The sequence below is a fragment of the Heptranchias perlo genome, chromosome 18 (genome assembly GCF_035084215.1).
Source record: "Heptranchias perlo isolate sHepPer1 chromosome 18, sHepPer1.hap1, whole genome shotgun sequence".
In the NCBI taxonomy this organism is placed as follows: Eukaryota; Metazoa; Chordata; class Chondrichthyes; order Hexanchiformes; family Hexanchidae; genus Heptranchias; species Heptranchias perlo.
The window spans coordinates 28,103-163,338 of NC_090342.1; the positions used below are offsets into that span (position 1 = coordinate 28,103).

Consider the following 135,236-nt stretch of genomic DNA (forward strand, 5'->3'; position numbering starts at 1 on the left):
CCTAACCCTAATGCAGCGTAACCCTAACCCTAACCCTAACCCTAACCCTAATGCAGCGTAACCCTAACCCTAACCCTAACCCTAACGCAGCGTAACCCTAACCCTAACCCTAACCCTAACCCTCACTAATTCACTAACCCTAACCCTAACCCTAACCCTAATGCAGCGTAACCCTAACCCTAACCCTAACCCTAACCCTAATGCACTAACCCTAACCCTAACCCTAACCCTAATGCACTAATCCTAACCCTAACCCTAACCCTAACCCTAATGCAGCGTAACCCTAACCCTAACCCTAATGCAGCGTAACCCTAACCCTAACCCTAAACCTAACCCTAATGCAGCATAACCCTAACCCTAACCCTAACCCTAATGCAGCGTAACACTAACCCTAACCCGAACCATAATGCAGCGTAACCCTAACCCTAACCCTAACCCTAAAGCAGCGTAACCCTAACCCGAACCCTTATGCCCTAACCCTAACCCTAATGCAGCGTTAACCCTAACCCTAACCCTAACCCTAACCCTAACCCTAATGCAGCATAACCCTAACCCTAACCCTAACCCTAATGCAGCGTAACCCTAACCCTAACCCTAACCATAATGCAGCGTAACCCTAACCCTAACCCTAACCCTAAAGCAGCGTAACCCTAACCCTAACCCTTATGCCCTAACCCTAACCCTAATGCAGCGTTAACCCTAACCCTAACCCTTATGCCCTAACCCTAACCCTAATGCAGCGTTAACCCTAACCCTAACCCTAATGCAACCGTAACCCTAAACCTAACCCTAATGCAGCGTAACCCTAACCCTAACCCACTAACCCTAACCCTAACCTTAACCCAAACGCAGCGTAACCCTAACCCTAACCCTATCGCTAACCCTAATACCCTAACCCTAACCCTAATACCCTAACCCTAACCCTCAGCATGGTGTGAGGACAACACAGTGTGCTGAGAGTTCGGTACGTGTGGGAGTTTGGTAAAGTGGGGGAAGGAGGTGCTGCTTTGCCTTGCTTTTCCTGCAGAGCGGTAGTGGACCTGAGAGCGGTGAGCGGCGGGAGAGAGCGAGACCAGAGCGGGGATAAAAACAGCGCGGAGAGAGCGAGAGTTCAGTCGGTGAGCGGCGGTAAAGAGCGAGACCAGAGCGGGGATAAAAACAGCGCGGAGAGAGCGAGAGCAAGAGTTCAGTCGGTGAGCGGCGGGAGAGAGCGAGACCAGAGCGGAGATATAAACAGCGCGGAGAGAGCGAGACCAGAGCTTACTCTGAGAGCGAGACTCTGAGACCAGCGGCAGAGTTCGGGGTGACGTCACCAGTCAGAAAGTGACGCGGCACAGGGGAGGCAGCTGATTGGTGAGTAGGTTCAGGTGAGTATTTCTACCATTTTACTGTAAGTAAAGTAATAAGAAAGGGAAGATCTGCAGGTTTTATAGCAGATAGTGTTTTTTTTCAGTGAACCTAGGTCCCTAGTATAGTTAACATTTTCTAATTTCAACGTAATTTAAAAGGGGTAACTAAGCTAAGGCAAGTCATGGCAGCAGACCTCGCACCCGTGATATGCTCCTCCTGCAAGATGTGGGAAGTCATGGACACTACCAGTGTCCCTGCCGACCATGTGTGCGGGAAGTGTGTCCACCTGCAGCTACTGACCGATCGTATCTCGGAGCTGGAGCTGCGGGTGGACTCACTGTGGAGCATCCGCGATGCAGAGAAACTCGTGGATAGCACGTTTAGCGAGTTGGTCACACCGCAGGTAAAGGGTATACAGGCAGGAAGTGAATGGGTGACCACCAGGAAGAGTAAGAGATGCAGGCAGGTAGTGCAGGGGTCCCCTGTGGCCATCCCCCTCTCAAACAGATATGCCACTTTGGATGCTGTTGGGGGGGATGACTTATCAGGGGAAGGCAGCAGCAGCCAACTTCCTGGCACCACGGGTAGCTCTGCTGCACAGGCTGGGAGGAAAAAGAGTGGCAGAGCTATAGTGATAGGGGACTCAATTGTAAGGGGAATAGACAGGCGTTTCTGCGGCCGCAACCGAGACTCCAGGATGGTGTGTTGCCTCCCTGGTGCAAGGATCAAGGATGTCTCGGAGCGGCTACAGAACATTTTGGAGGGGGAGGGCGAACAGCCAGCTGTCGTGGTGCACATAGGCACCAACGATATAGGTAAAAAAGGGGATGAGGTCCTAAAAGCAGAATATAGGGAGTTAGGAGGTAAATTAAAAAATAGGACCTCAAAGGTAGTAATCTCAGGATTGCTGCCAGTGCCACGTGCTAGTCAGAGTAGAAATAGGAGGATATTTCAAATGAATACGTGGCTAGAGGAATGGTGCAAGGGGGAGGGATTCAAATTCCTGGGACACTGGAAACGGTTCTGGGGGAGGTGGGACCAGTACAAACCGGATGGTCTGCACCTGGGCAGGGCCGGGACCGCTGTCCTAGGAGGAGTGTTTGCTAGTGCTGTTGGGGAGGGTTTAAACTAAAGTGGCAGGGGGTTGGGAACCTGAGCAGGGAGAGAGAGGAAAGCGTAACAGGAAGGGACAGAAGGTATGGAGTAATAGGTAAAGTGTTAAAAAAGGAAAAAGCAGGAACTAAGCGTCACAAAACAGATTTGAAAGTTCTTTATCTGAATGCACGTAGCATTCGTAATAAAATGGACGAGTTAACGGCACAAATAACTACGTATGGGTATGATCTTGTGGCCATTACAGAAACATGGCTGCAGGGTGACAACGACTGGGAATTAAATATGCCAGGGTATTTAACAATCAGGAAGGACAGGCAGGAAGGAAGGGGAGGTGGGGTGGCTATGTTAATAAAGGAAGGAATCACTGCAATACAGAGAAATGATATTGGGACAAAGCATCAAGATAATGAAACAGTTTGGGTGGAGATAAGGAATAATAAGGGAAAAAAAAACATTAGTGGGCGTAGTATATAGGCCTCCTAATAGTTGCAACTCTGCTGGAAGAAGTATTAATCAGGAGATAGTCGGGGCATGTAATAAGGGAACAGCCATAATTATGGGGGATTTTAATTATCATATTAACTGGACAAATCAAATTGGGCAGAGCAGCCTTGAGGACGAGTTCATTGAGTGCATCAGGGATGGATTTCTTGAGCAGTATGTAACTGATCCTACAAGGGGGCAGGCAACCTTGGACCTGGTCCTGTGTAATGAGTCAGGATTAATTAATAATGTCCTAGTTAAGGATCCCCTTGGAACGAGCGACCACAACATGGTTGAATTCCATATCCAATTAGAGGGTGAGAAGGTTGATTCTCAAACAAGCGTACTGAGCTTGAATAAAGGAGACTATGATGGTATGAGAGCGGAATTGATTAAAGTGGACTGGGAAAATAGATTAAAGGGTAAGACGGTACATGAGCAGTGGTGTTCATTTAGGGAGTTATTTTACAACTTTCAAAATAAATATATTCCACTGAGGAAAAAAGGGTGTAAAAGAAATGACAGCCATCCGTGGCTAAGTAAAGAAATCAAGGATAGTATCCGACTAAAAACAAGGACATATAAGGTAGCCAAACTTAGTGGGAGGATAGAAGATTGGGAATTCTTCAAAAGACAGCAAAAAGTAACTAAAGGATTGATTAAGAAAGGGAAGTTAGATTATGAAAAGAAATTAGCAAAAAATATAAAAACAGATAGCAAGAGTTTCTATAGTTATATAAAAAGAAAAAGGGTGGCTAAGGCAAACATAGGTCCCTTAGAGGATGAGACCGGGAAATTAATGGTGGGAAACATGGAGATGGCAAAAATGCTGAACAAATATTTTGTTTCAGTCTTTACAGTAGAGGACACTAAGAATATCCCAACACTGGACAAGCAGGGGACTCTCGGGGGGGAGGAGCTAAATACGATTAAAATCACTCAGGAGATGGTACTCAGTAAAATAATGGGACTCAAGGCGGATAAATCCCCTGGACCTGATGGCTTCCATCCTAGGGTCTTGAGGGAAGTGGCAGTAGGGATTGTGGATGCTTTGGTGATAGTTTTCCAAAATTCCCTGGACTCAGGAGAGGTCCCGGCAGATTGGAAAACTGCTAATGTAACACCGTTATTTAAAAAGGGTAGTAGGCAGAAGGCTGGAAATTATAGGCCAGTTAGCTTAACATCTGTGGTGGGTAAAATTTTGGAGTCTATTATTAAGGAGACAGTAACGGAACATTTAGATAAGCATAATTTAATAGGACAAAGTCAGCATGGCTTTATGAAGGGGAAGTCATGTCTGACAAATTTGCTTGAGTTCTTCGAGGATATAACGTATAGGGTGGATAAAGGGGAACCAGTGGATGTAGTGTATTTAGACTTCCAGAAGGCATTCGACAAGGTGCCACATAAAAGATTATTACTTAAGATAAAAAATCACGGGATTGGGGGTAATATTCTGGCATGGGTGGAGGATTGGTTATCGAACAGGAAGCAGAGAGTTGGGATAAATGGTTCATTTTCGGACTGGCAACCAGTAACCAGTGGTGTTCCACAGGGGTCGGTGCTGGGTCCCCAACTCTTTACAATCTATATTAACGATTTGGAGGAGGGGACCGAGTGCAACATATCAAAATTTGCAGATGATACAAAGATGGGAGGGAAAGTAGAGAGTGAGGAGGACATAAAAAACCTGCAAGGGGATATAGACAGGCTGGGTGAGTGGGCGGAGATTTGGCAGATGCAATATAATATTGGAAAATGTGAGGTTATGCACTTTGGCAGGAAAAATCAGAGAGCAAGTTATTTTCTTAATGGCGAGAGACTGGAAAGTACTGCAGTACAAAGGGATCTGGGGGTCCTAGTGCAAGAAAATCAAAAAGTTGGTATGCAGGTGCAGCAGGTGATCAAGAAAGCCAACGGAATGTTGGCTTTTATTGCTAGGGGGATAGAATATAAAAACAAGGAGGTATTGCTGCAGTTATATAAGGTATTGGTGAGACCGCACCTGGAATACTGCATACAGTTTTGGTCTCCATACTTAAGAAAAGACATACTTGCTCTCGAGGCAGTACAAAGAAGGTTCACTCGGTTAATCCCGGGGATGAGGGGGCGGACATATGAGGAGAGGTTGAGTAGATTGGGACTCTACTCATTGGAGTTCAGAAGAATGAGAGGCGATCTTATTGAAACATATAAGATTGTGAAGGGTCTTGATCGGGTGGATGCAGTAAGGATGTTCCCAAAGATGGGTGAAACTAGAACTAGGGGGCATAATCTTAGAATAAGGGGCTGCTCTTTCAAAACTGAGATGAGGAGAAACTTCTTCACTCAGAGGGTGGTAGGTCTGTGGAATTTGCTGCCCCAGGAAGCTGTGGAAGCTACATCATTAGATAAATTTAAAACAGAAATAGACAGTTTCCTAGAAGTAAAGGGAATTAGGGGTTATGGGGAGTGGGCAGGAAATTGGACATGAAGCTGAGTTTGGATCGGTCAATGCCCTGTGGGTGGCGGAGAGGGCCCAGGGGCTATGTGGCCGGGTCCTGCTCCGACTTCTTGTGTTCTTTAGATTTGTGGTTGGGATCAGATCAGCCATGATCTTATTGAATGGCGGAGCAGGCTCGAGGGGCCGATTGGCCTACTCCTGCTCCAATTTCTTATGTTCTTATGTTCTTATGTTCTAATACACTAACCCTAACCTTAACCATAATGCAGCGTAACCCTAACCCTAACCCTAACGCATCCTAACCCTAACCCTAATGCACCCTAACCCTAATGCAGCGTAACCCTAACCCTGACCCTGACACTAACCATAACCCTAATGCAACGCAACACTAACCCTAAACCTAATGAACCCTAACCCTAACCCTAACTCCCTGACGAGCCGCGAGGGCGGTGAAACTGGTCGGAGTGGTTTGAAAAAGGAACGATGGATGTTACTTAAAGCTGGAAGTCAAGGTGCATTCAGTGGTAGCCAAGCAGGAACTCTGGATGGTGCCTAAAGCTAAAGCACAACGTGCATTCATTTTGACAGCAGGAACAGTCTGAGGTGCGGGCCAGAGTCAAGAAGCAGACAACATAGGGAGGGCGTTTTCCCCCCCTCTGCCCACCATGTTAAACCTAACCATAATGCAGTGTAACCCTAACCCTAATGCACCCTAACCCTAATGCAGCGTAACCCTAACCCCAACACTAATGTAGCCTAACCCTAACCCTAACCCCAACCCTAATGCAACATAACCCTGACCCATACCCTAACGCAGCGTTACGCTAACCCTTAACCCTAAAGCTCCGACCCCGAATTCGAACAGATCCGCTCCTTACCTCAGGCACTCCGATTGAGGCCTACTCCCCGGGCCTCGCTCTTTATCAAGTCCGAGGAGTCTTTCGAGGAATTTGACTTGCGGAACCGAAAACGTTGTGACTTTCTCTCTCCATTTTTTTTCACACGCGGCTGCTCAGCAGGGAGTCCTGGAAGTAGTTGGATTTTGGTTTTTGGGGCGAAAAGCCTTTTACCGCTCCCCGTTTTCTCCACGCGCAGACACGGGAGCTTTTTGGGGAAACATGTGAGGCATTCTGGGAGATTGAGTTTCCTTAAAAGGGACACAATCTTAAAAGGGCTTTTCACTGGAACATTAAAAACTCTTTTAAAAACTATTATAATTAAAAGGCATAGCTAAATGTGAGTCTTTGGAAAGTGGCTTCATTTTTTTTTTAAAAGTAGGTAGTTGCATGCGAGGCAGACAGGTAAACAAACCCTGGGGCCAGGGGCAGCTGAAACATTGTTTCACAGTCCCTCAGGCCAACAGACACAGTGGCACCAGGATGACCCAGAATCATAGAATCATAGTAAGGTTGCAGCATGGAAGGAGGCCATTTGGCTCATCGAGTCCGTGCCAGCTCTATGCAAGAGCAATCCAGCTAGTCCTGCTCCCCCGCCCTTTCCCAGTAACCCTCCATTTTGTTTCCTTTCAAGTACTTATCCAGCTCCCTTTTGAAGGCCATGATTGAATCTGCCTCCACCACCCCCTCAGTTAGTGCATTCCAGATCCTAACCACTCGCTGTGTGAAAAAGTTTTTCCTCATGTCACCTTTGGTTCTTTTGCCAATCAGTTTAAATCTATTTCCTCTGGTCCTTGACCCTCCTGCCAATGGGAATAATTATCAACCTGATATCTGTCATACGCCTCTTTATTCCATTTCATCTTACTCACTATCTCTTTTGTCATCCGTGGGAGCTCTGGCTTTAGTTGCCCTACCTTTCTGCCTCCTGGGAATGTGCCTAGACTGTACCCGAGCCAACTCATAGGAACATAGGAACAGGAGTAGGCCATTCAGCCCCTCGTGCCTGCTCCACCATTCGATAAGATCATGGCTGATCTGTGATCTAACTCCTTATACCCGCCTATGGCCCATATCCCTTAATACCTTTGATTGCCTAAAAGCTATCTATCTCAGATTTAAATTTAGCAATTGAGCTCATATCAACTGCCATTTGCGGAAGAGAGTTCCAAACTTCTACCACCCTTTGTGTGTAGAAATGTTTTCTAATCTCGCTCCTGAAAGGTCTGGCTCTAATTTTTAGACTGTGTCCCCTAGTCCTAGAATCACCAACCAGCGGAAATAGTTTCTCTCCATCCACTCTATCTGTTTCCCTTAATATCTTATAAACTTCGATCAGCTTACCCCTTAACCTTCGAAACTCCAGAGACTACAACCCCAATTTGTGTAATCTCTCCTCGTAACTTAACCCTTGAAGTCCGGGTATCATTCCAGTAAACCTACGCTGCACTCCCTCCAAGGCCAATATGTCCTTCTGAAGGTGCGGTGCCCAGAACTGCTCATAGTACTCCAGGTGCAGTCTAACCAGGGTATTGTATAGCTGCAGCATAACTTCTGCCCCCTTATACTCTAGTCCTCTAGATATAAAGGCCAGCATTCCATTAGCCTTATTGATTATTTTCTGCACCTGTTAATGACACTTCAATGATCTAAGTACCTGAACCTTTCGCTCCCTTTGGACATCCACTGTTTTTAACTTTTTACCATTTCGAAAGTACCCTGTTCTATCCTTTTTTGATCCAAAGTGGATGACCTCACATTTGTCTACATTGAATTCCATTTGCCACAGTTTTGCCCATTCACCTAATCTATCAATATCGCTTTGTAATTTTATGTTTTCATCTGCACTGCTTACAATGCCACCAATCTTTGTGTCATCGGCAAACTTAGATATGAGACTTTCTGTGCCTTCATCTAAGTCGTTAATAAATATTGTGAATAATTGAGGCCCCAAGACAGATCCCTACGGGACTCCACTAGTCACATCCTGCCAATGTGAGTACCTACCCATTATCCCTACTCTCTGTCGCCTTTCGCTCAGGCAACTTCCTAACCAAGTCCGTACTTTTCCCTCGATTCCATGGGCTTCTATCTTAGCTAACAGTCTCTTATGTGGACCTTATCAAATGCCTTCTGGAAGTCCATATAAATAACATCCATTGACATTCTCCTGTCCACTACTTTAGTCACCTCTTCAAAAAAATTCAATCAGGTTTGTCAAGCACGACCAACTTTCACAAATCCATGCTGGCTCTCTCTGATTAACTGAAAATTCTTGAGGTGTTCAGTCACCCTATCCTTAATTATAGACTCCAGCATTTTCCCCACAACAGATGTTAGGCTAACTGGTCTATAATTCCCTGGTTTCCCTCTCTCTCCTTTCTTAAAAAGCGGAATGACATGTGCACCTTGAAGGCTGCCCACTGTTCAATTACAGTTTTGCCTGCCAATCTTTGATTCCAATTTACCCTGGCCAGATCTGTTCTCATCCCATTGAAATTGGCCCTCCTCCAATTGAGTATTTTTACTTTAGATTGGTCCATGTCCTTTTCCATAGTTATTCTAAACCTTATGATACCTGGAGCATCAAAACAGATTTAAAGGTTGAAAAACATTATCTTAAAAAAAATTCCCATATAAACTCCCCCCAACCATCTAAAATAGATTAGAAGAACATTAAAACATTTGGTAAAAATAATAAAATAATAAAAAAATAATTAACACAAGGAATGGAAAGGGGTGGGGCCAGCCCTGTATGAGAAGGGATTCACATACACACAAGGCAGGAAAGGTCAACAAATCCCAAGTTGAAGCTAGCCTGCTTGTGGGATGGAACAAAACTTCAGCCAACAATAGCACATAGGGGAGGGGCCGGTTCGACTCCCAAAGCTAAAAACTGCTGCAAACACAAATTCACCCACTTTTTTCTCTCCCAGAGGAAGTGTAAGGATAAGCAAAATGTCAGAGATAAAAAGATTCCATGCTGGGAAACCTATCGAATCAGAGAGTTTTGGATAATGCTATTCCAGGCAGAAAACCATTGGAACCAGAATGCCACCTGAGTGGGGGCGAGACTGGTGGGAGAGAGGCAGTTCCAGGCGGGACAGCCAGCTGGGCCGGGGAGCTTTTGGAGGACCGCAATCCCAGGCGGGAGACTATCTGAGCCAAGGAACCACCATGGGGTGAGATTGTAGTTACTAGTGGGGACCTCTATTTGTTACCAAATAGAAGCTAGTAACATCTTTTAAAATCTCTTGCACCTTCTACACCCAGAGAATGACGAACACTACGCGGAATACATGCAGGTTGCCTGACAGCCAAACGCATATGACATAGGAATCTCCCCATAGCCAGGGATGAATTTGTTACAATGGTTAGGATAATTTATAGAATTTTCCAGACAATCCATCACCTAATATTCTTAAAGGGCCAGAACCAGCCCCCTAAGTGCATCTTAAAACAAGCCGATAAATTGACTCATTTTATAAAACCGGCAAAACCGTCACAGGAAACCTTGAATAAATTGGCCTTGAATTTGGAAAATTGGGCAAAACAAACCAGACAAATTCTAATTGAGCATTACAAAACAAAGCTGCAATAATTGGAGAATGAATTTGCTCAGGCTACAGCGATGGACTGCCTAGAAGAGGCGATGGCCAAAGCAACAAATTGGACAAAAAACAATCTTAGGCATAAAACATAAAATTAAATCAATTGATGAGGCAAAGAGACATGTGGTTAGATTAGCCTCACAGTTAGGGACAGAGCAGCAGACCAGCACACGGACTAGTGGCAGGTTGCTCTTGTTCATACCCTGACCGGACGCCCTCTGGGTTTCGGTGCCCGTGAGGGCCCCTCCAAAGACTGCTCCACCTGCACCTGTGCAGGGGCAGACTCAGCCACCTGGAGAGGGGGCAGCATTGTGGGTATTGGTTGAGAGGGGGGCAACGAGTGAGACATGGGAGTGCTTTGAGTGGCGTCGCCACTTCCATGTCCCCTTTCACCATCATCCCTCTCCTGGCCCAGGCCCACATCACTCCTTCCACCCTGCTGGGTGACAGTTTGGAGGACTTGCGTGAAGCCTTGGAAGGCCAGTTGTAAGGTATCTATTGGCCTGTTTAAGGCGGACAAATGTTGCTCACCCTGAATCCGAATGGCCGTTGTCAGGGCCTGAATGGACTCATTGTTGAGCTGTGGTTGAAGCTCGATGGAGGCTGGCCTTTCCTCCATCACAGACATTTCCGCACCTACCCGCGACACTATCTCAGAGATGCCTTCATGTCCCTGTGACACTAACTTGGAGATACCCTCCTGTACCTGTGCCACCATTCCACTCATGCAGGAGTTGGATTCCTCCATCCTCTGCGCGATAGTGGAAAGTGCGCGTGGCAAATGTTCCAGTACCTCGGCAATGTGCTGCTGGCCCTCGATGACTCTCCTTTTCATGGCTGGCCCCCAGGGTTCAGCATCTGGGTCCCGCTGAGCAGAGCCTGGAGAAGAGTGTTCCCACCGACGCAGACTCTCCACGGCTGCACCTGCCACCAGGGTCTGCTCATGGTCACGTGTGCTTGGTGACTAACCATGTGCAAGCCCAATTAAGTGAGGACTGGGACCCACCAAGGTGTGTGTATCTGCGCTGGTGGATGGCTGGCTCAGATGTGACGATACACCCTCAGAGGCCGGCAGGTCCTCTGAGGAATCGCCCTCCGTAGTCACGACGCTCGCCGATGGCCCTGCAAGAGAACAGAAAGCAATATTAAGCATGTGGACAGATGTTGAGGTGCTGCTGATGCCAAGTGATGCTAAGATCATTCACTATCATGAGTGCTGAGTGTTAGATTTCTGTCACCAGCCGCTTGTGCACTCCCAGTCTCGGCGTCCGCCATGGACAGGCACTCCAGCGTCTGGCTTATTTCTAGTGCCTGCTGCTCCGCGTCTGTTAAGACCACCAGGTGTGGCGGGCCCCTTCTGGTCCTTGCCCTCTCCTGGGCATTCTGGCATCTCTTCTCCTATCAAGGCAAAACACAGAGGCGTGATTGAGTGATGGTTGCATGGTGACCCGCTGCATGCATTGGTGTGGGTGGGGGTGAGCATGAGGGAGATGCATGGGAGGGTGCGTGTGAGACATAGCCATGAGATTGTATGAGGATTGGGTTGCGTGGTTGTGTTCGAATGGGAACTGGGGCGTTGAGTAAGTGCAGGCAAGGTGAGGATGATGGTTGAGTGGATGTGAGGAGTGATGCAAGAGCATTGTGGTGGCAGTGCAGAAGGAGTTGTGTGGTGGTGGAGGTGATGTGGAAGACGGAGTGTGGGAGAATGCGTAAGTATACTCACTTTGGCTGACCTGGTTAGGTCATTAAATCGCTTCCTGCTCTGGACCCAGGTTCTGCACACATTGCCGCTGCTGCTGACCTCCTCGGCCACCTCCAGCCTGGCCTTCTTGGTGGCGGATGGAGGCCACCTCCTCCCATCTGATGGAAAAAAAATTCCCTCCTCCTCCTCACCCAATCGAGCAGCACCTGGAGTGAGGAGTCAGAGAACCTTGGAGCAGCCTTGCATCTGGCCTGCTCCATACTCCAAAATTGGTTCTTTGCTGCAGGAGGAGCATTGGAGGACTGCCCCTTTAAATAAGGCTCCTCCTGCTGACAGCCTGTGATGCGGGTGCGCAGTGTGCCCGCTGCGCAGGTCTGGAACGGGAAACCCGGAAGCACGCGTAAGTAACTTCAATTAGGTTGCGATTGTATGCATAGCACCTCGAATTCACTGGGCGTGTTACCCATGCACCCAGTTGACCCCCCGCTGCCAACCTCCCTCCCTCCTAATATTGGGCCCATTGTGTCAGACTGTGGTAGTGAATCCTACAGGATAGCAGAATACATTGACTCATTCCTAAACCCCTTATCACAGAAGCACCATAGTTACAGTAAAGACACTTACCACTTCATAGAAATAGTGAACTCACTGACCGTACCCCTGAACGTGATACTTTTTACCATGGATACCAAAAGCCTATACACAAATATAGAAACAGACAGAGGCATACAGGCAGTGGAAAATATTCTTAGAAAGTTCCCCCAATCCAACAGACCAGATGCAGCCATAATCCAGCTATTAACCTGGGACTAACAAAAAATGACTTCGAATTTCAGGAGGAATTTTACCTCCATACTAAGGGCACAGCCATGGGCAAAAAATTTGCCCCAGCCTACGCAAACATATACATGGCAGACTGGGAAAACACGGTCTTTGAAAGGTGTCCCAAGCTCCTGATGTGTTATTACAGATACCTGGATGACATATGGGGAGTCTGGATTAACACAGGAACAGAATTGGAAGAATTTACAAAAAACTCTCAATAACTATCACCCACCACTAAACTTAAAGTCACAACACATAGAGAAAGCGTGGATATCCTGGACACCACAGTATTTAAATTAGCACAGGAAAATAACAGCTACAAGTTAGCAACAAAGGTATTTTTTAAAGAAACAGACACACACACTTCTGACATAAAGAGCCACCAGGGGCTGGTAAAGTCACAACTGACATGCTTCCATCACATATGCACAAACAGGGAGGATTTTAGTAAGGCCACCACAACCCTCTTTACTGCACTGAGACAGAAAGGTTACACAAAAAGGTTCCTCAGACACATTGGGCCCGATTTTACCAGGGCTGCGGGTTCTCGGTGGATGGGCAAGCAGGCGCGTGGGTAACGCACCCGGTGAAATTAGTGGGTTTCCCGCGCGATCGTAGCAGGCAACCCACTAATTGGATCCACTTACCTGCTCCTCCGGGTTCCCCGCTGCTGATCTGCGCGTCGGGCGGGCTGCACATGCGCAGTAAGATCTGTCAGCTGGAGGCGCTCTATTTAAAGGGGCAGTCCTCCACTGACAGATGCTGCAACCAATAGCAAAGATGACTGCATGAAGCAGCCCAGGGGGAAGGCTGCTCCCAGTTTAATGATGCCTCACCCCAGGTATCAATACATGGGGTGAGGAGGAGGGGGAGGACAGAGATCTTCCACCCGGCAGGCGGGAGGAAGCAGCCCGCCTCCACCACCAGGAAGGCCTGGCTCGAGGTGGCAGAGGGGGTCACCTGCGCCACCAACATATCGCCCACCTGCACACAGTGCAGGAGGCAGTCCAATGACCTCAGTAGGTCAGCCACAGTGAGTACACGTAGTCTTTCCCCTACACTCCGTCTGCCACATCACTGCCCCCACCCCACATCTCCTTCGGCACAGCCAACACTACTCTGTCACATCACCCCTCATACCCACTCAAACCCCATCCTCATCTTACCTGCACCTACTCACCTCGCCAGTACTCACCCCGCCACTACCACGCAACCCAATCCTCATACAATCTCATGGCTCTATCCCATACTCACCCTCTCATACATCTCTTTCACAGTCAGCCTCACTCAACCTGCCACTACCTGTGCTGCAGCCACAGGGCATGCATCACATATGTGCAGTAGGCAGCGTAAGGCAAACGTGTCGTGAGCATGAAGGGGATGCACAAGGGTGTTTGAGGGTTTGTCATGGTTGTTACTTATATTGAATTTCAGAACAACTCACATCACACATTATATTGGCACCACTACTGCCATGTCTTCACGAATCCTGTCCGGTTTGTGCAATAATGCCCGCTCCTGGGTATCACTATGAGGACCCACCACTGATGCCACCCATTGTGTCACTGCAGAGTGGGTGTAGGTGTATTTGCAGGGCTCTTCTGCGCAGATGACTGAGATACATCGGCGATGTCCCCAGTTGCACCCTGGAAGGCTGCGGAGGAGAAGTTCGGGAGGGCAGTGGTGACTTTGACAGCGACAGGTAGGAAGATGGTGCACGGGCCAGCCAGGAGCAGCTCGGCATGAAAGAGGCTGCAGATGTCCATGGCTACATGTCGAGTGACTCTGAGCCTCCGTGTGCACTGCTGCTCAGAGAGGTCCAGGAGGCTTAGCCTCGGTCTGTGGAACCTGTGGCGAGGGTAGTGCCCTCTGCAACGCATCTCTCTCTGCGGTAGCCCTCCCTCCTGCTGTACAGGTGGATGTGTCACAGCACTCTGTTGTGGAGCTCCACGTGTCAGAGGTGGACGGCGTGGGTGGTGAGGCTGGTGATGCTGTTCGCCCTCCGAGGAGGTCATGACTGCAGCTACGGCGGCCCCCATCCGGAAGATGTACATCTGAGGGGGTCCGCAAGGTAGGTACATGTCTCCGGACCCCGGGGTAAGTGTGCAGGTTGGTGACTTTGACCGTCAGGAGGAGGGTGGTGGAGGCCAAACTTTGTCCCAAGTGATAGAGTGGCCTCCTGCAATGGGTGAGGGTCTCCCCCCACCCCCCCACCTGTCAAATGGACCTTTGCAGCTGCCACAGGCTGACAGCTGCAACACGTCCATTCGAGCTGGGAGTGTTTCCCCCAGTGTGGGAAACAGTCCCATGTTGTTCAAAAATTCCACATAGTCCCTTAATCAGGTCAGTTAAAGACCTGAAATACCTAACTCAATATTGTCAAGTGGCATCCCGCTGGCTTTAATTGCCTGCGGGATTCCCACCAGCGGGGGCTGCGCGCGCACGCCGACGCGTCAGCGGGGAACCCGGAAGTGGGCGGGATCGAGGTGGGATCTGGTCCCGCTCCTGGATTTCCCGATTTTCGGGGCCCCCCCGCCGAGAACGCACCCGATAGCGGGTGGTAAAATCGAGCCCATTAAGTCAGATTTCTTGAGGGAGCTGAACAGCCAAACAGAGAAACACAAGACTACCACTGATAACGACATACGATACAATGACCAAACTAATAAATGGAGTGATTAAAACCCAATTAAAAAAATTAAAAGAGGATGTTAACACACTTAGCCGCTACAACATAATATACAAAAGAGACAAAAACTTAAGAGACTTATTGGTCCGCAGTAGACTCAGAAAACAGACAACCCGGAACTGCACAAACCAAAAATGTGGGACATGAAAATACCTAATTATCAGAAACGTGATACAAAATAGACACACAGGAAAAACAGCCCTATTAAAACAAAGAACGACATGTGAATAGCATAACGCTGTCTATGCAATTCAATACAAACAATGCCACATCTTGTACATGGGAGAAATAGGGAACAGTCTAAGGATGAGGCTCACTGGGTACCTCAGTGCTATTAGAACAAAGGATGAATACAAACTTACCTCCCAACACTTCATAGGGCATGGTCTTGAATCTCTGGAATTCATGGGGTTGGAGACCAACACGAACTATTTTTCTTGCCAGTATCTTTTTCTTAGTAGCTTCTTAATCAATAGTCCTTTGACCCCTCTCTGGGATTATTGGTATCAAACCTTTTGGTTTCTTTAGAGTAGTGTGAACTTGGAGGTACATCAAATAATTATAGGGCTGGATAGTCTGTTAATAAAGGATGAAATTGGTATAATAGTGAGAAATGATCTTGGCTCAGAAGATCAAGATATCGAATCAATTTGGATGGAGGTAAGAAATAGCAAGGGAAAGAAATCACTGGTGGGAGTAGTATATAGGCCCCCTAACAGTAGCTACACTGTCGGGCAAAATATTAATCAGGAAATAAGGGAGGCTTGTAAAAAGGGTAATGCAATAATCATGGGCGATTTTAACTTTCACATAGATTGAACAAATCAAATTGGCAAAAATAGCCCTGTGGTGGAGATCATAGAGTGTATTCGGGACTGTTTCTTAGACCAATATGTCAGGGAACCAACCAGGGAACAGGCCATTTTGGATCTGGTAATGGGCAATGAAACAGGATTAATTAATGATCTCAAAGTAAAGGATCCCTTGGGAAGCAGTGATCAAAATATGATAGAATTTCACATCCAGTTTGAGAGCGAGGATCTTGGGTCTGAAACTACTGTATTAAACTTAAATAAGGGCAATTATAAAGGAATGAGGGTGGAATTGGCTAAAGTGGACTGGGTAAACAGATTAGATGGTATGATGGTGGATAAGCAGTGCTAAACATTTAAGAAGATATTTTATGACTCACAACAAAAATATACCCCTGTGAGGAGAAAAGACGCCACAAAAGGGGTGAACCAACCATGGCTAACTAAGGAAGTCAAGAATGGTATCAGGTTAAAAGAAAAAGCATACAACATGGCAAAGATTACTGGTAAGCCCGAAGAGTGGGAAAACTTTAAAAACCAGCAAAGAATGATTAAAAGAATAATAAAGAGGGAGAAAATAAATTATGAGAGTAAACTAGCAAGAAATATAAAAACTGACAGTAAAAGCTTCGACAAGTATATAAAAAGGAAGAGGGTAGCTAAAGTAAACATTGATCCCTTAGAGGATGAGACTGGGGAAATAATAATGGAAAACAAGGAAATGGCAGAGGAATGGAACAGATATTTTGTATCTGTCTTCATAGTAGAAGACACTAATAATATACCAATAATAGTAGAAAATCAAGGGGCAAAGGGGAGGGAGAAACTAAAAACAATCATTATCTCTAGAGAAAAAGTACTAGGTAAACTAATGGGTCTAAAGGCTGACAAGTCCCCTGGACCTGATGGTTTGCATCCAAGGGTCTTAAAGGAAGTAACTACAGAAATAATGGATGCATTGGTTGTAATCTTCACTAGATTCTGGAAAGGTCCCAGCAGATTGGGAAACTGCAAACGTAACACCCCTATTCAAGAAGGGAGTGAAACAGAAAGCAAGTAACTATAGACCAGTTAGCCTAACAGCTGTCATTGGGAAAATGCTAGAATCCATTATTAAGGAAGTAGTAGCAGGACATTTGGAGACTCATAATACAATCAAGGAGAGTCAACATGGTTTTATGAAGGGGAAATCATGTCTGACAAATTTATTAGAGTTCTTTGAGGAAGTAACGGGCAGGGTGGATAAAGGGGAACCAATGGATGCAGTATATTTGGATTTCCAAAAGGCATTCGATAAGGTGCCACATAAAAGATTACTGCACAAGATAAGAGCTCATGGTGTTGGGGGTAATATATTGGCATGGATAGAGGATTGGCTAACTAACAAAAAACAAAGAGTTGGGATAAAAGGGTCATTTTCAAAATGGCAATCTGTAACTAGTGGGGTGCCGCTAACGGGTGATCCCTTATTCTGAGACTATGCCCCCTAGTTTTAGATTCCCCCATGAGGGGTAACACCCTCTCAGCATCTACCCTATCGAGTCCCCTCAGAATCTTGTATGTTTCAATAAGATCTCCTCTCATTTTTCTAAACTCCAATGAGTATAGACCCAACTTGTTCATCTTTCCTCATAAGACAACCCTTCCATACCCAGAATCAACCCAGTGAACCTTCTCTGAACTGCCTCCAATGCAAGTATATCCTTCCTTAAATAAGGGCACCAGAACTGTATGCAGTACTCCAGGTGTGGTCTTACCAGCACCCTGTACATTTGTAGCATGACTTCCCTGCTTTTATACTCCATCCCCCTAAAATAAAGGCCAATATTCCGTTTGGCTTCCGGATTACCCGCTGCACCTGTATGTTGACTTTTTGTGTTTAAGAACATAAGAACATAAGAAATAGGAGCAGGAGTAGGCCAATCAGCCCCTCGAGCCTGCTCCGCCATTCAATAAGATCATGGCTGATCTGATCCTAACCTCAAATCTAAATTCATGTCCAATTTCCTGCCCATTCCCCGTAACCCCTAATTCACTTTACTTCTAGGAAACTGTCAATTTCCGTTTTAAATTTATTTAATGATGTAGCTTCCACAGCTTCCTGGGGCAGCAAATTCCACAGACCAACTACCCTCTGAGTGAAGAAGTTTCTCCTCATCTCAGTTTTGAAAGAGCAGCCCCTTATTCTAAGATTATGCCCCCTAGTTCTAGTTTCACCCATCCTTGGGAACATCCTTACCGCATCCACCTGATCAAGCCCCTTCACAATCTTATATGTTTCAATAAGATCGCCTCTCATTCTTCTGAACTCCAATGAGTAGAGTCCCAATCTACTCAACCTCTCCTCATATGTCCGCCCCCTCATCCCCGGGATTAACCGAGTGAACCTTCTTTGTACTGCCTCGAGAGCAAGTATGTCTTTTCTTAAGTATGGACACCAAAACTGTATGCAGTATTCCAGGTGCGGTCTCACCAATACCTTATATAACTGCAGCAATACCTCCCTGTTTTTATATTCTATCCCCCGAGCAATAAAAGCCAACATTCCTTCGGCCTTCTTGATCACCTGCTGCACCTGCATACTAACCTTTTGATCTTCATGTACGAGGACACCCAGATCCCTCTGTACCTCAGCATTTTGTAGTATTTCTCCATTCAAATAATATTTTGCTTTTTTATTTTTCCTCCCAAAGTGGATGACTTCACATTTTCCCACATTATATTCCACCTGCCAAATTTTTGCCCATTCACTTAACCTGTCAATATCCCTTTGCAGACACTTTGGGGGAAAAAATTTGATAAGGGCCGTTTTCGGGCGGGGGTAGCATGATGTGCTAGTACCCCGCGCCTGATGGCCCCTACGCAGGCAGCAAATGAACTTCGTGCTGCCTGCTACTTTACATGATATCTCCGTGCAGCCAGCGCTACCCGTGCTGCTGAGAGGCTGCACGGAGAATGAGGAAGGTGGAAATGGGGTGTGCTCAGCGCACATCATCAGCAGCTTGAAACTCTTAAAGGTGCAGGTGCACATTTCAAATGGCAGGTCACAGCTTACTTGGAGAAGGGAAAGATGACCACGAGGATAGCAGGACAGGCACGAGAGAGGGCTCCACGCTTCTCCGATGATGCTCTGGAGGCCCTGGTGGTCAAAAGGAGGGCCAACATGTACCCACAGGGTGTCCGGAGACCCTGCAGAACTGCAGTTCCGCAGGCAGGAAGTCAACGCCGGGAACATTGCACCACGCATGTGGGTGCAGTGCCGAAAGAAGTTCAATGATTTGACACGAGTGGTCAAGGTGAGTGAATGCAAGTGTCAAGTGGCACATCCTACCAACTGCACCACTGCTCCATGCATCAAACTCCCCGACACCCAGCCACCAACCAACAGACACTGCCCATCCATACGCAATGCTGCACTCAGCATGCTGCATCTCACCTGCACATAGTACCACACTTGCAGGCCACACAACCACCACTCACAAGTCACACAATGGCAGCCATTCGACCACAACAGGCAAATCACCCACACACCTTGTAGGATACTCACTGACACACTGTCCTCTGTCTTGCAGGAGAAAGTGATACATAACAGCCGGCAGCAGGAGGGACCTGAGGGTGGACGGGCACACTTACACGTCCTCACCCCCCCTAGGGGAGACAGTGCTTCGGATCATTGGGCGGACTGTCGCTGCAGCCGTGACAACATGCCGCATTGGAGGTCCCGATGAAGGGGGTCTCTACATATTTAATGCTCCTTCTCCTTTTTCACATCTTCCTCATCCCATAATCTTTTCTGACTCACGTGCTGCAGATGCTGGCAGCACGCACATCTTACTTGCTCCTCTCCCCACTCCACAACTCAACCTGTTTCCCTTTGTCATTGCAGATACCCAAGAACACGTGATGGCACCATCCAAGGAGGAGGAGGAGGAGGGGGTCACTGAAGCCATACTGTCACTCGATCTGACACTTGCTTCCACCAGCTCAGAGAATGACATTGCGCGTCCTTTAGAGGCTAGGTTAGAGGAGGGATCTGCACATGGTGAGACACCCAGCACAAGTGCGCAGGAGCCGGGGCGGGGGGAACGGATACCACAGGTGCCAGCTCGTCGGAGGGCAAAGTCGCTCACTCGTTCTGCTGCAGAGTAGTCAGATGAGGACTTCGATGGGCCAGGCTACAGAAGACCTCTGATGAACGTACACCACCAAATACCTGGGGCACTGGAAAGCCTGCCAGAAAGCCTGCGCACAATGAGAAGGGGCATGGAGGAGTCCAGCTCCAATTTGGCACAGAGCTTTGTGCAGAGCTTGGAGCCCATCCTTTCCAACATGGAATGGGTGGTAGCCTCCATCAGCGCACCTGTGGAACCCACCATGATGCAGCATCTGATGACTGATGTCACAGCTTCCATTGCAGCACGAACATCTGCCATCCAAGTTCTGACTGCTGCATTTGGAGCTCAGACTGCTGCCTTGGAAGCTCAGACTGCTGCTATCGTGGGTCTGGGGGCCACTGTGGAACGGGGCTTCCAGGGCATCACAGCACTCCAGCAATCCGTTCTCCAGCTGATCATCAGAATTGCAGAGGCGCTGCCCCGGGAGAGTGGCAGTGGTGCCACGGCAGTCGGACCTGCTGTCCTCTCTCAGGATGACAGCCTTCCTGCTCCCACCCCTGCCACTCCGCCAGTGCCCCTGATATTGCCTATCAGCCAGCCAGGCCAGACTACTGCAGCTCATGCTGAGATGGTGCAGTCTGAAGCCGGGCCCTCCCGGCCTAGAGCTGCTCGAGGTCGTCCTCCAAGGCCATCTGCACGCTCCTCCATTGAAGGCCAGCAGCCTCTCACCACCCATGCTCTAGCCATTGGGAAGCATCTCATAGGAGCACTAGGATAGGTAAAGGCACACAAACAAAAGGCATTAAGGGAATACACAATGAATGGGAGGACCCTAGGCAAGACAGAGGGTCAGAGGGATCTTGGTGTGCAAGTTCACAGATCCTTGAAGGCGGCGGAACAGGTAGATAAGGTGGTAAAGAAGGCATATGGGATACTTGCCTTTATTAGCCGAGGCATAGAATATAAGAGCAAGGAGGTTATGATGGAGCTGTATAAAACACTGGTTAGGCCACAGCTGGAGTACTGTGTGCAGTTCTGGTCGCCGCACTACAGGAAGGATGTGATCACTTTGGAGAGGGTGCAGAGGAGATTCACCAGGATGTTACCAGGGCTGGAGCGCTTCAGCTATGAAGAGAGACTGGGAAGATTGGGTTTGTTTTCCTTGGAGCAGAGGAGGCTGAGGGGGGACATGATTGAGGTGTACAAAATTCTGAGGGGCATAGATAGGATGGATACTAAGGAGCTTTTTCCCTTCGTTGAGGGTTCTATAACAAGGGGGCATAGATTCAAGGTAAAAGGCGGGAGGTTTAGAGGGGATTTGAGAAAGAACTTTTTCACCCAGAGGGTGGTTGGAGTCTGGAACTCACTGCCTGAGAGGGTTGTGGAGGCAGGAACCCTCACAACATTCAAGAAGCATTTGGATGAGCACTTGAAATGCCATAGCATACAAGGCTACGGACCAAATGCTGGAATATGGGATTAGATTAGACTGGGCTTGATGGCCGGCGCGGACACGATGGGCCGAAGGGCCTCTATCCGTGCTGTATAACTCTATGACTCTATGACTCTATGAATGCACAAGGGTGAATAGTTCTGTTATGTTTGCATAATTTCATTTATTCATTGATAAATGAAACTTTGATTTTGCATTTGATGGTGGTTTTTATTTATGCAATGAGCTGCGAGGGAAACCAATGTGTAATCAGATGGAGGGTGATTTGATTGTCTTGTGGGAGCGGAAAGGTCGGGAGTGTAGGACTGTTGGTGAGGTCGGGGATGTAGTTCACATTATTGATAGCGGGCACGGATCAGGCAAGCACGCAGAGCCCTTGTAGACAAGGCATGTGGTTCCTGTTGCACTCTTGGGTTTTCCTCCACTTCCTCTATCAGCTCCACCCCTCTTTCCCCTCCTCCTCCTCAGCCTCCTTCTCCTCCACCTCTGGCTCAGGTTCTTCTCCAATCATTGGTGGCAAAGGCTGGTCCCTCATGATGGCCCTTTTATCCCATGGGCTTCAACTTTGCTGACAAGCCTTTTATGAGGCAGTTTATCAAACGCCTTTTGGAAGTCCATATACACCACATCAACCGCATTGCTACTTGGGAGTGTGTTATAGACCCCCAAGCAGTCAGAGGGAGATAGAGGAGCAAATATGTAGGTAAATTTCTGAGAAGTGCAAAAACGATAGGTCAGTAATAGTAGGGGATTTCAATTACACTAATATTAACTGGGATACAAACAATGTGAATGGTATAGAGGGTGCAGAATTCTTAAATTGCATAGAGGAGAATTTTTTTAGCCAGTATATAGCAAGCCCAGCGAGAGGGGGGAGGGGCAGTTCTGGATTTAGTTCTAGGAAATGAAGAGGGGCAGGTGGAAGGAGTATCAGTGGGAGAGCATTTTGGTGGCAGTGATCATAATACAGTTAGTTTTAGCATAGTTATGGAAAAGGACAAAGACAGAGCAGGATTTAAAGTTTTCAATTGGGGAAAGGCCAATTTTACTAAACTGAGAAGTGATTTAGCAAAAGTGAACTGGAAACAGCTGCTTGAAGGTAAATCAGTGTCAGAGCAATGGGAGACATTCGAAGGGGTTCAGGGTAAACATGTTCCCACAAAGAAAAAGGGAGGGGCTGCCAAATCTAGAGCCCCTGGATGTGAAGAAGCATTCAGGGTAAGATAAGGCAGAAAAAGAAAGCCTATGATAGACACCGGGAACTCAATGCTACAGAAAGCTTAGAGGAGTTTACAAAGTGCAGGGGTGAAGTTAAAAAGGAAATTAGGAAAGCAAAGAGAGGGCAAGAAAAAATATTAGCAGGTAAAATCAAAGAAAACCCACAGATGTTTCATAAATACATTAAGAGCAAGAGGATAACTAAGGAAAGAGTAGGGCCTATTAGAGACCAAAAAGGTAAACAATGTGTGGAGGCAGAAGATGTGGGGTGGTTCTAAATGAATACTTTGCATCTGTCTTCACAAAGGAGGGGGACGATGCAGGGATTGTAGTTAAGGGGGAGGAGTGTGAAATATTGGATGGGATAAACATAGTGAGAGAGGAAGTATTAAGGGGATTAGCATCTTTGAAAGTGGATAAATCACCAGGGCTGGATGAAATGTATCTCAGGCTGTTAAAAGAAGCCAGGGAAGAAATAACGGAGGCTTTAACAATCATTTTCCAAACTTCACTGGATACAGGCTTAGTGCCGGAGGATTGGAGGACTGCTAACATTGTACCGTTGTTTAAAAAGGAGCGAAGGATAGACCGAGTAATTACAGGCCAGTCAGCCTAACCTTGGTGGTGGGCAAATTATTGGAATCAATTCTGAGGGACAGGATAAACTGTCACTTAGAAAGGCACGGACTAATCAAGGACAATCAGCACGGATTTGTTAAGGGGAGGTTGTGTCTGACTAACTTGATCGAATTTTTCGAGGAGGTGGCAAGAAGAATCGATGAGGGTAGTGCAATTGATGTAGTCTACATGGATTTTAGCAAGGCTTTTGACAAAATCCCATATGGCAGATTGGTCAAAAAAGTAAAGGCCCATGGGATCCAAGGGAATGTGGCAAATTGGATCCAAAATTGGCTCAGTGGCAGGAAGCAAAGGGTAATGGTGGACAGGTGTTTTTGCGACTGGAAGGCTGTTTCCGGTGGGGTGCCGCAGGGCTCAGTACTAGGTCCTTTGTTTTTTGTGGTATACATTAACGATTTGGACTTAAACGTAGGGGGCATGATTAAGAAATTTGCGGATGACACAAAGATAGGCCGTGTGGTTGATAGTGAGGAGGAAAGCTGTAGACTGTAGGAAGATATCAATGGACCGATCAGACGGGCAGAAAAGTGGCAAATGGAGTTCAATCCTGAGAAGTGTGAGAACGCATTTGAACAAATTTTTTGAACAAGGGTATGACATTTGCAATTCTCCAGTCCTCTGACACCCCCCCCTCCCCCCGTATCTAAGGATGATTGGAAGATTTTGGCCAGTTCCTCTGCAATTTCCACCCTTACTTACTTCAGCAACCTAGGATACATCCCATACGGACCTGGTGACTTATGTACTTTAAGTACAGCCAGCCTTTCTAGTATTTGCTCTTTATCAATTTTTAGCCCATCCAGTATATCAACTTCCTTCTCTTTTACTGTGACTTTGGCAGCATCTTCTTCCTTGGTAAAGACAGACGCAAAGTACTCATTTTGTACCTTAGCCATGCCCTGTGCCTTCATTTTGGTCTCTACACCTCCTCTTACTACCCATTTACTATTTATATGCCTATAAAAACACCTTTGGATCCCCTTTTATGTTAGTTGCCAGTCTATCCCCAATCCTTATACCCTGACCAGACCCCCAGACCCCAACTCCCATACCCTAACCCCCAATCCTCAATCCACACACAGTGTGCAAGGGTTACAATACCAACACCAATAATAAAACACACTCAATATACAAGGTATACAGTACCAACACCAATGATAAAACAGTGTATAACATGCTCAATACGCAGCAAGTTGTTATAATTTGGAATGCACTGCCTGAAAAGGTGGTGGAATAACAACTTTCAAAAAGGAATTGGATAAATATTTGAAGGGAATAATTTTGCAGGGCTATGGGGAAAGAGCAGGGGAATGGGACTAATTGGATAGCTCTTTCAAAGAGCCGGCACAGGCACGAAGGGATGAATGGCCTCCTCCTGTGCTATACCTAGTATGATACTATGATATACAAGTGATACGGTACCAACAACAATAATAAAAGTGTTAAACACGCACTATAAGGGATAAAATACCTTGAGTTGGTTTAATTCTCTCCCCTCAGCTGGTTGAAGACTCCCTCCCCCTGACTACCAGCTGACCAGCCGGTATAACTCAAAACGCCGGTATAAATCGAACTGACCCGGTAAAACTCAAACCAACCAGCCGGTATAACTCAAACCAACCCGTCGGTATAAAATTAGTAAAAACATTCCCGGATTTCCCAGCTCGGGAACCAATTCAACCAAGAGGGGACAACCACCTTACTGCCTGCACACCCTAACCCTAAGCCTAACTCTAACGCTAACCCTAACACTACAACTAACCCTAACACAACACCCTAACCCTAACAGCCTAAAACCCTAACTCTAAAATCCTAAGCTTAAAACCTAACCCGAACACCAGATATCCCTAACCCTAACCCTAATGTTAAAGCTAACCCACAATACTAAAATAAATGGTTGCCACTGAGCAAACAACCCTAAAATAGGTGGTCATAATTTGATGGGGACCATAACTAACCTCACTACCCTAACTCCAGCTGGGGATAAGAAAACTACCAAAAAAAATTGGCATGTAAAACAGGACAAGAAGCAATAGAAGGCATGAGACAAACAGAAGTGGCAGGCCCCAGTGAAACAAAAACTCGAGAAGAATACTAACACAAGAGGGGACAACCACCCTCCTGCCCGCACCCTATCCACTAACCCTATTGCTCTATCCCTAAACCCTAAACCCTAACCCTAAACCTATCACACTAATCCTAACCCCTAAACCCTAACTTTATCACACTAACTCTAACTCTATCACATTATCCCTAACCCAGCCTTAACCCTACTAACCCTAACCCCCTAACACCTTAACCCTAACCTACCCTATCCCAACCGAATCAAAGCCGACCCCATGCAGCCACCCAATAGAAAGATTTTAGCCCAGGGACTGCATCGTGAGGCCTAGAAATCGATTAGAAAATGAATCTGCTGTTTGCTCGAGCAATCCCGCCAGGCTTTAGTGGAAATAAAAATCGGGGGACCATGGGATCGGGTGGAAAGCCAGATTTACACCCTGCCCATTGACCAATGGAGAGTAAAATCGGGCAGGTGTAACTCCAGCGCTGTGCCCGATCCCGTCAGGTTCCTGACGGACGGGTTAGGTTAAAATTGGCCCAGGCAGCGAGCGGCCAACTCCCGGTCGCCCGTTTTACACTCGCGCAAAATCTACCCCAGCAGCTGCTGTGTAAACGGGCCAGCCAGAGTGGGGCGGGGCCTGTCACTGCCAGTGGGGGCGGGGCCTGTCACTGCCAGTGGGGGCGGGGCCTGTCACTGCCAGTGGGGGCGGGGCCTGTCACTGCCAGTGGGGGCGGGGCCAGCTGGGACAGGGCGGAGCATGTCACTGTCAGTGGGGGCGGGGCCTGTTACTGTCAGTGGGGACGGGGCCTGTCACTGTCAGTGGGGGCGGGGCCTGTCACTGTCAGTGGGGGCGGAGCTACGGCTGGGCGGGTTTCCACCCATTGGAGGATGTACTGGCTGTGATTGTGTTGCGAAGGTGAGTGACAGCCAGGCCGTGGTGAGCGAGCTCGCTCTGTACAGCCCATAAACCGGAGCGTAACTCGGCAACGGGCCCATAAACCGGAGCGTAACCCGGCAACGGGCCTGGAAAGAAAGGCATTTGAGGTGAGCTGTGCGTCGGCAGCTTAGTCAACTGGACCCCAGGCCCTGCAGTCAGGCCTGGGCCTTCTGCTTCCGGGTTTCCCCGCGGATTAGTTACTGGGCTCAGCAAGAATCGGTCCCTGTGGTTAAGGCCCCTCGGAGCCGGTGCCGGAGCACCTGATGTACGGAGTGTAACCGCAGGAAACCCCCATGGGCATCGAGTACCGGAGACCACAGCTGGGCCCGGGTTACTCAGGGTTTGTCCAGCCAGGGCCCAGCAGTCTGGGGCGGAGGAAGTTACTGGGAGAGATGCAGAGAACATGGTAAGTGCAACATTTATAGGAACAGGTGCGGGCCATTCAGCCCCGGCCCCCCGGCCCCCGGCCCCCGGCATATGGGGGGATCCCCCGGCCCCCGGCATATGGGGGGATCCCCGGCCCCCGGCATATGGGGGGATCCCCGGCCCCCGGCATATGGGGGGATCCCCCGGCCCCCTCGATATGGGGGGATCCCCGGCCCCCGGCATATGGGGGGATCCCCGCCCCCCTCGATATGGGGGGATCCCCCTGCCCCGCCCGGCCCCCGTGATATTGTGGCAATATCCAGCTCCAAATATACATTTACCTGAGGAAGGAGGAAGCCTCCGAAAGCTTGTAGATTTCAAATAAAAATCGTTGGACTATAACTTGGTGTAAAATTGTTTACAATTGTCAACCCCAGTCCATCACCGGCATCTCCACATCACAGCTCCAAATACAAAGTGCTAATGAATGAGATTGTTATGGAGTGTTGGAGACATCAGAGCGGATGTGAAATTCTACTCGATGGAGTTCAGGATATTGTTGTTCGGGGGACGCTCCATCCTAGTGCCAATTCAGACCCGTTGCAGTAAATGGACACGCTCCCAGCTACAGATCTATTCTGGAATGGGTTTTATTTTAAAAGTATTTCTTATTTTCATTTGACTTGTGTAATTCTTCGTTCATTTAGTAGTTCCAGATAACATGCCACACACAAGCATCCTGTAGATTCCAACTAGCTTTTCCAATGCAACAAACCAAAATAAATATCTCCATTCAGGATCTTTCGCTAACTACAAGTTCATAGCAGCACAGTTAAGTGGGAACACATACCATGCAGAACAGCACCACATTGCACACAGATCGAACAAGCAAACGCTTAATCTTCGAATGCACAGTGGAACATAGACCAGGGCTGTGTCACAACTCCACACCCCTTATCTAAAAGCAGCTGTACGGCTGTGAGTGCAGTTATTCAGGGTGTTATTTTTCACACTAATGTCAACTTAAATGACGAGTCAGATTTAAATGTTCTCATTGTTTTTGATGTGGAGATGCCGGTGATGGACTGGGGTTGACAATTGTAAACAATTTTACAACACCAAGTTATAGTCCAGCAATTTTATTTTAAATTCACAAGCTTTCGGAGGCTTCCCCCTTCGTCAGGTTTCACATCGTTCACCTGACGAAGGGGGAAGCCTCCGAAAGCTTGTGAATTTAAAATAAAATTGCTGGACTATAACTTGGTGTTGTAAAATTGTTTACTCATTGTTTTTGGTACTAGATGTGAGAGATACAAAGACACAGTGATAACATTAAAGATAGATTTTCTTCTGCACGGTATATGTTTGTTTGGCAGTTGTATTTTTTTAAATCATAAAGTACAGAAGGAGGCCATTCGGCCTGTCATGCCAGTGTCGGCTCTTTGAAAGAGCTGTCCGCTTAGTCCCACTACCCTGCTTTCCCCCCATAGCCTTGCATTTTTCCCCCTTCAAGTATTTATCCAATTCCCTTTTGAAAATAACTTTTGAATCTGTTCCACCACCCTTTTAGGCAGTGCATTCCAGATCACAACTCGCTGCTTAAAAAAATTCTCCTCATCTCCCCTCTGGTTCTTTTGCCAATTACCTTAAATCTGTGTTTTCTGGTTACTGACCCTTCTGCTACTGGAAACAGAGTAAATAAGGAGAAACTATTAAAACCCTTCATAATTTTGAAAACTTCTATCAAATCTCCCTTTAGCCTTCTCTACTCTAAGGATCCTAAAGGAGTACAATCCTTAGTCTCTCCGTATGACCGAAGTCCTTCATCCCTGGTACCATTCTAGTAAATCTCCTCTGCACACTCTCCAAGGCCTTGACATCCTTCTTAAAGTGTAGTGCCTAGAATTGGACACATTACTTTCCCCATAGCCCTACAATTTTTCCCCCTTCAAGTATTTATCCAATTTCCTTTTAGAGGAAAAAGGGTAGTCAAAAGTAATGTGGGCCCTTTAAAAACAGATGCGGGTAATATTGCAATTCAAAATAAGGAAATGGCTGACTTGATGAATAATTACTTTATGTCAGTCTTAGAGTTGGTAGAGGAAGAGGATAATATACTTGACCTTCCAGGAAAACTGATAATTAATCAAGGACTGGAACTCGCTAAAGTTAAAGTAAGCAAGAAAACAGTATTAGAAAGAATAATGGCACTAAAGACAAAGGCCATGGATACGGTAGCATAGTGGTTATGTTACTGGGCTAGTAATCCAGAGGCCTGGACTAAAATCCAGAGTCATGAGTTCAAATCCCGCCACAGCAGCTGGCGAATTTAAATTCAATTAATTAATTAAATTCAATTAATTAAATAAAAATCTGGTATCCGGACTAGTATCAGTAATGATGGCCATGAAACTACCGGATTGTCGTAAAAACCCATCTGGTTCACTAATGTCCTTTAGGGAAGGAAACCTGCCGTCCTTACCCGGTCTGGCCTATATGTGACTCCAAACCCACAGCAATGTGGTTGATTCTTAATTGCCCTCTGAAATGGCCTAGCAAGCCACTCAGTTGTAAAATCTCGCGACGAAAAGTCATAATAAGAATAAAACCGGACGGACCACCCAGCATCAGACCACTAGGCACCGGACACGACAACGGCAAAACACCAAGCCCAGTCGACCCTGCAAGGTCCTCCTTACTAACATCTGGGGACTTGTGCCAAAATTGGGAGAGCTGTCCCACAGACTAGTCAAGCAACAGCCTGACATAGCCATACTTACAGAATCATATCTTTCAGCCAACGTCCCAGACTCTTCCATCACCATCCCTGGGTATGTCCTGTCCCAACGGCAGGACAGACCCACCAGAGGTGGCGGTACAGTGATATACAGTCAGGAGAGAGTGGCCCTGGGAGTCCTCAACATTGACTCTGGACCCCATGAAATCTCATGGCATCAGGTCAAACATGGGCAAGGCAACCTCCTGCTGATTACCACCTACCGTCCTCCCTCAGCTGATGAATCAGTCCTCCTCCATGTTGAGCACCACTTGGAGGAAGCACTGAGGGTAGCAAGGGCACAGAATGTACCTCTGGGTGGGGGACTTCAATGTCCATCACCAAGAGTGGCTCGGTAGCACCACTACTGACCGAGCTGGCCGAGTCCTGAAGGACATAGCTGCTAGACTGGGCCTGCGGCAGGTGGTGAGCGAACCAACACGAGGGAAAAACTTACTTGACCTCGTCCTCACCAATCTACCTGTCGCAAATGCATCTGTCCATGACAGTATTGGTAGGAGTGACCACCGCACAGTCCTCGTGGAGATGAAGTCCCGTCTTCGCACTGAGGACACCATCCAACGTGTTGTGTGTCACTACCACCGTGCTAAATGGGATGGATTCAGAATGGATCTAGCAGCTCAAAAACTGGGCATCCATGAGGCGCTGTGGGCCATCAGCAGCAGCAGAATTGTATTCCAGCACAATCTGTCACCTCATGGCCCGGCATATTCCTCACTCTACCATTACCAACAAGCCAGGGGATCAACCCTGGTTCAATGAGGAGTGTAGAAGAGCATGCCAGGAGCAGCACAAGGCATACCTAAAAATGAGGTGCCAACCTGAAGCTACAACTCAGGACTACATGCATGCTAAACAGCGGAAGCAACATGCTATAGACAGAGCTAAGCGATTCCACAACCAACGGATCAGATCAAAGCTCTGCAGTCCTGCCACATCCAGTCGTGAATGGTGGTGGACAATTAAACAACTAATGGGAGGAGGAGGCTCTGCAAACATCCCCATTCTCAATGATGGCGGAGTCCAGCACGTGAGTGCAAAAGACAAGGCTGATGCGTTTGCAACCATCTTCAGCCAGAAGTGCCAAGTGGATGATCCATCTCAGCCTCCTCCCGATATCCCCACCATCGCGGAAGCCAGTCTTCGGCCAATTCGATTCACTCCACGTGATATCAAGAAACGACTGAGTGTGCTGGATACAGCAAAGGCGATGGGCCCCGACAACATCCCAGCTGTAGTGCTGAAGAATTGTGCTCCAGAACTAGCTGCGCCTCTATCCAAACTGTTCCAGTACAGCTACAGCACTGGCATCTACCCGACAATGTGGAAAATTGCCCAGGTATGTCCTGTCCACAAAAAGCAGGACAAATCCAATCCGGCCAATTACCGCCCCATCAGTCTACTCTCAATCATCAGCAAAGTGATGGAAGGTGTCGTCGATAGTGCTATCAAGCGGCACTTACTCACCAATAACCTGCTCACTGATGCTCAGTTTGGGTTCCGCCAGGACCACTCGGCTCCAGACCTCATTACAGCCTTGGTCCAAACATGGACAAAAGAGCTGAATTCCAGAGGTGAGGTGAGAGTGACTGCCCTTGACATCAAGGCAGCATTTGACCGAGTGTGGCATCAAGGCGCCCTAGTAAAATTGAAGTCAATGGGAATCAGGGGGAAAACTCTCCAGTGGCTGGAGTCATACCTGGCACAAAGGAAGATGGTAGTGGTTGTTGGAGGCCAATCATCTCAGCCCCAGGGCATTGCTGCAGGAGTTCCTCAGGGCAGTGTCCTTGGCCCAACCATCTTCAGCTGCTTCATCAATGACCTTCCCTCTATCATAAGGTCAGAAATGGGGATGTTCGCTGATGACTGCACAGTGTTCAGTTCCATTCGCAACCCCTCAGATAATGAAGCAGTCCGAGCCCGCATGCAGCAAGACCTGGACAACATCCAGGCTTGGGCTCATAAGTGGCAAGTAACATTCGCGCCAGATAAGTGCCAGGCAATGACCATCTCCAACAAGAGAGAGTCTAACCACCTCCCCTTGACATTCAACGGCATTACCATCGCCGAATCCCCCACCATCAACATCCTGGGGGGTCACCATTGACCAGAAACTTAACTGGACCAGCCATATAAATACTGTGGCTACGAGAGCAGGTCAGAGGCTGGGTATTCTGCGGCGAGTGACTCACCTCCTGACTCCCCAAAGCCTTTCCACCATCTACAAGGCACAAGTCAGGAGTGTGATGGAATCCTCTCCACTTGCCTGGATGAGTGCAGCTCCAACAACACTCAAGAAGCTCGACGCCATCCAAGATAAAGCAGCCCGCTTGATTGGCACCCCATCCACCACCCTAAACATTCACTCCCTTCACCACCGGCGCACTGTGGCTGCAGTGTGCACCATCCACAGGATGCACTGCAGCAACTCGCCAAGGCTTCTTCGACAGCACCTCCCAAACCCGCGACCTCTACCACCTAGATGGACAAGGGCAGCAGGCGCATGGGAACAACACCACCTGCACGTTCCCCTCCAAGTCACACACCATCCCGACTTGGAAATATATCGCCGTTCCTTCATTGTCGCTGGGTCAAAATCCTGGAACTCCCTTCCTAACAGCACTGTGGGAGAACCTTCACCACAGGGACTGCAACGGTTCAAGAAGGCGGCTCACCACCACCTTCTCAAGGGCAATTAGGGATGGGCAATAAATGCTGGCCTCACCAGCGATGCCCACATCCCGTGAACGAATTTTTAAAAAAACAAATCCCCCAGGTCCTGATGGTTTCCACCCCAGGGTTTCAAAGGAAGTAGGTGAGGAAATTGCCGATGCTTTAGCCATCTCGATTCAGGAATTTGTACCTTTTTTTAGATTGGAAAATTGCAAATGTAACTCTATTACTTAAGAAAGGTGAGCGAGAGAAAAAACAGGAAATTATAGACCTGTTAGTCTAACATCTGTTGTGGGGAAGTTATTGGAATCTATAATTAAGGACAGGGTGACTGAGCACTTAGAGAAATTTGAGCTGATTAGAGAGAGCCAATATGGATTTGTAAAGGATAGGTCATGTCTAACGAACCTAATTGAATTTTTTGAGGAAGTAACTAAAGTAGTAGACAGGGGACTATCTATGGATGTAGTTTATATGGAATTCCACAAGGCATTCGATAAGGTGCCACATAAGAGACTCATTAACGCTCATGGAATTATTGGCTGTCCTGTAACTGTCAGACTGTTTGTAGTTATGAGAGACGTTTTAATATCCCTTGTTCTGGGATATGTTCAAAGAAATTTGGTGTGGTATATTGGGTAGCATTTCATGATGGCGATCATAAGGTAGGCCATTTAGGACTGTGATGAGGAGAAATTTCTTCACTCAGAGGGTGGTGAATCTTTGGAATTCTTTAACCCAGAGGGCTGTGGAGGCTCAGTCATTGAGTACATTCAAAACAGAGATCGATAGATTTCTAAAAATTAAAGGCATTAAGGGATATGGAGATAGTGCAGGAAAATGGTGTTGAGGTAGAAGATCAGCCATGATCTTGTTGAATGGCGGAGCAGGCTTGAGGGGCCAGATGGCCTACTCCTGCTCCTATTTCTTATGTTCTAAGTATCATAAGGTTTAGAATAGCTATGGAAAAGGTCATTGACCACTCTAAAGTAAAAATACTCAATTGGATGAGGGCCAATTTCAATCGGATGAGAACAGATCTGGCCCGGGTAAATTGGAATCAAAGATTAACAGGCAAAACTATAATTGAACAGTGGGGGGCTTTTAAGGAGGAGCTGGTTCGGGTATAGTCTAGGCACATTCCTATGAGGCAGAAAGGTAGGGCAACTAAAGCCGGAGCTCAATGGATGATAAAAGAGATAGTGAGTAAGATGAAATGGAAAAAAGGGGTGTATGACAGATGTCAGGTTGATGACACAAGTGAGAACTAGGCAGAATATAGAAAGTTCAGAGGGGAAGTGAAAAGGAAATAAGAGGGGCAAAGAGAGAGTATGAGAATAGACTGGCGGCCAACATAAAAGGGAATCCAAAAGTCTTCTACATGCATATAATCGGGTAATAAGAGGAAGGGTGGGGCCGATTAAGGTGACCATAAAGGAAATCTACTCATGGAGGCAGAGGGGATGGCCGAGGTGCTAAATGAGTACTTCGCATCTGTGTTTACCAAGGAAGAAGATTCTGTCAGAGTCTCAGTAAAGGAAGATATAGTTGAGATACTGGATGGACTAAAAATTGATAAAGAAGAGATACTTGAAAGGCTAGCTGTACTTAAAAGTAGACAAGTCACCCAGACCAGATGGGATGCATCCTAGGTTGCTGAAGGAAGTAAGGGTGGAAATTGCGGAGGTACTGGCCAAACATCCTTAGATACGGGGGGTGGTGCCAGAGGACTGGAGAATTGCAAATGTTACACCCTTATTCAAAAAAGGGTAAAAGGATAAACCCAGCAACAATAGGCCAGTCAGTTTAATCTCAGTGCTGGGGAAACTTTTAGAAACGAAAATCTGGGACGGAATTAACAGTCACTTGGATGAGGGTGGATTGATTAGGGAAAGCCAGCACGGATTTGTTAAAGGCAAATCGTGTTTGACTAACCTGATAGAGTTTTTTTGATGAGGTAACAGAGAGGGTAGATGAGGGCAATGCAGTTGATGTATATATGGACTTTCAAAAGGAGTTTGATAAAGTGCCGCATGGTAGGCTTATCAAGATTGCGGCCCATGGAATAAAGGGGACAGTAGCAACGGGGATACAGAATTGGCTAAGGGACAGGAAATAGAGAGTCGTGGTGAACGGTTGTTTTTCGGACCGGAGGGAGGTGTACAGTGGTGTTCCCTAAGGGTCAGTGCTGGAACCACTGCTTTTCTTGATACATATTAATGACTTGGACTCGGGTGTACAGGGCACAATTTCAAAATTTGCAGATGAAACAAAAATTGGAAGGGTAGTAAGCAGTGAGGAGGATAGCGATAGACTTCAAGAGGATATAGACAGGCTGGTGGCATGGGCAGACACGTGGCAGATGAAGTTTAATGGGATCTTGGGCTTTATAAATAGAGGCATAGAATACAAAAGTATGGAAGTCATGATGAACTTTTATAAAACACTGGTTTGGCCACAACTGGAGTATTGTGTCCAGTTCTGGGCACTGCACTTTAGGAAAGATGTGAAGGCCTTAGAGAGGGTGCAGAAGAGATTTACTGGAATGATTCCAGGGATGAGGGACTTTAGTTATGTGGATAGACTGGAGAAGCTGGGGTTGTTCTCCTTGGAACAGGGACGGTTGTGAGGAGATTTGTTAGAGGTATTCAAAATCATGAATGGTCTAGACAGAGTAGATAGAGAGAAATTGTTTGCATTGACAGAAGGGTCAAGAACCAGAGGACACAGATTTAAGGTGATTGCCAAAAGAACCAAAGGTGACATGAGGAACAACTTTTTTACACAGCGAGTGGTTAGGATCTGGAATGCACTGCCCAAGGGGGTGGTTGAATCTGCCTCCATCATGGCCTTCAAAAGGGAACTTGAAAGGAAAAAATTTGCAGGGCTACAGGGGAAAGGGCGGGGGAGTGGGACTAGCTGGATTGCTTTTGCATAGAGCCGGCGCGGACTCAATGGGCCAAATGGGCCTCCTTCCATGCTGTAACCTTTCTATGATTCTATGAAGACTGAAGGCAGCAGAGAATGGCCCGCATCGTCACTTAACAGTAATGCCTTCGTGGCATTTTCATGCTTGCATGCAATGCAGAGCGCAGACTATAAAGCGCTGTTCTTACTGCTTGTTGCATGATGCTTGAAGTGTACAGGAAAAAAATGTAAGAAGTTACAGAAAACTATGTGGGACTTTACAGACAGTTAGTGATAGATTTGGAGATTGCTTGAAAGTTGTAGTTAGATGAGACTGTATCTGGTTAGAAAGGAACAGGAATAAGCCATTCATCCAATGACATAGGTTAAAAAAAGGATGAGGTCCCGCAAGGTGAATGTAAGGAGTTAGGAGATAAATTAAAAAGCAGGACTTCAAAGGTAGTGATCTCAGGATTATTACCAGTGCCACGTGCTAGTGAGTATAGGAACAGGAGAATAGACAGGATGAATGTGTGGCTGCAGGGATGGTGTAGGAGGGAGGGATTTAGATTCCTGGGACATTGGGACCGGTTCTGGGGAAGGTGGGACCTGCACAAGCGGGACGGGTTACACCCGAGCAGGACCGGGACCAATGTCCTCGCGGGGGTATTTGCTAATGCTGTTGGGGAAGGCTTAAACTAGAGTGGCAGGGGGATGGGAACCTGAGCGGGGAGTCAGAAGGGAGTAAAGTTGAGAGCAGCAAGAGAGGGGAAGACCCAGGGGAAATTTACAATACAAATAGTACAAACAGTTGTTCAAGAACAAGTGAAAGGGAAAAGCATAGAGCAGCAGAAAGAAAGTGTACTTTAGACACTACAGAGAAAGTGAAAACTAGAAGGTGTAAGGCGATTAACCCAGCATCAAAGCTGAAGGTCAGGCGAGGGTGTGTGGCCCAACTAAGAGTTCTATAAACAAATGCACGGAGTATAAGGAATAAATTAAATGAACTACAGGTTCAAATTCAAATTGGAGGGTATGACATGATAGGTATTACTGAGACATGGCTGCAGGATGGTCAGGATTGGGATCTAAATATACCGGGTTATAAGGTCTACAGGAGAGATAGGGAAAGTGGAAGAGGGGGATGAGTAGCCTTAATGATTAGAGATGAAATTACTTGAATGATAAAGGAGGATATAACGAGAAGTAAGCAGCCAACAGAGACCTTATGGGTTGAATCGAGAAATAGGAAAGGATCTAAGACTATAGTGGGAGTTGTGTATAGGAGCCCTGGCAGCAGCTCTGAAGTGCTAGATTGTATAAATGCAGAGATTAGACAAGTGTATAAGAAAGGCATAGTGGTCTTAATGGGGGACTTTAACCTTCACATAGATTCACTCACCTGATGAAGGAGATAACCTCCGAAAGCTTGTGATTTTCAAATAAAACTGTTGGACTATAACCTGATGTGGAGATGCCGGTGATGGACTGGGGTTGACAATTGTAAACAATTTTACAACACCAAGTTGGACTATAACCTGGTGTTGTAAAATTCCTTAGATTGGGAAAAGCAGACTAGCAACTGTCAGAAAGGTAGTGAATTTCTTGAGTGTGTTCGGGATAGTTTTCTACAGCAGTATGTCCTAGAGGCAACAAGGGGGCAAGCCATACTAGATTTAGTAATGAGTAATGAACCAGATTTAGTTAACGGCTTAACTGTGCGTGAACATCTATCCAATAGCGATCATAACATGATCGAGTTCAGAAAACGAGAGTTCAGTCGCTGCCAGTCAGAACCCACCACCAGGTTCTGAGAAAAATCCAAGTGTGACGTCACAGGGAAACACTTAAGTGATTGGTTGGTGAGTATTTGACTTGTTTAACTTTCAAAACAAATAACTTAGTAATTGTAAGGTTTTAGTAGTAGTAGTAGAAGGTTTACTAGCAGTTGTAAAGCTTATTGGGAGTAGTAGGGTTTATAAATTATACATTTAATTAATAATAATAATAAATTAATTAACACAAAATAAAGATGGCAGGGCAGGTGATGTGTAGCAACTGCTGAATGTGGGCGCTCCAGTGTGATCCGGGGCAAACACATCTGCAGTAAGTGTCTGCGGCTTGAGGAGCTTCGGCTCAGAGTCATTGAGCTGGAGGCCAAGCTGCAGACACTGCGACCCATCAGGGAGGGGGAGAAATACCTGGACATTCGGTTCCAGGAGGCGGTCACATCCCATAGGATAAGGTTGTCTAAATTGGTCAGTGGTCAGGGACAGGAGGGTGTGACTGCGAGTGAGGCAGGTGAGGGTGTGACTGCGAGTGAGGCAGGTGAGGGTGTGACTGCGAGTGAGGCAGGTGAGGGTGTGACTGCGAGTGAGGCAGGTGAGGGGATCGAGAAGGTAGAAGTAGAGGAGCCTCAGCCTTTGCAATTGTCCAACAGATTTGAGGTGCTTGCAGCCAGTATGGACGAAAGCGGGGTCTGCAGAGTGGATGAGCAAACTGACCGTGGCATCATGGTACAGGAAGCCATTCAAGCGAGGGGAGTTAGTAGGAATGTAGTGGTAGTAGGGGACAGTATAGTCAGAAGGATAGACACAGTTCTCTGCAGCCGAGAACGAGACTCCAGAAGGCTGTGTTGCCTGCCCGGTGCCAGGATTCGGGACATCTGCTCTGGGCTGGAGAGGAACTTGCAATGGGAGTGGGGAGGATCTAGTTGTTGTGGTCCACGTAGGTACCAATGACATAGGTAGGAAGAGGTTCTGCTTAGGGAGTATGAGCAGCTAGGGGCTAAATTAAAAAGTGGAACCTCAAAGGTAATAATCTTTGGATTATTACCTGAGCCACTAGCAAATTTATAGGCCCCCGAACAGTAACCACACTGTAGGACAGGGTATACAGGAAGAAATAATGGGGGCTTGTGAGAAAGGAACAGCGATAATCATGGGTGATTTTAATCTACATATAGATTGGAAGAATCTGATTGGCAAAGGTAGCCTGGAAGATGAGTTCACAGAGTGCTTTTGGGACAGTTTCTTAGAGCAGCACGTTCTAGAGCCAACCAGAGAGCAGGCTATTCTAGATCTGGTAATGTGTAATGAGACAGGATTAATTAATGACCTCATTGTAAAGGAGCCTCCAGGTAGCAGTGATCACAATATGATTAAATTTCGCATTCAGTTTGAGGGAGAGAAGAGTAAGTCTAAGACTAGTGTTTTAAACTTAAATAAGGGCAATTATGAGGGCATGAAGACAGAGCTGGCTAAAGTGAACTGGGAACTTAGGTTAAGGGATAGGTCAGTAGAGATGCAGTGGCAGACATTTAATGAGATATTTCATAACACTCAGCAAAGATACATTCCAGTGAGAAAGAAAGACTCTAGGGGAAGGACATATCATCTGTGGCTAACTTAGGAAGTTAAAGACAGTATCAAATTGAAAGAAAAAGCATACAATTCCGTGAAGATTAGTGGCAGGTCAGAAGATTGGACAGAATATAATAAAACATAAAGAATGACTAAAAGAATAATAAGGAGGGAGAAATTAGAGTACAAGAGAAAGCTAGCTAGAAATATAAAAAGATAGAGTTTCTGCAGGTATTTAAAAAAGAAAAGAGTAAGTGAAGTGAGCGTTGGTCCTCTAGAGAGTGAGTCTGGGGAATTAATAATGGAGAATAAGGAAATGGCGGATGAATTGAAAAGATATTTTGCGTCCGTCTTCACTGTAGAGGATACAAATAACATGCCAGAAATAATTGTGAATCAAGAGGTGAAAGGGAGGGAGGAACTTAAAACATTTACAATCACCAGGCAAAGGGTTCTGAAAAAATGATTAGAACTAAAAGCTGACAAGTCCCCAGGTCCTGACGAACTTCATCTTAGGGTCTTAAAAGAAGTGGCTGCAGAGATATTAGATGCATTGGTATTAATTTTCAAAAATTCCCTAGATCATGGTAGGCTCCCATCAGATTGGAAGATAGCGACTGTAACTCCTCTATTCAAGAAAGGAGGGAGACAGAAAGCGGGAAATTACAGGCCAGTTAGCTTAACATTTGTCATAGGGAAAATGCTAGAATCTATTAAGGAGGTTATAGCAGGACACTTAGAAAATCTCAATGCAATCAAGTAGAGTCAACACAGCTTTGTGAAAGGGAAATCGTGTTTGACTAATTTATTAGAGTTCTTTGAGGAAGTAACAAGTGATGTGGATAAAAGGGATCCTGTGAATGTGGTGTACTTGGATTTCCAGAAGGCTTTTGACAAGGTGTCACATCAAAGGCTACTACACAAAATAAGAGCTCCCAGTGTAGGGGGTAACATATTAGCATGCATAATGGATTAGGTAGCTAACAGGAAACAGAGAGTAGGTATAAATGGGACATTTTCAGGTTGGCAAGTTGTAACGAGTGGAGTGCTACAGGGATCAGTGCTTGGGCCTCAACTATTTACAATTTATATCAATGATTTGGATGAAGGGACCGAATGTATGGTTGCTAAATTTGCTGATGACACAAAGGTAGGTAGGTAGGAAAGTAAGTTGTGAAGAGGACATAAGGAGTCTGCAAAGGAATATTGATAGGTTAAGTGAGTGGGCAAAAATTTGGCAGACGGAGTGGGAAAATATGAACTTGTCCACTTTGTCAGGAGGAATAGAAAAGCAGTATATTACTTAAATGGAGACAGATTGCAGAACTCTGAGGTACAGAGGGATCTGGGTGTCCTAGTACGTGAATCTCACAAAGTTAGTATGCAGGTACAGCAAGTGGGCAAGGCAAAGGGAATGTTGTCATTTATTACAAGGGGAATTTAATATAAAAGTAGAAAAGTTTTGCTACAATTGTACAGGGCATTGGTGAAACCAGATCTAGAACACTGTGCAGTTTTGGTCTCCTTATTTTAAGAAAGGACATAACAGCTTTGGAGGCGGTTTCAGAGAAGATCCACCCGACTGATTCCTGGGATGAGGGGGTTATCTTATGAGGAAAGGTTAGACAAGTTGGGCCTGTATATGCTGGAGTTTAAAAGAATGAGAGGTGATCTTATGAAACATATAAGATCCTGAGGGGACTAGAAGGGGTAGATGCTGAGAGGATGTTTCCCCTTGTGGGAGAGACTAGAACTCGGGGCCACAGTTTAAAAATAAGGGGTCTCCCATTTAAGACGGAGATGAGGAGAAATTTTTTCTCTCAGACAGTCATGAGTCTGTGGCACTCCCTTCCCCAGAGAGTGGTGGAGGCAGGGTCATTGAATATTTTTAAGGCTGAGTTAGATAGATTCCTGATTAACAAGGGAGTCAAAGGTTATAGTCGGTAGACAGGAAAGTAGGGTTGAGGTCACAATCAGATCAGCCATGATCTTATCAAATGGCCGAATGGCCTGCTCCTGCTCTTAATTCGTATGTTCGTACCCTCTTAGTACTGCACAAGTTCTGGACAATGCCGATTTTAACTGGCTCTGCCTTGGCAGTAGTTGTCCCAAAGTTGGAGTGCTGTATTTACCGCCCTGGTCCTGCTCCAATTCCTTCCGTCATCATTTTGATAAGGACAGCCCAGTCTTAAGCAGGTGGGATCCTCATTAAGGTATGGAAATTGGGGTCCTATGATGCAAATAGGACCCTAACACCTTTTTAACCTGTTGGAATGGAAGTAGCATGCAGTGCTGAACCTGCGCAGTCCCACTGGACACTACAGGCATGAAATGGCAATTGGAAGCAGTACTTAAAGGAGCACTCACCTGCAAGCACTGAGATCATTGGTATCTGCGTGCAGTTGATCTGGCTGTTTTTCACTTTCCTGCATCTACACCCGCAAGAGGCATAGGGATGAAGATTAAAGTCATCCAGGGCACTCTAGTGTGGTTGGAGGAAGAACGGCAATGGGAGCAACAGGAGCTGGAGTTAGGCTCTCAAGAGGTCACATGTGAGAAGGGCTGCTCACAGGTGTCCTTACACTGCCCATAGGAGCAGTGTATCAGGAGGCTGCATTCTCCAGAGAGGCTGTCACAGACCTGTGCAGCTGCTTACAACCAGATCTGCAACCTGCTCTCCCAGCTGGCTATGCTTTGCCTGTGGCAGTCAAAGTGACTATGGCCCTTAATCTTTTTTTGCTTCAGGCTCGTTCCAGGCTGCAGCATATGACATCAGTCACGTAAGTCAGTGTTCTGGCCGTGACCAGCAATTACATTACATTTCCCATGGCAGTCAGCAGGAAAGGGCTGTGAGCTTCGCTGCCATAGGAGGCTTCCCCCAAGTACAGGCTGTCATTGACTGAACCCAAGTAGCCACGAGGGCATCTCCCAATGAGCCAACAACCTTCACGAATAGTAAAACTACCACTCTATCAATGTTCAGCTGGTGAGTGATCACTGTCACCAAATCATGCAGGTCTGTGCAGGTTTCCTGGCAGCTGTCATGATGCATACATATTGTACCAGTGCACTATTCCCCCCACTATTTGACCCAGCTCCACATTTCAAAGGCTGGCTGCTCTGTACACTTGGCTCATGACACCTGTAACTAACACATCTTGCCTGCAGAACGGACATTACCCAAAGCCATGGGGCCACCAGAGTCATCTTAAAGCACACCATTGGCCTGCTGAAACAACATTTTCATTGCCTGGACAGATCTGGGGGCTCTCTGCACAACAACAACAACAACAACTCCTCACATTTATATCGTGGCTTTAACGTAATAACACTCCTGTGAAGCACCTTGGGACTTTTTATCAGACAAAATTTGAATCTGAGCCACAGAGAGATATTAGGACAAGTGACCAAAAGGTTTTAAGGAGCACCTTAAAGGAGGAGAGAGAGGTGGAAAGGTGGAGAGGTTTAGGGAGGGAATTCCAGAGCTTGGGGCCTAGATAGCTGAAGGCACGGCTGCCAGTGGTGGAGTGATTAAAATTGGGGAAGCGCAAGAGGCAAGAATTGGAGGCGCACAGAGATCTCGGTGGGTTGTAGGGCTGGAGGAGGTTACAGAGATAGGGAGGGGTGAGGCCATGGAAGGATTTGAACACAAGGATGAGGCGTTGGTGGACCGGGAGCCAATGTAGGTGAGCAAGCACGGATGATGGGTGAACGGGACTTGGTGCAAGTTAGGATACGAGTGTTAATTGTATATAAATAAATTGCATCAATTGATGAATGATTAAGTTCAGGTGCCTGAGCAATTGGGAACTCTCTGGCTCCAATATATAAGGGAGTAGGCTTGGGGCAAAGTGGTGGGTTTTTAAATGTGAGGGATGCATTGGGTGTAATGTGAATCCCGGCAAATAAAGTTTATTAGCAACTAAAAGTATTCGGTCTTTCACTGTCTGGCTATCCATTTTAAACAACGAGCAGCAGAGTTTTGGATGAGCTTAAGTTTATGGAGGGTGGAAGATGGGAGGCTGGCCAGGACAGCATTGGAATAGTCTAGTCTGGAGGTAACAAAGGGATGGTTGAGGGTTTCAGCAGCAGATGAACTGAGGCAGGGGAAGAGACTGGCGATATTACAGAGGTGGAAGCAGGCAGTCTTGGTGATGGAGAGGATTATAGGGTCGGCAGCTCAGCTCCGGGTCAGATAGGATGCTGAGGTTGTGAACAGTCTGGTTCAGCCAAAGATAGTGGTTAGGGAGAGGGATGGAGTTGGTGGCTAGGGAACGGAGTTTGTAGCAGGGGCTGAAGACAATGGCTTGGTAAACTAATGGGTCTAAAGGCTGACAAGTTCCCTGGACCTGATGGCTTGCTTCCGAGGGTCTTAAAGGAAGTGGCTACAGAGATAGTGGATGCATTGGTTGTAATCTTCCAGAATTCACTAGATTCTGAAAAGGTCCCAGCAGATTGGAAAACCGCAAACGTAACACCCCTATTCGAGAAGGGAGTGAGACAGGAAACAGGTGACTGTAGACCAGTTAGCCTAACAGCTGTCATTGGGAAAATGCTAGAATCCATTATTAAGGAAGTAGTAGCAGGACATTTGGAGACTCATAATACGATCAAGGAGAGTCAACATGGTTTTATGAAGGGGAAATCATGTCTGACAAATTTATTAGAGTTCTTTGAGGAAGTAACGGGCAGGGTGGATAAAGAGGAACCAATGGATGCAGTATATTTGGATTTCCAAAAGGCATTCGATAAGGTGCCACATAAAAGATTACTGCACAAGATAAGAGCTCATGGTGTTGGGGGTAATATACTGGCACAGATAGAGGATTGGCTAACTAATAGAAAACAAAGAGTCAGGATAAAAGAGTCATTTTCAAAATGGCAATCTAACTAGTGGGGTGCTGCAGGGATCAGTGCTGGGGCTTCAACTATTTACAATATATATCAATGACTTGGATGAAGGAACAGAGTGTCTTGTGGACAAATTTAAGGATCAACAAGGTCATCTATGTGCGGAACCACAAGAGATGGGTGAGATCCTGAATGAATATTTCACATCGGTATTTACGGTTGAGAAAGGCATGGATGTTAGGGAACTTGGGGAAATAAATAGTGATGTCTTGAGGAGTGTACATATTACAGAGAGGGAGGTGCTGGAAGTCTTAACGCGCATCAAGGTAGATAAATCTCCGGGACCTGATGAAATGTATCCCAGGACGTTATGGGAGGTTAGGGAGGAAATTGCGGGTCCCCTAGCAGAGATATTTGAATCATCCATGGCTACAGGTGAGGTGCCTGAAGATTGGAGGGTAGCAAATGTTGTGCTTTTGTTTAAGAAGGGCGGCAGGGAAAAGCCTGGGAACTACAGACCGGTGAGCCTGACATCTGTAGTGGGTAAGTTGTTAGAGGGTAGTCTGAGGGACAGGATCTACAGGCATTTGGAGAGGCAGGGACTGATTAGGAACAGTCAGCATGGTTTTGTGAGAGGAAAATCATGTCTCACGAATTTGATTGAGTTTTTTGAAGGGGCAACCAAGAAGATAGATGAGGGCTGTGCAGTAGACGTGGTCTACATGGACTTCAGCAAAGCCTTTGACAAGGTACCGCATGGTAGGTTGTTACATAAGGTTAAATCTCATGGGATCCAAGGTGAGGTAGCCAATTGGATACAAAATTGGCTTGACGACAGAAGACAGAGGGTGGTTGTAGAGGGTTGTTTTTCAAACTGGATGCCTGTGTCCAGCGGTGTGCCTCAGGGATTGGTGCTGGGTCCGCTGTTATTTGTTATTTATATTAATGATTTGGATGAGAATTTAGGATGCAGATGACACCAAGATTGGTGGCATTGTGGACAGTGAAGAAGGTTATCTAGGATTGCAATGGGATCTTGATAAATTGGGCCAGTGGGCCGATGAATGGCAGATGGAGTTTAATTTAGATAAATGTGAGGTGATGCATTTTGGTAGATCGAATCGGGCCAGGACCTACTCCGTTAATGGTAGGGCGTTGGGGAGAGTTATAGAACGAAGAGATCTCGGAGTACAGGTTCATAGCTCCTTGAAAGTAGAGTCACAGGTAGATAGGGTGGTGAAGAAGGCATTCGGCATGCTTGGTTTCATTGGTCAGAACATTGAATGCAGGAGTTGGGATGTCTTGTTGAAGTTGTACAGGGCATTGGTGAGGCCACACTTGGAATACTGTGTACAGTTCTGGTCACCCTATTACAGAAAGGATATTATTAAACTAGAAAGAGTGCAGAAAAGATTTACTAGGATGCTACCGGGACTTGATGGTTTGACTTACAGGGAGAGGTTGGACAGACTGGGACTTTTTTCCCTGGAGAGTAGGAGGTTAAGGGGTGATCTTATAGAAGTCTATAAAATAATGAGGGGCATAGATAAGGTAGATAGTCAAAATCTTTTCCCAAAGGTAGGGGAGTCTATAACGAGGGGGCATAGATTTAAGGTGAGAGGGGAGAGATACAAAAGGGTCCAGAGGGGCAATTTTTTCACTCAAAGGGTGGTGAGTGTCTGGAACGAGCTGCCAGAGGCAGTAGTAGAGGCGGGTACAATTTTGTCTTTTAAAAAGCATTTGGACAGTTACATGGGTAAGATGGGTATAGAGGGATATGGGCCAAGTGCAGGAAATTGGGACTAGCTTAGTGGTATAAACTGGGCGACATGGACATGTTGGGCCGAAGGGCCTGTTTCCATGTTGTAACTTCTATGATTCTATAAATTTGCTGATGATACAAAGATAGGTGGAAAAGCAAGTTGCGATGAGGACACAAAGTCACAAAGAAGCTAGAATCTATCATAAAAGATGTGATAACAGAAGGCATTAACTGGATTGGACAAAGTCAGCATGGGTTTATGAAAGGGAAATCTTGCTTAACAAATTTACTGGAGTTTTTTGAGGATGTAACTAGTAGAATAGATAGGGGAGAACCAGTGGATGTAGTGTATTTGGATTTTCAGAAGGCTTTTGATAAGGTCCCACACAAGAGGTTAGTGTGCAAAATTAAAGCACATGGGATTGGGGGGAATATATTGGCATGGATTGAGAATTGGTTGACAGACTGGAAACAGAGAGTAGGAATAAACGGGTCTTTTTCTGGGTGGCAGGCAGTGACTAGTGGGGTACCGTAGGGATGAGTGATTGGGCCCCAGCTATTCACAATATATATCAATGATTTGGATGAGGGACCTAAATGTAACATTTCCAAGTTTGCAGACGACACAAAGCTGGGGTGGAATGTGAGCTGTGAGGAGGATGCAAAGAGGCTCCAATGTGATTTAGACAAGTTGGGTGAGTGGGCAAGAACATGGCAGATGCAGTATAACGTGGATAAATGTGAGGTTATCCACTTTGGTTGTAAAAACAGAAAGGCAGATTATTATCTGAATGGTGATAGATTGGGAAAAGGGGAGGTGCAACGAGACCTGGGTGTCCTTGTACACCAGGTGCAGCAAGCAGTTAGGAAGGCGAATAGTATGTTGGCCTTCATTGCAAGAGGATTTGAGTACAGGAGCAGGGATGTCTTACTGCAGTTATGCAAGGCATTGTTAAGACCACATCTGGAGTATTGTGTGCAGTTTTGGTCTCCTTATCGGAAGAAGGATGTCCTTGCCGTGGATGGAGTGCAACGAAGGTTTACCAGACTGATTCCTGGGATGGCAGGACTGACGTATGAGGAGAGATTGGGTCGACTAGGCTTATATTCACTAGAGTTTAGAAGAATGAGAGGTGATCTCATCGAAACATATAAAATTCTAACAGGACTTGACAGACTCGATGCAGGGAGGATATTCCCAATGGCTGGGGAGTCCAGAACCAGGGGTCACAGTTTCAGGATACGGGGTATGCCATTTAGAACCGAGATGGGGAGAAATGTCTTCACTCGGAGGGTGGTGAACCTGTGGAATTCTCTACCACAGAAGGCAGTGCAGGCCAAGTCAATAGATGTATTCAAGAGGGAGATAGATATATTTCTTAATGCTCAAGGGATATGGGGGAAAAGCAGGATCAGCCATGATCATTTTGAATGGCGGAGCAGGCCCAAAGGGCCGAATGGCCTACTCTTGCTCCGATTTTCTATGTTTCTAAAGTGTCTACAAAGGGAATGGGCAAAAATTTGGCAGATGGAATATAATGTGGGGAAAATGTGAAGTCATCCACTTTGGGCGGAAAAATAAAAAAGCAAAATATTATTTGAATGGAGAAATACTACAAAATGCTGCGGCACAGAGGGATCTGGATGTCCTCGTACATGAAACACAAAACGTCAACATACAGGTGCAGCAGGTAATCCGGAAGGCAAACAGAATATTGGCCTTTATTTCTAAGGAGGATGGAGTATAAAAGCAGGGAAGCCATGCTCCAACTGTACAGGGTGCTGGTAAGACCACACCTGGAGTACTGCATACAGTTCTGGTGCCCTTATTTAAGGAACGACATACTTGCATTGGAGGCAGTTCAGAGAAGGTTCACTGGGTTGATTCCAAGTATGGAAGTGTTGTCTTATGAGGAAAGATTGAACAGGTTGGGTCTATACTCATTGGAGTTTAGAACAATGAGAGGAGATCTTATTGAAACATACAAGATTCTGAGGGGACTCGACAGGGTAGATGCTGAGAGGATGTTACCCCTCATGGAGGAATCTAAAACTAGGGGGCATAGTCTCAGAATAAGGGGTCATCCGTTTAAGACGGAAATGAGGAGGAACTTCTTCTCCCAGAGGGTCGTGAATCTTTGGAATTCTTTACCCCAAAAAGCCGTGGAGGCTGAGTCATTGAATACATTCGAGGCTGAGTCATTGAATACATTCGAGGCTGAGTCATTGAATACATTCGAGGCTGAGTCATTGAATACATTCGAGGCTGAGTCATTGAATACATTCGAGGCTGAGTCATTGAATACATTCGAGGCTGAGTCATTGAATACATTCGAGGCTGAGTCATTGAATACATTCGAGGCTGAGTCATTGAATACATTCGAGGCTGAGTCATTGAATACATTCGAGGCTGAGTCATTGAATACATTCGAGGCTGAGTCATTGAATACATTCGAGGCTGAGTCATTGAATACATTCGAGGCTGAGTCATTGAATACATTCGAGGCTGAGTCATTGAATACATTCGAGGCTGAGTCATTGAATACATTCGAGGCTGAGTCATTGAATACATTCGAGGCTGAGTCATTGAATACATTCGAGGCTGAGTCATTGAATACATTCGAGGCTGAGTCATTGAATACATTCGAGGCTGAGTCATTGAATACATTCGAGGCTGAGTCATTGAATACATTCGAGGCTGAGTCATTGAATACATTCGAGGCTGAGTCATTGAATACATTCGAGGCTGAGTCATTGAATACATTCGAGGCTGAGTCATTGAATACATTCGAGGCTGAGTCATTGAATACATTCGAGGCTGAGTCATTGAATACATTCGAGGCTGAGTCATTGAATACATTCGAGGCTGAGTCATTGAATACATTCGAGGCTGAGTCATTGAATACATTCGAGGCTGAGTCATTGAATACATTCGAGGCTGAGTCATTGAATACATTCGAGGCTGAGTCATTGAATACATTCGAGGCTGAGTCATTGAATACATTCGAGGCTGAGTCATTGAATACATTCGAGGCTGAGTCATTGAATACATTCGAGGCTGAGTCATTGAATACATTCGAGGCTGAGTCATTGAATACATTCGAGGCTGAGTCATTGAATACATTCGAGGCTGAGTCATTGAATACATTCGAGGCTGAGTCATTGAATACATTCGAGGCTGAGTCATTGAATACATTCGAGGCTGAGTCATTGAATACATTCGAGGCTGAGTCATTGAATACATTCGAGGCTGAGTCATTGAATACATTCGAGGCTGAGTCATTGAATACATTCGAGGCTGAGTCATTGAATACATTCGAGGCTGAGTCATTGAATACATTCGAGGCTGAGTCATTGAATACATTCGAGGCTGAGTCATTGAATACATTCGAGGCTGAGTCATTGAATACATTCGAGGCTGAGTCATTGAATACATTCGAGGCTGAGTCATTGAATACATTCGAGGCTGAGTCATTGAATACATTCGAGGCTGAGTTAGACAAATTTTTGATCAGCAAGGGAGTCAAAGGATATGGAAAAAGGGTGGGAAAGTGGAGTTGAGGTAAAAATCAGATCAGCCATGATCTCACTGAATGGTGGAGCAGGCTTCAGGGGCTGAATGGCCTATTCCTTCTCCTACCTCTTATGGACTTATAGTCTTATGGCTTCAGTCTTCCCAATATTTAATTGGAGGAAATTTTGGCTCATCCAGGACTGGATGTCGGACAAGCAGTGTGACAACACAGAGGCAGTGGAGGGGTTGAGGGAGGTGGTGATGAGGTAGAGCTGGGTGTCGTCCGCATACATGTGGAACCTGATGATGTGTTTTCGGATGATGTCACCGAGGGGCAGCATGTAGATGAGAACTAGGAGGTGACTAAGGATAGATCCTTGGACGACTCCAGAGGTAACGACGCGGGAGTGGGAAGAGAAGCTATTGCAGGAGATTCTCTGGCTACGACTGGCTAGATAAGAATGGAACCAGGCCAGGGCAGTCCCGCTTAACTGGACAACTGAGGAGGATGGTATGGTTAACCATATTAACGGCTGCAGACAGGTCGAGCAGGTTGAGGAGGGATAGTTTACCACTGTCACAGTTCTCTAGGATGTCATTTGTGACTTTGATTAGAGCAGTTTCAATGCTGTGGCAGGGGCAGAAACCTGATTAAAGGTTGAAACGTGGAGTTGCAAAAAAAGATGGGCATGGATTCGGGAGTCAAAAACATGTTCAAGGAAAGAGAGGTTGGAGATGGGGCGTTAGTTTGCAAGGTCAGAGGGGTTTAAGGCGGGGGGGGGGGGGGGGAAGTGTTGTTCATAATCATCCACCGCTGCAGGTGAGGTGCCTGAAGATTGGAGGGTAGCAAATGTTGTGCCTTTGTTTAAGAAGGGCGGCAAGGAAAAGCCTGGGAATTACAGACCAGTGAGCCTGACATCTGTAGTGGGTAAGTTGTTAGAGGGTATTCTGAGGGACAGGATCTACAGGCATTTGGAGAGGCAGGGACTAATTAGGAACAGTCAGCATGGTTTTGTGAGAGGAAAATCATGTCTCACGAATTTGATTGAGTTTTTTGAAGGGGTAACCAAGAAGATAGATGAGGGCTGTGCAGTAGACGTGGTCTACATGGACTTTAGCAAAGCATTTGACAAGGTACCGCATGGTAGGTTGTTACATAAGGTTAAATCTCATGGGATCCAAGGTGAGGTAGCCAATTGGATACAAAATTGGCTTGACGACAGAAGACAGAGGGTGGTTGTGGAGGGTTGTTTTTCAAACTGGATGCCTGTGTCCAGCGGTGTGCCTCAGGGATCGGTGCTGGGTCCGCTGTTATTTGTTATTTATATTAATGATTTGGATGAGAATTTAGGAGGCATGGTTAGTAAGTTTGCAGATGACACCAAGATTGGTGGCATTGTGGACAGTGAAGAAGGTTATCTAGGATTGCAACGGGATCTTGATAAATTGGGCCAGTGGGCCGATGAATGGCAGATGGAGTTTAATTTAGATAAATGTGAGGTGATGCATTTTGGTAGATTGAATCGGGCCAGGACATACTCCGTTAATGGTAGGGCGTTGGGGAGAGTTATAGAACAAAGAGATCTGGGAGTACAGATTCATAGCTCCTTGAAAGTGGAGTCACAGGTGGATAGGGTGGTGAAGAAGGCATTCAGCATGCTTGGTTTCATTGGTCAGAACATTGAATGCAGGAGTTGGGATGTCTTGTTGAAGTTGTACAGGGCATTGGTGAGGCCACACTTGGAGTACTGTGTACAGTTCTGGTCACCCTATTACAGAAAGGATATTATTAAACTAGAAAGAGTGCAGAAAAGATTTACTAGGATGCTACCGGGACTTGATGGTTTGACTTACAGGGAGAGGTTAGACAGACTGGGACTTTTTTCCCTGGAGAGCAGGAGGTTAAGGGGTGATCTTATCGAAGTCTATAAAATAATGAGGGGCATAGATAAGGTAGATAGTCAAAATCTTTTCCCAAAGGTAGGGGAGTCTATAACGAGGGGGCATAGATTTAAGGTGAGAGGGGAGAGATACAAAAGGGTCCAGAGGGGCAATTTTTTCACTCAAAGGGTGGTGAGTGTCTGGAACGAGCTGCCAGAGGCAGTAGTAGAGGCGGGTACAATTTTGTCTTTTAAAAAGCATTTGGACAGTTACATGGGTAAGATGGGTATGGAGGGATATGGGCCAAGTGCAGGCAATTGGGACTAGCTTAGTGGTATAAACTGGGCGACATGGACATGTTGGGCCGAAGGGCCTGTTTCCATGTTGTAACTTCTATGATTCTATGATTCTATGATTCTATAATGGCAGATTTTAAAGGTTGGGGGACAATTCCTGAGGAGATGGAATCGTTAACAATATCAGCTAACGTGGGACCAGGAAGGGAAGTTGGATGCACAGCCCACAATGAGTCACCCACATTTTGCAAAACTTTGCTGTGTAACAGGGACTGCACATGGAGCCAGCACAGCAAGAAGACCCTCCCCCAATGTGGAGACAAAAACCTGGGCCACAACGAGGACAGAGCAGAAACAGGAGGGCACCAGCATGCAGCCAGAGTTATTTACCAGCAGTTGATTGCCTAAAGTTTCAGCTGATCTGCTTCTTCACCTCACCTAACCCACCCCAACTGCCAGATTAACATTCCTCATTATATAAGAGCAGGGAGGTTATGCTGAACTGTATAAAACATTGGTTAGGCCACAGCTTGACTGTGTACAGTTCTGGTAATCACGTTACAGGAAAGATGTGATTGCACTGGAGAGGGTACAGAAGAGATTTACGAGGATGTTGACGGGACTGGAGAATTTTAGCTATGAGAAAAGATTGGATAGGCTGGGGTTGTTTTCTTTGGAACAAAGGAGGCTGAGGTGAGATTTAATTGAGGTATATAAAATTATGACGGGACTATTTCCCTTAGCAGAGGGCTCAGTGACCAGGGGGCATAGATTTAAAGTAATTGGTAGAAGAGTTTGAGGGGAGCTGAGGAGAAATTTTTTCACCCAGAGGGTGGTGGGAGTCTGGAACTCACTGCTTGAAAGGGTGGGAGAGGCAGAAACCCTCAACTCATTTTAAAAAGTACTTGGATGTGCACTTGAAGTGCCGTAACCTACAGGGCAACAGACCAAGTGCTGGAAAGTGGGATGAAGCTGGATTGCTCTTTTTCGGCCGGCATCGACACGAAGGGCCAAATGGCCGCCTCCTGTGCTGGAACTTTCTGTGATTCTATGATTACCACCTCTTCCAGTCCTTTCATCCTGCAATAAAGAAGCTCCAACCTCTGACCAACGTTGATAGACTTGGCAATGCAGGCTCTACCTGCTATGGAATAACACTGCATAGTTGAAATGTCAAGTTATGATGTTTTAATTAGATGGCACAAGAGCCACAACATCCTATTTCACTTGTGTGTTAACGCAACATGCGTTTCTAAAGTGACTTCTTGCCTACCCTGCCACTCCTACGAGGTGCTCCTCCAGTGGCTTCAGCATAGAATGATTACAGCATGGAAGGAGGCCATTTGGCCCGTCGAAGCCAAGCTGGCTCTCTGCAAGTGCAATCCAGCTAGTCCTACCCCCGTAGCCCTGCAAATTTTTTCCCTTCAAGTACTTATCCAATTCCCTTTTGAAAGCCACAATTGAATCTGCCTCTACCATCCTCTTAGGAAGTGCATTCCAGACTACAACCATTCACTGAGAAAAAGTTTTTTCTCTTGTTGCCTTTGGTTCTTTTGCCAATCGCCTTAAATCTGTGTCCCCTGGTTCTTGACCCTTCCACCAATGGGAGCAGTTTCTCTCTACTCTGTCTAGACCCTTCATGATTTTGAATACCTCTATCGGTTCATGGCACCGTGGCTGGCTCTGCTGCACAGGAGGGCAGGAAAAAGAGTGGCAGAGCTATAGCGATAGGGGACTCGATTGTAAGGGGAATAGACAGGCGTTTCTGCGGACGCAACCGAGACTCCAGGATGGTATGTTGCCTCCCTGGTGCAAGGGTCAAGGATGTCTCGGAGCAGCTACAGAACATTCTGGAGGGGGAGGGTGAACAGCCAGTTCTCGTGGTCCATATAGGCACCAACGATATAGGTAAAAAACAGGATGAGGTCCTACAAGCTAAATTTAGGGAGTTAGGAGTTAAACTAAAGAGTAGGACCTCAAAGGTAGTAATCTCAGGATTGCTACCAGTGCCACGGGCTAGTCAGAGTAGGAATGACAGGATAGCTAGGATGAATACGTGGCTTGAGAGATGGTGCAAGAGGGAGGGATTCAAATTCCTGGGACATTGGAACCGGTTCTGGGGGAGGTGGGACCAGTACAAATTGGACGGTCTGCATCTGGGCAGGACTGGAACCAATGTCCTAGGGGGAGTGTTTGCTAGTGCTGTTGGGGAGGGTTTAAACTAAAGTGGCAGGGGGATGGGAACCGATGCAGGAAGTCGGTGGGAAATAAAGTGGTGACAGAAACAAAAGGCAGTAAGGGAGAGTGTACAGAACATGACCGGACAGATGGTCTGAGAAAGCAGGGCAAAGACCAAGGTAAGTCCAGATTAAACTGCATTTATTTCAATGCAAGAAGTCTGATGGGCAAGGCAGATGAACTCAGGGCATGGATGGGTACATGGGACTGGGATGTTATAGCTATTACTGAAACATGGCTAAGGGAGGGGCAGGACTGGCAGCTCAATGTTCCAGGGTACAGATGCTATAGGAAAGATAGAGCAGGAGGTAAGAGAGGAGGGGGAGTTGCGTTCTTGATTAGGGAGAACATCACGGCAGGAGTGAGAGGGGATATATCCGAGGGTTCGCCCACTGAGTCCATATGGGTAGAACTGAAAAATAAGAAGGGAGAGATCACTTTGATAGGATTGTACTACAGACCCCCAAATAGTCAACGGGAAATTGAGGAGCAAATATGTAAGGAGATTACAGACAGCTGCAAGAAAAATAGGGTGGTAATAGTAGGGGACTTTAACTTTCCCAACATTGACTGGAACAGCCATAGCATTAGGGGCTTGGATGGAGAGAAATTTGTTGAGTGTATTCAGGAGGAATTTTTCATTCAGTATGTGGATGGCCCGACTAGAGAGGGGGCAAAACTTGACCTCCTCTTGGGAAATAAGGAAGGGCAGTTGACAGAAGTGTTAGTGAGGGATCACTTTGGGACTAGTGATCATAATTCCATTAGATTTAAGATAGCTATGGAGAATGATAGGTCTGGCCCAAAAGTTAAAATTCTAAATTGGGGAAAGGCCAATTTTGATGGTATTAGACAGGAACTTTCAGAAGTTGATTGGGAGAGTCTGTTGGCAGGCAAAGGGACGTCTGGTAAGTGGGAGGCTTTCAAAAGTGTGTTAACCAGGGTTCAGGGTAAGCACATTCCTTATAAAGTGAAGGGCAAGGCTGGTAGAAGTAGGGAACCTTGGATGACTCGGGAGATTGAGGCCCTAGTCAAAAAGAAGAAGGAGGCATATGACATGCATAGACAGCTGGGATCAAGTGGATCCCTTGAAGAGTATAGAGATTGCCGGAGTAGAGTTAAGAGAGAAATCAGGAGGGCAAAAAGGGGACATGAGATTGCTTTGGCAGATAAGGCAAAGGAGAATCCAAAGAGCTTCTACAAATACATAAAGGGCAAAAGAGTAACTAGGGAGAGAGTAGGGCCTCTTAAGGATCAACAAGGTCATCTATGTGCGGAACCACAAGAGATGGGTGAGATCCTGAATGAATATTTCACATCGGTATTTACGGTTGAGAAAGGCATGGATGTTAGGGAACTTGGGGAAATAAATAGTGATGTCTTGAGGAGTGTACATATTACAGAGAGGGAGGTGCTGGAAGTCTTAACGCGCATCAAGGTAGATAAATCTCCGGGACCTGATGAAATGTATCCCAGGACGTTATGGAAGGTTAGGGAGGAAATTGCGGGTCCCCTAGCAGAGATATTTGAATCATCCATCGCTACAGGTGAGGTGCCTGAAGATTGGAGGGTAGCAAATGTTGTGCTTTTGTTTAAGAAGGGCGGCAGGGAAAAGCCTGGGAACTACAGACCGGTGAGCCTGACATCTGTAGTGGGTAAGTTGTTAGAGGGTATTCTGAGGGACAGGATCTACAGGCATTTGGAGAGGCAGGGACTGATTAGGAACAGTCAGCATGGTTTTGTGAGAGGAAAATCATGTCTCACGAATTTGATTGAGTTTTTTGAAGGGGCAACCAAGAAGATAGATGAGGGCTGTGCAGTAGACGTGGTCTACATGGACTTCAGCAAAGCCTTTGACAAGGTACCGCATGGTAGGTTGTTACATAAGGTTAAATCTCATGGGATCCAAGGTGAGGTAGCCAATTGGATACAAAATTGGCTTGACGACAGAAGACAGAGGGTGGTTGTAGAGGGTTGTTTTTCAAACTGGATGCCTGTGTCCAGCGGTGTGCCTCAGGGATCGATGCTGGGTCCGCTGTTATTTGTTATTTATATTAATGATTTGGATGAGATTTTAGGAGGCATGGTTAGTAAGTTTGCAGATGACACCAAGATTGGTGGCATTGAGGACAGTGAAGAAGGTTATCTAGGATTGCAACGGGATCTTGATAAATTGGGCCAGTGGGCCGATGAATGGCAGATGGAGTTTAATTTAGATAAATGTGAGGTGATGCATTTTGGTAGATCGAATCGGGCCAGGACCTACTCCGTTAATGGTAGGGCGTTGGGGAGAGTTATAGAACAAAGAGATCTCGGAGCACAGGTTCATCGCTCCTTGAAAGTGGAGTCACAGGTGGATAGGGTGGTGAAGAAGGCATTCGGCATGCTTCGTTTCATTGGTCAGAACATTGAATGCAGGAGTTGGGATGTCTTGTTGAAATTGTACAGGGCATTGGTGAGGCCACACTTGGAGTACTGTGTACAGTTCTGGTCACCCTATTATAGAAAGGATATTATTAAACTAGAAAGAGTGCAGAAAAGATTTACTAGGATGCTACCGGGACTTGATGGTTTGATTTATAGGGAGAGGTTAGACAGACTGGGACTTTTTTCCCTGGAGAGTAGGAGGTTAAGGGGTGATCTTATAGAAGTCTATAAAATAATGAGGGGCATAGATAAGGTAGATAGTCAAAATCTTTTCCCAAAGGTAGGGGAGTCTATAACGAGGGGGCATAGATTTAAGGTGAGAGGGGAGAGATACAAAAGGGTCCAGAGGGGCAATTTTTTCACTCAAAGGGTGGTGAGTGTCTGGAACGAGCTGCCAGAGGCAGTAGTGGAGGCGGGTACAATTTTGTCTTTTAAAAAGCATTTGGACAGTTACATGGGTAAGATGGGTATAGAGGGATATGGGCCAAGCGCAGGAAATTGGGACTAGCTTAGTGGTATAAACTGGGCGACATGGACATGTTGGGCCGAAGGGCCTGTTTCCATGTTGTAACTTCTATGATTCTATAATCTCCTCTCAACCTTCTCTGCTCCAAGGAGAACAACCCCAGCTTCTCCAGTCTATCCACATAACTGAAGTCCCTCATCCCTGGAATCATTCTAGTAAATCTCTTCTGCACCTTCTCCAAGGCCTTCACATCCTTCCTAAAGTGCGGTGCCCAGTACTGGACTCAATACACAAGTTGTGGCTGAACCAACGTTTTATAAAGGTTCATCATAACCTCCTTGCTTTTGTACTCTATGCCTCCCAGGATTCTGTGTGCTTTCTTAACCGCTTTCTCAACCTGCCCTGCCACCGTCAACAATTTGTGTACATTTACCCCCAGATCTCTCTGTTCCTGCACCCCTTTTAGAATTGTACCCTTTAGTTTATATTGCCTCTCCTTGTTGTTCTTACTGAAATGTATCACTTCACACTTTTCTGTGTTAAATTTCATCTGCCATGTGTTCGCCCATTCCACCAGCCTGTCTATGTCCTCTTGAAGTCTATCACTATCCTCCTTACTGTTCACTACCCTTCCAAGTTTTGTGTCATCTGCAAATATTGAAATTGTGCCCTGTACATCCAAGTCATTAATATATATCAAGAAAAGCAATGGTCCAAGTACTGACCCCTGGGGAACACTACTGTATACCTCCCTCTAGTCCAAAAAACAACCGTTCACCACTACTCTATTTCCTGTTACTTGGCCAATTTTTGTATCCATGCTACCACTGCCCCCTTTATTCCATGGACTTCAACTTTGATGACAAGCCTATTATGTGGCACTTTATCAAATGTCTTTTGGAAGTCCATATACACCACATCAATCGCATTGACCCTCTCTCTTGCCTCATTGAAAAACTCTATCAAGTTAGTTAAACACGATTTGCCTTTAACAAATCCGTGCTGGCTTTCCTTAATTAATCCACACTTGTCCAAGTGACTGTTAATTTTGTCCCGGATTATCGTTTCTAAAAGTTTCCCCACTACCGAGGTTAAACTGACTGGTCTGTAGTTGCTGGGTTTATCCGTATACCCTTTTTTGAACAAAGGTGTAACATTTGCAATTATGCAGTCCCTGGCACTGGTATCTATGGATGATTGGAAGATTATGGCCAGTATCTCTGCAATTTCCACCCTTATTTCCCTCGGCAACCTAAAATGTATCCCACTCGGACTGGGTGACTTACCTATTTTAAGGACAGCTTGCCTTTCCAGTACCTCCTTTATCGATTTTTAACCCATCCAGTATCTCAACTGCCTCTTCACTTACTGTGACTTTGGCAGCATCTTCTTTCTTGGTAAAGACAGATGCGAAGTACTCATTTAGTACCTCAGCCATGCCCTCTGCCTCCATGCGTAGATCTCCTTTTTGGTCCCTAATCGGTCCCACCCCTCCTCTTACTACCTGTTTACTGTTTACATGCCCATAGAAGACTTTTGGATTCCCTTTTATGTTAGCCGCCAGATCTCTCTGTTCCTGCACCCCTTTTAGAATTGTACCCTTTAGTTTATATTGCCTCTCCTTGTTCTTCTTACTGAAATGTATCACTTCGCACTTTTCTCGTGCTCTCTCATTGCTCCTCTTATTTCCTTTTTTAGTTTCCCCTCTGAACTTTCTATATTCAGCCGGGTTCTCAATGCATTATCAACCTGACATCTGTCATATGCCCTCTTTTTCTGCTTCATCTTACTCTCTATCTCTTTCTTCATTCAGGGAGCTCTGGTTTTAGTTGCCCTACCTTTCTCCCTCGTGGGAATGTATCTAGACTGTACCCGAACCATTTCCTCTTTAAAGGCCCCCCAATATTCAATTACAGTTTTGTCTGCCAATCTTTGATTCCAGTTTACCCGGGCCAGATCCGTTCACATGCCATTGAAATTGGCCCTCTTCCAATTGAGTATTTTTACTTTAGAGCGGCCCTTGTCCTTTTCCATAGCTAATCTAAACCTTATGATGTTATGATCACTATTCCCTAAATGTTCTCCCACTGACAATTGCTTCATTTGGCCCACCTCATTTTCCAGAACCAAATCCAGCAATGCCTCCTTCCTTGTTGGGCCGGAAAAGTACTAGTCAAGAAAGTTCTCCTGAACACGCTTCAAAAATTCCTCCCCCTCTTTGCCCCTTACACTATTACTATCCCAGTCTATATTAGCATAGTTGAATTCCCCCATTATCACTATTCTATGGTTCTTGCACATCTCTGTAATTTCCCTTCAAATTTGCTCCTCTATATCCTTCCCACTAGTTGGTGGCCTATAGAATACCCCCAGTAGTGTAACGGCACCTCTATTGTTTCTTAACTCTAATCAAATAAATTCTGTCCTTGATCCCTCCAGGAATCCTCTCTCTCCAGCACTGCAATAATGTCCTTAATCAATACTGCCACCACCCCTCCTTTCTTTCCTTCCCTACCTTTCCTGAAGTGGAGATGCCGGTGATGGACTGGGGTTGATAATTGTAAACAATTTTACAACACCAAGTTATAGTCCAGCAATTTTATTTTAAATTCACAAGCTTTCGGAGGCTTCCTCCTTCCTCAGGTGAACGAAATGAAATCCTCGAAATGAAATCGCATTTATAATTCACAGAACAATGCTTGGTGATTACAGACAGTTTTTTCAACTGCCCGTTGCCAAGGCAATCAGTGTGCAGACAGACAGGTGTTACCTGCAAGGTCTCAGAATATACAAATCACCAAAAAAAAACAAACAAAAAAAAACAGAGATAGAGAGGTAGAAACATAGAAAAGACAGCAACTGACCCGTTATATTAAAAACAGATAACATTTGTTCGCTGGTGGGGTAACGTGTAGCGTGACATGAACCCAAGATCCCGGTTGAGGCCGTCCTCATGGGTGCGGAACTTGGCTATCAATTTCTGCTCTACGATTTTGCGTTGTCGTGTGTCTCGAAGGCCGCCTTGGAGAACGCTTACCCGAAGATCGGTGGCTGAATGTCCTTGACTGCTGAAGTGTTCCCCGACTGGGAGGGAACCCTCCTGTCTGGCGATTGTTGCGCGGTGTCCGTTCATCCGTTGTCGCAGTGTCTGCATGGTCTCGCCAATGTACCATGCTCCGGGGCATCCTTTCCTGCAACGTATGAGGTAGACAACGTTGGCCGAGTCACAGGAGTATGAACCATGTACCTGGTGGGTGGTGTCCTCTCGTGTGATGGTGGTATCTGTGCCGATGATCTGGCATGTCTTGCAGAGGTTGCCGTGGCAGAGTTGTGTGGTGTCGTGGACGCTGTTCTCCTGAAAGCTGGGTAATTTGCTGCGAACGATGGTCTGTTTGAGGTTGGGTGGCTGTTTGAAGGCGAGTAGTGGAGGTGTGGGGATGGCCTTAGCGAGGTGTTCGTCATCATTGATGACATGTTGAAGGCTGCGGAGAACATGGCGTAGTTTCTCCACTCCGGGGAAGTACTGGACGATGAAGGGTACTCTGTTGGTTGCGTCCTGTGTTAGTCTTCTGAGGAGGTCTATGCGATTTTTCGCTGTGGCCCGTCGGAACTGTCGATCGACAAGTCGAGCGTCATATCCTGTTCTTATGAGGGCGTCTTTCAGCATCTGTAGGTGTGCATCGCGTTCCTCCTGTTCTGGCCGTTTGTATATTCGGTGGTCCTGTAGGTAACATCTCTCTGTCTGAACACTTTGGTTGCCTTGACAACGGGCAGTTGGAAAGATTATCTGTAATCACCAGGTATTGTTCTCTGACTATAAATGCGGTGATGTGGAGATGCCGGTGATGGACTGGGGTTGACAAATGTAAGGAATCTTACAACACCAGGTTATAGTCCAACTGTTTCATTTGAAAATCACAAGCTTTCGGAGGCTGATTTTCAAATAAAACAGTTGGACTATAACCTGGTGTTGTAAGATTCCTTACATTTGTCAACCCCAGTCCATCACCGGCATCTCCACATCATGGCTACTATCAGAAAGACAAAGAGAGAGTTAGTGAGTGGCTATTGAAAAGGGTTGTGCAGATGTGTGGGTCATCTTCATAGCAGGGGTAGGGGGTGGCGGGGCCTCAGGAGGGAGGGATTTAGATTCCTGAGGAATTGGGACCAATTCTGGGGAAGATGGGGACCTGTACAAGTCGGACAGGTTGCACCACAACAGATCCGGGACTAATATCCTCGCAGGGGGGTTTGCTACTGCTGTTGGGGAGGGTTTAAACTAGAGTGCAGGGGGATGGGAACCTGAGCGGGGAGTCAGAACAGAGTAAAGTTGAAAGCAGCAGGGGAAATTTACAATACAAATACTTGTTCAAGAACAAGTGAAAGGGAAATGCATAGAGCAGCAGAAAGAGAGTGTACTTTAGGCACTACAGATAAAGTGAAAACTAGAAGGTGTAAAGCGATTAACCCAGCATCAAAGCTGAAGGACAGGCTAGGGTGTGTGGCCCAACTAAGAGTTCTACATACAAACGCACAGAGTATAAGGAATAAATTAAGTGAACTACAGGCACAAATTCAAATTGGAGGGTATGGCATGATAGCTATTACTGAGACATGGCTGCAGGATGGTCAGGGTTGGGAACTAATATACCGGGTTATAAGGTCTACAGGAGAGACAGGGAAAATGGAAGAGGGGGAGGAGTAGCCTTAATGATTAGAGATGAAATCACTTCAATGATAAAGGAGAATATAACAAGAGGTAAGCAGCCAACAGAGACCTTATGGGTTGAATTGAGAAATACAAATGGATCTAAGACTATAGTGGGAATTGTGTATAGGAGCCCTGGCAGCAGCTCTGAAGTGCTAGATTGTATAAATGCAGAGATTAGACGAGCGTGTAACAAAGGCATTGTGGTCTTAATGGGGGACTTTAACCTTCACATAGATTGGGAAAACCAGACTAGCAACTGTCAGAAAGTTGGTGAATTTCTTGAGTGTGTCCGGGATAGTTTTCTACAGCAGTGTGTCCTAGAGGCAACAAGGGGGCAAGCCATACTAGATTTAGTAAACAGCTTAACTGTGTGTGAACATCTATCCAATAGCGATCGTAACATGATCGAGTTCAAGGTAGTGTTTGAAAGGGAAAAAAGTGAATCAGCTGCTAAGATTCTAGACTTGGGTAAGGCCGACTTCAATGGGATGAGACAGAGACTGTCCACAGTAAACTGGGCAAATCTGTTAATGGGTAAAACGACTGATGATCTGTGGGAAATGTTTAAAGAAACATTTAACGTGATACAGAACCGGTTTATACCCCTGAGGGGCAAGAACTCTACTTGCCAAAAAAAAACAGCAGTGGAGAACTAAAGAGGTAAGGCACAGGATAAGACATAAGGAAAGGGCCGACAAAAAGGCAAAAAATGGCACAGATCCTGGCGAATGGGAAAGATACAAAGATCAACAAAGAGTCCCAAAAGAGATAGTAAGAGCTACAAAAAGAGAGTATGAAAAGAAACTTGCAAGAGATATCAAAACCAATACGAAGAACTTTTATAGTTATATTAGGAAAAAGAGGGTGGTCAGGAGCAGTGTTGGCCCCTTAAAAACTGAAAGTGGGGATATTGTCATTGACAATGGGGAAATGGTGGACGTGTTAAATAATTACTTTGCGTCAGTATTCACAGTAGAAAAAGAGGATAGCATGCCGGAAATCCTAAGAAAAGTAATATTGAATCGGGGACAGGGACTCAATTAAAATTAACATAAGTAAAACAACAGTAATAAAGAAAATAATAGCACTAAAGAGTGACAAATCCCCAGGACCAGATGGTTTCCATCTCAGGGTTTTAAAGGAAGTAGGTGAGCACATTGCAGATGCCCTAACTATAATCTTTCAAAGTTCTCTAGATTCAGGAACCGTCCCTCTAGATTGGAAAATTACACATGTCACTCTGCTTTTTAGGAAAGGAGAGAGAGGGAAACCGGGGAATTATAGACCAGTTAGCCTAACATCTGTTGTGGGGAAAATGCTGGAGTCTATAATTAAGGATAGGGTGACTGAACACCTTGAGATTTTCAGTTAATCAGAGAGAGCCAGCATGGATTTGTGAAAGGTAGGTCGTGCCTGACAAACCTGATTGAATGTTTTGAAGAGGTGACTAAAGTAGTGGACAGGGGAATGACAGTGGATGTTATTTATATGGACTTCCAGAAGACATTTGATGAGGTCCCACATAAGAGACTGTTAGCTAAGACAGAAGACCATGGAATCAAGGGAAAAGTACAGACTTGGTTAGGAAGTTGGCTAAGAGAAAGACGACAGAGAGTAGGGATAATGGGTAGAAGTTTACAACATGGAAACAGGCCCTTCGGCCCAACATGTCCATGTCGCCCAGTTTATACCACTAAGCTAGTCCCAGTTGCTCACATTGGCAGGATGTGACTAGTGGAGTCCCGCAGGGATCTGCCTTGGGGCCTCAATTATTCACTATTTATTAACGACTTGGATGAAGGCATAGAAAGTCTCATATCTAAGTTTGCCGATGACACAAAGATTGGTGGCATTGTAAGCAGTGTAGATGAAAACATAAAATTACAAAGGGATATTGATAGATTAGGTGAATGGGCAAAACTGTGGCAAATAGAATTCAATATAGGCAAATGTGAGGTCATCCACTTTGGATCAAAAAAGGATAGAACAGGGTACTTTCTAAATGGTAAAAAGTTAAAAACAGTGGATGCCCAAAGGGAGTTAGGGGTTCAGGTACATAGATCATTGAAGTGTCATGAACAGGTGCAGAAAATAATCAATAAGGCTAATGGAATGCTGGCCTTTATATCTAGAGGACTAGAGTACAAGGGGGCAGAGGTTATGCTGCAGCTATACAAAACCCTGGTTATACTGCACCTGGAGACTGTGAGCAGTTCTGGGCACCGCACCTTCAGAAGGACATATTGGCCTTGGAGGGAGTGCAGCATAGGTTTACTAGAATGATACCCGGACTTCAAGGGTTAAGTTACGAGGAGAGATTACACAAATTGGGGTTGTATTCTCTGGAGTTTCGAAGGTTAAGGGGTGATCTGATCGAAGTTTATAAAATATTAAGGGAACAGATAGGGTGGATAGAAAAAAACTATTTCCGCTGGTTGGTGATTCTAGGACTAGGGGGCACAGTCTAAAAATTAGAGCCAGACCTTTCAGGAGTGAGATTAGAAAACACTTCTACACGCAAAGGGTGGTAGAAGTTTAGAACTCTCTTCCGCAAACGGCAATTGATGCTAGCTCAATTGCTAATTTTAAATCTGAGATGGATAGCTTTTTACCAAGGGATATGGGCCAAAGGCAGGTATATGGAGTTAGATCACAGATCAGCCATGATCTTATCAAATGGCGGAGCGGGCTCGAGGGGCTGAATGGCCTACTCCTGTTCCTATGTTCCTCACTGTGGGTGAGAGGCACAAACCATTTTCTGGTTTATGCTTCATTTCGATAGGATGGTTGAGCTGTCGGCGTGACTCACGCTGATTCTTAGCAGCTTGCCCAAGGTGGGGAGGGAGTGGGGGGAACAATTTGGGCGGAGTGAAGCCATTTAAAGGCAGCCAGTATCTCTTAAAGGGCAGGTGCACTTTGCCTGTGCTGCATGCTTGAGACTTCAAACTTGGAACAAAAACAGTCAATATGAGTTCTGCCAGGGCTTCGTGATTTTCAGACAATGCAATAGTAGACCTTGTAGATGAGGCCAGTAGGAGGAAGGAGGTCCTATTTCCGGTTAACGGAAGAAGGGAGCGAAGGCAAAAGCACGGCAGCTGTGGGCAGAGGTGTCTGAGCAGTGATTGGATACGGCATAGTGCCCAGGACCTGACTGAAATGTGGGAAACAATGTAATGATTTGACAATGCTGCGAAGGTAAGACTCCATCTCACACCTCTCTTACTCTTTGCTCCGCTCTGCACCCCAGTACTCACAAACCTATGCTCCCCTGCTTTCTATCACTCTCCTCCAATCGCAGCAGCACTCTTCACTGCTCCTCTTTCTACTGCAGATGTAATATATTTGGATTTTCAAAAGGCCTTCGATAAGGTACCACATTGTTGACTCATGACTAAGGTCAGATCATGTGGAGTCAGCAGATAGGTAGCAGAATGGATGGCAAGCTGGCTACAAAACAGAGAGTAGGGGTTAAGGGTAGCTACTCAGAGAATGGCAAAAGTTGGAAAGTGGTGTTCCGCAGGGATCGTCGCTGGGACCACTTTTGTTCACAATGATTTGGACCCTGGATTCGGAAGTACAATTTCAAAATTTGTGGACAACATCAAATTGGGGGGTGTACTTAATACTGAGGAAGACTGCGACAAAATACAAGAAGATATTAATAATAAACTTGCAGAATGGCCGTGTAATTGGCAAATAAATTTCAATGTAGATAAGTGTGAAGTGGTGCATTTAGGTAGGAAGAGTACAGAGGTCACATATTCCTTGGAAAATAAGAGTCTAAATGGGGCAGAGGAGCAAAGGGATCTAGGGGTACAAATTCACAAATCACTAAAAGTAGTGATGCAGGTTAATAAGGCCATTTAAAAATGGGGTACATTTCTAGAGGGATAGAATTGAACTTGAGAGAAATTATGTTAAACTTGAATCGAACCTTGGTTAGACCACACTTGGAATACTGTGCGCAGTTCTGGTCTCCATATTATAAAAAGGATACAGAGGCACTGGAGAAGGTGCAAAAAAGATTCACAAGGATGGTACCAGAACTGAGAAGATATACTTGCCAGGAAAGGCTGAACAGGCGAGGGCTCATTTCTCTAGAAAAGAGAAGACTGAGGGGTGACCTGATTGATGTCTTTTAAAATTATGAAGGGGTTTGATAAAGTCGACATGGAGAAGATGTTTCCACTTAGTGGGAGACCAAAACTAGGGGTACATACGAATTAAGAGCAGGAGTAGGCCATTCGGCCCCTCAAGCCTGCTCTGCCATTTGATAAGATCTTGGCTGATCTGATTGTGACCTCAACCCTACTTTCCCATCTACGTACTATAACCTTTGACTCCCTTGTTAATCAGGAATCTATCTAACTCAGCCTTAAAAATAAATATTCAATGACCCTGCCTCCACCGCTCTCTGGGGAAGGGAGTTCCACAGACTCATGACCGTCTGAGAGAAAAATTTTTTCCTCATCTCCGTCTTAAATGGGAGACCCCTTATTTTTAAACTGTGGCCCCGAGTTCTAGTCTCTCCCACAAGGGTAAACATCCTCTCAGTATCTACCCCTTCTAGTCCCCTCAGGATCTTATGTTTCAATATAGTCCGAGAGCGAGAGGGAGGTCCGAGAGGTGAGCGCAGTGCAAAAGGAGAGTCCGAGAGTGGGAAGAGGGTCCGAGAGGTGAGCGCGATGAAAAAGGAGAGTCTAGAGAGCGGGAAGAGAGTCCGAGAGGTGAACGCAGTGTAAATCTAAGGCAAGTCATGGCAGCAGAGCTCGCACCCGTGATATGCTCTTCCTGCACTATGTGGGAAGTCATGAACACTACCACTGTCCCTGGCGACCATGTGTGCAGGAAGTGTGTCCAGCTGCTGCTACTGGCTAATCTCGTTTCGGAGCTGGAGCTGCGGGTGGATTCACTGTGGAGCACCGCGATGCTGAGATTATCGTGGATAACACGTTCAGTGAGGTGGTCACGCCACAGGTAAAGATTACACAGGCCGAAAGGAAATGGGTGACCGCCAGGCAGAGTAAAAGGACTAGGCAGGTAGAGCAAGAGTCCCCTGGGGCCATCTCCCCCTCAAACAGATATACCGCTTTGGATACTGATGGGGGAGATGGCTTATCAGGGGAAAGCAGCAAGAGCCAAGTTCATGGCACCACGGGTGGCTCTGCTGCACAGGAGGGGAGGAAGAAGAGTGGCAGGGCTATAGTGATAGGGGATTCAATTGTAAGGGGAACAGATAGGCATTTCTGTGGCCGCAAACGTGAATCCAGAATGGTATGTTGCCTCCCTGGTGCAAGGGTCAAGGATGTCATGGAGCGGCTGCAGGGCATTCTGGAGGGGGAGGGTGAACAGCCAGTAGTCGTGGTCCATATCGGTACCAACGACATAGGTAAAAAAAGGGATGAGATCCTGCAAGGCGAATTTAAGGAGTTGGCAGATAAATTAAAAAGCAAGACCTCAAAGGTAGTGATCTCAGGATTACTACCAGTGCCACGTGCTAGTGAGTATAGGAACAGGAGAATAGACCAGATGAATGCGTGGCTGCAGGGATGGTGTAGGAGGGAGGGATTTAGATTCCTGGGACATTGGCACCGGTCCTGGGGAAGGTGGGACCTGTACAAGCGGGATGGGTTACATCCGAGTAAGACCGGGACCGATGTCCTCGCGGGGGTGTTTGCTAGTGCTACTGGGGAAGGTTTAAACTAGAATGGCAGGGGGATGGGACCCTGAGCAGGGAAACAGAGGAGGGGGAAACAAGGATAGAAAGAAAAGACAAAAAGGGAAGAAGCAATAGTGGAAGGCAGAGAAAACAAGGGCGAAAAACAAATAGGGCCATAGTGCTAAATAAAACTAAGATGACTAGCAATCTTAAAGACAAGTCAAAAGGCATTGTGTCTAAATGTGCGGAGCATTCGCAATAAGGTAGATGAATTAACAGCGCAGATAGATATTAATGGTTATGATATAGTTGCGATTACGGAGACATGGCTGCAGGGTGACCAAAGATAGGAACTGAACATCCAGGGGTATTCAATATTTAGGAAGGACAGGCAAAAGGGGAAAGGAGATGGGGTAGCGTTGTTAGTAAAGGAGGAAATCAATGCAACAGTGAGGAAGGATATTGGCTCGGAAAATCAAGATGTGGAATCTGTATGGGTGGAGCTAAGAAACACCAAGGGGCAGAAAATGTTGGTGGGGGTTGTCTATAGGCCCCCCAACAGCAGTGGAGATGTAGGGGAGGGCATTAAACAGGAAATTAGAGATGCATGCAAGAAGGGTACAACTATAATCATGGGTGACTTTAATCTACACAAAGATTGGTCAAACCAAATTAGCAATAATACTGTGGGGAAGAAATTCCTGGAGTGAGTACGTGATGATTTTTTAGACCAATACATTGAGGAACCAACTAGAGAACAGGCGATCCTAGACTGGGTGTTGTGCAATGAGAAAGGATTAATTAACAATCTTGTTGTGCGGGGTCCCTTAGGGAAGAGCAACCATAACATGTTGGAATTCCTCATTAAGATGGAGAGTGAAGTAGTTGAATCCGAAACTAGGGTCCTGAATCTAAATAAAGGAAATTACGAAAGTATGAGGTGCGAGTTGAATATGATCGATTGGGGAACTTTACTAAAAGGGATGACGGTGGATAGGCAATGGCTAATATTTAAAGAACGTGTGCAGGAATTACAACAATTATTCATTCCTGTCTGGTGCAAAAATAAAATAGGAAAGGTGGCTCAACTGTGGCTTACAATAGAAATTAGGGATAGTATTAGATCCAAAGAGGAGGCATATAAAATTGCCAGAAAAAGCGGCAAGCCTGAGGATTGGGAACAGTTCAGAATTCAGCAAAGGAGGACAAAGAGATTGATTTAAGAGGGGGAAAATAGAGTATGAGAGTAAACTGGCAGGGAACATAAAAACTGACTGTAAAAGCTTCTATAAATATGTCAAGAGAAAAATATTAGTGAAGACAAATGTAGGTCCCTTACAGTCAGAAATGGGGGAAATTATAATGGGGAACAAAGAAATGGCAGAACAATTAAACACATACTTTGGTTCTGTCTCCACAAAGGAGGACACAAATAACCTCCTGGAAATGTTAGGGAACCAAGGGTCCAGTGAGAGGGAGGAACTGAAGGAAACCAGTATTAGTAAAAAAAAAATAGTGCTAGGGAAATTAATGGGGCTGAAGGCTGACAAATCCCCAGGGCTTGATAATCTACATCCCAGAGTACTAAAGGAAGTGGCCCTGGAAATAGTGGATGCATTGATGATCATCTTCCAAAATTCTATAGACTCTGGAACAGTTCCTACAGATTGGAGGGTGGCAAATGTAACCCCACTATTTTTTTTAAAAAAAGGAGGGAGAGAAAAAACACGGAATTACAGACCAGTTAGCCGAACATCAGTCGTGGGGAAAATGCTAGAGTCTATTATAAAAGATGTGATAACAGAACACTTGGAGGGCATTAACGGGATTGGACAAGGTCAGCATGGGTTTATGAAAGTGAAATCATGCTTAACAAATCTACTGGAGTTTTTTGAGGAGGTAACTAGTAGAATAGATAGGGGAGAACCAGTGGATGTGGTGTATTTGAATTTTCAGAAGGCTCTTGATAAGGTCCCACACAAGAGGTTAGTGTGCAAAATTAAAGCACATGGGATTGGGGGGAATATACTGGCATGGATTGAGAATTGGTTGACAGACAGGAAACAGAGAGTAGGAATAAACGGGTCTTTTTCCGGGTGGCGGGCAGTGACTAGTGGGGTACCGCAGGGATCAGTGCTTGGGCCCCAGCTATTCACAATATATATCGATGATTTGGATGAGGGAACTGAATGTAACATTTCCAAGTTTGCAGATGACACAAAGCTGGGGTAGAATGTGAGCTGTGATGAGGATGCAAAGAGGCTCCAATGTGATTTAGACAAGTTGGGTGAGTGGGCAAGAACATGGCAGATGCAGTATAACGTGGATAAATGTGAGGTTATCCACTTTGGTTGTAAAAACAGAAAGGCAGATTATTATCTGAATGGTGACAGATTGGGAAAAGGGGAGGTGCAATGAGACATGGGTGTCCTTGTACACCAGTCGCTGAAAGCAAGCGTTCAGGTGCAGCAAGCAGTTAGGGAGGCGAATGGTATGTTGGCCTTCATTGCAAGAGGATTTGAGTACAGGAGCAGGGATGTCTTACTGCAGTTATGCAGGGCTTTGGTGGGACCACATCTGGAGTATTGCATGCAGTTTTGGTCTCTTTATCTGAGGAAGGATGTCCTTGCCATGGAGCGAGTGCAACAAATGTTTACCAGACTGATTCCTGGGATGGCAGGACTGACGTATGAGGAGAGATTGGGTCTACTAGGCCTGTATTCACTAGAATTGAGAAGAATGAGAGGTGATCTCATCAAAACATATAAAAGTCTAACAGGACTTGACAGACTAGATGCGGGGAGGATGTTCCCGATGGCTGGGGAGTCCAGAACCAGGGGTCACAGTCTCAGGATACGGGGAATGCCATTTAGAACCGAGATGAGGAGAAATTTCTTCACCTGAGGGTGGTGAACCTGTGGAATTCTCTACCACAGAAGGCAGTGGAGGCCAAGTCATTAGATGTATTCAAGAAGGAGATAGATATATTTCTTAATGCTAAAGGGATCAAGGGATATGGGGAAAAAGCAGGAACAGGGTACTGAGTTGGACGATCAGCCATGATCATTTTGAATGGCGGAGCAGGCCCAAATGGCCTACTCTTGCTCCTGTTTTCTATGTTTCTATGTAAGATCACCTCTCATTCTTCTAAACTCCAGCGTATACGGGCCCAACTTGTCCAACCTTTCCTCATAAGATAACCCCCTCATCCCAGGAATCAGTCAAGTGAACCTTCTCTGAACCGCCTCCAAAGCAGTTATGTCCTTTCTTAAATAAGGAGACCAAAACTGCACACAGTATTCTAGATCTGGTCTCACGAATGCCTTGTACAACTGTAGCAAAACATCTCTACTTTTATATTCCATTCCCCTTGCAATAAATGACAACATTCCTTTTGCCTTCCTAATCACTTGCTATACCTGCATACTAACTTTGTGTGATTCATGTACTAGGACACCCAGATCCCTCTATACCTCAGAGTTCTGCAATTTATCTCCATTTAAATAACATACTGCTTTTCTATTCCTCCTGCCAAAGTGGACAAGTTCACATTTTCCCATTTTATACTCCATCTGCCAAATTTTTGCCCACTCACTTAACCTATCTATATCCCTTTGCATACTCCTTATGTCGTCTTCAAAACTTACTTTCCTACCTACCTTGTGTCATCAGCAAATTTAGCAACCATACATTCGGTCCCTTCATCCAAGTCATTGATATAGATTGTAAATAGCTGAGGCCCAAGCACTTATCCCTGTGGCACTCCACTCATTACATCTTGCCAACCTGAAAATGACCCATTTATGCCTACTCTCTGTTTCCTTTATCCATGCTAATATGTTATCCCCTACACCATGAGCTCTTATTTTGTGTAGTAGCCTTTAGGAACATATGTAACGAATCTTACAACACCAGGTTATAGTCCAACAAATTTATTTTAAAATCACAAGCTTTCGGAGATTATCTCCTTCGTCAGATGAATGAATGAAAAGGTTCTCAAATCGCATATCTTATACTATGTTGGGACAGCATCACACCAATCAAAAGGTGTCATTGTTATTCAAACAGGCCAGTCACGGAGAACAGCACGTCCCAGTACACTAGATATACATTGTGTCTATTACACAGGCAGGCAGAAAGAAACTCAAAATGGCAGAGAGAGAGAGAGAGAGAGAGAATTTTAAAAAACATATAATTTTTTTCCCCCTTTTTGCTGGTGGGGTTACGTGTAGCGTGACATGAACCCAAGATCCCGGTTGAGGCCGTCCTCATGGGTGCGGAACTTGGCTATCAACTTCTGCTCGACGATTTTGCGTTGTCGTGTGTCTCGAAGGCCGCCTTGGAGAACGCTTACCCGAAGATCGGTGGCTGAATGTCCTTGACTGCTAAAGTGTTCCCCGACTGGGAGGGAACCCTCCTGTTTGGCGATTGTTGCGCGGTGTCCGTTCATCCGTTGTCGCAGCGTCTGCATGGTCTCGCCAATGTACCATGCTCCGGGGCATCCTTTCCTGCAACGTATGAGGTAAACAACGTTGGCCGAGTCACAGGAGTATGAACCATGTACCTGGTGGGTGGTGTCCTCTCGTGTGATGGTGGTATCCGTGTCGATGATCTGGCATGTCTTGCAGAGGTTGCCGTGGCAGGGTTGTGTGGTGTCGTGGACGCTGTTCTCCTGAAAACTGGGTAACTTGCTGCGAACGATGGTCTGTTTGAGGTTGGGTGGCTGTTTAAAGGCGAGCAGTGGAGGCGTGGGAATGGCCTTAGCGAGGTGTTCGTTGTCATCGATGACATGTTGAAGGCTGCGGAGAACATGGTGTAGTTTCTCCACTCCAGGGAAGTACTGGACGACGAAGGGTACTCTGTTGGTTACGTCCCGTGTTTGTCTTCTGAGGAGGTCTATGCGATTCTTCGCTGTGGCCCGTCGGAACTGTTGATCGACAAGTCGAGCGTCATATCCCGTTCTTACGAGGGCGTCTTTCAGCGTCTGTAGGTGTCCATCGCGTTCCTCCTCGTCTGAGCAGATCCTGTGTATTCGTAGGGCCTGTCCATAGGGGATGGTCTCTTTGACGTGGTTGGGGTGGAAGCTGGAAAAGTGGAGCATCGTGAGGTTGTCCGTGGGCTTGCGGTAGAGTGAGGTGCTGAGGTGCCCGTCTTTGATGGAGATTTGTGTGTCCAAGAAAGAAACCGATTCTGAGGAGTAGTCCATGGTGAGTTTGATGGTGGGATGGAACTTGTTGATGTTATCGTGTAGTCTCTTCAGTGATTCTTCGCCGTGGGTCCATAGGAAGAAAATGTCGTCGATGTATCTGGTGTATAGCGTTGGTTGGAGGTCCTGTGCAGTGAAGAAGTCGTGCTCGAACTTGTGCATGAAAATGTTGGCGTATTGGGGTGCGAATTTGGTCCCCATGGCTGTTCCGTGTGTTTGGGTAAAGAACTGGTTATTGAAGGTGAAGACATTGTGATCCAGGATGAAGCGGATGAGTTGTAGGATGGCGTCTGGAGATTGGCTGTTGTTGGTGTTGAGTACTGAGGCTGTTGCAGCGATGCCGTCATCGTGGGGGATACTGGTGTAGAGTGCCGAGACGTCCATCGTGGTGAGAAGTGTTCCTGGTTCAACTGGTCCGTGGGTGCTGAGTTTTTGTAGGAAGTCTGTAGTGTCGCGACAGAAGCTGGGGGTTCCCTGTACGATGGGTTTCAGGATGCCCTCGACGTATCCAGAGAGGTTCTCACAGGGTTCCGTTGCCTGATACGATAGGACGTCCGGGTGTGTTGGCTTTGTGTATCTTTGGGAGGCAGTGGAAGTCTCCCACGCGGGGAGTACGTGGGATGAGAGTGCGTAGGATGCTTTGAAGGTCTGGATCGAAGGTCTTGATCAGTTTGTTGAGCTGGTGGGTGTGTTCTTTGGTCGGATCTGCGGGTAACCGTCTGTAGTGTTCCTGGTTGTCCAGTTGTCGGTATGCTTCTTTGCAATAGTCCGTTCTGTTCTGTATGACAATGGCTCCTCCTTTGTCCGCATAGGAACAGGAGTAGGCCATTCAGCCCCTCGTGCCTGCTCCGCCATTTGATAAGATCATGGCTGATCTGTGATCTCACTCCATATACCTGCCTTTGGCCCATATCCCATAATACCTTTGGTTGCCAAAAAGAGATATATCTATCTCCAATTTAAATTTAGCAATTGAGCTAGTATCAATTGCTGTTTGCGGAAGAGAGTTCCAAACTTGTACAACCCTTTTTGTGTAGAAATTTTTTCTAATCTCGCTCCTGAAAGGTCTGGCTCTAATTTTTAGACTGTGCCCCCTACTCCTAGAATCCCCAACCAGCGGAAATAGTTTCTCTCTATCCACCCTATCTGTTCCCCTTAATATCTTAAACTTCGATCAGATCACCCCTTAGCCTTCGAAACTCTAGAGAATACAACCCCAATTTGTGTAATCTCTCCTCGTAACTTAACCCTTGAAGTCCGGGTATCATTCTAGTAAACCTACGCTGCGCTCCCTCCAAGGCCGATATGTCCTTCCGAAGGTGCGGTGTCCAGAACTGCTCACAGTACTCCAGGTGCGGTCTAACCAGGGCTTTGTATAGCTGCAGCATAACTTCTGCCCCCTTGTACTCTCGTCCTCCAGATATAAAGGCCAGCATTCCATTAGCCTCATTGATTATTTTCTGCACCTGCTCATGACACTTCAATGATCTATGCACCTGAACCCCTAAGTCCCTTTGGACATCCACTGTTTTTAACTTTTTACCATTTAGAAAGTATGGCACTTTGATATGGCACTTTGTCAAAAGCCTTCTGGAAATCGAAGTACACCACATTCACAGGATCCTCTTTATCCACGTTGCTTGTTACTTCTCAAAGAACTCTAATAAATTACTCAAACACGATTTCCCTTTCACAAAGCCGTGTTGCCTCTGCCTGATTGCATTGAGATTTTCTAAGTGGTTATCAATATAAGATAGTCACCAATAAATCCAATAGGGATTTCGGGAGAAACCTCTTTTCCACAAGGAGTAGTTGAGGTGAATAGCATAAATGCATTTAAGGGGAAGCTAGATAAACACCTGAGGGAGAAAGGAATGGAAGGATATGCTGATAGGGTTAGATGAAGAAGGGTGGGAGGAGGCTCGTGTGGAGCATAAACACTGGCATGGACCAGTTGGGCCGAATGGCCTGTTTCTGTGCAGTAAACTCGATGTAATGTTACTTGCATTATAAGTAATGTTACACCTGCTACTGTCCTTGCAATTGCTCCCCTTGCTTCCTCATACCTATAGCATCGTTCAAACACCATCCAAACTATGCTACTCTGACTCGCACATTGTCACAACCACACTCCCTTTTTTGCAGGACAAGCTTGTACACAATAAGAGGAAGCAGATGCACACAGGAGGAGGCTACCATCATTTCAAGGGCTGTCCCAAAGGGAAGAGGCCATCATTAATGTAGTAGATAGGGCAGGCCAGAAATATAGCAGGTGGCAAGGCTGGAGGGTACATCCCCCACAGGGTGTTTGGTCATCTAATCCTCCTTTTCTTTTCTCACTGAAGTCTCTCCTTCATGCACTCATCTGTTTCTGTTAACCCTTGCCACTGACACCCAACCCTTGTCTCTCTGTTCTCTTTCCAGATCCATTGTAAGTCACAGGCCCAAAAAGAGCATAGGAAGAGGAGGACAGTCCTCTTGATGATACACCAACACTAATCTTACTCTTACAAGCACCAGCTCAGAAATTGGCACCCCCTATCCTTTAGAGGGGTCTGCACTGGGCGATTCAATGAATACAAGTGCACTGAAACATGGACAGGGGTTTAGCACAGCCCAAGAAGCAGATCGCTGGAGAGTGTGCTCTGATACTAGTCCTGCTGTAGAGGGCAGAGGCAAAAGCCTCCATGGCCCAGTCCGTAGAAGGCTGACTGCTCTGCACCACCAGCTGCTCGATGTATTGGACAGCCTGCTAGGGAGCCTGTGCACAATGAGCAGTGTGGAGGGGGGTCATCGTGCATGGCATTGAACCAGTGCAGTCAACCATGGAACGTGTATTCAGCTCGACACACAGTGGAGCCTTTAGCTATTGAGATTTTGGTGGCAGCTCAGACTGCTGCCATTCGGGCTCTAAGTTCCAACATCTCCAGCTTTCTAAGTATGAAGGGAAGCATGGATAAGGACTTCCAAACCATCACATCACTCCTGCACTCTGTTCTTGCACAGAGCAGTGGGAGTATTGTGATGCGGTCCCATGTGCAAGGCAGTGGCCCCATGGGAAAGGCACATGCTGTCCTCTGTCAGGATAATAGCACGCCTGCTCCTCCAGTCCCTCAACCAGTGCCTGTGTTGGTGCCAGAAAGCCAGACTGTCCCTGCTGTAGCTGGAATACTGCAGTCTGCAGCAGCTCCTCACAGGCCAGAGCTCCTTGAGGTTGCCCACCATAACTAGCACAGAAACAGGCCATTCTGTGTTGGAGTTTATAGTCCACATAATCTCCTCCCACTCTAATTACGTCTTCTCACTCTGCCCCCATATCCCTCTATTCCGTTCTCCCTATGTATGCATCAAGCCTCCCTTAAATGCATTAATTCTATCTGTTTCAACTTCATGTGGCAGCGAGTTCCACATTCTCACCACTCTGTGTAAAGAAATTGCACCTAAATTCTTTATCTGGTCAGTTAGTGACTATCTTTTATTTATGCCCTTTGGTCTGGACTCACCCACAAGTGGAAGCAGGTTCTCCACATCCACCCCAACGAACCCCTTCGTAATTGTAAAGGCCTCTATCAGGTCTCCTCTTTTTTCCAAAGAGAAGAGCCCCAGTTTGCTTAATCTTTCTTGATAGTTGAATCCTTTCAATTCTGGTAACATCCTTGTAAATCTTTTGTGCACTTTCTCCAATGTTTCAATATCTATTTTGTAGTATGGAGACCAGAACTATATTCAGTGCTCCAAGTATAGTTTAACCAAGGGTATATATAAATTTAACATTACCTCCCTGCTTTTGTATTCTATTCCTCTAGAAATGAGCCCCAGTACTTTATTTGCCTCTTTATGACCTTATCAACCTGTATTGCTACTTTTATCGATTTACATATCCGTATTCCCAGATCTCTTTGCTCCTTTACCCCATTTAGTTTCTTACCTTCCAAGGAATAAGTGGCCTCCTTATTCCTCTTCCCAAAATGGACTACCTCACATTTCCCTAATATTGAATTTTATTTGCCATTTATCCACCCACTCTGCAAGCCTGTTTATGTCTTCCTGTATTTTGGTGCAATCTTCAATTTGAGTTCAAATCATTTACCTCAAGTGTCGTCAGTGGATGAACAGCAGCCTTCTACCTCCTGTGTTGCAGCCACTGGGCTAGCACCTTGTAGGAGCACTAGACTGGGCAAAAGAGCACCTAAGACAGGCACTAGGGGTTTGCACAAGGGTGACCTTTAGTGTTTGACTTTGTTTGATAGCAATTTAAAATCACTGTTTTGCGATAAATACTTGTTGTACAGAGTTTCTTTTGATTGGTGTTTGGTGACCATGCCATGTGATGTGATAGAAATACCCTTGCAGGTGTTTAAGTTGAGGGCATTCATCTGGAGGGTGGACCAGGTCTGATGGTACATGGGACTGTTGGTGCAGGTGGGGAACGGGATGATCCAACCAAAGCATTCCTCAATGATCTGTCGGTGTACAGCTCTGGCAGGTGACCGGAATTGTGCTGCTTGTTCCTCCTTGACATCCTGCTGTTCTTCCCACTCCGGGAGCCCCAAGGGTTGTCCTTTTTACAAAGCAAAATTTGGAGCATGTAGCGAACTACAGCCAATCTGGAGAATCTCTGTGCTATATTGCAGGACGCCTCCAGACTGATCCAAGCAGCAAAACCTCTTTCAGAATGCTGGTAGTGTTCTCAATCAGAAAGTAAAGAAAGAGAGACTTGCATTTACAAAGCACCTTTCATGATCTCAGGATGTCCCAAAGCACTTTATTGCTCTTTTGCGTCTGTGCATGAGTTCCTGACAGGTGCCATGTGTTCAGGAGCTAGCCCTTGTCCCCAACCAGCCAGCCTGATACCCAATGGTCTGGGTGAAAGAGAAGGGGTATTGAGGACTGGCGCAGGATAAAGGCATTACAACAACAGCCAGGACACCAGACACAGACCTGCAATGGGCTGCCTGTTGTTGCACCCACAGGAGTGGAGGCTCTTCCTGTTCATGTACACTCTGGGCTCTTGATATGGAGCACGGCCATGTGGGTGCAGTCAATGAGCCCCTGCGCCTGGGGGAAGCCCACAGTCTTGGACAAACCCAGAGATCTGTCTTCCTGCTGCGTTGCCTCCATAGGGAAGGAGATGAAATTGTTTGCTTTGGCGAAGAATACATCCGTGACCTCCTTGATGCTTGAGTGCACTGCAAATTGATTAATGTTGCTTGTCAACTGTTGTAGCCTGGAATGACCTTAAGGTGTAGAAATTCAGGGCCACAGTTACCATTATTGCCTTGGGCAGTGAAGTGAGTGACCTGGTGTGGGGCTGCAGTAGGTGCTACAACAGGTGATGTAACAGTCTCCCTGCTGAAGCAGAGTGGCCGGATACACAGCTCTTCACTTAACTGGAATCACAAATCCTGTAAACCCGTGTGGAGTAAGCCCTCCTGCGCTCTTCCCTCCTTCAGCCTCTTCTCCCTGCAGGTCTCTCCACTCTTGCTGTTTTTCCTCCTCCTGCTCCTCCAGCCCCTTGGCAGACTGAACAGCATACCTTGCTGCCAGAGTTTGTGCAGGAGTCTCTGGGCACAAATTGTCCTTCAGCTCCAAAAAAAATGAATGCCACAATTTTTGCAGTCTGCTGCAGCATCTACAACCAGAAATAGGCATAAAAGCCCCACAGCAGTCTTAAACAACTAACCAGGTACTTAACTAATTGAAGTTGAGGCGCCCTTTAGTACAGCATTCCTCCCAACTGTTCTCGTCCAGGATTTATGGATGGGTTATAGAATGAGTGAAACTAGTGATCGTGAAGTTGAAAATGGCAGCCTGAAACAGGTATAGGACTCTCCTGTACACCTATTTATTAGGTGTCCACCAGTTTCGGGCAGGCGCCCTGGACGATTAAAATGCATTCAACTCAAAATATTGTAATGCGCACTTTCAACAGACATCGGGTGTAAGAGATCCCCATGCAAAATTCGGAGGCCTAACCCCATTTTACCAGCACTAAACAGGTAGCTGTGAGTTAAACGCCCCCCTCCCCTGCCCAGACTCAGAGTATTACCAACTGAGCCAAGCTGACATTAAGATGCATTTAATTAGTTCAGTAATATTTTCATTATTTTGAATTGCAGGTAACTATCAACCAGTGATTTAAACAATGGCTGGAGAGGAATGCAGTTCGGTGATGGAGGAGAGCAATGTGGAGGATATGGATACATCAGATACACAATGGAACTGGTACTATTTGGGTGAATGTGGAAAATGGCACATATTTGAGGTGTGCTATTATTTTATTACTTTCCTTACTTGCTGGTGCAGTGATGTTCAAATGATAAGTGAGCCAACATATAATCAAATGCATAGAAAACAAGTTGTAACGTCTCAGCTGACAAATTCTGATTTTTGTTCCTGTAATCTAATCCTATAAGACTAATGAAAAGCCCAATTTAGCCAGAATTGTTTAACTCTTACATATTTAATATATCATGCTGTTTACCCGTTTTTACAGATGGAAGATTTTAGGTTGATTAATGAAATTAAAGCTAGTAGTTTGGCTAATGTTGGCACAGACTATGCTTGTAATAAGAACTTCCCACTTAGTACTTTATCCTTGCCTTTCAGGGGAAAAAAAGTAGGGTTTCTATGATTATCTTCCAAAACAAAGTGGAATTAAAAATGTAGGCACTGTTGAATAACTGGACACAGACAAATCCAGTTAAATGGGATATGCCTTTCATATTGCCTCTAGATATGTTCAACAAAATTCACCTTCAACATAGAATCATAGAAAGATTACAGCACAGAAGGAGGCCATTCGGTCCATCGAGTCCGTGTTGGCTTTCTGCAAGAGCAATCCAGCTAGTCCCAGTCCCCTGCCTTTTCCCTGTAGCCCTGCAAATTTTTTCCCTTCAAGTAATTATCCAATTCCCTTTTGATTGAATCTGCTTCCACCGCCCCCTCAGGCAGTGCATTCCAGATCATAACCACTTGCTGCATAAAAAAGTTTTTCCTCATGTCACCTTTGGTTCTTTTGCAAATCACCTTAAATCTGTATCCTCTGGTTCTTGATCCTTCCACCAATGGGATCTCTATCTACTCTATTTAGACCCCTCATGATTTTGAATGCCTCTATTAAATCTCCTCTTAACCTTCTGTGCTCTAAGGATAACAACCCCAGCTTCTCCAGTCTATCCACATAACTGAAGTCCTTCATCCCTGGAACCATTCTAGTAAATCTTTTCTGCATCCTCTCTAAGGCCTTCACATCCTTCCTAAAGCGTGGTGCCCAGAATTGGACACAGTACTCCAGTTGTGGTCGAACCAGTGTTTCATAAAGGTATATCATAATTTCCTTGCTTTTGTACTCTATGCCTCTATTTATAAAGCCCAGGATCTCATATGCTTTTTTAACTGCTTCCTCAACCTGCCCTGCCACCTTCAACGCTTTGTGCACGTGTACGCCCAGGTCTCTCTGTTCTTGCACCCCCTTTAGAATTGTACCCTTTAGTTTATATTGCCTCTCCTCGTTCTTCCTACCAAAATGTATCACTTCACACTTTTCTGCGTTAAATTTCATCTGCCACGTGTCCGCCCATTCCACCAGCCTGTCTATGTCCTCTTGAAGTCTATCACTATTCTCCTCACGGTTCACTATACTTCCAAGTTTTGTGTCATCTGCTTCCCTCAGCAACCTAGGATGCATTCCATCTGGACCTTCTTTAAGTACAGCCAGCCTTTCTATTACCTCCTCTTCATCAAATTTTAGTCCATCCAGTATCTCAACTACTTCCTATTTTACTGTGACTTTGGCAGCATCTTCCTTGGTAAAGACAGATGTAAAGTACTCATTTAGTACCTCAGCCATGCCATCTGCCTCCATGCGCATGTCTCCTTTTTGATCCCTAATTGGCCCCACCCCTCCTCTCACTACCCGTTTACTGTTTATATGCCTATAGAAGACTTTTGGATTCCTTTTTATGTTAGTTTCCAGTCTATTCTCATACTCTTTCTTTGCCCCTCTTATTTCCTTTTTCACTTCCCCTCTGAACTTTCTACATTCAGCATGGTTCTCACTTGTATTATCAACCTGACGTGTATTTATTTTTTGGAAAAAAAAGTTAATTACCAATTTTGCTAATAAGCATCTCAAACATTGAATGGCATAAAAGTTTGCAAGTTTCTTCTTGGAAAATTGTAATTTTTTTATTCTCATGAGGGAGGAGAGATTACATTACGAGAGAGATAGGTACTAGGAAATGGAACATGTTCTGATTTTGTGTGTGAGCATCAAGCAATCCAAGGTCAAGTGTGGAATGGTGGATGCAGAGAAAAGATCCCTCGACTCTACCCCAACAATGCACCAAATCTACAAGGCACCTGTCCAACACCACTACTGTAAATTGTACCATATCCTACAGCAGTCATCGTTGTAACTTTTATGAATGAGGTTAGGGTTAGGAATGAGGTTGCCAGTTTAGTGGTTGGTTTCATGGGGGAAACACATCAATACAGTATTGTACTGTGGTACTGCTTTCAATAGGAGATTAAGTGGTGATTTGATAGAAGATTTGAAATTATGAAGGAATGACAGAGTAGTTAGAAACAGACTGTTTCCATGGTTAATGGGTCTGGAACAAGGGGACGTGAATAAAAGATTAAATGGAAGAGATTTAGAACAGGGAGCAGGAGAAACTTTTTACATGGAGGGTTGTGAGGCTATGGAATGCACTCCTGGAGTTGGTGATTGAAGCAGAGACCATGTCAACATTGAAGAATAGATTTGATAGGGGTTTGATTAAAGGGATCTGGGAACAGGGCAGTCACATGGGAATAGGATACTGCTTCTGTGGAGGATAAACACAGACATGGACTGGGTGAGCCGAATGGCCTGTAATTTCTATATAATTCTAGGTAACATTCATAAAGTGGAACATAAAATAATGTATGTAATCTTTTTGGCTTTTCTGATATATAAGAACATAAGAAATAGGAGCAGGAGTAGGCCAATCGGCCCCTCGAGCCTGCTCCGCCATTCAATAAGATCATGGCTGATCTGATCCTAACCTCACATCTAAATTCATGTCCAATTTCCTGCCCGCTCCCCGTAACCCCTAATTCCCTTTACTTCTAGGAAACTGTCTATTTCTGTTTTAAATTTATTTAATGATGTAGCTTCCACAGCTTCCTGGGGCAGCAAATTCCACAGACCTACTACCCTCTGAGTGAAGAAGTTTCTCCTCATCTCAGTTTTGAAAGAACAGCCCCTTATTCTAAGATTATGCCCCCTAGTTCTAGTTTCACCCATCCTTGGGAACATCCTTACCGCATCCACCCGATCAAGCCCCTTCACAATCTTATATGTTTCAATAAGGTCGCCTCTCATTCTTCTGAACTCCAATGAGTAGAGTCCCAATCTACTCAACCTCTCCTCATATGTCCACCCCCTCATCCCCGGGATTAACCGAGTGAACCTTCTTTGTACTGCCTCGAGAGCAAGTATGTCTTAAGTATGGACACCAAAACTGTATGCAGTATTCCAGGTGCGGTCTCACCAATACCTCCGTTTTTATATTCTATCCCCCTAGCAATAAAAGCCAACATTCCGTTGGCCTTCTTGATCACCTGCTGCACCTGCATACTAACTTTTTTATTTTCTTGCACTAGGACCCCCAGATCCCTTTGTACTGCAGTACTTTCTAGTTTCTCGCCATTAAGATAATAACTTGCTCTCTGATTTTTTCCTGCCAAAGTGCATAACCTCACATTTTCCAATATTGTATTGCATCTGCCAAATCTCCACCCACTCACCCAGCCTGTCTATATCCCCTTGTAGGTTTTTTATGTCCTCCTCACTCTCTACTTTCCCTCCCATCTTTGTATCATCTGCAAACTTTGATATGTTACACTCAGTCCCCTCCTCCAAATCGTTAATATAGATTGTAAAGAGTTGGGGACCCAGCACCGACCCTTGCGGAACACCACTGGCTACTGGTTGCCAGTCCGAAAATGAACCATTTATCCCAACTCTCTGCTTCCTGTTAGATAACCAATCCTCCACCCATGCCAGAATATTACCCCCAATCCAGTTGGTGCTGCAGAATTGTTAATTTGTGAATCACACCTCATTGTGCTTCATGAGCTAAACTATACACTTGGAATTTCATTGCAAATGAGTTAATATAATGAGAGAATTATTCCATTTAGTATCATGGGGAGTATTGCAACACCAGATTTCACGATCAAAGGAAAGTTTCATTTCATAAAATATTATGGTTGAGTTGAGAAGCTTTGTAATATTTAGGCGTTCGGCAAAAGAGCCAGAGGCGACATCATAGAATCATAGAAAATTTATGGCACAGAAGGAGGCCATTCAGCCCATTGTGTGTGCCGTCTGAAAATGAGCCACCCAGTCCAATCCTACTTTCCAGCACTTGGTCCATAGCCTTGTAGGACACAGCACTTCAGGTGTACATCCACGTACTTTTTAAATGAGTTAAGGGTTCTGCCTCTACCATCCTCTCAGGCAGTGAGTTCCAGACCCCCACCACCCTCTGGGTGAAATATTTTCCTCAGCTCCCCTCTAATCCTTCTACCAATCACTTTAAATCTATGCCCCCTGGTTATTGACCTATCTACTAAGGTAGTCATGATGTGGAGATGCCGGTGATGGACTGGGGTTGACAATTGTAAACAATTTTACAACACCAAGTTATAGTCCAGCAGTTTTATTTTAAATTCACTGAGCTCTACGGAGCCCCACTGGAAACAGCCTTCCAGTCACGAAAACACCCGTCGACATGACTTGAATGAAGGGACCGAGTGTAATGTATCCAAGTTTGCTGACAATACAAAGCTAGGTGGGAAAGTAAGCTGAGAGGAGGTCACACAGAGTCTGCAAAGGAATATAGGCAAGTGAGTGGGCAAGAAGGTGGCAGATGGAGTATAATGTGGGGAAATGTGAGGTTATTCACTTTGGTAGGAAGAATAGAAAAATAGAATAATTTTTAAACGGTGAGAAACTATTAAATGTTGGTGTCCAGAGAGACTTCGAAACATAGAAAATAGGAGCAGGATTAGGCCATTCGAACCTGCTCTGCCATTCAATATGATCATGGCTGATCCTCTATCTCAATACCATAATCCCGCTCTCTCCCCATACCCCTTGATGCCTTTTGTGTCTAGAAATCTATCTAGCTCCTTAAATATATTCAGTGACTTGGCCTCCACAGCCTTCTGTGGTAGAGGATGGTGAACCTGTGGAATTCTCTGAGTGAAGAAATTTCTCCTCATTTCAGTCCTAAATGTCCTACCCTGTATCCTGAAACTGTGACCCCTCGTTCTGGACCCCCCCCCCCCCCCCCCGAGCCAGGAGAAACATCCTCCCTGCATCCAGTCTGTCCAGCCCTGTCGGAATTTTATATGTTTCAATGAGATCCCCTCTCATTCTTCTAAACTCTAGTGAATACAGGCCGAGTCGACCCGATCTCTCCTCATATGACAGTCCTGCATCCCAGGGACCAGTCTGGTGAACCTTCGCTGCACTCCCTCTATGGCAAGTATATCCTTTCTTAGGTAAGGAGGCCAAAACTGTACACAATACTCCAGGTGTGGTCTCACCAAGGCCCTGTATAACTGCAGTAAGACATCCTTGCTCCTGTACTCAAACCCTTTTGCAATGAAGACCAACATACCATTTGCCTTCCTAACTGCTTGCTGCACCTGCATGTTTGCTTTCAGTGACTGGTGTACAAGGACACCCAGGTCCCTTTGTACATTCCCCAATCTATCACCATTTAAATAATACTCTGCCTTTCTGTTTTTCCTTCCGAAGTGGATAGCTTCACATTTATCCACATTATACTGCATCTGCCGTGTATTTGCCCACTCACTCAACTTGTCTAAATCGCCTTGAAGCCTCTTTGCATCCTCCTCACAACTCACGATCCCACCTAGTTTTGTGTCGTCAGCAAACTTGGAAATATTACATTTGGTTCCCTCATCCAAATCATTGATATATATTGTGAATAGCTGGGGCCCAAGCACTGATCCCTGCGGTATCCCGCTAGTCACTGCCTGCCACCCCGAAAAAGAACCATTTATTCGTACTCTCTGTTTCTTGGGTGCCCTGGTACAAGAAACACAAAAAGTTAGCATGCAGGTACAGCAAGCAGTTAGGAAGGCAAATGGCATGTTGGCCTTTATTGCAAGGGGTTTGGAGCATAAGAGTAGGGAAGTCTTACTACAGTTGTACAGGGCTTTGGTGAGTCCTCACCTGGAGTACTGCGTACAGTTTTGGTCTCCTTATCCAAGGATGGATATACTCACCTTAGAGGCGGTGCAATGAAGGTTCACTAGATTAATTCCTCGGATGAGAGGGTTGTCCTATGAGGAGAGGTTGAGTAGAATGGGCCTATACTCTCTGGAGTTTAGAAGAATGAGAGGTGTTCTCATTAAAACATATGAGATTCTGAGGGGCCTTGACAGGGTAGAGGCTGAGAGATTGTTCCTCCTGGCTGGACAGTCTAGAACGAGGGTGATAGTCTCAGGATAAGGGGTCGGCCATTTAAGATTGAGATGAGGAGGAATTTCTTCACTGAGGGTTGTGAATCTTTGGAATTCTCTACCCCAGAGGGCTGTGGATGCTGAGTCATTGAGTATATTCAAGGCTGAGATAGATAGATTTTTGGACTCTAGGGGAATCAAGGGATATGGGGATCGAGCAAGAAAGTGGAGTTGACGTTGAAGATCAGCCATGATCTGATTGAATGGCAGAACAGGCTCGAGGGGCCATATGGCCTACCTCTGCTCCTAGTCCTTGTGAGAAAACATGTTTTTATGCAGCGAGTTGTAATGATAACCTGCATGATCAGGAAGGCACTGCCTGAAAGGGTGGTGGAAGCAGATTCAATAGTAACTTTCAAAAGGGAATTTGATAAATACTTGAAGGGAAACAATTTACAGGGCTATGGGAAAAGAGCAGGGGAATGGGACTAATTGGATAGCTCTTTCAAAGAGCCGGCACAGGCCTGAATGGCCTCTTCCTGTGCTGTACCTACTACAAAACTGATTGTACACCAAAAAAAAATGTTGTTAAGAAAACATTTGAAATGTGTAATATTTCTGCCATCAGCCCAGGAATATTAAAATTTCCTTGGGCTAAACATTGTTTTTTGATTTACACATCATGGTGTTGAAACAATATTAAACCTACTGAAATGTCAAGAGCAGCTTCATTGCCAATAGTATCGACCTTATAAACTAACATAAACATTTAAAACCTGTTTTTAAATGTCTGATTCAGTTATTGGTCCATAGTGAGTTACTAATCATAGAATCATGGAAAGTTACTGCATACAAGGAGGCCATTCGGCCCATCGTGTCTGTGCTGCCCGATAAAGAGCTATCCAGCTAAATCCTACTTTCCAGCACTTGGTCCGTAGCCTTGTAGGTTACGACACTTCAAGTGCATGTCCAAGTACTTTTTAAATGCATTGAAGGTTTCTACCTCTACCACCCTTTCAGGCAGTGAGTTCCAGACTCCCACCACGCTCTGGGTGAAAAAATTTCTCCTCAGCTCCCCTTTAATCCTTCTATCAATTACTTTAAATCTATGTCCCATGGTTATTGACCTCTCTGCTAAGGGAAATAGGTATTTCCTATCCACTGTAGGCTCCTCATAATTTTATAAACCTCAATTAAATCACCCCTCCACCTCATCTGTTCCAATGAAAACAACCCCAGCCTATCCAATCTTTCCTCATAGCTAAAATTTACTGGTCCTGGCAGCACCCTTGTAAATCTCTGCTGCACCCTCTCTAGTGTAATCACATCTTTCCTGTAATGTGGTGACCAGAACTGTACGCAGTACTCAAGCTGTGGGCTAACTAGTGTTTATACAGTTCTAGCATAACCTTCCTGCTCTTATATTCTATGCGAATGTTTTGTGAGAACAGAATCAGGCATCCATGTGATGTACTACATAAAATCATAGAATCATACAGCACAGAAGGAGGCCATTCGGCCCATCATGCTTGTAATTTACAGTACTACATCAATTAGCTTGCCAACACTCACTGTCTACGTTCATAAATAAAGAATGGTCACATGGATGAGGTACAGTGGGCCGTTGGCAGATGTGGAATGTTCCCCAGCAAGGGTCAGTACCCCAGGGCCTGTGGAACTGTACCCCAGCTAGGGTCAATGTCCCAGGGCCCGTGGAACTGTACCCATGCAAGGGTCAGTACCCCAGCAACGGTCAGTACCTGCAGTAGAGGGATTGTCCCTTCTGCCATTTTCTGAGTGTTGCACTTCTCTCTAGATTCTATTTTCATTTCAACTTTTTTACTTTACTATCTATTCTAAATCTTTTTGTTACAAATAAATTCAAATATACTTGCTTTTCTTTCTCTATACATTTTAAAGGTGGGAGCTTTATCCAAACCAACTTTAAAAGCTTATTTTCATCTAATCAATTGGCACAGATCTAAAAATTGACATAATCACTGCTGTAAGATTAATCTTTGACATATTTTCATCTGTCTGGGCAAGTGAGGGGTTAATATCTGTTTTGTTTTTATAAGAATGTCTGTTTATTTCAGAGGGACCCCAATGTTCCATGTTCTGTGAGCAGTGAAGACATTGAGAGGATTTTCCGGATGAATTCACATGGCAATATTTCATTTTCCACTGCAAAATATAACTACACATTAGATTTCCGAGGTAACACTCCCTGTCTAATAGGTGTATTTCTTTGGGTGATTGCACTAATGGCTGTTACAAACACAAATTAATTCAATGCCTGTGTAAGATTGGTGGTTTAAATGGAACATTTAACAAGCTAAGAAGGAAGAGGTACTAGAAAGGCTAGCTGTACTTAAAATAGATAAGTCACCCGGTCCGGATGGGATGCATCCTCGGATGCTGAGGGAAGTAAGGGGGGAAATTGTGGAGGTACTGGCCATAATCTTCCAAACATCCGTAGATACCGGGGTGGTGCCAGAGGACTGGAGAATTGCAAATGTTACACCCTTGTTCAAAAAGGGATGTAAAGATAAACCCAGCAACAATAGGCCAGTCAGTTTAACCTCTGTGGTGGGGAAACTTTAGGAAACGATAATCCAGGACAGAATTAACAGTCACTTGGACAAGTGTGGATTGATTAGGGAAAGCCAGCACGGATTTGTTAAAGGCAAATTGTGTTTAACCAACTTGATAGAGTTTTTTGATGAGGTAACAGAGAGGATAGACGAGAACAATGCAGTTGATGTGGTGTATATGGATTTTCAAAAAGCGTTTGATAAAGTGCCACATGGTAGGTTTGCTATTAAGATTGCGGCCCATTGAATAAAGGGGGCAATTGCAACATGGACACAGAATTGGCTAAATGACAGGAAACAGAAAGTAGTGGTGAATGGTTGTTTTTCAGACTGGAGGGAGGTGTGCAGTGGTGTCCCCCAGGGGGCGGTGCTGAGATTGCTGCTTTTCTTGATGTATATTAATGACTTTGACTTGGGAGTACAGGGCACAATTTCAAAATTTGTAGATGACACAAAACTTGGAAGGGTAGTGAAATGTGGAAATGCATAAAGAGATACCTGACCATATTAACTCTCTCTCATACACCTAACCCACGAATGTAGAAATGCATCATGGATATTTGACCATATTAACTGACCAGCTAATTCAATTTAAAGCTCACATAATAGTTTCAGAGAAGCACAATTGTGTAATTACGTTTAAGCCTTGGTATGTTGATAATTAAGTTAGCTGAGCAGGTGCTTAGTACCGTCTGGCCCCCCTAGCAGATAAGGGTATTGCTGACTATAAAATATAATGAGAATACAGTTTCTTGAAAGGCCATGTGGCCTTGAGACTGACTTCAGCCCTACTGATAACCAGGACAAGAATGTGGGGAGGATAGTGTGCTCAGGCCTACGAGGCCTACGTGCCAAGATAGGAAAGAGGTATGGACGTTCAGAGGGGGCAGGCTCACTACTCGATTGACCAACTACCTGAACCAATAAAGAATGTACGTGTACGCCCATATTCTACGACAGGTGGGCGTTGCTGATTAACTGTATAAACATGAGCTGTTTCACTGACTCAAAGAAGCTGCACCTTCGACCTTTGCTTGAGGGCGCTCTTCCCTTGTATACAAGTCAATTAAAGTAAAACTTTTCCCTTTGTGATACTGGTCTGGGTGTGTTAGTGTTAAGTTTCGACAGAACGACTCCAAGAGGATATAGACACGCTGGTGGCATGGGCGGACACACAGCAGATGAAATTTAACATGGAAAAATGTGAGGTGATGCATTTCAGTAGGAAAAATGAGGAGAGGCAATATAAACTAGAGGGCACAATTCTAAAAGGGTAGAGGAACAGAAGGATCTGTGGGTATATGTACACAAATCGTTGAAGGTGGCAAGGCCAGTTGAGAAAGCGGTTAAAAAAGCATATGGGATCCTGGGCTTTATAAATAGAGGCATAGAATACAAAAGCAAGGAAGTCATGATGAACCTTTATAAAACACTGGTTCAACCACAACTGGTGTATTGTGTCCAGTTCTGGGCACCGCACTTTAGGAAAGATGTGAAGACCTTAGAGAGGGTGCAGAGGAGATTTACTAGAATGATTCCAGGGATGAGGGACTTAAATTACGTGGATAGACTGGAGAAGCTGGGATTGTTCTCCATGGAACAGAGAAGATTGAGAGGAGAGTTGATTTTGAATACCTCTATCATGAAGGGTCTAGACAGAGTAGATAGAGAGAAACTGTTCCCATTGGCAGAAGGGTCAAGAACCAGAGGACACAGATTTAAGGTGAATGGCAAAAGAACCAAAGGTGACATGAAGAAAAACTTTTTACACAGCGAGTGGTTAGGATCTGGAATGCACTGCCTGAAGGGGTGGTGGTGGCAGATTCAATCATGGCCTTCAAAAGGGAACTAGATAAGTAGTTGAAACGAAAAAATGTGCAGGGCTATGGGGATAGGGCGAGGGAGTGGGACTAGCTGGATTGTTCGTGCATAGAGCCTGCGCGGACTCGATGGGCCGAATGGCCTCCTTCCATGCTGTAACCTTTCTATGATTCTAAGCTGGAACGAAGAACACCCTGAAGAGATCCCAGTTTAATCTCTGGTCTGTACTAAGTGAGCTAGACTGGCAGAAGAAGCATCGCTAGGCTTGAGATGGGAAAAGAGTGTGGATTCCCACTGCTGACTTTTCTCCAGCCATCCTGCTGAGAAATGCTTGTGTGTGGACATTGAGTATAGGCAGGATTTAGCTTGCTGTGATGCCTTGCACAGTCAAATAGTCTGCTAGCATTCATAGTCTAGGTTCCCGCATAAAACACCAACAACTTGCATTCATATAGTGCCTTTAACGTAGTAAAACGTCCCAAGGTACTTCACAGGAGTTTTATCAAACAAAATTTGACCCCAAGCCACAAGGAGATATTAGGACAAGTGACCAAAAGTTTGATCACAGAGATAGGTTTTAAGGAGCGTCTTAAAGGAGAAGAGAGGTGGAGAGATTTAGGAAGGGAATTCCAGAGCTTAGGGCCTAGGCAGTTGAAGGCACGGCCGCCAATGGTGGAGCGATGAAAATCAGGGATGTGCAAGAGGCAAGAATTGGAGGAGCGCAGAGAACTCAGAGGATTGTAGGGCTGGAGGAGGTTACAGAGATGGGGAGGGGCGAGGCCACGGAGGGATTTGAAAACAAGGATATGAATTTTAAAATCGAGGCGTTCCTGGACCGGGAGCCAATGTAGGTCAGCGAGCACAGGGGTGATGGGAGAACGGGACTTGGTGCGAGTTAGGATACGGGCAGCAGACTTTTGGATGAGCTCAAGTTTACGGAGGGTGCAAGGTGGGAGGCCGGTCAAGAGCGCATTGGAATAGTCGCGTCGAGAGGTTAAAAAAAGGCATGGATGAGGGTTTCAGCAGCCGATGAGATGAGGCAGAGGCGGAGACGGGAGATGTTAGAGATGGAAGTAGGCAATCTTGATGACTATGATGAGGAGGATATGGGGTCGGAAGCTCAGCTCAGAGTCAACTAGGACGCCGAACGGTCTGATTCAGCCTCAGTGGCCGGGGAGAGGGATGGAGTCCAAATGAGCAAAGAACTGGAAGACTGGTGCTCTAGTACAAGCCACCACCTTAAAAACAGGCAGAGAAAATGAGCTATATGTAATAATGGATAACTGGAAGGGGTTAAAAATTGAATTCTCATGCTGACAACATAAAGCTTAAATGATTTATGAACCTGAGTGAGATCCCAGGGGTAGAATTAGATCCTTAGATCTATGGGCAGATAACTGGGTAACTTTTCTTTTCACTTCCTCCACCATTTTTCGTTCTGTAAGGAAAAACCTAGTTTGTACTCGGTAGCTGCTTCAAACAACATCAGTGAATATGCACCATATTCTGCCACTCTTCATTTGCAGCATAATGGAACCCTAATGTGCTACGTTCTAATTCTTCACATTAGATTCCCCCCATATTTCTCCTGATAGGTTCTACTTTTTAATGTCTGTTTTTCTTCCACACAAATCCATAATTTTACACACTTGCTTTTAATGTAATTTGTTCGCTGCTCCCTTTGTATGGACAGCTAGTGTTCAGCTACTGGTTTTACCTCTGGGGTTAGGATTTTTCAAAGTTGCTTGGAACTAGGGAAAGCAAAGTGGTAACTAACACATTTGCAGATGAATCAAATTTTTATTGGAAACATAAGAGATAATTGAAATAGCAAATTAATTGAAGGACATCATCATTTATTCCTAGTTTTGTTATTCAGATCAATCCAATCTGCACATTATTAAGTAATTTTCCTTCATTTTGTCTCTTGGACAATCTGTATGATTTTGGAGTTAGACCTGTCGTTCACTTTGTGTTAATTGTCATATTTGGGCTGGCAAGTTGCAAGTGTCAATAATAGAAATGTGTTTCTGTTACAGCAATGAAACAAAGCAATACTGCGACAGGGAAACAGCGGCCTGTGAAACGTGCGCCCTTCACTGTTACTGCATTTAGGTCGGTATTGTCTGACAGCAAGAATTTGTAGAGATAATGGGAACATTTCTCAGTAATCAACTACAAAATGCTTATTTCTTGACTAATCTACAGTGGTGACCGCACAATCTTTAAACCCTTTAAATGAACTTTGTTAGCTATCAAGGGCATAAGTTTGAGTAACCGAGAAAGGGCTGATCATCATCCATGGGTTAAATAGAAGGGAAATTTCGTAAACAGAACCATACATCAGCAATGGGAAATATTTAAACAGGAGATGGGAAGAGTACAAGTTAAGTATATTCCAGTAAAGAAAAAGGGTGTATATCAAAGGCTAGGGTTCCACGAATGAATAGTGAGATTGGATCAAATTTGCAAATGAAGAAAGGATCATTTATTGTTTATAGGGAGATAATAAAAATGAAAGGCAGACAAATCTAAACAATGTAGGAAAGTTACAGAAAGAGAGATTAAAAAGGCTAAGAGGGAGTATGAGAAGAAATTAGCATAAAACATAAAGGGCAATTAAAAGGCTTTCTGTTGGCATATTAGTGAGGGAGAAAGGAATAGAAGGATGTGTTGATAGGGTTAGGGAGGGAGGAGGCTCGTGTGGAGCATAAACACCGGCATAGACCTGTTAGGCCGAATGACCTGTTTCTGTGCTGTACATTCTATGTCATTAGTATTAAAAATATAGTCAAGGTAAGTGTAGGGCTTCTAAGGAATGAAAGGATGAGCTTGTAGAGAATGAAGGAATGGCAGAGAAACTAAATAAGAACTTTGCCTTAGTTTTTCTAGAGGAGGAAAGTAGTGGGATTGTAGAAGCACGAGAGGTGAGTATCCTTTCAACTCGGTTGGTATCTCTCTCGTCTTTTGAATCAGAAGATTATGGGTTCAAGCCCCACTCCTGGACCAGAGCACATAATCTGGGCTGAAACCAGTACTGAGGGAGCGCTGCCCTGTCGGAGGGGCAGTACTGAGGGAGCGCTGCCCTGTCGGAGGGGCAGTACTGAGGGAGCGCTGCCCTGTCGGAGGGGCAGTACTGAGGGAGTGTTGAGGGTTGTAGGAGAGGAAATTAACATAAAACATAAAGGACAATTAAAAGGCTTTCTGTTGGCACATTAGTGAGGGAGAAAGAAATACAAGGATATGCTGAGAGGTTGCTTCCCCTGGCTGAAGAGTCTAGAACTAGGGGGCATAGTCTCAGGATAAGGGATCGGCCATTTAAAACTGAGATGAGGAGGAATTTCTTCACTCAGAGGGTTGTGAATCTTTATAATTCTCTACTCCAGAGGGCGGTGGATGCTGAGTCGTTGAGTATTTTCAAGGCTGAGATAGATAGATTTTTGAACTCCAGGGGAATCAAGGGATATGGGGATCGGGCAGGAAAGCGGAGTTGAGGTTGAAGATCAGCCAAGATCTGATTGAATGGGGGAGCAGGCTCGAGGGGCCGTATGGCCTACTCCTGCTTCTATTTCTTATGTTATGATATGTTGATGGGGTTAGATGAAGAAGGGAGGGAGGAGGCTCGTATGGAGCATTGTCGGAGGGGCAGTACTGAGGGAGTGCTGCACTGTCAGAGGTGCTGTCCTATGGTTGCAATGTTAAACCAACATTCCGTCTACCTGTTCAGGTGGATGTTAAACATCCCAAGGCACTATTCAAAAAAAAAGAGCAGGGAGTTCTCCTGGTCCTGACCAACAATTTCAGAGAAGTGTGAAGTGATACATTTTGGTAGGAAGAATGAGTAGAGGCGATTATAAACTAAATGGTAGAATTTTAAAGGGGGTGCAGGAACAAAGAGACCCAGGGGTATACGTACAGAAATCCTTGAAGGTGTTAGGACAAGTTGATAGGCTGTTAAAAAAGCATACGGGATCCTGGGCTTTATGAATAGAGGTATAGAGTACAAAAGCAAGCAAGGAAGTTATGCTAAACTTTTATAAACTAGATCGAGAACCAGAGGACACAGAGTTAAGGTGATTGGTAAAAGAACCAAAGGCGATGTGAGGAAAAACTTTCTTACGCAGCGAGTAGTTATGATCTGGAATGCGCTACCTGAAAGGGTGGTGGATGCAGATTCGATCATGGCTTTCAAAAAGGAATTGGATAAATATTTGAAGGGAAAAAATTTGCAGGGCTACGGGCAAAGAGCGGGGGAATGGGACTAACTGGATTGCTCTTGCAAAGAGCCGGCACAGGCTTGATGGGCCAAATGGCCTCCTTCTGTGCTGTTATGATTCTGTGAACACTGGTTAGGCCTCAGCTGGAGTGTTGTCCAATTCTGGGCACCACACTTTAGGAAGGATGTCAAGGCCTGAGAGATGGTGCAGAGGCGATTTACTAGAATGGTACCAGTTATGTGGAGAAATGGGTTTTTCTCCTTAGAGCAGAGAAGGTTAAGGGGAGATTTAATAGAGGTGTTTAAAATTGAGAGGTTTTGTTAGAGTAAATAATGAGAAGCTGGCAGGAGGGTTGGTAACCAGATGCACAGATTTAAGGTAATTGGCAAAAGAACCAGAGGGGCGATGAGGCAAACTTTTTTTTAACACAGTGAGTTCTTATGATCTGGCCTGCACTGCCTGAAAGGTGGTGGAAGCAGACTCTATAGTAATTTTTGAAAAGGGATTTGATAAATACTTCATAAAGGAAAAATTTGCAGGGCTATGGGGAAAGAGCAGGGGAGTGGGACTAATTGGATAGCTCTTTCAAAGAGCTGGCAGAGGCACGATGGGCCAAATGGAGGCCTCCTGTGCTGTATAATTCTGTGTGTGGAACAGTTAGAGGTTAAGAACATGAGAAATAGGAGCAGGATTAGGCCATACGGCTCCTCGAGTCTGCTGCGCTAATCAATCAGATCATGGCAGATCTTCAACCTCAACTCCGCTTTCCTGCCTGACCCCCGTATCCCTTGACTCCCCTAGAGTCCAAAGATCTATCTACCTTAGCCTTGAGTATACTCAACGACTCAGCATCCACAACCCTCTGGGGTAAAGAATTCTAAAGATTCACAACACTCTGAAGAAATTCCTCCTCATCCCAGTTTTAAATGGCTGATCCCTTATCCTGAGACTATGTCCCCTAGTTCTAGACTTTCCAGCCAGGGGAAACAACCTCTCTCCATCTACCCTGTCAAGCCCCCTCAGAATCTTATATGTTTCAATGAGATCACCTCATTCTTCTAAACTCCAGAGAGTATAGGCCCATTCTACTCGACCTCTCATTCCAGGAATTAATTTAGTGAACCTTCTTAGCACCGCCTCTAAGGCAAGTATATCCTTCCTTAGATAAGGAGACCAAAACTGTACACAGTACTCCAGGTGAGGTCTCACCAAAGCCCTGTACAATTGTAGTAAGACTTCTTACTCTTGTACTCCAACCCCTTTTGTAATAAAGGCCAACATACCATTTGCTTTCCTAATTGCCTGTTGCATATGCATGCTAACTTTTTGTGTTTCTTGTACCAAGATACCCAAGTCTCCCTGAACACCAACATTTAATAGTTTCTTATCATTTAATAAATATTCTGTTTTTCTATTCTTTTTTTTAATTCGTTCACGGGATGTGGGCGTCGCTGGCAAGGCCGGCATTTATTGCCCATCCCTAATTGTCCTATCAAAGTGAATTACCTCACATTTCCCCACATTATACTCCATCTGCTACCTTCTTGCCCACTCACTTAACCTGTCTATATCCCTCTGCAGACTCTTTGTGTCTTCCTCACAGTTTACTTTCCCACCTAGCTTTGTATCATCAGCAAACCTGGATACATTACACTCTGTCCCTTCATCCAAGTCATTAATATAGATTGTAAATAGCTGAGGCCCAAATACTGATCCTTGCGGCACCCCACTTGTTACAGCCTGCCAACCTGAAAATGACCCGTTTATCCCTACTCTATGTTTTCTGTCCGTTAACCAATCCTCTATCCATGCTAATATGTTGCCCCCAACCCCATGAGCCCTTATCTTGCCTAACAACCTTTTTCTTACAACAGGTTCTTATTCAAAAACAAATAGTAGAGCCGTAGAAGTTTACAGCACAGAAAGAGGACATCATGTCTGTGGCTGTTCTTTTGCTGGAGCAATTCATTACTAATCCCACTGCCTCACTTTCTTCCCTTATCCCTGTATCAATCCCAAACTAATCCCACTGCCCCGCGCTCTCCCCATATCCTTGTATCAACCCCAAACTAATCCCAGTGCCCCACTCTCTCCCCATAGCCCTGTATCTTCATTTGTTTGAAATATTTATCCAGTATTCCCTTAAGTTGCAATGGTCTCTGCCTTAACTACTCCCTACGACAAAGTATTCTGTGCTCCAACAACTCTGTGTAAATGAACTACACATAGTGGTATAACTAATGTTTGAGTAAATTCACCATTACTTCTTTACTCGTTTGTTGGCCCTATTTATAAAACCAAATATTCTATCAGCCCTTCTAATGGCTTTATTGTGGGTCCAGTAGCCTCGTGATTATGGGAGTGGGCAACAAACCCGGAGGTAGCCAGTTCAAATCCCATCATGGCAAGTTGTGAAATTAAACTGAATAAATCTGGTAACTTATGGGCTGGCACCCACAAACATGACCACAAAAGCTGCTGGACTGTTGTAAAAACCCAACTGGTTCATTATTATTTTTCAGGGAAGGGAACCTACCATCTCTACCCAGTCTGGCCTACATGTGACTCCAGTCCAACGCTATGTTATTGACTCAATGCCCTCAGACCAGCTATAGATGAGCAATAAATCCTACCTTACTGATGTTGCCTGCATCCCAAGAGCAAATAAAAAAAATGTATCAGCCATATATAAAAAAAATACGGCTACGGTAGCATAATGATTATGTTACTGGACTAGTAATCCAGAGGCCTGGACTAATAATCCGGAGTCATGAGTTCAAATCTCGCCACGGCAGCTGGGGAATTTAAATTCAGTTAATTAAATAAAGTAATGGTAGCCATGAAACTACCGGATTGTCGTAAAAACCCATCTGTTTCACTAATGCCCTTCAGGGAAGGAAACCTGCCGTCCTTACCCAGTCTGGCCTATATGTGACTCCAGACCCACAGCAATGTGGCTGATTCTTAATCGCCCTGAAATGGCCTAGCAAGCCACTCAGTTGTACAATCTCACTACAAAAAGTCACCACACAGGCTCCAGCGATTCAAGAAGACGGCTCACCACCGCCTTCTCAAGGGCAATTAGGGATGGGCAACAAATGCTGGCCTTGCCAGCGATGCCCACATCCCACGAACGAATAAATCGTTGTTTTTGTATCTAGAGGAGTTGAATTCAAAAGCAAGGATTAGACAAAAAATGAAGGATATAAAAGCAGTGTGGATGTTACAGGGTTAAATAGAGTTATGAAGAGAGATTTGGGAAGATGGGCTTTTTTAGTTGAGTTGAGATTAAGGAGTGACACGATGAGACATTTTCAGGATTATGAAAGGCTACGATAAAGTACGTTATGGTAGATTGTGTCCATTATGGTAGATTGTAAAATGGTAATGTGAGGGCACAAATGTAAGCAAAGTAGCCATAAGGGTTAAAGGAAAGGTTGGAAACGATGTCTTTGCATTGAGAGTGGTTAGAATATGGAATCTCTGCCACAAACCGTTGTTGAAACAGAGTCTTTATGTTCTTTTAAAAGGGAATTAAATAGGTAGTTGAAAAGGAGGAATGTTAAAGGAATGGAGATGAGTGGGATTAGGCTAGGTAGCTCGCAATCAAAATCATTGCTGCAGACTTGCTTGACTAAATGGCCTAGTTCTATTCTGTAACATTCTAAGATTCTATATTGAAGTCCTCGGTTGTGTAGGTAAACATGTCAGCCATTTTGCACACAGCAACATCTCACAAACAGCAGTGAGATGAATGACCAGTTAATTTTTTTTCCTGGTGATGTTGGTCCCGAAATGTTGTGAGGACCCTGGGAGAACTTCCAGCTTTTCTTCACATAGCAACGTAAGACCTTTAACATCCACCAGCACAGGCAGACAGGACCTCAGTATAACATCTCATCTGAAGGATAGCACTTTTGGCAATGTAGCAGAACCTCAGTATTACACTGAAATGTCAGCCTAGATTACAGCTTGGAGTGGGGCTTCTGACATTGAGATGAGAGTGCTTCTAACTGAGCCAAGCTTGCTTCTTAAGCAAAAAGAAGCGTTAATCATAGAATCATAGAAATTTACAGCACAGAAGGAGGCCATTCGGCCCATCGTGTCTGTGCTAGCCAAAAAAGAGCTATCCAGCCTAATCCCAGTTTCCAGCCCTTGGTTCATAGCCTTGTAGGTTACGGCACTTCAAGTGCATATCCAAGTACTTCTTAAATGTGATGAGGCTTTCTGCCTCTACCACCCTTTCAGGCAGTGAATTCCAGACCCCCACTACCCTCTGGGTGAAAACATTTCTCCTCAACTCCCCTCTAATCCTTCTATCAATTACTTTAAATCTATGCCACCTTGTTATTGACCTCTCTACTAAGGGAAATAGGTCCTTCCCATCTAGACCCCTCATAATTTTATATTTCTCAATTAAATCTCTCCTCAGCCTCATCTGTTCCAAAGAAAACAACCCCAGCCTAACCATCTTTCCTCATAGCTATAATTCTGCAGTGCTGGCAACATTCTTGTAAATCCAAAGATGTTTTATAAATACATAAAGAGCAAGATGATAACTAAGGAAAGAGTAGGGCCTACTAGAGACCAAAAAGGTAACCTATATGCAGAGGTGGAAGATGTTGGTATGGTTCTTGATGAATACCTTACGTCTGTCTTTACAAAAGAGAAGGACAATGCAGACATTGTAGTGAAATATTGGATGGGATAAACATAGTGAGAGAGGAAGTATTAAGGGGACTAGCATCTTTGAAAGTAGATAAAAAACCAGGCCCGGATGAAATGTATCCCAGGCCGTTAAAAGAAGCAAGGGAGGAAATAGCTGAGGCTCTGACCATCGTTTTCCAATGTTGCCTGGCTGCAGGTGTAGTGCTGGAGGATTGGAGGACTGCTAATGTTGTACCGTTGTTTAAGAAGGGAGAGAGGGATGCACAGAGTAATTACAGGCCAGTCAGTCTAACCTCTGGTGGGCAAATTATTGGAATCAATCCTGAGGGACAGGATAAACTGTCACATCGAAACATATAAAATTCTAACGGGACTGGACAGACTAGATGCAGGGAGGATGTTCCCGATGGCTGGGATGTCCAGAATCGGGTCACAGTCTCAGGATACGGGGTATGCCATTTAGAACCGAGATGAGGAGAAATTTCTTCACGCAGAGCGTGGTGAACCTGTGGAATTCTCTACCACAGAAGGCAGTGGAGGCCAAGTCATTAGATGTATTCATGAAGGAGATAGATATATTTCTTAATGCTCAAGGGATAAGGAGGAAAAAGCAGGAACAGGGTACTGAGTTAAACAATCAGCCGTGATCGTTTTGAATGGCGGAGCAGGCCTGAAGGGCAGAATGGCCTACTCTTGCTCCTATTTTCTATGTTTCTATGTCACTTAGAAAGGCACGGAGTAATCATGGACAGTCAGCATGGGCTTAAGGGAAGGTCGTATCTGACTAACTTGATTGAATTTTTTGAGGAGGTAACAAGGAGGGTTGATGAGGGTAGTGCGTTTGATGTAGTCTACATGGATTTTAACAAGGCTTTTGACAAGGTACCAAATGACAGACTGATCAAAAAAATACAAGCCCATGGGATCCAAGGGAAAGCGGCAAGTTGGATTCAAAATTGTCTCAGTGGTAGGAAGCAAAGGGTAATGGTCGACGGATGTTTTTGTGTCCGGAAAGCTGTTTCCAGTTGGGTTCCGCAGGGCTCAGTATTAGGTCCCTTACCTTTTGTGGTATACATTAATGATTTGGACTTCAATGTAGGGGGCATGATTAAGAAGTTTGCAGATGATACAAAAATTGGCCGTGTGGTTGATAGTGAGGAGGAAAGCTGTAGACTGCAGGAAGATATCAATGGACTGGTCAGGTGGGCAGAAAAGTGGCAAATGGAATTCAATCCAGAGAAGTGTGAGGTAATGCATTTGGGGAGGGCAAACAAGGCAAGGGAATACACAATAAATGGGAGGATACTGAGAGGTGTAGAGGAAGTAAGGGACCTTGGAGTGCATGTCCACAGATCCCTGAAGGTAGCAGGACAGGTAGATAAGGTGGTTAAGAAGGCATACGGGATACTTTCCTCTATTACCCGAGGCATAGAATATAAGAGCCAGGGAGGTTATGCTAGAACTGCATAAAATACTGGTTAGGCCACAGCTTGAGTACTGTGTACAGTTCTGTTCACCACATTACAGGAAGGATGTAATTGCACTAGAGAGGGTACAGAGGAGATTTACAAGGACGTTGCCAGGACTGGAGAATTTTAGCTGTGAGGAAAGATTGGGTAGGCTGGGATTGTTTTCTTTGGAATAGCGGAGGCTGAGGGGTGATTTAATTGAGGTGTACAAAATTATGAAGAGCCTGGATAGAGTGGATAGGAAGGACCTATTACCCTTTAGAGAGGTCAATAACCAGGGAGCATAGATTTAAAGTGATTGGTGGAAGGATTAGAGGGGAGCTGAGGAAAAATTGTTTTCACCCAGAGGGTGGTGGGGGTCTGGAACTCGCTGCCTGAAAGGGTGGTAGAGGCAGAAACCCTCATCACATTTAAGTACCACCTGGATGTGTACCTAAAGTGCTATAACCTACAAGTCTATGGACCAAGTGCTAGAAAGTGGGATTAGGCTGGGTGGCTCATTTTCAGCCGGTGCAGACACAATGGGCCAAATGGCCTCCTTCTGTGCAGTAAATTTTCTATGATTCTATCTCCTCTGCACCCTCTCTATTGCAGTCACATCTTTGCTGTATTGTGGTGACCAGAACTGTACGCAGTACTCTAGCTGTGGCCTAACTAGTGTTTTATACAGTTCTAGCATAACCTTCCTGCTCTTATATTCTATGCCTCGGCTAATAAAGGAAAGCATCCCGCATGCCGCCTTAACCGCCTTATCTACATGTCCTGCTATGTTCAAGGATCTGTGGATATGCACTCCCAAGGTCCCTCTGTTCCTCTACATATCTCAGTATCCTCCCATTTATTGTGTATTCCCTTGCCTTGTTTGCCCTCCCCAAATGCATTACCTCACACTCAGATTCATAGAAAATTTAAGGAACTGAAGGAGGCCATTCGGCCCATCATGTCCGCACCGGCTGAGAAAGCAGCCACCCAGCCTAATCCCACTTTCCCACATTTGGTCTGTAGCCCTGCAGGCCACGGCTCTTCAGGTGCACATCCAGGTATTTTTTTAAATGAGTTGAGGGTTTCTGCCTCTACCACCCTCTCAGGCAGTGAGTTCCAGACCCCCACCACCTTCTGGGTGAAAATCTTTTTCCTCATTTGTACTGTAATCCTTCTACCAATCACTTTTAATCTATGCCCCCTGGTTATTGACCCCTCCGCTAAGGGAAATAGGTCCTTCCTATCCACTCTATCTAGGCCCCTCATAATTTTGTACGCCTCAATCAAATCACCCCTCAGCGTCCTCTGTTCCAAGGAAAACCACCCCAGCCTATCCAATCTGTCATCATAGCTAAAATTCTCCAGTCCTGGCAACATCCTCGTAAATCTCCTCTGCACCCTCTCTAGTGCAATTACATCCTTCCTGTAATGTGGTGAACAGAACTATGCGCAGTACTCAAGCTGTGGCCTAACTAGTGTTTTATACAGTTCCAGCATAACATCCCTGCTTTTATATTCTGTGCCTCGGCTAACAAGGGAAAGCATTCCATATGCCTTCTTAACCACCTTATCTACCTGTCCTGCTACCTTCAAGGATCTGTGGACCTGCACTCCAAGGTCCCTCACTTCCTCTACACCTCTCAGTATCCTCCCATTTATTGTGTATTCCCTTGTCTTGTTTGCCCTCCCCAAATGCATTACCTCACACTTCTCCGGATTGAACTCCATTTGCCACTTTTCTGCCCACCTGACCAGTCCATTGATATCTTCCTGCAGTCTACAGCTTTCCACATCACTATCAACCACTCAGCCTAACTTTGTGTCATCCGCAAATTTCTTAAACATGCCCCCTATGTTTAAGTCCAAATCGTTAATGTATACCACAAAAAGCAAAGGACCCACTACCGAGCCCTGCGGCATCCCACTGGAAACAGCTTTCCAGTTGCAAAAACACCCAACCATTACCCTTTGCTTCCTGCCACTGAGCCAATTTTGGATCCAATATGCCACAGTCCCTTGGATCCATGGGCCTTTACTTTTTTGACCAATCTGCCATGTGGGACCTGGTCAAAAGCCTTGCTAAAATCCCATGTAGACTACATCAATTGTGCTACCCTCATCGATCCTCCTTGTTATTTCCTCAAAAAATTCAATCAAGTTAGTCAGACACGACCTTCCCTTAACAAATCCATGTTGACTGTCCTTGATTAATCTGTGCCTTACTAAATGACAATTAATAGCGACCCTCAGAAATTTATCCAATAATTTGCCCACCACCAAGGTTAGGTTGACTGGCCTGTAGTTACTCGGTCTATCCCTTTCTCCCTTTTTAAACAACAGTACAATGTTAGCAGTCCTCCGGCACCACACCTGTAGCCAGAGAGGATTGGAAAATGATGGTTAGAGCCTCTGTTATTTCCTCCCATGTTTCTCTTAACAGCCTGGGATGCATTTCATCCCGGCCTGGCAATTTATCTACTTTCTAGGATGCTAAACCCCTTAATGTTTCCTCTCACTATGTTTATTCCATCCAATATTTCATACTCCTCCTTCTAACTACAATGCCTGCATCGTCATCCTCTTTTGTGAAGACTGATGCAAAGTATTCATTAAGAATCATACCCACGTTTTCCACCTCCACACACAGGTTACCTTTTTGGTCTCTAATTGGCCCTCTGACAGTATAAACCTATATACAAATACAGAGTTCTTTTTAAAACAAAAAGGGAAGATTCTCATGGCAGAAAAATGAAATTTAACATCTCAATATTTTAGTTACTTGGATGTGATTTTTTTAGTAAACAATGTGTGGTTGATGTATCTGTATTTTGTTTTATTAATTTATACTGTTGAATGGTAACTTTTTAATGCGTGTTTGTTATGACCTCTTTTCAAAGTTTTATATGTGGAAATGAGGAAATCCCCATACCTTTACATTGGGAGAATATAGACAGAGACAAACCTTATCAGGTAGGTCATTTCGGGCAGCTTATTTCAGAAGCCATACATGCATCATAACCAATCAAATTAAATTATAAACTCTGTTTTAGCTCAATCCATTGCACAAAGCTTCAAATGAATATCAGGAAGTCGCAAAACTCTTTGGACAAACAATGGATCAGAATCGAATCAAGCAAATTCAAAGAATTCAGAATTTAGACTTGTGGGAATTCTACTGCAGGTAATACATGAGGGATTCATTGTCATTTTGTTTCTTTCAACATCTTTTCTCCATTAGAGAAATCTACCTGCCTTTGATTTATAAAAATACTTCAGACCATTCTGATTAAGGATGTCAGTAAAAGTAATGATCTGCTTGGCACCAAAATTTACACCGGTGTCTATGCCAATCTTGGCGATGGCAGTTTACACCAAAATTTCCTGAGAATCTTATCAACTTGTAGGTAAAAACGAGCGTAAACAATCAGGGCCTGAGGAAAGTGCAGAATATTTGAACATTTGTCATCTATCTTTAAGTTCCTCTTTATCTTATTGATGTTATGGAGTTAAAGTTGGAAGTCATCAAACCATCATTTATGCACATTAAGCACAGCATGTTTAAGAAAATTTAATTGTCAAAGCTATTCTCTTTTTAATTGTTACATATTGATGCCATAAAAAAATCAAAGCTATAGGAAATACAGTGTGGGTGTCAATAAGGAGAAATTAAACAAAGGCTATAAAACACCAGAAAGTGACTTTGGCTCCTGCTGCATCTAAAACTTTGGGCGTAAATTTCCGCCCTTTCAGAACTAGCGTAAATGAAGGAAATTCGCATTCCCTGGTCTCTGCATGAGGGCGGAGCTATGCTAATGAACTCAGTGGGGGTTCAGCAGGCTTAACTCGAGCTGTGCAAACGATCAAGGGACTCATGTGAGTAGTAACGTTTGTGTAAAAACGGCATAAATCAGTTATTCGTGAATTTCTTCTGAAAAAACTATGCAACTCAACTGTTACACCATAGTAACGCTGAAACTTGGAGACAAAAAGGAGGGGGGGTAGCTCTGATAATAAAGGATGACATAAGGACAGTGGTGAGAAAGATCTTGGCTCAGAAGATCAGGAAGTAGAATCAGTATAGGTGGAAATAAGAAATGACAAGGGCCAGAAAACACTGGTGGGAGTAGTTTATAGGCCCCCTAATGGTAGCTATACTGTTGGACAGAGTATTAATCAAGAAATAATAGGAGCTTGTAACAAAAGTAATGCAATAATCGTGGGGGACTTTAATCTTCATACAGACTGGACAAATCAAATTGGCAAAGATAGTCTGGAGGACGAGTTCACGGAATGCATTGGAGACCGTTTCCTAGAGCAATACGTCATAGAACCAACCAGGGAACAGGCTACTTTAGATCTTTTTGTAATAAGACAGGGTTAATTAGTAATCATAGAAAGTTACGGCACAAAAGGAGGCCTATCGTGTGTGTGCCGGCTGAAAAAGAGCTATCCAGCTTAATCCCACCTTCTAGCACTTGGTCCGTAGCCCTGTAGGCTACAGCACTTCGCGTGCATATCCAAGTACTTTTTAAATGAGTTGAGGGTTTCTGCCTCTACCACCCTTTCAGGCAGTGAGTTTCAGACTCCCACCACCCTCTGGGTGGAAAAATTTCTCCTCAGCTCCCCTCTAATCCTTCTACCAGATACTTCAATCTCACAGTAAAGGATCCTCTGGGGAAGAATGATCACAATATGATAGGATTTCATATTGAATTTTAAAGTGATTTACATTAGTCCAAAACTAGAGTCTTAAACTTAATTAAAGCCAATTACATAGGTATGAGGGGTGAGTTGGCTAAAGTAGATTGGGAATTTAGATTAAAGGGTATGATGGTAGATAAGCAATTGCAAACATTTAAAGAAATATTTCAATATTCTCAACAAATATACATTCCATTGAAAAATAAAAACTCCACGGGAAAAGTGATTCATCCATGGCTAACTAAAGAAGTCAAGGATTGTATTAGATTAAAAGAAGAGGCCTTTAATGTTACAAAGAAGAGTAGTAAGCCTAGGATTTAGAAACAGTAAAGGATGAACTTAAAAAGGAAATTAGGAAAACAAAGAGGGCATGAAAAAATACTGGCAAGTAAAATTAAGGAAAACCCAAAAATGTTTCATAAATACATAAAGGAAGAGTAGCAAAAGTAAGCGTGGGTCCCTTAGAGGCTGAGACAGGAGAAATTATAATGAGGAATAAGGAAATAGCAGAGACGTTAAACAAATACTTTGTATCTGTCTTCACAGTAGAAGACACAAAAAGCATACCAGAAATAGTGGGGAACCAAAGAGCTAATGAAAGTGAGGATCTTAAAGTAATTATTATCAGTAGAGAAAAAGTTCTGGAGAAACTAATGGGACTAAAAGCCAATAAATCCCCAGGACCTGATGGCCTACACCCTAGGGTTCTAAAAGAGGTGGCTGCAGAGACAGTGGATGCATTGGTTATGATCTTCCAAAGTTCCCTAGATTCTATAACGGTCCCAACGGATTGGAAGGTAGCAAATATAACCTCGCTATTAAAGAGAGAGAGAGAAAACAGGGAACTACAGGCCAGTTAGCCTGACATCAGTCGTCGGGAAAATGCTAGGATCCATTATTAAGGAAGTGGTAACAGGGCACTTAGAAAATCATAATATGATTAGGCAGTGTCAACACGGTTTTATGAAAGGGAAATCGTATTAGACAAATTTATGAGAGTTTTTTGAGGATGTAACTAGCAGGGTAGATAAAGGGAAACCAGTGGATGTAGTATATTTGGATTTTCAAAAGTCATTCGATAAGGTGCCACATAAAAGGTTGTTACACAAGATAAGGGCTCATGGGGTTGGGGGTAATATTTGAGCATGGATTGAGGATTGGTTAACAGACAGAAAACAGAGAGTAGGGACAAACAAGTCATTTTCAGGTTGGCAGGCTGTAATTGGGGTGCAGCAAGGGTCAGTGCTTGGGCCACAGCTATTTACAATCTATGTTAATGACTTAGATGAAGGGACCGAGTGTAATGTACCCAAGTTTGCTGACGATACAAAGCTAGGTGGGAAAGTAAGCTGTGAGGAGTACACAGAGTCTGCAAAGGGATATAGACGGGTTAAGTGAGTGGGCAAGAAGATGGCAGATGGAGTATAATGTAGGGAAATGTGAGGTTATTCACTTTGGTAGGAAGAGTAGAAAAACAGAATATTTTTTTTAAATGGTGAGAAACTATTAAATGCTGGTGTTCAGAGAGATTTGGGTGTCCTCGTACAAGAAACACAAAACGTTGGCATGCAGATACAGCAAGCAATTAGGAAGGCTCGAGGGGCTTTATGGCCTACTCCTGCTACTATTTCTTATGTTCTTAACTTTACAAGTTTAATCCGTTGGCCTTTATTGCAAGGGGGTTGGAGTACAAGAGTAAGGAAGTCTTGCTACAATTGTACAGGGCTTTGGTGAGACCTTATCTGGAGTACTATGTACAGTTTTGGTCTCCTTATCTAAGGAAGGATATACTTGCCTTAGAGGTGGTGCAATGAAGCATCACTAGATTAATTCCTGGGATGAGAGAATTGTCTTATGAGGAGAGATTAAGTAGAATGGGCCTATACTCTCGAGTTTAGAAGAATGAGAGGTGATCTCATTGAAACATATAAGATTCTGAGAGGGCTTGACAGGGTAGATGCTGAGAGGTTGTTTCCCCTGGCTGGAGAGTCTAGAACTAGGGGGCATAGTCTCAGGATAAGAGGTCGGCCATTTAAGACTGAGTTGAGGAGGAATTTCTTCAGAGGGTTGTGAATCTTTGGAATTCTCTACCCTACAAGGCTGTGGATGCTGAGTTGTTGAGTATATTCAAGGCTGATACAGGTAGATTTTTGGACTCTAGGGAAATCAGGGGATATGGGGATTGGATGGGAAAGTGGAGTTGAGGTCAAAGATCAACCATGATCTTATTGAATTGTGGAGCAGGCTCGAGGGGCTTTATGGCCTACTCCTGCTGCTATTTCTTATGTTCTTAACTTTACAAGTTTAATCCGTTTGTTCAAATATCTATAATGTAAAACCAGATTATTGCCATTTAACATATCATTTTGTATCGTTGAATAGCATCTAGTTATTTATACCTATGATGCATATGTGTGTTTACATTTTGTGGTATTTCACTTTAACATACTGAAATAAATCAGTATCTCTATAGTTCAAATGGCATAACAATAGTACTTCAATTCAAATCATGGATTCCAATTATGAGTCTCCACTCTGTCGCTCTCCGTCATGACATTTGTGGCTGCCAAAGAAAACTGTCCAAAAATTAAATAAAGCCAAATTCCAACAAACTATACCAATACTTATTTTTGGACAGTAACAAAAATTAGGGTGTATTAAGCTACTTAACACATTTTGGGTTCAGATGACATTAAACCTTAGAAAGTTTACAACACTGAAGGAGACCATTTGTCCCAATGTGTCTTTGCCAGCTCTATGCTACAGCAATCTAAAATTAATTTCACTGTCCTGCTCTTTCCCCAATTGACCTGTATCTTCCTCTGCTTCCAATATTTAATCAATTTTCCTTCAAAAATTGCAATGGTCTGTGCCTCAACCACTCCCTGTGGCAAAACATCCCATGCTCCAAAAACCTCTGAGTAAAGACAATTCTCCCAACTGCACCATTCACTCTTGGTGACAATTCTCAGTTCATGACTCTGTCACTGACTCATCAGAGGAAAGAGTCTTTCCCTATTCATGCTATCAGAACCCTTCATAATTTTTTTTTTAAAAGCCTATTAAATCTCCTCCTAGTGTCCTCTCCTCCCATGGAAGTGTTCCCAGTTTCTCCAGACTCTCCTTGATTCCCATTCCTGGCATCATCCTAGTGAATCTATGCTTTAATGTCCTTTCTATAATGGGTATGCAGAACTGCAACTGTAACTATGGCCTAACCAATTCCTTGTACAAATTTGTCACTACCGTTTTTGTTCTTGTGTTGAAACCCCCTTTTTACAAAGTCCAAAATGGCTTCATCTGCACTCTCATTTCCCGGGAACTGTATATTCAAAGCCCTGGGTCTCAGTGTTCATCCACACCCTTCATTGTCTTTGCCTTGAGCATATACTCCCATTCCTTGACTTTCCTCCCCAACTGTATTACCTCAAACTCCATGTTTAATTGCATCTGCCAACTATCTGCTAATTTGTTTCTCTCCTTCTGAAGTCTGTTACAGTCTTCACTGATTGCCACCCTCTCCAAATCTGTGTTGTCAGCAAATTTTAATATTGGGGTAGATATTGGTCTGGGCCTGAGGCAGCACATGCCTGAACCAAGAGGCTGGAGGAGCGCCAGGAATTGGTCCTCCAGCCTCATCTACACACTGGGGGTGAACTGGCGGCATCTATCACGCCTCCATTGGCAGCTCACCCCACGAGCAACATCAGTTCTGGGCTGGCAGCCCTCCAGGCAGGGGTTTGGAGCGCAAGTTTATTAATGCTCTCCGACACCCGAGCCCCCATCCCGTGCCAGAGTTTGTAAATTATTAACCTGTTTTACTGCATAGACTGTATTCTGCTGTTTGTGTCCATGGTTCGTATCAGTCCCAATATAGAGCCCACCATCCTAGCCCTAGTGTATGTTGAATAAAATATTGTAAATGCGGACATCCTTGTCTCGATCTTTTGAAATTGATGTTTTGACTTTTAATTTCCAGAAAAAAAGTTCATTTGAAGAAGTTGAGAAATGGGATGGAACTGAATGAGAGAATGCTTTTCCATGGTACAGGCAATGAATTTGTAGAAGCAATATGTTTGCAGAATTTTGACTGGAGAATAAATGGAATGCATGCTACAGTATATGGTAAAGGTAAGCAGCAATTATATCAACAATAACTTGTATTTATATAGCACCTTTTAAAGTAGTAAAATGTCCCAAGGTGCTAAAGTATATGGGAAAGGGAAGCAGTAATTATATCAGGGCAATTTCACAAGGATTCACATTTTTAACAAGTAAAATTGTATAATCTACTGAATGTTACATTCTAAGAATTGGGAGCGTACTGAGGCATATTTTGAATCTTTATACAGGGACTTACTTTGCTCGGGATTCCTCGTACTCCAGTCGCTACTGTCGGACCGATGAGAAGCACGGGGCAGCCATGCAACCTCTGGGGGTGGTGCTATCTCCATTTGCACCATGTCAGTGGAAGTCACAATTTAAAACAATGTTTCTTGCTCGAGTTCTTGTGGGTGACTATATTACAGGGGACCCCAAATATACGCGGCCTCCTTCGAAAGATGGAAGTCTTGTGAACTTGTACGACAGCTGTGTGGACAACAAATGGAATCCAAAGATTTTTGTGATATTTGACGCTAACCATATTTATCCAGAATACCTAATTGAATTCAATTAATCACAAATTAAGAAATTACTGCTTGAAGAAAGAAGGAAAAGCTAAATTAAAAGGTAATTAAATAACACAATGAAATATTGTTATAAATCTAACCATTTCTTGAGGCACTAAGGCTGATTTTAACTCCCTGCCTGTCGGAAAGCTGGAGGGGGGGGCTCAATATGAAGGTCTTGGACTGACTGCCACTCTCTTGCTTGGTCACGTTCTTCCTGGGGCCTTCCGCTGGGTGGCCAAAGCAACTGCCTGAGTCAGGCAGGAGCCTCATGAATCTATGCAAATCAGGGCCCGACCATGTACATGGGACCCTGATGGCATTTTAGAGGCTGATTAAGCAAAGCATCTGTTGTGAACCGTGGCTCCGCTCAGTAAAACTTGGAGGAATGGCAGAAGAGGCCTTTCGAGGTAAGTGCTAAAGTTATTTTTGTGGGACAAAGAGGGGCAGGAGTGTTACTTCCCCCTGGCTCCCCTCCCTGTGATCACAGCCCCCACCACCTTGGACTTACCTTTCCCCCGGCTGGATCAACCTCTGGGCTGCCCGATATTGTGATATTAGCAGGCGAGCTACATCGGGACACTTGCTGCATAGATGTTAACGAGGCCCAGCCCCTCAAAGTGGATCGGGCCCGCTCCTCTCCTTCCCCCTCCCCTTAGCCGCTCCTCTCCTCTCCCTCCCCTTCCCATGCGATGTAATATACCTTTATCTGAAAGATGACATTGGGCAATGCGGCACTCCCTGAGTACTGTCCCTCTTGACTGTGTGGCACTCCCTCAGTACTGCACTGGAGCGTCAGCCTGGATTATGTGGTCAAGTCTCTGGATGGGGCTTGAACCCACAATCTTCTGACTCAGAGGTGAGAGTGCTACCACTGAACAAGACCAGCACCTCAAGTGCCTCCATTAAATCCTCCCCATTCTCCTTCCGTATTCTCGGAAGCACACCATCTGGGCTTGCTGTCGTTTCTACTTTTAGTTTCATTAATGTTGTAATACAGTTTTCTTTTAATGCTTATTTCATAGAATTACATAGCATGTACAGCACAGAAGCATGTACAGCACAGAAACAAGCCATTCAGCCCAATTGGTCCATGCCGGTGTTTATGCTCCACACCAGCCGCCTCCCTCCCTACTTCATCTCACCCTATCGGCATATCCTTCCATCCATTTCTTTCTCATATTTATCTAGCTACCCCTTAAATGCATCTATGCTAATCGCCTCAACTACTCCTTGTGGTAGCGAGTGCCACATTCTAACCACTCTTTGGGTAAAGAGGTTTCTCCTGAATTCCCTATTGGATTTATTAATGACCCTCTTATATTTATGGCCCCTAGTTCTGGTCTCCACCGCAAGTGGAAACATCTTCTCCACGTCTACCCCCTTTCATAATCTTAAAGACCTCTATTAGGTCATCCCTCACTCTTCTCTTCTAGAGAAAGAGACCAAGTCTGTTCAATCTTTCCTGATGGGTATAATCTCTCTGTTCCGGTATCATCCTAATAAATCTTTCTTGTACCTTCTCCAGTGCCTCTATATCCTTTTTATAATATGGTGATCAGAACTGTTTACAGTACACCGTGTGGTCTAACCAAGGTTCTATACAAGTTTAACATAACTTCTCTGCTTTTCAATTCTATCCCTCTAGAAATGAACCCCAGTGCTTGGTTTGCTTTTTTAAAAATGGCCTTATTAATCTGTGTCGCTACTTTTAGTGATTTGTGTATCTGTACTCCCAGATCCCTCTGCCTCCTCTACCCCATTTACACTATTATTATTCAAGCAGTAAGTGGCCCCCTTATTCTTCCTACCAAAATATAAACCTCACACTTGTCTATATTGAAATGCATTTTTTTTATTCGTTCATGGGATGTGGCCGGCGCTGGCAAGGCCAGCACTTATTGCCCATCCCTAATTCCCCTTGAGAAGGTGGTGGTAAGCCGCCGCCTTGAACCGCTGCAGTCCGTGTGGTGAAGGTTCTCCCACAGTGCTGTTAGGAAGGGAGTTCCAGGAGTTTGACCCAGTGAAGATGAAGGAACAGTGATATATTTCCAAGTCGGGATGATGTGTGACTTGGAAGGGAATGTGCAGGTGGTGGTGTTCCCTTTTCCATCTAGGTGATAGAGGTCGTGGATTTGGGAGGTGCTGTCGAAGAAGCCTTGGCGAGTTGCTGCAGTGCATCCTGTGAATGGTGTACACTGCAGCCACGGTGTGCCGGTGATGGAGGGAGTGAATGTTTAGGCTGGTGGATGGGGTGCCAATCAAGCGGACTGCTTTGTCCTGGATGGTGTCAAGCTTCTTGAGTGTTGTTGGAGCTGCACTCATCCAGGCAAGTGGAGAGTATTCTGTCACGCTCCTGACTTGTGCCTTGTAGATGGTGGAAAGGCTTTGGGGAGTCACTTGCCGCAGAATACCCAGCCTCTGACCTGCTCTTGTAGCCACAGTATTTATATGGCTGATCCAGTTCAGTTTCTGGTCAATGGTAACCCCCAGGATGTTGATGGTGGGGGATTCGGCGATGGTAATGCTGTTGAAAGTCAAGGGAGGTGGTTAGATTCTCTCTTGTTGGAGATGGTCATTGTCTGGCGCAAATGTTACTTGCCACCTATCAGCCCAAGCCTGGATGTTGTCCAGGTCTTGCTGCATGCGGGCACGGACTGCTTCATTATCTGAGGGATTGCGAATGGAACTGGACACTGTGCAATCATCAGCAAACATCCCCATTTCTGACCTTATGATGGAGGGAAGGTCATTGATGAAGCAGCTGAAGATGGTTGGGCCTTGGACACTGCCCTGAGGAACTCCTGCAGCAATGTCCTGGGGCTGAGATGATTGGCCAATTACAAGCCCATTCTGCAAGTTTATTAATGTCTTCCTGTATTTTGTCACCCTCCTCAGTATTAACTATAGCCCCCAATTTGGTGTCGTCCTCAAGGTTGAAATTATACTTCCAATTCCCGAGTCCAAATTGTTTATGTATTTGGTGAACAACAGTGGTCCCAGCACCGATCCTCGTGGAAAACCATTTCCCACCTTTTGCCAGTCTGAGTAACTGCCATTAACCCCTACTCTCTTTTCTATTTTGTAGCCAGCTTGCTATCATTCTGCTACTTGTCCTCTGACTCCACATGCTTGACCTTAGTCATGAGTCTACTATGTGGTACCTTATTGAAGGCCTTTTGAAAATCCAAATATATTACATCTACTGTATTACCCTTGTCTACCCTTTCTGTTACTTCTTCAAAAGAAACATAAGAACAGGAGTAGGCCATTCAGTGAGATCATGGCTGATCTGTGACCTAACTCCATACACCTGCTTAGCCCCATATCCCTTAATACCTTTGGTTAACAAGAATCTATCAATCTCAGATTTAAAATTAACAATTGAGCTGGCATCAACAGCCATTTGCGGAAGAGAGTTCCAAACTTCCACCACCCTTTTGTGTGTAGAAGTATTTCCTAACCTCGTTTCTGAAAGTCCTGGCTTTAATTTTTAGGCTACGTCCCCTTAACAGTTTTTAATTTTAGGCTACGTCCTAGACTCCCCAACCAGTTGAAATAGTTTCTCTCTATCTACCCCATCAGTTCCTCTTAATATCTTGAAAACTTCGATAAGGTTGGTCAAGCATGACTTTCCCTTTTGAAATTCATGCTGACTATTTATTATATTTTCGGTTTCTAGATGGTTTTTCTATTACATCTTTGATTATGGATTCCATTATCTTTCCTACCACCGACGTTAAGCTAATTGGTCTGTAGTTCCCTGGACTGGTTCTATCTCCTTTTTAAATATAGGAATCACATTAGTTGTCTAGCAGTCCTCTGGCACTATTCCCTTTTCTAAAGTGTGTGTGTGTTGTGTGTTCTCTACATTTGATCAGTTTAGTTTATTAATTATCTCCCCCATTTCTATCTTAAATATCTTTATATCTTTTTTGATCACTTCTTCTAATGTCATGCCCACCGTGTTAGTCTCCCTGATAAATACTGAGGCAAAGTAATTATTTAATATTTCTGTCATTACCTGTGAGGTTTATCGTGTATATCCATTAGTAGCTCTATCCTGATTTTTCTTTTGCCATTTATGTGCCTGTAGAATAGTTTATTTCCAACAATGCCTGTTTGACTTGCTCCTATAATCCCAATGAAGACGCAATACTTATTTTTAAAAAGATCTCCACCATTCCCTCACTCTCAAGTACTCACCCTCACTTTTCATCTCTAAGTGGTCCCACCTCTCTTTTAACAATTCTTTTGCTTTTTATGTGCTTCTTAAAGCCTTTTCCTTTCTTGTTGGGTGCTGGTTTTCTTTCATAGTCCTCTCTTCCTTTATATGCTCAATTTCTATACTTTTGATATTTCACATCTTCTGTTTAATATTTATCATGTGCCTCTTTTTTAAAAAAGTCATTTTTGTTCAAACGTCCCTAATTATGCATGAAGCCTTTGACATAGCCCTTTTACTCCAAGTAGGAATTTATTTAACCTCTACCTTATTCATTTCATATCTCCCACAGTACTTCTGCCTGACTTACCGTTTTTGTCCAACCAGTTAATCTGGATTTGGTTTCCCTTATTCCCATCAAAATTAGCTATTTTCCAGTACAATACCCTTATCTTGGATTCCAAATTTCTTTATCTGTTTTCAATCGGAAGCTAATTAGATCATGGTCACAATTTCATATTTTCAGGTCACTCACTGGCCTTGCTTAGTTACACAGAATCAGATCTAGTGCTGCGTTCTTCCTGCTTGTCGTGAAAAATACTGATTAAGGTAACAACCTGGATATGTTATAGAAACTACACCCAATAAACTTTTATTTTGCCCCAGACTACTTTAGTATAGCTAAATCCCCTATAATTACAACTCTTGCCATGGCAAACCTCTTTTAAACTGCTTACAAATCTCATCCTCTTTCTTTTGCACTATTCGGTTGTCTAAAATGTATTCCTAATGTGGTAACAGACCCTTACTGTTTCTTAATTCTACCCAGAAAGAGCGAATGACACTATCAATAAAAACTTTTCTGTCTAATCTTATTTAATTAATAAGACCCCTTATCTCTCTTTTTCTTTCCTGTGTCCTGAATTGTGCCTCAGCCAACGTTTCTGTGAAGGCTCCATCATGCCTCTCCATTCTAAGTATTGCCTCTAGTTCCCCAACTTTTTTCTAATGCGTGTGCATTCATATATAAACAATGCAGACCAGACACGTTCATAGTCCTCGTTACTCTTTTCCCTTTTTTATTCTTTCCTTCACTATCTTTCTCTCTAACCAGTCTCCATCACTCCATACCCCCTCGAGCTTACTATTATAGACTATTTTGCCCCTCCTTCATATATTCAATTTAGCAAAATTGAAGCCCATGGGATTAAAGGGACAGTGGCAGCATGGATACAAAATTGGCTAGGGGGTAGAAAGTATAGAGAGTAGTGGTGAATGGTTGTGTTTCAGACTGGAGGGAAGTACACAGTGGTGTCCCCCAGCGGTCAGTGTTGGGACCACAACTCTTTTTGATATAGATTAATGACTTGAACTTGGGTATAGAGGGCATAATTTCAAAATTTGCAGATGACACAAAACTTGGAAATGTAGTAAACAGTGAGGAGGACATAGACAGACTGGTGAAATGGGCAGACACATGGCAGATGAAATTTAATGCAGAGAAGTGTGAAGTGATGCATTTTGGTAGGAAGAATGAGGAGAGGCAATATAAACTAAATGGTACAATTTTAAAGGGGATGCAGGAACAGAGACCTGAGGGTATATGTGCACAAATCTTTGAAGGCAGCAGGACAGGTTGATTAGGCTGTTAAAAAAAAAGCATATGGGATCCTGGGCTTTATAAATAGAAGCATTGAGTATAAAAGCAAGGAAGTTACGCTAAACCTTTATAAAAGCACTGGTTAGGCCTCAGCTGGAGTATTGTGTATAATCTGCCTCTTCCTAACTGGGCAAGTACATTGTGAGCAATAGTAAGCCTGGAGGTCTTTCTGTTTAATCAAAAACACAACTCCTCACGCTCCCTTTGCAAGATCTCCCATCCTGTTTTTCCCTATGTCATTGGTTCCAAAATGAATCACAACTTAAGGCTGCTCAACTTACCTTTCCAGAATGTTCTTCACCACACTATTATGTGCCTTGCCCTGTCACCTGGGACATAAGACCTATGAGGAAAGGTTGGACAAGTTGGGCCTGTATACATTGGAGTTTAGAAGAATGAGAGGTGATCTTATTGAAACATATAAGATCCTGAGGGGACTAGAAGGGGTAGATGCTGAGGATATTTCCCCTTGTGGGAGAGACTAGATCTAGGGGCCACAGTTTTTAAAAAAAGGGGTCTCCCATTTAAGACGGAGATGAGGAGAAATTTTTTCTCTGAAGGTTGTGAGTCTGTGGAACTCCCTTCCCTAGTGAGCGGTGGAGGCAGGGTCATTGAATATTTTTAAGGCTGAGTTAGATAGATTCCTGATTAACAAGGGAGTCAAAGGTTATAGTAGGTAGATGGGAAAGTAGGATTGAGGTCAGATCAGCCATGATCTTATCAAATGGCAGAGCAGGCTCGAGGGGCCGAATGGCCTACTCCTGCTCTTAATTCGTATGTTTGTAGACCATTCAGGAGTCCCAATGATGACTGCAGAAAAGGCTTCCTATCCTTCTAAAGATAAATTCCCTCTAGTTACTGTATCTATTATAACAAACACCTGATGAATTTCAAAATGTAATGCTTTAAAATGTATTTTCAACTACTTTTATTGTTGAGCAACTAAACCTCTAAAGCCAATGTTTATGTTCTTGCAATTCCCAGATGATGACCCAGTCATCACGATGAGGAGCGAAGTTGACTCAATACAAGAGTGAAGATGACATTGAAGGAATTAGCCATTCCCTGCTTGTCAGGGCAAATGAATCTTACTTTTGGCTAACAACGTGCAACCCTTGCCCTCTCCTACAAGTAGTAATGACTTTAAGAAGGAAGAAAGGCAAATTTGAAGTCCTGAGACCTACTAGTGGGAAGGGGAAACAGTCTCAGAACTTGTGTAAGCATTAGAAGCAATTCCATCTGGATATTTTGATCAGTATGTTGTGAAACGATTAGTCAGTTGTTACAAAATAAAAATATTACTCGTATCTCCTGCCGAGTGGCTGATAGGAGGTCAGACACAATAGTGTTTTATAAGGAAAACAATGGAGCGAGGAGATTAATTGGATGTGGAAGATTTAATTAACTAATTTATAAGAGAATTATATAAATGTTTCTTTTGTTGGTTGTTGTGGGGTGGCAGTGAATGAATAATTTATTTAAATGTAATATTAGAGATGTTCCATTAGATATAGAGTATGAAAAGAATCGTGGAGTGGGGGATTACATGAATTAAGTTGGAGCAAAGATAGAATTAATAAATTTATTTTTGAACAGTAAATAGAAGGTTATAAAGTTTTTGTATTTAAAAAAAGATTGAAATTGAAAACTTAAGATTTTTTTAAAGAACCGTAAATTGAAGAAAATAAATGTTATAAAATGATTTGTTGCATTTATAGAATTATAGAATCTTACAGCACAGAAGGAGGCTATTTGGCCCATTGTGATTGTGCTGGCTCTTTGAAAGAGCTGTCCAATTTAGTCCCACACCCCAGCTTTTTCCCCATAACCCTCCTTTTGAAAGTTCCTGAGGATTCCGATTCCACCACCCTTTCAGGTAGTGCGTTCCAGATCTTCTGTGTGGGACATAAAAAAACACCTCATTACCCCTCTAGTTCTTTTGCCAGTTATTTTAAATCTATGACCTTTGGTTACTGACCCACTTGCCAAAGGAAACAGTTTCTCCCTACTTGCTCTATCAAAACTCCTCATAATTTTGAATACCTCTAGGTCTCCCCTGCTCTAAGGAGAACAATCTAATCCCAGCTTCTCCAATCTCTCCACATAACTGAAGTCCCTCATCCCTGGTGGTATCCTGGTAAACCTCCTCTGTGATAAATGGACAGCCAGACAGTGAAGGACTGAATACTTTTAGTTGCTTATAAACTTCATTTGCTGGGATCACATTACCCCTAATGCATCCCTCGCACAAAAACCCATAACTTCTCCCCAAGCCTACTCCCTTATATATGGGAGCCTGAGAGTTCCCAATTGCTCAAGCACCTGAGCTTAATCATTTATAAAAAACACAAGCAAAAAAAATTCTTACACTCAACAAAACATTACATTGTGATCTGACCCTTCGCCAGAATCCCTATAAGCTTCTTTATACACGTATCTCTTTTTGTAAAACAATCAGATGGTTGATGGCTTGAATCTACCCATCTTAATTTTGGAGATTTCCTTTCTCTCCAGCATCTGTTTCAAACCAGCAAGATCAATCCGTAGATGTTTTTCACTTACATTTTTAGTACAGTGTACATTATCCCATATTGACTGATTGTCTACATAACATTCTATGGATATACTATTGTCAGTCCTCCCATTATACAGGATGTCACTCAAAATATTTGCCAAATAGATACCCATATCTACTGCCTCTACAAGAGCCAGTGTTTCAGCATCTAGAGTACTTTTAACAACCCTTTTTATTTTCTTTGCTTTGCTTCCCAAGCTAAAGGACAACATTTTCCGTTTTCACCCACAAGAAACACTGTGAAACCAGCTGTACTAGAATACCCATCAGGAAGATAGCATATGAAGCATCGCTAAAGAAAACTAGCTTCATTTTCTTTGGGTTACCTAAGGATGGGATCTTAAGTTGACCATAAATCAAAACAAATTATTACTGGAGGGATAACATTTGGAATATTAGGTGCAGTTTTGAGTACTATTTCTTCATGAAGACATTAATGTACTGGAAAGTAACAAGAATGATTCTGTGACTTGCAGCTCTAAAGTAGAAAGGAAGAAAGAGGTTGCTTATATATAATTCTTTTCACATCAACATCCCAAAGTACTTTAGAGCCAATTAATTATTTTTTTCAAATGGCGTCACGGAAATGTTGGCAAATGGAACAGCCAATTTGTACACAAGGTCCTAAAAATAGCAAATGAGACAAATAGTCAATGAATCTGTCTTTGGTGGTGTTGATTGAGAGGAAGAATTCCCTGTTCCTTTTCCAAAAGTGCCAGGGGATCTTTTACTCCCATGTGAACAGGCAGACATGGTCCTGGTTTAATGTCTAATCTGACATCACCTCTGACAATGCAGCAGTCCCCTTGTACTGCTCTGAAGTGTTAGCCTAGATTCTGTGCTCAAGTCCTAAAGTGGAGCTTGAATTCACAATCTTCTGTCTTGGAACTAAACTGATGTCTAAATAATGAAGGGGAGTTGCAGAACTGAGTTTTTTCATTATTATCTATGTTTTAAAAAAACTGAAAAGAATTAACAGTATAGATGTAAGAGGATTATTTAACTTAGACCATGCGTGCAGGAACAGTAGTATGAAGTGAAGTCTCAGCCAAGATTTACGAGTAGAGAAATTTCTCCCACAGATTAGTGGATAGGAACAGACTCTAATGTTGTCATTAATGCCTTTAAAGCTTTACATATCTAGCTATTTTTTAAATGAGTTCAGTGTCCTAACCTCAACCCCACAGGAGACTGGTCAAGAAGGTACGAGCCCATGGAATCCAGGGTGCCTTGGCACTTTGGATACAAAACTGGCTTAGTGGCAGAAGGCAGAGGGTGATGGTCGAAGGTTGTTTTTGTGACTGGAAGCCTGTGGCCAGTGGGGTACCACAGGGATCGGTGCTGGGTCCCTTGCTGTTTGTGGTCTACATTAATGACTTGGATATGAATGTAAAAGGTATGATCAGTAAGTTCGCTGATGATACAAAGATTGGTAGGGTGGTAAATAGCGAGGAGGATAGCCTCAGTCTGCAGGACGATATAGATGGGTTGGTCAGATGGGCGGAACAGTGGCAAATGGAATTTAACCCGGAAAAGTGCGAGGTGATGCACTTTGGAGGGACTAACAAGGCAAGGGAATACACAATGAATGGGAGGACCCTAGGCAAGACAGAGGGTCAGAGGGATCTTGGTGTGCAAGTTCACAGATCCCTGAAGGCGGCGGAACAGGTAGATAAGGTGGTAAAGAAGGCATATGGGATACTTGCCTTTATTAGCCGAGGCATAGAATATAAGAGCAAGGAGGTTATGATGGAGCTGTATAAAACACTGGTTAGGCCACAGCTGGAGTACTGTGTGCAGTTCTGGTCGCCACACTACAGGAAGGATGTGATCGCTTTGGAGAGGGTGCAGAGGAGATTCACCAGGATGTTACCAGGGCTGGAGCGCTTCAGCTATGAAGAGAGACTGGGAAGATTGGGTTTGTTTTCCTTGGAGCAGAGGAGGCTGAGGGGGGACATGATTGAGGTGTACAAAATTATGAGGGGCACAGATAGGATGGATACTAAGGAGCTTTTTCCCTTCGTTGAGGGTTCTATAACAAGGGGACATAGATTCAAGGTAAAAGGCGGGAGGTTTAGAGGGGATTTGAGAAAGAACTTTTTCACCCAGAGGGTGGTTGGAGTCTGGAACTCACTGCCTGAAAGGGTTGTGGAGGCAGGAACCCTCACAACATTCAAGAAGCATTTGGATGAGCACTTGAAATGCCATAGCATACAAGGCTACGGACCAAATGCTGGAATATGGGATTGGATTAGATTAGACAGGGCTGATGGCCGGCGCGGACACGATGGGCCGAAGGGCCTCTATCCGTGCTGTATAACTCTATGACTCTATGAACATGACTGGAGTGACCTTGGAAATGTCATATCAAGGAAAGCATACCATTAAGGATGAATGATGTAAGGTTAAATATATATTCTGTAATTTTGCTTGTTTTACCTTGAGTGGAGGGGGGGCAGGGAGAAAAGACAGAATCTTTCCTTGATGCGTGAGTTGGATTGAATAAGGAAAGTGTGGATTGTATGAAACAAGTTTGATGGGCTTAATACTTTATCCTCACTACATAATTTCTTATTAAAATAAATATACAGATTAATTAAAGGCTTCAGTTTTGTTTTTCAAGTATTTGTTTATGTTCTTACCATAATTTTCCTGAATTTATCGGCAAAGCTTTGCCATTCAAGCTAAATTTCTAATGTTTAACTAATGTTCCTTGATAGTCACAGCTTTTTCAAACCCTTCCCAAAAATACCGATTCGGTTCATCTACATTGTCATCCAATCGTTCCATTTACTCCACACAGTTGTGTAGCAACAGCTCACTTAAGAGGAAGGGTTTTGTACCATTTACTTAGTTCTGTGACCTGGTAAGCAGAGAAAATGTTTGGGTTGCTGAAACTAGACATTTGCCACCTTTGAAACATATAGTATGCACAGAACAAACATTGAAGGATTTTATCAGGTTACAAACTCCTGAAAACTCTTAAACTTCCTTAAACTTTCTTTAGTTGTTAGTTTGCCAGGTCTCATTTCAGACAGAGTTGGATCATTTATTCAAAGCTTATTGAAAGTGGTAACAAGTTTTTAAAAACAGTTGTGACATAAGTAGAATAGCACACAGTCTTGACTGAAGAATGAAAGTTATTAGAGGATGATCTCTGAAGATCATGAATGTAAGGCTCCTCATTCATGCAGGAAATTTTTTCAGTAGCTTGAGTTAATCTAAATATATTTGCTAACCTCCCATGTGTTGCTCATAGTTTGGGGTCTTGAGTACAGTTGTGATGTGTAGCTGATAACCTATGCTTTCCCTTTAAGGTTACTGCTCAAGTACTTCTTGTGGGAGTCCAGGTAATTGTAGGTGATTGTAAATTTACCTGAGTGAAGGAGAAGTCAGCAAATTTCAGGCTCCAGGTCAAAGCCTAGCTTTGTTTTTCAAAAAGAATGTTTTGCATCTGTCACAAAGTTACATCGTATTACATCAAAACTACAGCACAGAAACAGGCCAATCGGCTCAACTGGTCTGTGCCTGCATTTATGCTCCACATGAGCCTCCTCCCTCCCTGCTTCATCTAACCCTATCAGAATACCCGTCAACTCCTTTCTCCCTCATGTGCTTATCTAGCTTCCCCTTAAATGCATCTGTTACTTGCCTCAACTACTCGTGGTAGTGTGTCCCACATTCTTACCACTCTTTGGGTAAAGAAGTTTCTCCTGAATTCTCTATTGGATTTATTAGTAACTGTTTTATATTTATGACCTCTAGTTTTGGACTTCCCCACAAGTGGAGACATTTTCTCCACGTCTACTCTATCAAACCCTTTCAAAAAGTTAGTATGCAGGTGCAGCAGGTGATCAAGAAGGCCAACAGAATGTTGGCTTTTATTGCTAGGGGGATAGAATATAAAAACAGGGAGGTATTGCTGCAGTTATATAAAGTATTGGTGAGACCGCACCTGGAATACTGCATACAGTTTTGGTGTCCATACTTAAGAAAAGACATACTTGCTCTCGAGGCAGTACAAAGAAGGTTCACTCGGTTAATCCCGGGGATGAGGGGGTGGACATATGAGGAGAGGTTGAGTAGATTGGGACTCTACTCATTGGAGTTCAGAAGAATGAGAGGCGATCTTATTGAAACATGTAAGATTGTGAAGGGGCTTGATCGGGTGGATGCGGTAAGGATGTTCCCAAGGATGGGTGAAACTAGAACTAGGGGGCATAATCTTAGAATAAGGGGCTGCTCTTTCAAAACTGAGATGAGGAGAAACTTCTTCACTCAGAGGGTAGTAGGTCTGTGGAATTTGCTGCCCCAGGAAGCTGTGGAAGCTACATCATTAAATAAATTTAAAACAGAAATTGACAGTTTCCTAGAAGTAAAGGGAATTAGGGGTTACGGGGAGCGGGCAGGAAATTGGACATGAATTTAGATTTGAGGTTAGGATCAGATCAGCCATGATCTTATTGAATGGCGGAGCAGGCTCAAGGGGCCGATTGGCCTACTCCTGCTCCTATTTCTTATGTTCTTATTATCTTAAAGACCTCTATCAGGTCACCCCTCAGCCTTCTCTTTTCTGGAGAAGAGTCCCAGCCTGTTCAGCCTTTCCTAATAAGGATATCCTCTCAGTTCTGAAACCACAGAAAATAGGAGCAGGAGTAGGCCATTTGGCCCTTCGAGCCTGCTCTGCCATTCAATTTGATCATGGTTGATCCTCTATCTCAATACCATATTCCTGCTCTCTCCCCATACCCATTGATGCCTTTTGTGTCTAGAAATCTGTCTAGTTCCTTCTTAAATATATTCAGTGACTTGGCCTCCACACCTTTCTGTGGTAGAGAATTCCACAGGTTCACCACCCTCTGAGTGAAGAAATTTCTCCTCATCTCGGTCCTAAATGTCCTACCCCGTATCCTGAGACTGTGACCCCCCCCCCCCCCCCAGCCAAGGGAAACATCTTCCCTGCATCCATTCTGTCTAGAGCTTTCAGAATTTTATACGTTTCAATGAGATCCCCTCTCGTCTTCATCATCCTTGTGAATCTTTTTTGCACCCTCTCCAGTGCTTCTATATCCTTTTTATAATATGGAGACCAGAACTGTGCACAATACTCCCCAGTGTGGTCTAACCAAGGTTATATATAAGTTTAATATAACTTCTTTGCTTTTCCTAGAATGCAAAGATAAACCCCGGCTTCTATACTCCACTACAAACCGTCTTCTTAAACTCCTCTCCCGTACCTCCTCCACCCTCACCTCCAATGAAAAGTGCGAGGAGCTCATCGACTTTTGTCACTAAGATTGAGACCATCCGTTCAGCTGCCTCTGCCACTTCCCTCCCTTCCTTTAGCCTGTTAAGCCAAACTTATCCTGCGGTTCCCCCCTGCCCTAGCCCTGAACTCACATCTTTCTCTAGTTTCTCTCCTATCTCCCCTCATGCGCTCTCCGAGCTCATCTTGACCATGAGACCTACCTCCTGCTCCCTTGACCCTATTCCCACCAAACTGCTGACCACCCAACTTCCCTTCCTGGCCCCCATGTTAGCTGATATTGTTAACGGTTTCCTCTCCTCAGGTACTGCCCCCCTCCCCTCCAAATCTGCTGTCATCACACCCCTCCTCAAAAAACCCACCCTTGATCCCCCTCTCCTTGCAAACTACTGCCCCATCTCCAACCTCTCTTTCCTCTCAAGTCCTTGAATGTGTTGTCACCTCCCAAATCCATGTCCATCTTTCCCACAACTCCATGTTTAAATCCCTCCAATCAGGTTTCCATCCCTGCTGCAGTACTGAAACAGCCCTATACAAAGTCATAAATGACATCCTATGTGACTCTGACTGTGGTAAATTATCCCTCATCATCCTTCTCGACCTGTCTGCAGCCTTTGACACAGTTGACCACAACATCCTCCTCCAACGCCTCTCCTCCGTCGTCCAGCTGGGTGGGACTGCGCTCGCCTGGTTCAATTCTTATCTATCCAGCCATAGCCAGAGAATCTCCTACAATGGCTTCTCTTCCCGCTCCCGCACCGTTACCTCTGGAGTCCCCCAAGGATCTATACTTGGCCCCTTCCTAGTTCTCATCTACATGCTGCCGCTCAGCGACATTGTCCGAAAACACGTCAGATTCCATATGTACGCTGATGACACGCAGCTCTACCTCACAACCACCTCCCTCGACCCCTCCACTTGTCTCTCATTTGTCATATTGCTTGTCCAATGAGCAAAAATTTCCTCCAATTAAATATTGGGAAGACCGAAGCCATTGTCTTTGGTCCTCGCCGCAAACTCTGTTCATTAGCCACCAATTCCATCCCTCTCCCTGGCCACTGTCTGAGGCTGAACCAGACCGTTCACAACCTTGGCATCCTATTTGACCTTGAGATGAGCTTCCGACCACATATCTGCTCCATCACCAAGCCCGCCTACTTGCACCTCTGTAATATCACCCGTCTTCGCCCCTGCCTCAGCTCACCTACTGCTGAAACCCTCATCCACACCTTTATTACCTCCAGACTGGACTATTCCAATGCTCTCCTGGCCGGCCTCCCATCTTCCACCCTCCATAAACCTGAGCTCATCCAAAACTGCTGCCCGTATCCTAACTCGCACCAAGTCCCGTTCTCCCATTACCCTGTGCTCGCTGACCTACATTGGCTCCTGGTCTGGGAACGCTTTGATTTTAAAATTCTTATCCTTGTTTTCTTGCCTCTTGCACATACCCGATTTTAATCGCTCCACCATTGGCGGCTGTGCCTTCAGCTGACTAGGCCCTAAGATCTGGAATTCCTTCCCTAACCCTCTCCGTCCCTCTCTCCTCCTTTAAGACACTCCTTAAAACCTACCTCTTTGACCGAGCTTTTGGTCACCTGTCCTAATACCTCCTTATATGGCTCGGTGTCATATTTTGTTTGATAACACTCCTGTGAAGCGCCTGAGGAAGTTTTACTACATTAAAGGCGCTATATAAATACAAGTTGTTGTTGTTGTTTTCAATTCTATTCCTCTACAAATGAACCCTCGTGTTTGATTTGCCATTTTTTAAGTCCTTATTAACCTGCGTCACTACTTTTAGTGATTTGTGTATCTGTAGCCCTAGATCCCTTTGCTCCTCTATCCCATTTAGACTCTTATCTGAGCAGTATGTGGCCTCCTTATTCTTCCTACCAAAATACACCACCTCACACTTATCCATATTGAAATTTATTTGCCAATTACATGCCCATTCTGCAAGTTTATTAATGTCCTCTTGCGTTTTGACGTATTCCTCCTTTGTATTAACTATACTCCCCAATTTGGTGTCGTCTGCAAATTTTGAAATTGTACTTCTGATTCCCGAATCCAAATTGTTTATGTAAATTGTGAACAACAGTGGTCCCAGCATAAAATGATACAATTTTTGTGATATCTTGAGTGATGGGTGTGCATGAGGTGAAAGAATATATATCAGCAGATCTCCTCTGTATTGCTCATAATGCATTATTTATAGTGACTCTAAGTCAAATTGCATTCTCATAACATGATATTCTAAGATTTTTACTGTGTTTTGGAGATTGAATTCCTTGACTATGTCCATTTATTCCTTGAAAACTAAATCAATGACTTTGATTACTAGTTGATATCCCATGGTACTGCAAATGATGTCCCTCTTACCTATCTGCTGTCTTCATGTTGCCCTCTCTCTGCTCCATCCCCCCCCCCCCCCATCTTCTGCATTGGTCTTTTACCCTTCTCTTCTGCTTCTGTCTATATTCTTCTGCTCTTCTCCCTCTTTTGCTTTCCTTTCAGGTGGGAGAGGGGGGGGCATGTGTGGTAGGGAAAGGGGCCACCAACAGCTGTGGCTGCATTTGGGGTTGAGGTTGTGGGGAAAATATGGCCCTCAGCAGCTCCCTCCCCAATATTTGTGCTGCCCCCCACCCCCCCACCCCACACCCCCCCACCCCACACCCCCACTCCTATTGTGTCCCCTACCCCTTCACATTCCTACTGCCCTGCCTACAATCCTCTTGCTACCCCTACCTCTTTCCCTTTGAATGATGCACTCAACCCCTGTATCCAGCTCTCCCCTTTGCTCTGCTGTTACTCACCTCACCCTTAACGATCTATCCACATTCCCCATTCAAACTTGCTCCCCTCAAGAACAGAACTCTCCCCACTCTCACTCTCTCACACTCTCTCTCTTTCTCTTCCTCTTTCTCTCTTACCTCTCTCTCTCTCCCTTCTGTCTCCCATCTTTCTCTCTCTCTCCTCTGTCTGTGTGTGTGTGTCTGTCTGTCTGTCTGTCTATCTCCCCTCTTTCATAGGTGTTAGCAAATTAATCTTTGTCTCACAGATATAAACTATCAGCATTTACCCTTTCTAAATATCAACAAACAGATAAGATAATTAGGTAGCTTGAAAATTCAACTTTTGTTGAATATTGAACTAATAGCATAAGGCAAGACCCTCTCTCCCCTTCCCAGGTTTTTCTCTCTGTGCCTCTCTCTTTGATACCACTGTCTCTCTCTCAGCTTAATACACTTTCTGAAGTTTGTAGACCACAAACAAAAGCTACAACAGTTGTGTAATCAGTAATTTGTTTTGTATACTCTCATATGTACGAGTGTGTATACATACACACACGAATACTTTACCTGAATAAAGCTTTTAAAATGAATCCTCTACATTTTTTTCAAATAATTGTGAAAAGCTGCTGGGAAGAAACTGCTAGAAACTAAAGGGAGATATTCCATCAGTGCAGCTGACTAAACAGTATTGATGCATCCTATGAAATTGGGTATACTGCACATGTTCAGCCTGATGATCTAAATTCAGGTCGTTGCCTCACAGCTCGGCAAAGGTATGAAGTCCAAGCCTAGGCTTTTGGGAGAAGCTGAGGTCTCCAACTAAAATCTAATGTAGGCATTAAAAGGCGCAAAAGACAACTCGGTTGTTAAACTGAATCACGTTATTGTGAAATATATAAGTTCTTGAGTTTTCTATTTAGATTAAATCCTCATTTTGGACATTAGAAATTTTACTTACTGAGCAAAACAATGGTAGTTAAAAACGTTCAGAAAACATTTTGAGCGATTTGTGGGGAAAGATAATACAGTGCCACCCAATGGCAACATAATGGCTGGATTTTGCTGTAAAAATAACGGTGAGGCTAACAGCGGTCACCGTTATATATGTGCAGATCAGAAAGCAACTTACAGCGACCACACGTGCGCAGTTAAACGTGGAAATCCAGAGGTTGCTGCCCGAGATACCCTGCTCCTCCAAAAGCTGCCTGAAAACAGCATCTCACCGTCTGAATCACCATTCAAATGTATTGAACGGCGTGAAGTTCCTGTACTTACTTCACAGATACGGCCTAAACTTGACAAAAAAAGTTAGGGCTTGTCCAATCCAGTGTAAGTACCCTTTTAGTGGTAAATCTCAATTACTGCCAAACAACCTCTCTGGCACTGAAAATTAACTTGTGGTATCGCATTTGTTCAGCTTTTAATTGTTGGACATTTTAAAAAGCTTATAACTTTTTTAAAAACTTTTTCTTTCTGTCTCTTTTATCTCTATCTCTTAATCCAATTCTTAATTGACTGGCTTTTTATAACAAAGACTGATGTCAAGGCACACTAGATGTAACATTTTTAGGGAGTACTACAAAAATCTAAGTTCATTCTTTCTTCCTTATATAATAGCAGATCTCCTGTGGCATTGCTCACAGTTCTAGATCTAGATTCTAGGGAAGGTTTAAACTAGAGTGTCAGGGGGAGGGGAACCAGAGCGGGGAGTCAGAAGGGAATAAAGTTGAGAGCAGCAGGAGAGGGGAAGACCCAGGGGAAATTTACAATACAAATAGTACAAACAGTTGTTCAAGAACAAGTGAAAGGGAAAAGCGTAGAGCAGCAGAAAGAAAGTGTACTTTAGGCACGACAGATAAAATAAAAACCAGAAGGCGTAAGGCGATTAACCCAGCATCAAAGCTGTGGCAGGGGGTTGGGAACCTGAGCAGGGAGACAGAGGAAAGCGTGTCAGGAAGGGGCAGAAGGTATGGAGTAAAAGGTGAAGTGTTAAAAAAGGAAAAAGCAGGAACTAAGTGTCACAAAACATATTGGAAAGTTCTTTATCTGAATGCACGTAGCATTCGTAACAAAATGGACAAGTTAACGGCACAAACAACTACGTATGGGTATGATCTTGTGGCCATTGCAGAAACATGGCTGCAGGGTGACAACGACTGGGAATTAAATATGCCAGGGTATTTAACGATCAGGAAGGATAGGAAGGAAGGGGAGGTGGGGTGGCTATGTTAATAAAGGAAGGAATCACTGTAATACAGAGAAATTATATTGGGACAAAGGATCAGGATAATGAAACAGTTTGGGTAGAGATAAGGAATAATAAGGGGAAAAAAACACTAGTGGGCAGAGTATACAGGCCTCCTAATAGTTGCAACTCTGCTGGAAGAAGTATTAATCAGGAAATAGTCAGGGCATGTAATAAGGGAACAGCTACAATTATGGGGGATTTTAACTATTATATTAACTGGACAAATCAAATTGGGCAGGGCAGCCTTGAGGAAGAGTTTATTGAGTGTATTAGGGATGGATTTCTTGAGCAGTATGTAACTGATCCTAAAAGGGGGCAAGCAACCTTGGACCTGGTCCTGTGTAATGAGCCAGGATTAATTAACAATGTCCTAGTTAAGGAACCCCTTGGCATGAGTGACCACAACATGGTTACATTCCATATCCAATTAGAGGGTGAGAAGGTTGGTTCTCAAACAAGCGTACTGAGCTTGAATTAGGGAGACTATGATGGTATGAGAGCGGAATTGATTAAAGTGGACTGGGAAAATAGATTAAAGGGTAAGACGGTATATGAGCAGCGGTGTTCATTCAAGGAGTTATTTTACAACTTTCAAAAAATATATATTCCACTGAGGGAAAAAACGGTGTAAAAGAAATGACAGCCATCCATGGCTAAGTAAAGAAATTAAGGATAGTATCTGACTAAAAACAAGGACATATAAGGTAGCCAAACTTAGTGGGAGGATAGAAGATTGGGAAGTCTTCAAAAGACAGCAAAAAGTAACGAAAGGATTGATTAAGAAAGTGAAGATAGATTATGAAAATAAATTAGCAAAAAATATAAAAACAGATAGCAAGAGTTTCTATAGTTATATAAAAAGAAAAAGGGTGGCTAAGGCAAACGTAGAGGATGAGACCGGGAAATTAATGGTGGGAAACATGGAGATGGCAAAAATGCTGAACAAATATTTTGTTTGTCTTTACGGTAGAGGACACTAAGAATATCTCAACACGGGACAAACAGGGGGCTCTAGGGGGGGAGGAGCTAAATACGATTAAAATCACTAAGGAATTGGTACTCAGTAAATTAATGGGACTCAAGGCGGATAAATCCCCTGGACCTGATGGCTTACATCCTAGGGTCTTGAGGGAAGTGGCAGTAGGGATTGTGGATGCTTTGGTAATAATTTTCCAAAATTCTCTGGACTCGGCAAAGGTCCCGGCAGATTGGAAAACTGCTAATGTAACACCCTTATTTAAAAAGGGTAGTAGGCAGAAGGCTGGAAATTATAGACCAGTTAGCCTAACATCTGTGGTGGGTAAAATTTTGGAGTCTATTATTGAGGAGACAGTAGCGGAACATTTGAATAAACATAATTTAATAGGACAAAGTCAGCATAGCTTTATGAAGGGGAAGTCATGTCTGACAAATTTGCTTGAGTCCTTTGAGGACATAACGTACAGGGTGGATAAAGGGGAACCAATGGACGTAGTGTATTTAGACTTCCAGAAGGCATTCGACAAGGTGCCACATAAAAGATTATTGCTCAAGATAAAGAATCACTGGATTGGGGGTAATATTCTGGCATGGGTGGAGGATTGGTTATCAAACAGGAAGCAGAGAGTTGGGATAAATGGTTCATTCTCGGACTGGCAACCAGTAGCCAGTGGTGTTCCGCAGGGGTCGGTGCTGGGTCCCCAACTCTTTACAATCTATATTAACGATTTGGAGGAGGGGACCGAGTGTAACATATCAAAGTTTGCAGATGATACAAAGATGGGAGGGAAAGTAGAGAGTGAGGAGGACATGAAAAACCTACAAGGGGATATAGACAGGCTGGGTGAGTGGGCGGAGATTTGGCAGATGCAATACAATATTGGAAAATGTGAGGTTATGCACTTTGGCAGGAAAAATCAGAGAGCAAGTTATTATCTTAATGGCGAGAAACTGGAAAGTACTGCAGTACAAAGGGATCTGGGGGTCCTAGTGCAAGAAAATCAAAAAGTTAGTATGCAGGTGCAGCAGGTGATCAAGAAGGCCAACGGAATGTTGGCTTTTATTGCTAGGGGGATAGAATATAAAAACAGGGAGGTATTGCTGCAGTTATATAAGGTATTGGTGAGACCGCACCTGGAATACTGCATACAGTTTTGGTGTCCATACTTAAGAAAAGACATACTTGCTCTCGAGGCAGTACAAAGAAGGTTCACTCGGTTAATCCCGGGGATGAGGGGGTGGACATATGAGGAGAGGTTGAGTAGATTGGGATTCTCCTCATTGGAGTTCAGAAGAATGAGAGGCGATCTTATTGAAACATATAAGATTGTGAAGGGGCTTGATCGGGTGGATGCGGTAAGGATGTTCCCAAGGATGGGTGAAACTAGAACTAGGGGGCATAATCTTAGAATAAGGGGCTGCTCTTTCAAAACTGAGATGAGGAGAAACTTCTTCACTCAGAGGGTAGTTGGTCTGTGGAATTTGCTGCCCCAGGAAGCTGTGGAAGCTACATCATTAATTAAATTTAAAACAGAAATAGACAGTTTCCTAGAAGTAGAGGGAATTAGGGGTTACGGGGAGCGGGCAGGAAATTGGACATGAATTTAGATTTGAGGTTAGGATCAGATCAGCCATGATCTTATTGAATGGCGGAGCAGGCTCGAGGGGCCGATTGGCCTACTCCTGCTCCTATTTCTTATGTTCTTATGTTCTCAAGTGATTTTTATTAGTCCTAGAAATAAACTGATTAAATAAATAGAAACTAGAGATGGTAGTACAGGCTGTGTGTTGGGACTGTAATATGTCAGAGTTTTTGGACAGCGAGAATGTCTCTGGCTTGAGACACTCCAGCTCAGTGTCTTTGAACTGGAGTGTGAGTTAGAGACGCTCCGACACGGGGAATGGGAGGGGGGATGGAGAGGATGCCCAGAATGCTAACCATAGCACCGTGGAGCATGAGGCAGTCCAAGGTGGGGTGGGGGGGGAGGCGAATCGGAATAGAAAGGTTGTAGTCATAGGGAATTCTATAATTGGGGCTAGATGGCGTCCTCTACAGTCGCGACCGACATTCCGGATGGGTGTTGCCCTTTACCCTTGCACCAAGTAGGCAACATCTCGGAGCAACTGGAGAGAAACTTGGAAAGGGAGGGGGAGGATCCAGTTGTTGTAAGAAACATAAGAAATAGGAGCAGGAGTAGGCCATACAGCCCCTTGAGCCTGCTCCGCCATTCAATCACATCATGGCTGATCTTCAATCTCAACTCCACTTTCCTGCCCGATCCCCAAATCTCTTGATTCCCCTTGTGTCCAAGCCGGCACCAATGACATAAGGAAGAACAAGGAGGTGGTTCTGCTAAGGGAGTATCAGAAGCGAGGAACTAAATTAAAAGGCAGGACCTCACGGGTTAATCTCAGGTTTACTACCTGAGCCACATGCTAATTGGCCCAGGGATAGGCAGATCTGAAAGGTGAATGTGTGGCTGAAAGACCGGTGTGGGAAGGAGGGGTTGGATTTCATGGGACAGCAAGGAGCTGTACCGCTGGGACAGATTCCACCCGAACCTGAATGGGCCCATTGTTCTAGCGGAAAGGATAAATAGGGTGGTGCATTAGGCTTTAAACTAGAAAGATGGGGGGGAAGGATCTGGTGGCAATAACAAATGCTTAACGATAAAAGAAACAGGAGATGAGTGTAAAGGTCAGACCAGAGTAAGGAATAAAGATAACAAACACAGACAGAAAACAAAAGTATAAAAGGACTGTTAAAAAAATAAAGTAAAAGGAACAACTATTAAAGATGAATTAAACTACCTGTACAGCAATGTACACAATGTCCAAAATAAAATGGGAGGCAATAATCTGTAATGAGGAACCAGATGTAATAGGAATAACTGAACATGGCTACATAAAGAACAGGACTGGCAACTAAATATTGCAGGCTATAACATAATCAGAAAGGATAGGGAAGGAAGTGGGGGGGGGGTGGAGCAGCTGTACTAATTAGAGATAACATAATGGCAGTATAAAAAAGGGACAAAACTAACAGAAGGATAGAAACAGAATACATATGGATTGAAATAAATGATAAAGGATTGATAACGCTAACAGGGATATAACACAGACTACCTAATAGGGGAAAGGAGGTGGAGGAAGAAATATTTAAGCAAATATGTGAAATGAGTAAGGGACATAGAAAAATAATCCTGGTAGATTTTAACAATCCCCAAATAAACTGGCAAGAAGAGGTAGGTAAAGGGGTACAGGGAATGGAGTTTTTACAATGTGTGCAGGACTCCTTTTTTACCCAATATGTAAAAAGCCCAACAAGAGAGAAAGCACTGCTGGATCTAGTAATGGGAAATGAAGCAGAACAGATAAGAGACGTACAACAACAAGTTGCATTTATATAGCGCCTTTAACGTAGTAAAATGTCACACGGCACTTCACAGGAGCGTTATCAAACAAAATTTGACACCGAGCGACCTGAGGTGTTAGGACAAATTACTAAAAGCTTGGTCAAAGAGGTAGGTTTTAAGGAGCGTCTTAAAGGAGGAGAGAGAAGTAGAGAGACGGAGAGGTTTAGGGAGGGAATTCCAGAGCTTAGGACCGAGGCAGGTGAAGGCACAGCCGCCAATGAAGGAGTGATTAATATCGGGGATGCACAAGAGGCAAGAATTGAAGGAGCGCAGAGATCGCGGAGAGTTGTAGGGCTGGAGGAGCGAGGCCATGGAGGGATTTGAAAACAAGGATGACAATCTTAAAATCAAGGTGCTCCTGGACCGGAAGCCAATGTAGATCAGCGAGCACAAGGGTGATGGGAGAACGGGACTTGATGCGAGTTAGGATACGGGCAGCAGAAGTTTGGATAGAAACAGAGAAAATAGGAGCAAGAGTAGGCCATTCGGCCCTTCGGGCCTGCTCCGCCATTCAAAATGATCATGGCTGATCCTCTAACTCAGTACCCTGTTCCTGCTTTTTCCCCATATCCCTTGATCCCTTTAGCATTAAGAAATATATCTATCTCCTTCTTGAATACATCTAATGACTTGGCCTCCACTGCCTTCTGTGATAGAGAATTCCACAGGTTCACCACCCTCTGAGTGAAGAAATTTCTCCTCATCTCGGTTCGAAATGGCATACCCCGTATCCTGAGACTGTGACCCCTGGTTCTGAAATCCCCAGCCATCGGGAACATCCTCCCTGCATCTAGTCTGTCGAGTCCTGTTAGAATTTTATATGTTTCGATGCGATCACCTCTCATTCTTCTAAACTCAAGTGAATATAGACCTAGTCGACCCAATCTCTCCTCATACGTCAGTCCTGCCATCCCAGGAACCAGTCTGGTAAACCTTCGTTGCACTCCCTCCATGGCAAGGACATCCTTCCTCAGATAAGGAGACTAAAACTGTACACAATACTCCAGATGTGGCCTCACCAAGGCTCTGTATAACTGCAGTAAGAGATCCCTGTTCCTGTACTCAAATCCTCTTGCAATGAACGCCTACATACCATTCGCCTTCCTAACTGCTTGCTGCACCTCAATGCTCGCTTTCAACGACTGGTGTACAAGGACACCCAGGTCTCGTTGCACCTCCCCTTTTCCCAATCTATCACCATTCAGATAATCTGCCTTTCTGTTTTTACAACCAAAGTGGATAACCTCACATTTATCCACATTATACTGCATCTGCCATGTTCTTGCCCACTCACCCAACTTGTCTAAATCACATTGGAGCCTCTTTGCATCCTCCTCACAGCTCACATTCGACCCCAGCTTTGTGTCGTCTGCAAATTTGGAAATGTTACATTCCGTTCCCTTATCCAAATCATTGATATATATTGTGAATAGCTGGGGCCCAAGCACTGATCCCTGCGGTACCCCACTAGTCACTGCCTGCCACCCGGAAAAAGACCCGTTTATTCCTACTCTCTGTTTCCTGTCTGTCAATCAATTCTCAATCCAATCCCATGTGCTTTAATTTTGCACACTAACCTCTTGTGTGGGACCTTATCAAAAGCCTTCTGAAAATCTAAGTACACCACATCCACTGGTTCTCCCCTATCTATTCTACTAATTACATCCTCAAAAAAGTCCAGTAGATTTGTTAAGCATGATTTCCCTTTCATAAACCCATGCTGACTTTGTCCAATCCCGTTAATGCTTTCCAAGTGTTCTGTTATCACATCTTTTATAATAGACTCCAACATTTTCCCCACGACTGATATTAGGCTAACTGGTCTGTAATTCCCTGTTTCTCCCTCCTTTTTTAAATAGTGGGGTTACATTTGCCACCCTCCAATCTGTAGGAACTGTTCCAGAGTCTATAGAATTTTGGAAGATGACCACCAATGCATCCACTATTTCCAGGGCCACTTCCTTTAGTACTCTGGGATGTGGATTATCAGGCCCTAGGGATTTGTCAGCCTTTAGCCCCATTAATTTCCCTAGCACTATTTTTTTTACTAATACTGATTTCCTTCAGTTCCTCCCTCTCACTGGACCCTTGGTTCCCTAACATTTCTGGGAGGTTATTTGTGGCCTCCTTTGTGAAGACAGAACCAAAGTATGTGTTTAATTATTCTGCCATTTCTTTGTTCCCCATTATAATTTCCCCCATTTCTGACTGTAAGGGACCTACATTTGTCTTCACTAATCTTTTTCTCTTGACATATTTATAGAAGCTTTTACAGTCAGTTTTTATGTTCCCTGCTAGTTTACTCTCATACTCTATTTTTCCCTCTTAATCAATCTCTTTGTCCTCCTTTGCTGAATTCTAAACTGCTCCCAATCCTCAGGCTTGCCGCTTTTTCTGGCAATTTTATATGTCTCCTCTTTGGATCTAATACTATCCCTAATTTCTTTTGTAAGCCACGGTTGAGCCACCTTTCCTGATTTATTTTTGCGCCAGACAGGAATGAATAATTGTTGTAATTCCTGCACACGTTCTTTAAATATTAGCCATTGCCGATCCACCGTCATCCCTTTTAGTAAAGTTCCCCAATCTATCATAGCCAACTCGCACCTCATACTTTTGTAATTTCCTTTATTTAGATTCAGGATCCTAGTTTCGGATTTGACTACTTCACTCTCCATCTTAATGAGGAATTCTATCATGTTATGCTCGCTCTTCCCTAAGGGACCCTGCACAACAAGATTGTTAATTAATCCTTTCTCATTGCACAATACCCAGTCTAGGATCGCCTGTTCTCTAGTTGGTTCCTCAATGTATTGGTCTAGAAAACCATCACGTACACACTCCAGGAATTCCTCCCCCACAGTATTATTGCTAATTTGGTTTGACCAATCTATATGTAAATTAAAGTCTCCCATGATTATAGTTGTACCCTTCTTGCATGCGTCTCTAATTTCCTGTTTAATGCCCTCCCCTACATCTCCACTACTGTTTGGGGGCCTATAGACAACCCCCACCAACGTTTTCTGCCCCTTGGTGTTTCTTAGCTCCACCCATACAGATTCCACATTGTGATTTTCCGAGCCAATATCCTTCCTCACTATTGCATTGATTTCCTCCTTTACTAACAATGCTACCCCACCTCCTTTCCCTTTTTGCCTGTCCTTCCTAAATATTGAATAACGCTGGATGTTCAGTTTTTTTTTTATTCGTTCATGAGATGTGGGCGTCGCTGACGAGGCCAGCATTTATTGCCCATCCCTAATTGCCCTTGAGAAGGTGGTGGTGAGCCGCCTTCTTGAACCGTTGCAGTCTGTGTGGTGACGGTTCTCCCACAGTGCTGTTAGGAAGGGAGTTCCAGGATTTTGACCCAGCGACGATGAAGGAACGGCGATATATTTCCAAGTCGGGATGGTGTGTGACTTGGAGGGGAATGTACATGTGGTGGTGTTCCCATGTGCCTGCTGCTCTTGTCCTTCTAGGTGGTAGAGGTCGCGGGTTTGGGATGTGCTGTCGAAGAAGCCTTGGCGAGTTCCTGCAGTGCATCCTGTGGATGGTACACACTGCAGCCACTGTGCGCCGGTGGTGAAGGGAGATAATGTTTAGGGTGGTGGATGAGGTGCCAATCAAGCGGGCTGCTTTATCTTGGATGGTGTCGAGCTTCTTGAGTGTTGTTGGAGCTGCACTCATCCAAGCAAGTGGAGAGTATTCCATCACACTCCTGACTTGTGCCTTGTAGATGGTGGAAAGGCTTTGGGGAGTCAGGAGGTGAGTCACTCGCCGCAGAATACCCAGCCTCTGACCTGCTCTCGTAGCCACAGTATTTGTATGGCTAGTCCAGTTAAGTTTCTGGTCAATGGTGACCCCCAAGATGTTGATGGTGGGGGATTCAGCGATGGTAATGCCGTTGAAAGTCAAGGGGAGGTGGTTAGACTCTCTCTTGTTGGAGATGGTCATTGCCTGGCACTTGTCTGGCGCGAATGTTACTTGCCACTTATCAGCCCAAGCCTGGATGTTGTCCAGGTCTTGCTGCATGCAGGCTCGGACTGCTTCAT

General features: G+C 44.6%; 1 protein-coding gene across 6 annotated transcripts; it reads left to right on the top strand.

Annotated features, from left to right (window-relative positions):
• Positions 1 to 26,271: 26,271 nt before the first annotated feature.
• Positions 26,272 to 117,979, top strand: LOC137334478 (protein mono-ADP-ribosyltransferase PARP11-like). 6 transcript variants are annotated; one of them, XM_067999161.1, is made up of 9 exons: positions 26,272 to 26,333; positions 77,590 to 77,735; positions 86,056 to 86,176; positions 90,414 to 90,489; positions 101,608 to 101,680; positions 101,761 to 101,891; positions 107,391 to 107,542; positions 107,764 to 108,142; positions 114,891 to 117,979. In XM_067999161.1, exons 2-8 carry the CDS (start codon positions 77,616 to 77,618, stop codon positions 108,087 to 108,089), a joined length of 999 nt encoding a protein of 332 aa, XP_067855262.1. In that variant the 5' UTR covers positions 26,272 to 26,333; positions 77,590 to 77,615; the 3' UTR covers positions 108,090 to 108,142; positions 114,891 to 117,979. The 6 variants fall into 6 exon arrangements, with proteins under 6 accessions (XP_067855262.1, XP_067855265.1, XP_067855260.1 ...); XM_067999164.1 differs by having other exon boundaries at positions 77,590 to 77,695; XM_067999159.1 differs by lacking the exon at positions 26,272 to 26,333 and adding an exon at positions 26,340 to 26,760.
• Positions 117,980 to 135,236: the final 17,257 nt, after the last annotated feature.

Excerpts from the sequence above, each read along its gene's own strand:
- LOC137334478 (XM_067999161.1), top strand. The coding sequence starts at position 77,616 with ATGGCTGGAGAGGAATGCAGTTCGGTGATGGAGGAGAGCAATGTGGAG. Across the intron at positions 77,736-86,055 it reads GAAAATGGCACATATTTGAG|AGGGACCCCAATGTTCCATG; the intron begins GTGTGCTATTAT and ends TGTTTATTTCAG. Across the intron at positions 90,490-101,607 it reads TTCACTGTTACTGCATTTAG|TTTTATATGTGGAAATGAGG; the intron begins GTCGGTATTGTC and ends CTCTTTTCAAAG.